Source organism: Camellia sinensis, chromosome 13 (genome assembly GCF_055761805.1).
Source record: "Camellia sinensis isolate YWXY chromosome 13, ASM5576180v1, whole genome shotgun sequence".
Classification (NCBI taxonomy): Eukaryota; Viridiplantae; Streptophyta; class Magnoliopsida; order Ericales; family Theaceae; genus Camellia; species Camellia sinensis.
Window position 1 is genome coordinate 84,825,925 of NC_138973.1, and position 144,179 is coordinate 84,970,103.

A 144,179-nucleotide genomic window follows, 5' to 3' on the forward strand; every position below is an offset into this window, starting at 1 on the left:
TGACCCCGCGTCATAACATCGCAGGTCCATTTGAAGTTCTTGAGAAAAATTTCATCTCCAAGAACATTGAACGGTAGGTGAGAGAAGGCAGCCAACAAAAGTTGAGCTTGATATCGCTCAAAGGCAGTTGGAAGAGCGGGAGGTTGTTAGGAAGGAAGAAACTGATTCTCGAAAAAAGTAAGTTTCAATTCCTCCATCCAATGAGGATTTTGAGGAAGAGGAGGTGTAGAGGGATCTATGGGGATTGTTCACGCATTCGAGCTAGTCAATGGAGCAGATTGCACTAGTTCACTAATATCACCAAATATTGGGTATATTAGTGCGGAGGGTAATGTTGGCTGTATAATTTGTGAAACCCAGTCACAATTTAACACGTGGCACGAAGGGGACAATTTGGGAAGTTAATACAAGTTGTCAATCGAAGTCAAACACGTGGCAGTTCATATTGGTAATAATGGACCTGCGTAGCACTGGAACAATCACGAGATACAAGATGTTGTGGCTTAACGGTTACTCACAATGTTTAAATTCAAAATCAAGAGGGAAGCCTAACTGCAAGCGTGGCGAAGTGAGACTGACTGCGAGGGAGCATGTTCAACAATCATGGAAGGACATTTTGACGTTTGGAAGCCCACTTCGATGGCTATCATTGAAGAGTATAAATAGTAGAGAAGGCTCCAGAACGAGGGACCCAAACTCAGATCCAAAAACTAGTTTATTTACTTCATATTTCTTTCTAGTTTTACAGTTCTTTACATTTTTGCACTTCAATTCCTATTCTGCACTTCATTTCCTAGGAGTAGTTTCAAATAGCGTATTGTTGTAAACCTCTACAAGGCTGGGTCAGATCATTGTATGTTTTCATTTACTTAATGAAATTCAGATTCTAAAATTGTTCTTCACTTCTTATTATTTACTAAATTCTCCTAAACAAGCCACCAATAAAAGTCCTCTTCATTAAGACAGAGAGAACTAAAACACAATCGTTTGAATATTGGTTGGCAATTAATATTCTGTAAGGACTAATTAATCCTTGCTGACACACTCCAAATTACATTATTAATCTTCGAAAGCCAAAAAAGCCAACACATGTATTTTATGCCCCATTCACATCGGTGCAATGTGTTTATAGAACAGGAAATGACCTAAGGTGGGGGTGTGGAAAGTTTATTTATTGGCTAAAAAAGTCATTTACTCTTTCAATTTTTTTTTGGTTTTAGTGTTTTTTTTTCAATTATATTAAAAAATTTTACTTTTATCCGTTCGTCTTATATAAATGAACCTAAACAGCCAAAAAAAAAAAAATTTAAAAGCCAAAATATGCATAAAAACTCTACTATTTTTTACTTATTTTTTTGTCTTTTCTGAAAATTTTTATTGAACTGAATTTAGAAACTTAATTTTTTTAAAAAAAAATCACTAAATGAGAAAATAAAATTAAAAAAAATAACTTGTCGGGAGCTCTTTTTTATTGACTTTCTTGTACCTGTTATTTTAGTTGTTGTTTACCGTACATCCAATATTGGCTTGTTTTTGATAATTCGGTTAAAAGCTGTTTTTTTTAATTTTCAATTTTTTAAAATTATAAAATCCCTTTATTTTTTTACATATTTTTTAAAAAAATTAAAAAGATTAAAAAATTAATTTTTAATCTACTTAGCAAGCCATTGTACAGTGTCTACACGTAAGAAATCATAGGACATGTCCCAACAAAAATCTTATGATACTTTCACTGAACTTAAAATTTTTTACTAATTGACAAGACTGCCAAGCAGTCCCGTTACAGAGCCCGATTTATTTATGCTTGAATTTGGCTCGAAATCCAAAATGACGTTGTTTTGGATTTCAATTTTTTTTTTTTTTTTTCTTTCTTGCTGGAAGAACAAGAGAAGAAGGAAAAGAGGAAGCAGAAGAAGAAGAAGAAGAAAAGATAAGAGGAAGAAGAAGAACTTGAAATTTTTATTTTTTTTTTTATTTTTTTATTTTTCTTTTCTTCTTCATCCCACTGCCTTCTTCCTTCCATTCTCTTCTGCCTTCTTCCTTCCCTTCCCTTCCCTTCCCTTCTTCCTTCCGTTTTGAACTTTCAATTGAGAGAGTTATTGAATCAAAATAAAAAACTAAAACTAAAAAAAAAAAAAAAATCAACAAACCCATCAAAACCACAGAGAGAGAGAGAGAGAGAGAGAGATCAAACCAAAATCCAAAATCAAACCCAAATCCAGATCATTAACAACACCACCTTCATCAACATCATCACACAAAAATGAGTGGAGCTGAGAGAGAGAGATCAAACCAAAATCCAAAATCAAAAATAAAACCAAAATCAAACCCAAATCCAGATCATCAACACATCCAGATCCACTAGAAAAAAAAAATACAGAAAACAGAGAAAGTGGCGATCGGCGACGATCACCACCATCAGTTCCACGGCTTCCCTGCACTGATCGAAGGTTTCTCTCTCTCTCTCTCTCTCTCTCTCTCTCCTCTCCTTGCTCTCTCTCGCCTCGCCTCTGTAACAGAAGAAGGAAGAAAAAGAAAAAAAAAAATTTGAAACCCAAAACAACGTCGTTTTGGATTTCAAGCCAAATTCGAGCCATTAATTTCGGGGCCTCAAACAATTTTCGACTGCCAAGTTGTTGGTTGTCTCACCCTCATATGATAAGACTACAAGTTTGTTTGATTGTTTGTTTATTTTTTAATTTAACTTTGAAATTTTTAGAACAATTATCTAAAATTTTATTTTTTTAAACATAAGGATAATGATAATTTAAAAATTATATTATTTCTATTTATTTGCCTATCTATTTATTTATTTATCGATATTTTTACTACAAGTTGTAATCAATAATTTTCTCAGTGAATATTTTGACCACGTTAACTCGTCAGTAACGATAATCATCTATTGACAATAGTTAATGATTGATAATAGTATGTGAGAATATTGTAACCATAATGACTATATTCATTAAACATATCCTTGACACTAAAACAAAATAACCACTGAATTTAATACCATATATACCTATAAAAATGAATTTATCATTAATTTTTTCTTTTTTTTATTACTATGGATTTTTGTAGTAACTCTTGTGCAACTAATGTGGTCACCGCGGCCAAAACCATGTAAATAGTTGTTCATTAGACCACCTCACATCTAGAAGAGAGATTTTGATTCTCTCAATAAATTTTTTTATATCATTTTATATGATTAAAGTGTATCATTGAAATTTAAAATTAACAGTTATAATTAATTTTTTTTTTAATTATTTTTTATTTAAAATAAAGATATGTTGTGAATTTTTAAGTATCATTGATTATGAAAGGAAAATCTCCATTCTGAACTAATCATGTAGTAGAGAGAGATATTTTGAGTGAATGATAGGGTAGATTGGAAAGAAGAATTCTCTACCTACCTAGATGACTAAAAATGTATCATTTATAGCTTGATACACCTCTATATTTTTAATCACCTCCGTATTTTTTTAATTTTTTTGAATCATGTTATAGATGATGTATGAAAGCATGAAGGCAAGGGTGGAGAATGTAATTGAGAGAGCGAAGGTTGGGGATGAGTACATCACTAACCAACAACAGTGTGAGGCTTTCAACAAATGGACTTCTCAAGGATTTACTCGCCCAGACCATCATACTGTTATTCAGGTGAATCTACCATTCTTATCCAATTTTACTGTCTCTTTCATTTTGAATTTTTTTTAATGTTTTGTTTGGATCTTAAAAGTAATTTATAAAAAGGAATAGAAAAGTATAAGGGGGGAAAATGTTGTTTGGCAGGGATGGAATTAAGATTTCATAATCAGAGGGGCTAAAAGAAAAATAATTTTTTTTCACCATGTACACAAAACACATATATGTATGTATATATGATATATAAATTATATATACATAAAAAAATTAAAATACCATAGAAGCAATTTCTAATATGATGAATAAGTTTTTTTTTTATGTAAAATAGAAAGAAAATTCAAGATAGAAGAAGAATGACATATATATTTTTTATACTGGGGAACTACTTTATATATAAAATGATATATATATATATATATATATATATTTAAAATTCTATGACAAACAATAATATTTACAAAAATAGAAAAGTCATGACCCCCATAATTTTCTCCTAATTCCGGCCTGATTGAGGGTGAAAGTGGTGCTTGATTTGAGATAGTAATTCCTCGGCCAAGTCTACTTAATTTAAGAGTAAGCAAATTCGGGGGAAAAAAAATTATATTTTTATAATTTAATCTAGGATTATTTGAAAACACACACTTTTAAAACTGTGTTTACTATAGATAAATTATGATATTTGTGGTGTTAATTACTACAAATGTCATAACTAAATTATTTTCATTTATAATTAAAAAAAACATAATGAGTCATAACCAAATACATATAAAGCATAATCAAAATAATCATCACAATAAATCATAATCGACATCACAATAAATTGTAACCAATAGTTATAACTAAACACTAGGGATAACAAGAGCTCATAATTAAGTTAATTAACACCACAATAGATTATAACCAAAAATTACAAAAATCATAACTAAACATATATTATAGAATTTTCTTTTAATATATTATATGAGATAAAATAACACACTCTTAAGATACAAATTTAATCATAAACTTTAATTGGATGTGGTCTAAGTTTGACACTAGCTTCACATCAATGTGTTTACAATCACAACACCTCTGTAATGAATAGCAAGCTTTGTTGGAGATTGGGAGAGACAAAGACATCACAGGCGAATCAATGCCAAATCTTATGGGGTAATTACCAATTAGACTTATTTACTTTTATGTTCTAATTGAAATTTTTCACTATAAAAATAAGAGATTGATAAATTTATCACTATAAATTTATTTATAAAAATAAAGATATTGATAAATTTATCACTATAAATTTATTCATAAAAACAAGAGATTGACAAATTTATCAGTTGATAAATTTATTAATAAGACTTAATAGATAATAAGTCTAAAAAATAGGACCTATTAATAATTTTTCCAAATCTTATCTATGTATCGGCTGGTGCCCTCAATGCCCTTGTAAGTTTTTCCTTCTCCTTCTCAGCAATTTTGGGTATGGCATACTCATCTGATGGCTTTCATGACTTTATTTTTGTTTTGCCTAACAAAATGAAATATATATATATATATATATATATATCAATTCATAATGATGATGTCACGTGATATTTTATTGAAAAATGCAATCCTCCTAAATAAATTTATATTGAATTAATTATGAAAATGACATAGTAGTGATAATTTTGTATATAAAATATCATTTTGATGGGTGTTAAGTTTTAAAGTAATAGGCTCACAACTCAACTCATCATTTTGTACATATTTTGCATGGGTTTAACTTATTTCAAGTTGGCTATTTCAACTTGAAAGAGTATTAGGGCTTGTTGGGTTCATTTTAGAATCGATTTTGGTAATTCGAATTATTCATTTTTTAAAATTCGTTAAGTAGACTATTCATATAAAAAATCAAAATGATCGAATATCAATAGTTATATATTTAAATTAAATTTGTATTATAAATAATAAATTGATAATCTTTTCCTTCTTCTTTTTCCTTGTATTTTGATTGAAGAAACTCAATTACATCGAAACAGAATCAAGCAGATTAGCGAGCTCTAATCGAGTGTGCCTGACCCAATCAAGAGGGAGGGAACCCCTAAGCCCAGCTCTAGCAACCCAATGAGCCACACCATTTGCCTCTCTTGGGCACCACTTGAAGGACCAACGTCAAAATGAATGATTATTTTTAAAATTATATTTATCGTTTATTTTTTAAAATAAATATGATTTAAATTTATAGTCATCGATATTCAATTATCTTAATTTTTTACATTAATATTCTTCTCGACAAGTCTTAAAAAACGAATGATTGGGATCATCAATATCGGTTTCAAAATACATCTACCAAGTCTAAATACTCTCTCAAATTAAGATGACAATTTGAGAGAAACCAAATCACGTATATATTTTATGTTTGTATATCATTACACTATTTTATCCGCATTTTAAAAAAAAAATTCTTTTTCTAGAATTAAGATTTCGTCCCAAAAACATACTAATCCCTCTCTTATGCTTTCATAGCTTTTAAATTTTTTAAATTAAAAATTAAATGATGTGATTATAAATAATAAGATTAGGAGACATTTTTTAAGGCAAAAAATTCCAGCTCCTTTTCCATAAAGTTTCACATTGCATATGTACTATAACAATCATTTGTCCAGTCACCTCTGAATAGAAGTGAATGGCCCTGCTGAGAGAGATTCAATTACGAATGATCGATGAGCATATTTACCTAAGGAAAATCATCAAAAAATGCGCGAGACCCCAGTAAAACTCACCCCCACCGACCCCCAGTGCCACGTGGCACTGCGGGATTGGAAGAAAAAAAAAAAACAAACAGAAAATTGACCAATGAAGGCCCGTCACGTCACTGGGGGTCGACTCTCAGTGGAAGTCGACCCCCAGTAGAGGTCTGTAGCAGCGTTGGAAAATCATTTAGAAATCAAATTTTTATACGAGAACTTATTATTTAGATTAAAAGTATGAACTATAATAATGAATAAAACTTAAAATGATGGGTCAGAGCATATACCAAAAAAAAAACTGTACAGTTAATTATCTCTTAAATCTTCTTTTGTAAGATTAAAATAAAGCAAAATCTTTAAGATTCTAAAACAGCACTTTTAAATTTACATCTAAGTGAATTGTTATATACCATTTATTGATTTGTTAAAGAATGAACAAATTAAGACCCAATTTTGTGGTGTCTTAAGACTGACATCATTTAACATAAAACATATATATAGGTTGCTTCAAAAATAAATAAATAAATAAATAAAAGCTAAATTATGAAAACACCTTTGGAAATTTTCTTAAAATACGGATTGATCTATGTGGTTTGAAAAATTACAAATATTCATTTATTAGAGTTTTTTATTTAACAAAATTAACTGAAAAAATAAAATTCTTAAATGCTCTCTTATACAATGATAAAATTACCTGAATTAAAATAAATTTATAACATCATTAAAAATTATTAATTGACTTGATGTTTTATTAATAAAATGGACAATTTATAATGAAATTAGAAATTTCAAAGGACAGATATAATTTCCAGAATTACAAAGACAAATTGTATTTTAAGCAAACTTCAAAATATGTATGTATGATTTATCCACAATAATAAATAAATAAGTTGTTGATAATTTTTTTTAATTTTAAGTTTATTTATTTATTTTAAAGGTTCGAGTATCAACAATCATGACAAATGCTCCTATAATCCTGACCCTAGATTGTGACATGTATTCCAATGATCCCCAAACACCTCACTGCATGTTATGTTTCTTCTCAAACCCTAAACTTAGGCCCAATTTAGGGTATGCTCAATTTCCTCAGATCTTTCATGCGCTCAACAAGGACGATATTTATGCTTGTGAGTTTAAAAGCTTGTTCCAAATCAATCCTGTGGGACTGGACAGCCTGCTAGGCCCAAATTATGTTGGGATTGGATGTTTTTTCTCTCGCCGAGTCTTTTTTGGAGGCCCATTATCTTTTCTGGCACCCGAAATCCTCGAATTGAGGCCGGACCATGTTGTAAGGAAGCCCATCCAGGCCCAACAAGTATTGGCATTGGCGCACTACGTTGCAGATTGCAAGTATGAGGACCAGATTAATTGGGGTTCCAAGGTGTGGGGGCATATTTTTGTAAATGACAACACGTGGCCAAGGTGGCACCAAAGCTCCAGCCGAGATGCCACGTGTCCTGGTCATGGTGCCGAGGTGATCTCGGCTAGGCCGAGGTTATTTGCAGAGATACCGGAATTCAAGATGAACGGATAAGGATCAAGAATCCTAGAATAAGGGAGCACTTCAGTCTGGATAAAGATAAATCTCTTAGGGAGTTTATCTTTATCTAACTGGGGGTCCAAGATAGGCATTGAGCTAGAGTCCATTGAAGCTAGGCTTCTACAAGGACCAGGTTAGTGCAAGCTATAAAAGAAAGGCACCCTCATGGATCTAAGGTACACTTTCTGTATCTTGGCTAGTGGGTTAAGCACTGTTTGCTATCTTTGAGAGATAATTGAGTACTGACTTGATCGTCGGAGTGCCCCCGGCTGGACGAACAGCCGTCAGAGTCTTATATTTCTATGATAAGTTGTTCAGGCGCAAGCTCTTTTGCCGGTGTTCTCCGGCTAAGTACCTGTTTAGCAGTGTGGTTAGAAATCAACACACACAATTTGGCGCTGTCTGTGGGAAAAAAAGGAGAATAGATGGCCAACGACGGACAAAAAGAGAAGATTAGGGACGACATCCCTACTGGAAGTGGTAAACACTTTGACCCTAACGTAAAGGAGGATAACTGCAATAAAAAACCTCGGGATAAGAATCTCGAAGATAAAGACATCGGTCAAGAGGAAGACATACTAAAGAAGGCAGACCGAGGCGAGTATTATAATGAGAACGACCTCCAGGTATGGAAAAAAAGATGCCTGCGGAGGGATGGCGAGCTAAAGGGAATGGCGAACAAATTGGCAGACCTACAATCAGTCGTCAGTTTCATGATGCAGAATAACGTTATGCAGCCACCATTTCCGTTACAAGGCACGTCGATTCCGGCAGCCAAGAACGATGCCTAGAAAGGGGGGCAGAAGACAATTCCTACAGTCCCTCAGCGTAACAGGACAAAGGAACATTCTCACCGACCTTCACGGGAGGTCGGGCGGGGAGAGTCGATGAAAGAAGAGTCTCAGAAGACACATCGTACCAAAGAAGCCTACACCAAAGGACATCAGTATGTTCAAGAGAAGGAGATTTATTTCGACACGACTAATGGAGGGAGGTCCAAGAGGACTCATAACGACACCAGGAGTAACACACCAAAAAGGCTGAAATCTGTTGATAACCAAGCTCCTGGATGGACCAAGGAGGATTTGAGCGATTACCTCTAGAGGAAGTGACAAGATGTCGAGGTAACCTCTCTGGTCAAGCTAAGAACACCATTTTCGGTAGAATTAGACAAATTTGAGGCCCCGAAGAGGTTCTACATGCCGAGATTTCAGATATACAATGGTAAGTCTGATTCTAACTTTCACGTCGGCTTGTACCTGAACTCAATGACACTGTACACCAGGAACGAGCCGTTGCTCTGCAAGGTGTTCCTCTCATTCTTTGGGGAAATCGCATCAGACTGGTTTCACAAGTTGCCGAAAGAAACTGTGAAAAGCTGGGAAGGCCTGGCTGAGATGTTCGTAGCCAGGTTTGTGACAAACAAACTACAGCCGTTGAGGGTGGATTTCCTGATGGCTCTGAGAATTAGCGAGGATGAAAGGCTCAGGGCTTACGCCAAGAGGTATTATGAGGTGTTCAACCGAATACCAGGGTGCAACCAAGAGGTGGCGATCGTGTCTTTTAAGAATAGCCTGAATGATGACTGTCTGCTCTGAAAATCACTGGCAAAGACACTGCCAAAAAGTATGGACGAACTCATGGCCAAGATCGAGAAGTATGCGAGAGCCGAGGAAGACATAGCAGGGACAAAGGCATCAAAACAAGAGAAGAGAAACAGCTCGCCGAAGCGAGGCCGAGGTAATACTAGATATAGCAAGCAAGAGACAGGACTAAGGGCTGCACAGGCAGTCATTACCATATTCCAAATTCCGATTTACAAAGTCCTAGAAAGAATCAGGAATCAACCCTACTATAGAGCACCAGAGAAGATTTCAGGTGAATTTATGGAAAGAAGTCTGGGGAAGCGCTGTGCCTACCACAATGAGGACGGGCATCTGACTCAGGGGTGCAGAGCCCTAAAAGCACATTTGGAAGATCTGGTAAGACAACGTCATTTAAGGGACCTAGTAGATAAGGCCAGAACAATGGAAGAATAAGTGAGGCTGCCTTAGGCACCAGCACCACCACCTCCACCAGCACCACAACCACAAGCAGGCGGACCTCGAGTGATCAATGTGATTCACTCAAAGGTCAATGAGAATGAGATACGTGGGGAAACTCAATAGGTGAAACACTTACAATACGTGTATCATGTCCGGCAGAAAAGACCTAGGGCAGACGAGCACCAGGGACCAATGGTGTCCTTTATTGAAGACGACATAGACATAGTGCAGCATCCACACAACGATGTCGTGGTAATATCCCTCAAGGTTGGAGAGTGCCAGGTAAAGCGCATTCTAATTGACCAGGGCAGCTCTTGTGACATCATATATGCCAGATGTTACAAGGAGCTTGGTCTTCACCAAGATGATCTGGAGCAGTCCAATGGTCCAATAGTTGGGTTCAACGGAACGCCGACGTGGCCCCTGGAAGTAATAAGTTTGGAGGTGCAGGCTGGCACCAAGAAGGTAAACGCAGAATTCACAATAATTGACACCCACTCCCCTTACAATGTTATCCTGGGAAGGCCATGGCTGCATGCAATGGGGGTTGTTCCCTCAACACTGCACCAGCTGTTGCGGTTCCCAACAGAGCATGGAATTGAGGAAGACAGAGAAGATCAAGTGCCGGCAAAGAATTGCTCCATGGAAGCAATGAAATCCACCTGCAACATACGAGAAGCAGAGGTAGTAGAGATTGAGGACGAGGACATGGAGGTCCTGGAGGACGTCGGTAAGGAACCAACCTAGAAGAGTGAGGAAGCCCTGAAGAAGATCCTAGTCCAGCAAGGAGACGAAGAGCTTTTCTTCCAACTCGGCTCAGGATTGACCGAGGATGAGGAAAGTGAGTTAGAAGCCTTCTTATGAGCAAACATTAAGGTGTTAGCCTAGACGCCATACGAGATGTCTGGCATTGACCCCGAGATCACTTGCCATAGACTGAATGTTGACAGGTTGGCTAAACTTGTCATTCAATGAGCTAGAAGACCGACTTTGATGCATGTTGAGGCAGTAGAAGATAAGGTGGATAAATTGCTGGAGGCCAGAGCCATTTGAGAAGTAAACTATCCAACATGGTTGTCAAACAAAGTTGTTGTGCAGAAGAAAAATGGGAAGTAGAGGGTCTGCATGAATTTCACCATCCTGAATAAGGCTTGTCCCAAAGACAGCTTTCTACTCCCCAAGATTGACCAATTGGTGGATGCCACTTCAGGGCATGGAAGGATGAGCTTCTTGGACACTTACAAAGGGTACCATCAGATCCATGTACCCCCTCAATGAGGAGAAAACTGCATTAATCACCCCAAAAGGGCTGTATTGCTACAGAGTGATGCCTTTCAAGTTGAAAAATGCAGGAGCAACTTACCAGAGATTGGTAACTAAGATGTTCAGACATCTAATAGGCAAAATAGTGGAGGTATACATTGATGACATGGTCATGAAGACCAAAGAGCCTGAGGATCATCTGGCCGACCTGAAAGCAATCTTTGATATCCTGGGGACATTTCGGCTCCGACTCAATGCGTCGAAGTGCGTATTTGGAGTTGGGTCAGGAAAGTTCCTGGGATACTTATTTACCAGAAGGGGCATTGAGGCGAGCCCAAATCAGATCAAGGCCATCTTGGGCTTGAAGAGCCCGATGTCGGCAAAACAAGTGCAGATGTTGACTGAAAGGACCACAGCCCTGAATAGGTTCATAAGTAGAAGTTCTGACAAATGCAAACCTTTTTTTAGTTTAGTGAAGAAGGCCACAGATTTCTTGTGGACAGAAGAGTGCAAAGTCTCCTTGGCCAACTTGAAGAAATACCCGACCACAATTCCAGTGCTCCCAAATCCAGTATCTGGAGAGGAACTATTCTTGTACTTGGCGGTTTCGGAGTATGCAGTAAATGCAATAATAATCAGAGAAGAGAAATGAGAAAAAAAAGGTAGTATACTACGTAAGTAAAACCCTAGCGGATGCAGAGACCAGATACTTACCCTTGGAGAAACTGACACTGGCCTTGGTAATAGCCTCCAAGAAACTGAATCATTACCTTCAAGCCCACAAGATTATGGTATTAACTGAGCATCCTTTAAAGTCCCTGTTGTAGCAAGGAGACCTGACCGACAAGATAGCCAGATGGGTAGTGGTGTTGGGCCAATACGACCTGGAATTCAGACCCAGAAAAGTAATCAAAGGCCAGGTTCTGGCCGACTTCGTGGCCGAGTTCACATCTGGCGCCATCCCACATCGGGCTCCGTTGAGCCGCGGTTTAGGATGTCCAGGTGAACAAGAATAATCCTAGCTGGGGATAGCAGAACAGAAGGAAGAAGAAAAACTCAAGCTCTACGATATTTACATTGGCGACTCCTTCCGTTTGTTTGTTGATGGGAGTTCAAATCGTCAGGGAGCAGAGATAGGAGTAGTGCTGGTATCGCCAGAAGGGCGGACGCTGGAACAATCAATTCGTTTGGGGTTCAAGGCCTCAAACAACGAAGCAGAATATGAAGCATTGATTGCAAGATTGAAGTTGGCAGCTGCAATGGAAGCCGATGAGGTGGTGGTCTTCTGTGACTCCCAGCTTATCGTCAACCAGGCAATAGGCGAATACGCAGCCCGAGATAAAAGAATGATGGCCTATGTAAAGGAGGTTGTCAGACAGGTAACCATATTCCAAGATTGCTGACTACAACAAGTTAGCCAATATGACAACAGCCATGCTGATGCCTTGGCTAACCTAGCTAATGCAATAAAATCAGGAAAGACAAGGACAATAATGGTTGACTATTTGTCAGGCCCAAGTATAGAACCACTGAACACGGAGTATGAAGCAATCTATGTGGAGATAGGACCAAGTTGGATGGATGCGATATTAGTGTTCCTTAGAGATAGGAAATTGCCAGATGATCACAAAGAAGCACACAAGATCAGACTGAAGTGGGCAAGGTTCAGTCTGACGGCAGAAGGACATCTCTACAGAAGATCTTTTACTGGTCCCCTTTTGAGGTGTGTGCATCCTTCACAAGTTGAAGACTTCCTGTATGAAATACACAAAGGAGTATATAGAAGCCACGCTAAGGGCAGGTCACTTGCTCATATGGCCATTACTCAAGGGTACTGGTGACCCTATATGTAGAAAGAAGCTGAAGTTTATGTTAGAAAGTGTGAGAAGTGTCAAAGGTTTTCACCTTTGATACATCAACTAGCAGCAGATTTAAACCTAGTGTCCAGTCTTTGGCTATTTGCCCAGTGGGACATAGATCTTGTTGGATAAATGCCTCAAGCGACTGGACAGAGAAAATTCCTGCTGGTAGCAATAGATTACTTCACCAAGTGAGTAGAAGCAGAGTCCCTTGCAAAGATTCGAGATGTTGCAACAATGGCGATAATTGCAGACAATGGCACGTAGTTTGACAGTAAGCTAATCAAGAGCTTTTGTGCAAAGTACAAAATCAAGAACTACTATTCCATTCCAAGCTTCCCCCAAAGCAATGGTCAGGCAGAAGTATCCAACAAGACTATCTTGAATGGGATCAAGAAGAGGCTGGAAGCAGCCAAAGGAAAATGGGTAGATGAGTTACCTAATGTACTTTGGGCATGTCGGACTATGCCGAGAAGATCAACTAGGGAATCCTTATTTGCCATGACTTATGGCACAGAGGCAGTAATCCCATTAGAAGTCGACATCCCAGAGATCAAAACCCAGGGAGTAGAGAATGGGACTAATGAGGCATTATTGGCCCGAGACTTAGACTTGTTGGAAGAAAGAAGGGAGAGAGCAGCAATTCGACTGGGGGCATACCAGCAGCAACTTGCTAGGGCTTACAATAAGAAGGTCAACCCAAGAGAGTTTCAAGTTGGGGACCTCGTCTTGAGAAAGATAGTCGGCAACAAGAAGGATCCCAGAGAAGGAAAGCTGGGCCCAAATTGGGAGGGGCCTTATAGAATCATCTCAGTCGCCGGCAATGAGGCATATTGGCTTGAGGACAGTGAAGGCAAAGAGTTGCCAAGACCTTGGAATACTTGCAGCTTGAAGTTTTTCTATCATTAGATTTTTGTTTTTTAAAGTTTTTTGTTATTAGTCGAAGTAATAATAAAATTTTAGCTCAATTTTTTAATTTCAAACTTGTGTAATGCGACTGGCCAGTCCTGTGGTGATATTTCTAAGTGAAACATGACGAATAAATTAGACTTATTATATGGCAGAGTTGAATTATACTTGCATATAATAGAGTTGAACTAAGTTGGCAATGTTTCTAAGTGAAACATGACGAATAACTTAGACTCATTGTATGGGAGAGTTGAATTATACTTACATATAATAGAGTTGAACTAAGCTGGCGACATTTCTAAGTGAAACATGACGAATAACTTAGACTTATTATATGGCAGAGTTGAATTATACTTGCATATAATAAAGTTGAACTAAGTTAGCAATATTTCTGAGTAAAACATCACGAATAACTTAGACTCATTATATGGCAGAGTTAAATTATACTTGCATATAATAAAGTTGAACTAAGTTGGATTAACCTAGATTTGCTATGCAAAATCGAACTCAGATTGGAACCAAGTGCGTTTCAGTAAGATTAACAGAGAAACCAAGGTTAAGAACCTCGGCTAGTCTTTGTTTGAATCTCACTTTGGCAACAAGTTCATAGGCACATGCTTAATGTGAACATAAGTGAAACTGAAGTTCACATTAAGGGACAGAGAACTGGAGAATGATGAGTAAAAGTTTAAAGTGCTTGGGACTTGGGGTTGAAATGTTATAGATAAATTCACAAATTAGAATTAGTTTAACACTTGTTGAAATTTTCAGAAAAATTTACAAGTTGAAGTTAAGCCGAAGTCTGGATAAAAGACAATAAGTGAAATTGAAATGACAAGTTTAAAACAACACTTGTGAAAATATTTTTATAATGTTTTCAAGTGTTAAGCCAAGGCCGAGATAAATAATAAAGAGGTTATGTCCGATGTATTGTACTCTGAAGAGGTCATAGATAAAAGTGTACTTAGAAGATATATCCGAGGTATATTATCCCAAGAAGATTACACAGTTAAGGTGTACTTTTGAAGATATGCAAAAATATTCTAAGTATGGAATGGTACATAGAAGAAAAGAAGGCACACATTCAAACACTTGGAAGAAAATGGAAAGACTTGCATTCAGATAAGAAAGATGTTCAGATACAAAAAGGCACTTCGGCCTGGCATAGGAGATTACTTGTTCATTTACAAAGACTAAAGAGGAACATTGGCCAAATAAAAGCTAACATCGTTCAAAAAGCAAAAACTACAAAGCACAGAAATAGAAGTTGTTAGTGAAGACTACTCGGCGTCGGTAGCAGGATGTGCCTCAGAAGACAATTGGGAAATCTTCCTGGCAGCCTTCTCAGCCTCGAGCTCGGCTTCAATTTCTTATATAGTTTGATCGAGGTTCTTCTTGGTGATAGGCACCTCGGGCATAGTCTTCTTGGGGGAGGCACTTTTTGAGACCTCGTCCTCCTCATCCTGAGTCAAGTCCAGGACTTGCTCATTCAGAGTTGGGGACTTGGCCCCAGTAGAAACTTCAGCATCAGCTGCCACCTTGGCCTCTTTATCTTCTTCTTCCTCTTCATATTCTTTTCCTGCTTTTTTCCTCCAGCCTTAGCTTCAGATTGGCTTGAAGCGGGAGGGAATGACACTACAAGTCGGCCTTCATCATGAAGAGGAGAATCCTTAGGGACAGCCAACTCCTTCAGAGCAGCCATCTAACCAAGGGTGTAACCCTTGTTACATGCCTGTCTAACTTGTTTTTTGTACTCCTCGAGGACATCGGCTGCCCCCTCGGCATAGGCCTTCTCGTCCGCCGCTTTGATTTCGGCATCTTTTATGACCAAGGCACTTCAGAGTTTTGCTTAGGCTTCGGCAGTTTTTGCTTCGGCCTCTTTTTTTTCGGCTTTGAGAACCTCAACAACAGCCTCTGCAGCACCTGTCTTTTCCTCAGTTTCATCTTGGGCTTGTTTAGCTGCCTTGGCCTGATCTAGCGAGACTTTCATCTTGGCCTCAGCATTGTTTAAGGATTTAAGCAAGCCAACAGCCTCCTTTGTCTTGCGGACTAGCTCTTTCTTCAAGTCCTCAACCTACATCGCAAAGGAGTGGGCATGCTGGATCGCCTAGAAAAAGTGGAATGAACAAAGTTAGCAAACTCTTTTAGTATGAAAACAGAGAATAAAAAGTATCAAGTGTTAGGAGTTTACCAATACAGAATGTTGCACCATTAGAGCAAAATTTTCATATTCGCTAACCTCGGCTATATAGTTGAGGTCATTGGGAAGGAGCAATGCCGTGGAGAGGGCAACGTCGACCTCAATGTCAGCAGTGCTATCACCGGTTCTGACTGGCTTATCCTCGATCATAATAGATGGGGCCCAAGGATCATCAGCTTTGAGTGAACCCGAGGTGGCTACAGAGTCCGACCTTGGCTTCTTTGACTTAGCATTTTCAAAGGGGTCATCCTCAATAGGTCTCTTTTCGGCGACGGAGCTAGTTTTCTCAATCTTGGCAAGCTTTGAGATTGGAAATGTATCTTCAGATTCAACTTGGGTGAAAGAGGCTTTTGCCTTGGCCCTCTTTACCCTTTTTTGCTTTGGTTTGGGTTGGGATTGTGAAGTTGAAGATTGGGCTGTGACAACACCAGGGATGTCGACTAGAAGGTCTTCAACAACAGCCTTGTTGCGTCCCATCTCATCGGCAGTAGTGGCGACTGTGACTTTTGTGCCAAAGTGGATTGCTGGAAGTGCAGCGGGTGGGTTGGCTGGATCGTAAGCCGACGTCTCAGCACTTTGGCATTTTTGGCTACGAGTTCTGCCAGCAGGAACAAGAATGGGAACTCGGTGACGACGTTGACGCTGCACTGGAGGAATCAGTTGGGGAGCAGATGTTGATGGCTGCTTTGCTGGGTCAGAGGTTGAGGCTTGGTCAGGCCGTGGTGATGAAGTGGTAGGAGGAGTTATTGCTGAAGGTAGAGATTTTCTTTTCTTGGGGACGTCGGGTAGAGTGGATTTGTAGGTCGGGATGTAGTTGAGCAGCAAAGAGACCTTGCACTGATTCACTGTTAAGCCTAGAAGCTTCTTGAAATCTTTGCTGGGGTAGAAGGATTTGCGGAAGTCTTTTGGTGGCTGAGGAAGAGCTGCAAGTAAAAAACAGACGTCAGAACACATAAAAGGAACAAAGTAGTAAGGACTTGAAAACAGGTAAAGTGACACTTGGTTCTTACCACTACCCTCTTTAAGACTGATCGGCTCAAAGGGTAGAGGTTGTCATGACCCAAACCCGCCCCTATGGGTTTAGCACCGTAATCGGCCAGTAATCAGTGATTATCAAAGGCCTGCTTAACAGTAAAGACAGTAATACAGAGTACAGGGGCTGGCAGAAACCAAAACAGTAATAAAATAAGTCCAATAAGCTATGACAGTCTGTATGTAAAAAGACTTTTTATAAACAAGCCACAAGATAACCAAAACATATATACATACGTCACAGATACAAACATTCAGGTTAGGGACCGAATCCCTAATTAGCACAGTACAGTACAAGTCTCATGCAGTCTATACAAAACAGAAACAGAAAGGGAGAATCTAAAACACCCCAAGGCAGCCATAGCTTGACCACACTTGGAACCTCACAGTGAGGCACAATGGTTGGCTTGACAAAAAGGGAGTTAACCCAACGCTCCTAGCTCCGGTCCGGTGCCTGGACACCTACATATAAATATAAATAGTGAGCTAAAGCCCAATGAATAACATATGCGTAAAGGGGTTAAGAATGAATGTCCTTTCAGTCATTAAACAGTCATATCAGTCATTTAGAAACCATAGCAGTTATATGTGGTACATCCAATAGCAAAACAGTACAGTAGGTCTTAACAGACCGAACAGTCAGTTGATGGCCATCATATCAGTAAACAGTAGTGCTTCCAAACATGGGAATCGACAGAGATCTCTGTAACAGTAGCAGTAACAATACAGTAACAGTAAATTGCTATGGATGCCACGAATACAGTTCATAAATAGGACAAACATTCATTCCGTAAGAAATATCATTGCGAAAAGCAGTACAGTTGATCATTCAGAAAGTATTCAAAATTGAACATATCTTTACAACATTGTTACTCATAGAGTACTGGGCTACAGAGAGGCTAGAGAGCATCCTCGGATGCCAACCCTACACAGTTACAAAATGAACACACATTAAGTTACGCACTTGGGAATCAACAACTTAGTCCCTAACTTGACTCGGTGTGGTTCTACGTCAATATCCTCATTAAGACGCCTTAACTAGGCCTAGGAATGCCTACGATGGAATGAAGATACAAAGATGCACTTTAAAATACTTTTCAAAATTTGCTGAAACAGGGGTCCACGCTCGAGCGTGGCTTTCTACGCTCGAGCAGACATGTAGACAAAGGTGCTCCGCTCGAGCGTGACTTCCTTCGCTCGAGCGGACTACAAACTTCATGAAAAGTACTGGATGCATGCAATTCACGCTCGACGGATGCTCGACCTCCGCTCGAGCGTGAGACACAAGTCCTCGCTCGAGCGTGCATTCCCTCGCTCGAGCGAACTGTAAACACATGCAAAGTACTGGATACACGTATTTCAAGCTCGAGCGTTACTTTCCCTACTCGAGCGGGATGCATGTACTCAGATTGTACGCTCAAGCGTGAAGTCTTACGCTCGAGCGTGGGTCCAAAATTTGGAATTTCCAGATTGAACCTCCAAGCTCAAATTCAACATTTAAAGCATCAAATTTGATTCTTTTGGGCCAATTTTCTGGAAAACACTTTAAAACTCATAATATGACATGTTTCAAAGATCAATTTGCAAAATCAAGGCCCAAAGGTAGTTCAATTAAACACAAATCCAAACAAAACTTCATGAACATAATGTATATGTAACATGCAAGTGTTCAATTGAAATCAAAGCTTCAAATACTTGACCAAATGAGTCAATTCACTCAAAAACATGATGAATTCATGGACCATAGCTAGAATATAGACATGCATGTGAGGATTTCCATGAAATCAACCTCAAAACTCAACAATGTGTACATGCATGCATGATTTAGCTACTCAAATCAACTCTTTAATTTAATTCTTGACCTTAAGCTCCTATTCCTCCATGAATCATGCAAGAAATGATTTGAATTCATAAACAAGAAGGTAAATATCCTACCTTAGGTCTTCAATTTTAGGTATAGAAGCTCAATTATGCAATCAACCTTCACATCTCCTAAGTCACCAGGCCAAATCTCACTTGAAGCTAAGTTTTCTCCTCACTCACTCTTTCTCTCGGTTTTGTCTCTAGAGATGAACAAGTATGATGCATCAAAAGGCTCCAAAACAATGTTGTAGGTAGTGGCCCACTAATGGCAAAAGGGTAATAAACATAACTAATGTAATTTAATGTTATTTAATCTAATTTAATCATTCCAAATCAAATTTAAATTAAATATATCATAAAATCACATAAATCCTAATTAGCATAAAATATCGATCAATTTTAGATTCAGTCGCCGATAAGTCCTTCAATTTACAGTTCGAAACTTAAAACACGAACAGATCATTTAGCAGTCAAACAGATAGAAATGCATTTAAACTAATACACTCAATCAATCAGTTCGGAATTTCAGTGTAATCAGTTAATTATCATGTTCAGTCACAGTTTAGCAGTAATCAGAGGTGAGGGTTGTCACAGAGGTGGAGGTCATCATCTGGTAGGAACTCCCAGTTGCCCGAGACAATGAAATAATCATCTCCAGCACCTTTGTTAGAGTTTGGGAGGTCGGCGATGAGTTTGTACTCAGTGGATCTCGGCTTAAGGTAATAGATATAGCCTTTTTCGGATTTTAGGCCACACATAGTGTAACAGTACTGGATATCGGCTAGAGTTATCCTAGCGTTCTCTCTACTAGCTAGGGCAATTATACCGTTAATGACTCTGTAATAGCTAATGGCCAGCTACATTGGGTAAAGTTTGTAATAATGAAGGACTTGGCAGAAGAAGATGTTGAGAGGGAACCTAAGTCTACACTCTATGAAGGCCACCACAGGAAAAAGGCATAGAGTCCCCATCAGGCATGATGGAGTCCTCCTCCCTTGCCAGCCTAAGGTGAACATCGGCTGGGATGTAGAACTCTGTCCAAAAGTACTCTAGTTTGCCCGGGTTATCTACCCTCCACCTGAACATACCCATAACGTCGGCTAAAGGGGAAGGATGCAGGATTTCAGAAGAAAATGGTTTGTTTGGGTTTAAAGACCTCAGCTAAACCCCAAACAGGTAATGGGGCAAGGGTTTTTCAAGATCTAGGGGAATTTGTTTCAATTTTCCTAAAGGATAGTAATTTCTATCAAAACCCAAGCCTAAATCTATGTGGAAATAGAGAATTGAAGGCAAGAATTTGGCAAATGCAACAAGGAAACATAAAAAAGAGCATGATTCAGACTCAAGAAAACGAATAGAAATTCAAGAACATTGTACAAAATGTGTGTAGATGTGTAAAGCCAACTACAGTGACAGAATAACAAATGTGTGAGTAGTATGTATAAACACACACCCAGAAAGAGATTGGATAGAAGCAAAATCACAAACATACATGATGAAATTCGAAATACAAGCAAAGATTCAAGAACATGAACAGATTCATAATGGCAGCATACAAGCGTAAACAAAGTTTGAAGTAAGTCAAAAACTGAAAGGAGGGGAAACAGTGACTTACCAAAAAGAATAATGCCGGTGTGAGGTACGCCAAAATCAGATGATGGTGGTGCGTGGAGCAGAACGGTGAATGCCTTGCCAGAGGGGAAGAACAGAGCACGTTACAGAAGCTTCAGAGAACGAAAATGGTGGTTTTTTGTTTAGAGAGAGAAAAAGCTTGAACTCAAAGGGAAAATGAGGATGCAAAAGTGAAGAGACTGAAAGAGAGAGTGTTTTTGTTAAAACACGAAAAGGCGGCAAAATTACATTGAATATGCCTTAGACGACGTGCTTTTTAGGCGGCGTGCGTAGACGCGATGCGACCTGATGGCGCGTGTCAGGTACAGGTCAATAAGGAAAAAACGCGTGGATAAAACGGTTGAGAAACCGTGCGTGACAACTCATGCGCAAATAGAACTCTTGGAGTTCTTGATTTAATGAAGCAAAGACCTCAGCTAGGAGGGTGATCTCGGTTAAAGAAATTAAAAACCTTGGTTCTTGGTTCTTGGACGTTGGTAAAGCAGAATGTAGTCTTGGACAGATGGAGCCGACGTGCGATGACCTTGGTAATGAAGAGGTAGAGTAAAGTTTTTAGCCAACGTGCTATTTGGACAAACGATATAGGTTCCATCACCTCAGGATGCTGAGGTAATAAAACCTAGGGGACAGTTGTGGGGGCATATTTTTGTAAATAACAACACGTGGCCAAGGTGGCACCGAAGTTCCAGCCGAGGTGCCACGTGTCCTGGTCATGGTGCCGAGGTGATCTCAGCTAGGCCGAGGTTACTTGCGGAGATACCGAAATCCGAGTTGAACAGATAAGGATCAAGAGTCCTAGAATAAGGGAGCACTTCAGTCTAGATAAAGATAAAGCTCTTAGGGAGTTTATCTCTATCTAACTGGGAGTCCAAGATAAGTATTGAGCCAGAGTCCATTGAAGCTAGGCTTCTACGAGGACCAGGTTAGTGCAAGCTATAAAAGAAAGGCACCCTCATGGGTCTAAGGTACGCCTTTTGTATCCTGGCTAGTGAGTTAAACACTGTTTGCTATCTTTGAGAGATAATTGAGTACTGACTTGATCGTCGGACTGCTCCCGGGTGGACGAACAATCGCCGGAGTCTTATCTTTCTGTGACAGATTGTTCGGGCACAAGCTACTCTGCCGATATTCTCCAGCAGAGTACCTGTTTGGCAGTGTGGTCAGATATCAACACACACACAAGGTAAGCTAAAAGCTTGTTAATTAAATTTGAATTACATATATATTTTTTTTTTGTGGATAAATCACACTAACATTTACTGAAGTTTCAAAAAATATATATAATAAGTCTCATAAATTTGATTTATTAAAATTGAGTTTCCCTAGGTTGTGTTTGAATTATGAATTTACGTACAGGTTTATAAAGGAAATGAAAAGATGAAATAAATGTGTATGAGATATAAGCTTTTTTTTTTTGTTTCTGTCGCCTTTTCCTTTTCCTTTTCCTTTTAAATTCCTACCCAAATTCATGATTGAAATACAACCCTAAGGTTTTTAATTCACATAACAATTAACGCCTTTTTTATCGGTAATTGGTTAGTCATATGTATGAAAAAATGATACTGTTATGTCTTTTACATTGAAATATATATATATATATATATATATATTAGCATGTTTATTATTTTATCTTCACAATATGTGCACTAATTTTTGTTCCTTTAACCTTACTAAAAAAGAGGTCGATATATACGCCAAAACTGATTTCTCTAAAACTCAGAGAAGATAACTGTAATTTACATAACACTTTTTTAGAATTTACATAGCATTATTGCATGTTAAGCCCACAATGGGTAAAAATAATAAGGATAATAGACTAAGTACCCTCTATCCCCAAATATCTATGATCCTCTCTCCTAATCCACTCACAATTATTAGATCATGTAAGAATTTTGCAATGTGAAAATTTCAATAAATATTCAACGACTGTGAGTGAATTGAGATTAAGGGATAAGGATGTTTGGAGCCAAAACATATTAGCACATTTTTGTTTGGGTACATTGCATTGATCTCCACTAAGGTTGAGAGAAAATACAAGTTCAATAATTTTGACATAATTACATTTATTTCCTTTTAGTAAGGTTAAAATGACTGAAACTAATATCCCTTTTGACATAATTACATGCTCTTGTCTTTGATCTAGGGGCAGTTTTGTTTGTTTGTTCGCTGGATCTGCCTCCTTTTGGTCTGTTATGTTTTTAGTCTTTTTTCTTTCTGTTTTTTTTTTTCCTCTCTTAAGTTGGTGCCTTGCCGACTTCTTGCACAACCTTGAAGCTACACAGATTGTACTCTTTTGGTGCTATGCTATGTCGGTTGCACATGATTTGCTTGTTCTCATGTGCCAATCTAGTTGGGATGTGGGATCAGCGCTATGATACATCTCACCGTTTAGCTCCCTTTTTGTATTCTCTTTCATATCTTTAATAAAAATTTCTTTGTTGTTCAAAAAAAAAAAAAAACTGAAACTAATGTAAATTGTGTGAACACACAAAGATAAACAACGTAAAATATACATTTCAGTGTAAAAGATTTGTCGTAGTCTTTTTTCATCTATATGATTAACAAATTTTTGATGAAAACACGATTAAATATTATGTGAATTAAAATTTTAAGGGAGTTCATTGTAATTATATCAAACTCATGAGATTTTATTGTATTTTCTTCAAATCTCAACAGATGTAGTATAAGGTTTTTTGTTTTTATACTTTTCTGTTATTCTATTTTATGTATGGAAACTAACCCCAAATTGTAATTAAACTAATGTTACAGGTTTCGGATAACTAGTTTTTCTTGTACATTTTTCTATTTATTGGGAGCTATGGACAAGATTGTCTTGACTACATCTTAGCCAAAGGAACATTTCAAAGGTGGTGGAGTGATCAAAGGATGTGGATGGTGAGGGGAGTCACATGTCACATGTTTGGATTAACAGAATTCGTATCGAAGTACTTAGGCATTGCCACACAGGGATTCTATGTCACCAGCAAAGTAGTAGACAATGAATAGGGCAAAAGGTATGATCAAGGGACATTTGAGTTTGGAGTTGAGTCGCCCATGTTTGTGTCACTAGCAGTAGCAGAAATAATCAATTTAATCGCGTTTGTTGGAGGGTTGATCGGAGTTTTAAGGGGCATGAACTCACAGGGATTGTTTGGTCAATTGTTGATTTCAGGTTTTGTGGTGTTGAATTGTTGCCCAGTTTATGAGGCTATGGTGTTGAGAACTGATAAAGGAAGGATACCCACTAAGACTACCATCATTTCCACATTTCTTGCATGGGCTCTATACACAGCAGCTTCTCTTATACTAAAGATGTGAAATTAAAGGGGGAGTTGTTATATTGTTTTACTTTAATTTTATAGAAAATGAAGAGATAGAGAACTTGAATTGCATGTAATCCTGATTAACTAGGGATATAATTTGGGGAATACTAGTTTATTGTAAACTACGTGATTTTGTCGGCATTATTGCCTATTTGAGATTGTGTTTGGCCTTGTGAATCATAATATTAAAAAAAAATTAAAAATGTTAGATACAAACAATCTGAGTGAACTAACATTTTAGTTCCCAAAAAATAAAAATAAAAAAAGAAGAAGAAAGTGAACTAACATTTGGTGATTATTGCCTATTTTGCGGTGTTAGTGATCCTAACATTTTGTCGCAATTCATGAGTACCTTTGACATGGGCATTCTCTGATCTACTGCTAATAATGAATGTGTATGAAATGTGTATAAAGAAGTATTTTATGACATTAGGAACTAAGAAAAATAATAAGAGTATTGTTATTAATGTCCAAAAATTAGATCTGTTTTCTAAACTCAGTGATGTGTTCAGAAGATAATTAGTTGATAATTAGAGAATATTTAATTATCAACCAATCATTTTTTTGACACATTACTGAGTCTAAAAAATAGACTTATATATTATTTTTCAAGTAACAATAATGTGCAATTCTCTCTCTCTCGATCTTGATCTCAAAATTGAGGATGAAAGTTTAGAGTTATCATTCTCTTTAAATAATTTGACAATATTACACAAATTAAAAAGAAGTTTGAACAGAAAACCAAGAGCAAAAAATGTAATTTTCAAACAAATTTGAATTCACTTCAAATTTAATAGTATAAATGGAAACTGATAGATGATCACAACTCACAAAATTTGGCATGGGGAGATTACAAGCATAATAGGTTTTGGGGCTTTTTTGACTTTTAGCACTTTAGTCCCTCTTTGTCCCATTTCCTTGTATCAATCAATCACATATGTTCCAACTTGATTTGGGCATTATAAAGCATGTATGTCTCTTGGGTTCAACTATTATGGATTTGGATATACTGAATCTTGATGTGGCTAAAAAATGTATGTACTATGATTACTATCACTAGATGATCCTTTCCATCACTAGCATGTGATGTTCTCCTAAACTGTTGTTAGCCATAACTAGTTGTTCTTGTTGCTCTAGATCATGAACCATCTGTGGGTTATTGTTGAAGTTTTGGTTATCTTGGCTGGCTAGATTGGGTCCAACAGGTGGTTGTGAATGGTCCTGTTTGGTTGTGGTGATAGTGGTGGTGATGATGATACATCTACATAGTGGACAGGTGCGGTTCGAGTGGAGCCAATAACCTATACAATCAATGTGAAACACGTGTTTGCATGTTGGAATTTGGTGCACCTCCTCCTTGATCTCAAATTCTCCCAAACAAACACAACACCTGTAGAGTGAGAATTTTACGAATTGGATTAGTAACACATTTGATTAGACTCTCATTGAGAACTAATGTAGCTAGTATAACTTTCCAATGATTAGGGTAACTAGGTAAACCCCATGTAATAAAAGTAGTACTACTATCATAAAAATTAACAAATCTTCCTAAATCCTCTAATTCAATTTTAATTGTTCCTCTTACATTATTTTGGTGAGTTCCATTTCAATTATCAAAATTTTATTATCGAGTGAGTAAGAAAATTTTATAAGATTTGTTAAATTGCATATTATTTTTTAAAAAGAGAAGAAAAAAGATATAGAGAGAGAGATAGAATAATATCTGCATATAAGTAGTCACAAAAAATGAATGAATTATTGAATTATGTTGAGATCAAAAAAAATAGAAGACAATTGATTACATTGAAAGACTTACGTTGAATCCCTTGAAGTTAAATCTTCATCGACCAAGATTATTGGAAGATTGTCTTTAAGGTTTCCTTTCAAACCCATCTCACTCTACAGACATAAACACAGCAAAGAAACTTTAAAAATTAGAAGCATTCAAACAAGCTCATATACAATTGATTAACTTTGGTGTTTCATCAGAATACAAGATCAAGTATCATACTTCTCTTTCATTCTTGTGTATGTTTAGAGAAAAAGAAAGAAGACTTACTGAAGAAGAAAAGAGAGCATGACCTAAGGTGGTCCTTGGAAGTGTTGGTTGGGAGGAACCAGGGGAAGCCCTCCTCTTGAGGTAGAACAAGTAAAACAAGAGTAAGAGAATTATGGAGAAGAGTATTGGGATTGAGAATATAAAGGTCTGGTATAGTTTAAGTTGAATTGTTTGAGGATACAAGTGAGGAGAGTTTGGAGGAGCTTGAGGATAACCCATTTCTAGATTATTAATCTTTAATCTTTTGAAAAACTTCAAATGGTTCAAGGTCATAGAAGATTGAAAAGCTAGACATCTAGCTACAAATTAAGGCTTTGTTGAACTTATATATAGAACCCAAAAAACATGTTATCTTACTATGAATTTTTTATTTTAAAATTATTCTGAAAAGGAAGTGTATGTTATAAATTTAAAATTGATGAGATGTGGATATTTTTCTATGTATGTTTCTAAATAATTATTCTGAGTATGTAGTTGAGAGGGTAATTTATAAGTAAATTGGGCCGAGCTGGGTAATGGGTCGTCTTGTGGGCCACAGTGAAAAGGCTGAGTAAAAGGGCCTTGTAGTTAGTTTGGTGCAAAAGAGCCTTGTAGTTAACGCGGTCACCACGGTTAGAGCGGCAACAATTAGCTCGGTCATACTAATCTGAGCCAAGGTATTTTGAGCCTTCCTTAGGACCTTGCTCTTGATTAGCTCGGTCCAAGCTTGCTATGGTTAGCACGATCTCAACAGGCGAAACCGAGGTACAAGTAATGAAGGGAAGAACCGAGCTAGTTAGAGTTAGGTCATTTCTGCCAGTCTAGCATGGTTGTTTTAGCTCGATCGGTTTGTCACAATACCGAGGTGAACCATCTCATTTGGTTTAAGCAGTGAGGGGGGTGTTGAAGGATAAGTATTATCTTTCAGGAGCGTGATTCCTAAGAGGACTCTACATGGAGGAGTAAGAGTCCTACTAGGATTGTGCCACGCGGAACCTATAAAAGCTCATGACATAACCTATGGAAGAGGTAACACAACTTTGATTCTCGAATACACAGAACTTTTTGTCTATTTGTCTATTTTGCTGACTTAGGCATCGGAGAGGTATCCGGCACACACCCGACGGCTAGCTCACGTTTGTGTTTTTAAGGAGTAAAGCGACGACGTACGGAGGAGCGCAGACTTGATCAACCGGATATACGAGAACTTTATTTCGTGCTCATACAATTGGCGCCGTCTGTGGAAAAATCCAAAAAGAACAAAAACCTCTTGATCAAGCTTTCCTCTCAAATTGAAAGCAATGGCGCACAATGAAGACTTGCCACAATCTGCCATTGATGGGCAAACCCCAGAAGGGGGTGGGAGGCACGAAGGTTTGCCTTCTATCCCTCCCATGGCGGATTTAGAACCCCAGCGACAGAACCCCCAGAGGGATGCAAGGGGGAGGTGGGCTAACTGCCCCCGTCGCTCATCAAGTTCTGAAAGACAGAGGCGGAGGATTGACCCTTAAGTCCTGGAAGATCGCATGAAGGAGCAGGACGAGTTAATAAGGAAGATGGCGGCAGACATGGAGTCGATGAAGCGCCAGATAAAAGGAAAAGGGGTGACGACAGGAGAGGGTCGCAAAGGCAACACACCCCATCGCCACTCGGAAGATCGTGATAGGCATACCACACCATTGCAAGCAGAGAGTAGGAGCCTAAGAACAGGCGACACTCAAACAAAGACGTCTAGGACTCGTTACTCCAAGTTTGAGAGAATGAGAACTGAGAGGTCATAAACTGAGGAAAGCACCTATCGGCCCTCGCGCACGCACCAAACGACATCCAGGAAGACGAAGTTTCCTAGATCGTACGATTTGCGAACTGTGCTTAAAGAGAAGGCACGATAAAAGGAGAATACCAGGGCACGTGACCCGCGCAGAGTTTCATCCCTTCAGCAGTTGGCTCCTCGGATGCATAGAAGCGTCGAGGTAGGAATGCTAATGTCACGCCTTGCTTATGAACCAGCAGACAAGGTATTAGCCAGATTACAAATCTCGAAGTTCGTTCCGGCAATAGAGAACGCACCACTACCTTTAGGCTTCCACCAGCCTAAGTTCACCACCTATGAGGGGAAAACGGACCCCTACACGCACCTAAGCCACTTTCGCCAAGTTATGGCGGTGTACCGGCGAAACGAAGCTTTGATGTGCATCCTGTTCCCATCCAGCCTTGGCGACCTAGGTTTAACCTGGTTTGAAAGGCTACCAGAAGGCAGCATCGCCTCCTGGGCGCAATTGGCAGAGACGTTCGTGACTAGGTTCAGAACGAACACGAAAACGCCAGTGGAGATCGATCAGCTGCCCTCCATTGACATGGGCGATAAGGAGACGTTGAGATCCTACAACAGTCGTTACTAGGAGACTTTCAACCAGATAGGAGACTGCCCCACAAATCTCGCCATCGCGTAATACAAAAAGGGTCTCCCAGTCGGAAACAAGCTAAGGGACTCCATTACTATGACGCCACCCCTCACGATGGAAGCCTTAATAGAGAGGGTGCACCAGCATATTTGGGTGGAGGAGGATGGCACCCGTGTTAAAGCAAAATCTGGCACAACAGCAATGCCAGATAAAAAGTCTACAGCAAAGGTCAACACGGTAGAACGATCAAGCAAAAATGGGTGAGACAGGCGAGCCAATAGAGAGGACTCAGACAAAGGCAGTTAAGAGTCCACACTGCCATTACCACGGTATTCAAAAAACAGATCTACTGAATTCTCAGTGAAATACGCGATGAAGCTTTCGTCAGATGGCCAGCTAAGTTGGGAGAAGCACAGAAAGACTATGACGAGAGGTCTCGGTGCACCTTCCATGATGAAAAGGGGCACTGCACAGAAAATTGCACGCCGTTGAGGCTGCATTTAGAGGAGTTAGTGGCGGCTGGGCACCTGGACCAGTACATAGAGGGAGGAACACAGCTAGCCCCCCAGAACCACAACAACCCAAACGGGATGCCAGTGGACGCCCCACCTCAAGGCGTAATTAACGTAATACATGGGGTATTCGAACCTGAGCAGGTATGTGAGCTCAGAGAAATGATCAAAAAGGCTGAGCACTTGAGAGAGGTATTAAGTGCGCAACCTGTCCTTAAAAAGGGGAAAATAGAGGCCAAGAATGTCATATCTTTTTCAGACAGAGACTTGGCAAGGATATATTGCCCTCACAATGATGCACTGGTTGTCACTCTCCGCGTCAAGGATTTTGATGTCAAATGGATTTTGATTGACCAAGGGAGCTCATGTGAGATAATGTATTACGAAACCTTCAAACAGCGAAAATTGGAGGATAAAGACTTGGCACCTGCAACATCTCCCTTAATCAGATTCAATTCAATGCCAGAATGGCCAGTGGGCAAGATAATCCTCCCAGTCAGAGCAGGAAGCATGACAAAACAGGTGAAATTCTGGATATTAAAAGTCCCTTCCACTTACAATATTATCTTGGGGAGGACATGGTTGCACGCCATGCGCTCAGTAGCTTCAACCTACCATCAAGTATTGCGGTTCCCCAACGAAGCCAGAGTAATTGAAGAGGTCTATAGAGACCAAATTATGTCCAAACAGTGCTTCGTCACAGTAAATGGCAGTCGCACTGCCAAAGGGTATGTACAGATGGTGGAAGAACCTGAGAGCAATGAATTGTTTGCGGATGTTAGCAAAGCCGCTGAACAGAAGGCAGTGGAAGACTTGGTACAGGTAAGGATAGATGAAGAGAACACAGAAAAGTTCTTTTTGCTCGGCTCGTCGTTGCCCAGCACTGAGAGAATAGAGGTCATAGAGTTCTTAACCTCTAACATCGAAGTGTTTGCCTGGACCCCATACGACATGCCTAGCATTGACCCAAACTTCATCTATCACCAATTAAACATCCACCCAACTGCCAGACCAATTATCCAGCGTACTCGTAGATCGGCACTCCACCACGCCGAGATAGTGGCGGAAGAAGTGGGAAACCTTCTAGAGGCAGGAGCTATCAGAGAAGTGCACTATCCCAAGTGGATATCCAATACAGTAGTGGTGCCAAAGAAGAATGGAAAATGGCGTGTTTGCGTGGACTACAAAACAGTCAACAAAGCATGTCCAAAGGATAGCTTTCCCCTACCACGGATAGACCAGCTGGTAGACCTGACGGCAGGCCACAATCGACTTAGCTTTCTTGATGCGTATAGAGGTTACCATCAGATCGCTATGTATGAGCCAGACCAAGAGGTCATATCCTTTACAACGCATAGAGGATTGTACTGTTAGAAGGTCATGCCCTTTGGCCTAAAGAACGCAAGGGCAACATTCCAACGAATGGTCACCAAGATGTTTGAACCATTGTTAGGCAGAACAATGGAGGCTTACATAGATGACATGGTGGTCAAGAGCAAGGATGAGAAGGACCATCTCAGGGACCTAGGTGAAATGTTCCAGATTCTAAAGAAGCACAAGTTGTGCCTTAATACATCCAAGTGTGCGTTCGGCGTAGGATCAGGTAAATTCCTAGGCTTCCTGGTGACCAACCGAGGTATAGAGGCAAACCCCTCTCAGATCAAAGCAATCCAAGGTCTAGAGAGGCCCAACTCATTAAAAGAAGTGCAGCATCTCACTGGTATGGCAGCTGCACTCAACCGGTTCATAAGTCGGTCGTCAGACAGATGTCGACCATTCTTCCAAGCACTAAAGGCCAAATTTGAATGGGATAAAGAATGTGACAGCGCCCTAAAAAGCCTGAAAGAGTACATGTCTTCTCCACCGTTGCTAGTAACCCCAATACCTGGAGAAGAGCTCTTCTTGTACCTGGCAGTTTCACAGTATGCAGTCAGCACGGTGTTGGTCAAAGCAGAAGGAATCCAACACCTGCCCATCTTTTATGTCAGTAAGACCTTGCTGGGTGCAGAAACTAGGTACTTACCATTAGAAAAACTGGCCTTAGCCTTGATAATGGCATCAAGGAAGTTGTCGCATTACTTCCACGCCCACACCATAATCGTCCTCACAGCCTTTCCATTAAAAGCTTTGTTTGAGATAGCGAACTTTTCTAGGCGAATCTTGAAGCGGGCAATGGAATTGGGACAATTTGATATCAAGTTTCAACCTAGAACCGCGATAAAAGCTCAAGCCTTGGCAGACTTTGTAACAGAGTTCACACCAGGAAGTCATCATATCTGCCCAGTTGACTTGACTGGCACAACCAAGAAGGGGATGGAAAGCGCCGCAGAAACTGCGCAACCCTCAAAAGAAGATGCCCAGCCACATCCCAAGGCAGACTGAGTTGAAGAAAGGGAGGGAGAGGCAAACCATGCTGCACCAGGCCCCAAAGATTCATCAACAAACAACAACTTGGTACAGTCAGACAATAAGAGGCAAGCAAAAGGTGTGGACCTTGAAGAAGACACCAGCAACACTCACGACCCAAAGACATCATCCGATCCCTCCACTTGTTGGAAGCTATTCGTTGGAGAGATGTGGATGCTCTTTGTGGATGGAGCATCTAACAGACACGGTGCAGGACTTGGCATAGTCCTCATCTCACGAAACGGCTTAGTAGTGGAACAAGCAGTCAACCTTGGCTTCCCAGCATCAAACAATGAAGCAGAATACGAAGCACTTTTAGCAGGCCTAAAATCAGCACTCTTCATGAAGGCCACCGAGCTAATGGTGTACAGTGACTCACAGCTAGTGGTAAACCAAATTTCAGGCGACTACGAAGCAAAAGATGACAGGATGGCAAAGTATCAAGAGTTAGTTAGAAAGGAGATCATGAAGTTTGTAGTAGTGCAGATAAAGCAGATCGACCAAGAAGAAATAGTAGAGCAGACGAACTAGCAGGCTTCGCTTCAATGGTAGATACATTCATCTCATATCTATTACTGATCGACTTCCTACCAAGACCAAGCATTGAAGAATCCGAAGAACCCGAAGTATGTTGTGCCGAACTAGGCCCTTCTTGGATGGATCCCATTATAGTGTTCTTGAAAGATGACACCTTACCTGAAGAAAAGAAGAGGCCAACAAAATAAGAGCAAAGTCACAGCGATTTTGGCTCTCCCCATCTTTGGCCTTGTATAAGAAATCCTTCATAGGACCCTATCTGAAGTATGTCCATCCCAGCAAAGTTGAGGCATTCCTGTTCGAGATTCATAAAGGCGTATGCGGCAGCCACCAAGAAGGAAGATCTTAGCCTACAGAGCAATTTCACAAGGATATTGGTGGCCTTACATGCAAGCAGATTCGGAGAAGTATGTGAAGAAGTGCAAGAAATGTCAGAAGTTCGCACACCAAATACATCAGCCCGCCAAAGAACTTCTACCATTAACTAGCACATGGCCCTTTGCAATGTGGGGCTTGGACATAGTAGGACCGCTTCCAACGGCACCCGACAACAGAAAATTCTTTCTGGCAGCGACAGACTACTTCACAAAGTGGGTGGAAACAGAAGCACTTGCCTCAATAAAGGAGAAAGACGTGAAGAAGTTCGTCTGGTAGAACATCATCACTTGGTTCGGCATTCCCAAGGCTCTAATATCTGACAACGGCACTCAGTTCGATGGCAAAATTTTTAGAGGCTTTTGTGAGGAGTACAAGATAGAATTCTACAACTCTACACCGGCATACCCCCAAGCAAACGGCCAGGCAGAAGCATCAAACAAAGTCGTCTTGGATGGATTGAAGAAAAGGTTAGAGAAGGCAAAAGGCAAGTGGGCTGAGGAACTTCCTCATGTTTTATGGGCTTATCGTACTACACCTCGGCGGTCAACTGGAGAAACACCATTCTCTTTAGCCTATGGCATGGAGGCAGTAATCCCACTAGAAGTCGGCCTCCCCATAATTAGAAGTGAAAATTTTGACCTAGACTTAAATGGAGAAGCCATAGTCTTGGAACTTGACCTCGCGGAAGAAATAAGAGAAAGAGCACTGGTTCACATCGCCTCATACCAACAAGAGTTATCCAGAAAATACAATAAGACAGTACATCCGAGGCAATTCAAGATTAGAGATTGGGTGCTGCGCAAAATGATGGGAAACACCTTGGTACCCGGAGATGGCAAGTTAGGACCTAATTGGGAAGGACCATACAAAGTGGTTGGATTAGCAGGAAAATGGGCATACCACTTAGAGGATGGAGACGGCAAGGCCATTCCCAGGCCATGGAATACTGCCAATCTCAAACTATTTTATTTTTAGCTTTTCTTTAAAGTACTTGTAATTTTTCCTTTATCAATAAAACAAGTAGTTTCTTTTCAGTATAATAATTTTTTACTGTAAGAGTTGTTTTAGTGAGCTAGGGGCATTGAAAGCAGAGTTGGCTGAAATAACCAACTTTGAGCTCTCTTCGGCCAAAATAAGGATCTGAGCTGAAGAGGTTGGCTGGAAAAACCAACACTTCTTCTAAGCCGAGGATAAGGATCCAAGCTGCAGGATGTTTGGCAGGAATAACCAAACACTTCACTCAAGGTTGGCAGGAATAACCAACTTTGAGCTCTCTTCAGGCAAGATAAGGATCTGAGCTGAAGAGGTTGGCTAGAAAAACCAACTTTAAGTACTCTTCAGCCAAGATAAGGATCTAGGCTGAAGAGTGGTTGGCTGAAATAACCAACTCTGAGTACTCTTCAGCCGAGATAAGGATTGAGGCTGAAGAGTAGTTGGCTGGAATAACCAACTTTAAGTACTTCTCAGCCAAGATAAGGATCTAGGCTGACGAGTGGTTGGCTGGAATAACCAACTCTAAGTACTCTTCAGCCGAGATAAGCATCTAGGCTAAAGAGTGGTTGGCTGGAATAACCAACTTTGAGCACTCTTCAGCCGAGATAAGAATTCAAACTGAAGAGTGGTTGGCTGGAATGACCGAGCAGATTACAAGGGTAAGACCAAAATAGGTACCTCAACCAGAGAATGTCATACTTCATACAAATTATAGTGAAAAATAAAGTGCGGGTATGGAACAGACCGAACTGAAAGATGTGAGATTTTCATTCAGAATCCAAGTCAAGTACAAAAGGTGGGGCCTCAGCCTGGTTACAAACTCTTTTGATAAAACAAAGAAAAGAAAAATCAGGAGAAAAGGTCGTCTAGGTCAGCGTCCAAAACAACCCGGTCTTCATCCAGAGGTAGCTCGGTTGTGGCAAGCACCCCTTGGTTGAGCTCAGTCGAAGGCACCATATCAAACACAGCAGGCAAAGGTGGGATGGAGACCACTGGAGTTGGGGAGATAGACTGGCAACTGAGCTGGGTGTTGTCTTCAGGAGCAGGATCTTCGTCCTCCCCGTCTTGCAGAAATTTTTGCTGAATGGCAGCAGCGTACTCCACCATATAGCTCGGTATGAAATGCGGAGGAGGGTTGAGGAAGACCTCAGTCTATGGGCCATGACCGAGCTACGCCACAGTCGCCTTCCATCCACATTTGAAGAATAGATCTTTTGCAGCTTCGCATTGTTTAATATAGGTGGCCTCTCCCTCCTTGTAACCCCGGTCTTCTGTGTCTTCTACTTTTTTTCCTAACTCGGTTATCTCGACGTTCTTCTTTCCTTCGAGCTTGGCTAGCTCACGCAGATATTTGTCTTTCAGCACGGCCGCAGCCTTCTACTTATCTGCTTCGGCTGAGTTGACAAGACCGGTCAGGCGGGCCACCTCGGTCTGTAGCTTGGCCACTTTCTTCGTAGCCTCATCTAGCTCGGCCGATTTAGCATTGGCCTCTGCCATGGCCTGCTTTGTGATTTTTCGAAGCTCCAGCACACGCTTGTGAGCGATGTGGTTTTTCTGCACGGCCTGTAAAAGGGTGGTAAGAAACTTTTAGTAAAACCGAGCAAAAAGATCAACAAATTGGAAAGACAGGAAAAAGGGCAACTTACCAGCACCATTGACTTTGTGGCTGAGCGAATGGCCTTCAGCTCGGTGAGATGGTCGTGGTGCTCCATATCAGCTGGAAGGCAAACGCTCTTGGCAAGGTTAAACACCAACAAATGGTCTTTTTCTGTGACCACTGAGTCAGAATCTTTGATAGCACAGTTCTGAAATGTGATCTTTGGTGCCCACTTAGAGGAGCTAGCTCGGTCTGAGCGCTCGAGCTAGGGGCTCGATGGCGTGGTTTGGGGGAGCACGGTTTCATCTTCGTCAATAAGGCATGGCTCGGTTGTGGAAGTCCGAACACGCTTGCTTGCCCAAGATGATGAAGGTTGATTGGTTGGAAGGGCTACCACAGCTTCTTATGATTGGACGGCTTGTGGTACCTCGACCTGATTTGTTTCGGTGAGGAGGGCCCCTACTGCTCTCTTCTTGGCCATCTTTTGCTCTGCTGTTAATGGGACTAAATTGACTTACAGAAGGGAAGGATCAGGTTCTGATGATGGCTCTAAGAGGAAGTCCGTTACCCTGGTTTTCCTCCGGCTACTGCTGTATCTATAGGTCGGCTCAAAGTTGAGTAGCTCGGCCCAACTTCGATCGGGATGTCTTAGTGCGGCACGGAGTGCACCAAGGTTGGGGTAACTGTACTGCGACTTTAGAAAGTTTAAATCTACATAAAGGAAAAAGACAACAGTTAGTACGGTTGAAAGTAAGAACAACGAAGTAAAGAAAGCACAAAACTAAGCCGAGGTAATTATGCCGGCAACTCCTTTGTTCCAGTTAATCCGGTCTTCTGGTATTTAGGCTTCGTGATCCTCGAAGTTACCAGAGACCCAAAAGAAATCGTCATCATTTACATCTTTGATTGGGGTGTTCTTTATTATCTTTTCTCGGCATCTTCTTATTTTTAAATAATAGACCCAGCCATCTTCATTCTGGCCAAGTGAATACTGGTGAAATAGCTTGGCTAAACCGAGATTAATGCCAAGCCGGCGATTTAGCTCGGCGATGCCATTTAATATTCTATATGAGTTTGTGGAAAGCTGGGTAGGACAGAGATTTGTTTGTCTAAGGAATTCACAAAGAAGAGGCTGTACAGGGAATCGGAGTCCGGTTTCTACAATAGAAAGAAGGGTGAAGGGGACGAAGCCCGATTTTCCCCAGGGTGTGGTGTCTAGTTCGGCTAAGCTAAGATGGACATCATCAGGGATATGGTAGTCCCTTCGGAGCTCGGCCATAGCCCCTGGTGAGTTTACTAAAAACCTATATTTACCCATGTGATCTTAAGTTAGGTATAAATTAGCTGGAGTATTAGCTCGGTGGTGAGATAATGCTGAGTAGCTCGGTTGAGCGTTCAAAGGAGTGCCTGGCCAACCTAAGTCTGCAAAGTGAAAAAGAAAGGTGTTAAGCACAGATCGTTGGACCGTGCTAAAAGAAACAAAGGTAAAATGCATGTTGCCTTAAGCTCGACTATAGGAGATACTATCCGTTCTTAGCTCGGTTGGGGCAAAGGACGTTAGCTCGGTTCAGTGGAGTGAGAAGTTCGTAGCCCGATTGAAGCTTATGGTGCAGCATTCTTAGTTCAATTTTTATTAAGTAAGCGAGCTGGTTTGGCCCCAAGTTTTAGCTCGATCGGCGTTTGAGGCTTTCTAGCATGGTATTGCGCAAACCTAATACGGCTCGCTAGCTCGGCTAAATGAATCAGAAGGTACTTAGACCTATTGGAACAACGAGAATGGCATGAAGTTTTAGTTCAGTTGTTCAGTCTGGCTAGGCTTGCATCTAATACAAACAAGATCCTAGTTCGGTCGTGGTATGATTTTGGATCTAAAACGTCCCATTACAGTTTGTTTGCAAATCCAGTAGGTGTGATTACTGTTCAAAAGGTTCTTACTCATTATAGAGAAAACCATTTGAAAGTGTTGTGAAAAAACACGTATACGCAAATGATTCATGTTGCTAGTCTATACGAATAAAAAGAAGAAAGCTAGAGCCACATACCAGTTCAAGGTGGAAGGACTAAAGATTGAAATCAAATCCGCAGAAAACGCGAGCTTTGCAGAAATAGTGTTGAGGAAAAAGCAGGGGATTTAGCTCAGAAGATAGAGAGAGAAGATGATAAATAGTGGTATGGCTGGTTCGAAGAGTAGGGTTTTTTGTGAAGAATGTGAAATTGGGCGGGACTGTTCAAATTTCGCGAAGTACGAAGACGGCGTGGCAGCTGTACTTGACCAATAGAAGCTGGCCACTTGTCCAAGAGAATAGAAAGCGAATCAGTTACAGCGACTGAAGAGACGTTTTGACCGGATAGATTAGTAGCCCAGTGTGAATTTAGTTCGGTTTAAAGGCTAAAGTTTTTAGCTCGGCTTGTAACAGGTAATCCCAATCACGCTGTGCAGATGGAATTAAGGGGCAATTGAGTGGATAATTTATAAGTAAATTGGGCCGAGCTGGGTAATGGGCCGTCTTGTAGGCCACAGTGAGAAGGGCTAAGTAAAAGGGCCTTGTAGTTAGCGCGGTCACCACGGTCAGAGCGGCAACAATTAGCTCGGTCATACCAATCTGAGCCAAGGTATTTTGAGCCTTCCTTAGGACCTTGCTCTTGATTAGCTCTGTCCAAGCTTGCTATGGTTAGCACGGTCTCAACAGGCGAAACCGAGGTACAAGTAATGAAAGGAAGAACCGAGCTACTTAGAGTTCAGTTATTTCTACCAGTCTAGCATGGTTGTTTTAGCTCGATCGGTTTGTCATAATACCGAGGTAGAACCATCTCACTTGGTTTAAGCAGTGAGAGTGGTGTTGAAGAATAAACATTATCTTTCAGGAGTGTGATTCCTAGGAGGACTCTATATGGAGGAGTAAGAGTCCTATTAGAATTGTGCCATGCGGAACCTATAAAAGCTCATGACATAACCTATGGAAGAGGTAACACAACTTTAATTCTCGAATACACAGAGTTTTCTGTCTATTTGTCTATTTTGCTGACTTAGGCATCGGAGAGGTATCCGGCACACACCCGCCGGCTAGCTCACGTTTGTGTTTTCAGAGAGTAAAGCGATGGCATACGGAGGAGTGCAAACTTGATCAACAGGATATACGATAACTTTATTTCGTGCTCGGACAATAGTATTATTAAAAAAACAAATCATGATCTAAATTGTAACAGAGAGATGTAAGTATTTTTTTTTTATATATATATATCGATAATGCTACGTAACTCAAATTTTGTGGCTCAAAAGTGGCTCAAATGGCCAAAACGACGTCGTTTTGAGTACAGAACAGTCGTTTTGGCCATTTGAGCCACTTTTGAGCCATAAAATTTGAGTTACGAGACATTTTCCTATATATATATATATATATCAAACAGAGAGATGCATGCTGAGGAAGAGAAATGGTTAAGAATTTTGAGAAAAAGTACATTAATTGTGTGACTTTGTTAATAAAATGTGGAAGGGTGCAAAGAACAAAGAACCTTCCACGTTACTTGATCCCAATTTTTAGGTTTTTTTTTTTTTTAAGTTGAAAAAATATAATAAATTTCACAAATTGAATATAATTATATTAAATTTTGCATAAAACTTTAGTCTCATTTTTATTGATAATTTATTAATCATGTGGATAGAAAAATAATCTTAATATCTCTTTTATACTAAAATTAATTATACTTACTTTATTTATTTTTATATTTTTACAACACCTGTATTAATTTTAATTAAAAAACGAGTTGATATAATTATATAAAAAATGTAGGACTTGTTTGTTTTTTTCTGACATCATGAGGGGTCAACCTAATCTACCCTCTTTCTGTTGGTTGAGAATTTCCAAGTTATCCAAACAGTCCCTTATTCGGTCTCTTGTTTTTTCTTTTTTTGTCATGATGGGACAAGCCCATGAGTTGCCACTAAGATTTGGAAAATCATACAGTCATATGAGGCAAATTCACGTGATGTCTTAAATTTTATTGGTCAAAAGTTTTTAAAATTTTTTTTTAAATAGTAATATAATAAGGCCAAGTTTGGCTAACAAAAAAAAGTGCACTTATTTCATCTTTTTATCTTTTTTAGGTCACATCAATCAGCATCTTCTCTCTACTTTTTCTACACATAATACAAAAAAAGTCAAAAAGTACACTTATTTAGTCTTTCCAAACTTGACCTAAATATTGTGAAACAATACTCTACAAGTGAGTCCCATTTATCTTTATCTTCTAAACATGAGATGGGTTTAACTCAACTTGACACATTTCTGCCTTATAGCTATAGGTAGCTTTGTTCATTCATCCATACATTTTTTACTAAAAGAAACCAGTACTTGAATTGAAACCTACTAAGTCTCCGTTTGGGAAGTGGGTTGGCTTTTTAGTTTTTTAATTTTTTTAACTATTTTAGCCTGGGCTTAAAAGTTTGGTTTGGGAATGACTTTTTGGCTTTTTGACTTTTTTGAGTTTTTTTGTGAGAGAAGAATGTAATGATTATGGGTTAGATGTGATGTTTTGTTTGTTATGGCTAAAACAGCCTATTTTGTTTTTTGTGGCTAAAATAGCCAAAAAAATCTACAAACCCACTTGCCAAACACAGGCTTAATTTTATTTTATTACTGATAAAGAATGTAAGCCCAATGATGGGTTTATATGTTTAATTTTATGCCTTTATGTACTTTTGCTGCACAATATTATTAGTGGTAATCGAGGCCTAACCTTTTTTCCCCATATAATATTAAAAATGGACGGTGAATAAATTAGCGGTTGATAAAAATTTGATTTGATCACATAGTTACCGATATCTAATTAACGTGATTTTTTACAAACTTATAGTACTCGATGAGTTCTATACATTGAGCGATTCAAATTATCAAAACGAGACTCATGGTGAACTTCCACAAATCTAACAATACTATTTTAATCGGACTGGACAGAAGCTAACGCCTTTATTTTATTACTGATAAAGAATGTAAGCCCAATGATGGGTTTATATGTTTAATTTGATGCCTTTATTTACTTTTGCTGCACAATATTATTTGTGGTAATCGAGGCCTGACCTTTTTCCCCATATAATATTAATAATACAAGTGCACAACTTATTCTTGATGGTATTCATAGTATGGATTCCTTTGTTACCTTTAAACTTTTTCATCATCTTTAAAAACATTATAAACTTGTACTATATCATTAATTTAATTGAAAGCACTATTCAACTTGTTTACCCACTAAACTTTGCGAAACTTTTTTTTTCTTTTTTTAACTTAGTACTTGATTTAATATAGACTCCAATTGTCATAAGCTAAAAACATTTAAAAAGGCAATTTTTTACTTAAAAAAAAAAATAGTAACTTTCTAAATATATCAGCTTTTTATGATGTACAAATTTTATTTACATGTAACTAAAAAACTCAATGAACTTGAAAAATGTGTTTAAGTGGGTGTTTGGGAAGTAAGTTTTTATGTAAGTTTTTTAGTTGTAAGATATTATTAGATAAAAAAATTTTGGTGTTCGAAAAGATAGTGAAGTTTTTTTGTAGTTAGATGTGATATTGTGAGAGAAAAAGTGGAATAATTATAGGGTTGGATGTGATATTTTGTTTGGATTTATTTTTTTTGATTTTGCAAAAAGTTTGTCTTTTAGTGTAAAAAATCATAAAAAAACCCAACCCACAAACTTCCCAAACACCTTTACATAATGAATTCATCTAAAACTAACTTTTAACAAATAGGACACAATTGAAACTCAAATAACTTGGTTGGTTTACAATTACAAATCTACTTAGATTTTGTTATTGTTACGCACTCTTGGATAGGGGTGTTCATGGGCAGAATTAATTTGGTTTTAAGGTAAATTCAGAACAAAATCAATCTTATTTAAAAACAGTTCGGTTTTATGGTTCTAAGCTAGAAAATTTTATCAATATATAGACTATCCAGTCAAAAAATATTGATTCTACCTATAAAACTAATTTCAAAATTTTACAAGTATATTTCAAAATTTCTGAAATATTCTCCAAACTAAATTTATAAAATGGGTAATGACATAACAAATTCATCATATTATGTAGCACTTGCTATAGACATACAATTTTCAATAATATAACAAATGTAAAAATCATGTAAGTAGTGGGAAAAAAAAAACAAACAAACGAACACATCTTCATATATAGAGAAAATATTTTGTAAATAAGATGAATAAAATGTCATCGATGTTGAAATAACATTAAAGTTCTATGAAGCCAAAAAAAATAACAAATTCCTTGTGGAACACACCGATATATATGAAAATTAATATAAAGGAGAGAACAATTTGATTCGGTTTAATTTGGTTTTTTGAGTTTTAATCTATTAACTGAACTATAATCAAAGATTCTTAATTTATTAGAACCAAAACTATTTCTTAGAAAAACTAGACCAAGTTATACAATTTGAATCACTTTAAATGATTTAGATATTCAACTAATTCTTTTGAACACCCTACCTTCGCCTTCAATACGAAAAAAAAAACTTTTGCTTTGCCCCTCGTATTGATTGACAAAATAAAATAAGAAAAATGCTAAAATAATCCTTAAAATTGCTGTTGGCGTTAGAAAAGTGTATTAAAATGTGTAAAAATATTTTGAAATATATAAAAACTGTATTAAAATTATAAATATTTTGACATTTATTTTTCAAATTTTTTATTGACACCCTTAAAGATATTTATTAACAAGATCACATAAAAAAATATTAGTGAGTACATAGGTCTTAGGTGCACATTATTTTGAGACCCACGTTCACTTTTGTGCATTGTGGCGTTATTCTCCTTGTCTATTTCATAACCATAAATGTTTCAACTTGCCTCATCTTCTTTCTTATGATGCAGTTACATGTGGGGATTTCTTAAATTTTTATCACTTATCTAATCTAAACATACCCCTCAATTCAATACACTTCTAACCATTGTTTGTGGATCTTGAAGAGACCCCTGTCCCTGCCCCTCTCTCTTTCTCTCTCTCTCTCTGTGTCTGTGAAAGTGGGTATGAGGCAAGACCTGAAATTACACCCACTAAATCAGATTCTCAAGATACAAGGAGGAAATGTTTCTGTTCAATCTCACACATTTTGTTTTAGTTAAACAAAGTGGCTCTTCTATTCCTAATATAATCCTCCGAGATGGGCAGTTTTAAACACAGAAATCAAGACACGTATTGGTATTGGTATCAATATCAGTTGTAATTTTACTGTGTGGAGAGCATTCATCAAGAATTAAGTGTCGCGAATCACAATAATGAAATTATTAGCTTCAAAAAATAATTTCATTATAGCAGTGGCAATTGATATTAAAAGGATAAAAACTCAAGGTATCCATATCAAACGATTAAGAACTCAACAGTATCACCAATATTTAAAACATGGGCAGCTGTAGAATTTTTATCAAATGACAAAAAGATTCTGAACCTGTCACAATTTGGTGATATTTAAGATCTTATCCGGACATTGTTTAGTGTAAAAGTGCCATAAATATCATTGGCAGAGGCAAACATTGGAGGCTTTTTTTTTATTAGTTTATAATTAGAATATTAATTAGTTTATGATTAGTGCTCAATGAGGAAAATATTATATTATCCACGAATCTTTGTCATAAATGTAGATTTCTTTTCGTAGTGGATGGAGATCACAGCAACAATGACACTTCAAAGTGAGCTTACCCTGTTTTGGGAAATTGATGTATCATTTATATTTTTTTGAAGCAAAATTTTCAGTCATGAAATGGAATGGTTGATGACTCCATAGTTGTATTATCCCATATTAAGGGGGTCAATGTAAATGTATAAGTAAACAAAATTAACCACTTTTGGACAAGGGTAGATTACACTTTTAACCTTTATAGTTTGATCAAAATTTTACTTTGATTTGAATAATTTGATCCTTACATTTTATGTGTAGTTTTAATCTAGTCATTTCAGTCAAGTTCGAGGTTAAAATAATAATTTTGAAATATTTGTCAATTTAATAAGGTATGTATTTGTGAAACAATTGACAAAATTTTGAGTAGAAAACCCAAATTGACAAAAAAATTGAAGAAAAAAACCAAATTGAAATTGGACTTTAAGTTTAGAGATTAAATTGTTCAAATTGAAAAAATTAGAACTAAAATGAAATTTAGAACAAACTATAAAGATGAAAAGGGTAACTAACCCTTTGAAAAATATGACAATGTCTTTAGTGCTGTGCAAAATTAGAAAATATCAATAGGTGATAATTTCTTATATCAATTATTTTTAAATAGTTGGCTCAATTATTTTATACAACTTTTTTTTAAAGTTAAATAACTAAAATCTTAGTTCATAATTTATTAGACTCTTTCTATTAGTTAATATAATTTACACAAATAAAAACTCTACTTGTATGGTTTTTGTAATCATAAAAATATCAAATCACATTTACCTATCTTTTTTTAATTTTTTTATCAATAGTTAAGAGAGTAATTATATTATCAGAAGTATTTACATCATCAAACAATAACTAGAAAGTTAACAAAATCTAACAACCAATTCACTAAGCCCACCAAGTTAAGTCCAACGACCACTAATAATCACATTTACCTATCAAAAGAATAGAATTAATACTATTCCATACTATATGAAATAGTTAGAAGTCAACACCATAAATAACATGCTCTTAGAATAAAATGTCAATAAAAGAATTTTGTTAATAAGTGCTCTTAGTACACTTGATAAGAAGTTTGAAATGTTTGTACATAATGAATAAGAATGCGTGTAACATGCAATACATAATCAATTTAAACATTCGTAGGACACTCACTAACCAAATCCTTTTTAAAAAGTTGCAGATATTCTATATTCACTGTAGAATTATCTATAAATGAGAGAGTAACAGATATTCTATATTCATTGTAGAAATGCTCAAAATATTTCCTTTAATATACTCTATATTCATTGTAGAAATGCTCAAAATATTTCCAATTAAAGGAAGAACAATAGGTTTTACTCTAGAAACTACTGGACATAAGTCCAACAGAATCAAGATTAAGCCGAACTTTCCTACCATTAAGATGCTGACCCTCTACTGCAACTTCAAGCAACAACTGCTATACAGCATAGCTTTTAACTGCCAGAAAACTTGATTATGTTACACAAAACAAATCAATTTCCAACAACAGGAAAGAAAACATGAGCTCAAAACTATGCGGTTTCCCTTCTGTCTTCCCCTTTGAGCTACACAACTGAATCAAAGTACACCCCAAATTAGTACTTCCTCTTCCTGATTTTAAAGGTGGATGATCGAATTACATCATCATCTGTTTGCAGTGTTCCCTCAAGAACTGCCATGGACTCGGGTTTGGTGAAATAAGTGAAGAGGAGGTAGATACCGTCCAAGTAAGTATTACTCTCTCCTGCTTTGTTTTTCTTCTTGATGCTGTATGCAAGCGGAATAACCCCTCTGTTGAACACCTCCACGTACATTCCACCCCCGGCAACAAGCAACTGCAAAATCAGCATTGTTAACAAAGCCCTCACATCAAAATTCCAAATTTGCAACATGACACTCCCTGAGGTTTCAGAAGCTCATTATGATGATTCATGAAAGAAAGCAACACTAAAACACAAATTTATGGACGTATCCATAAGACTAACATTCTTTGTGTACAAAACCTTCTCATTGAACTTACGCAGCATTAGATTAGTTCCTATGGCATTCCATAATTTTTTTGGTATTATGTCAAGGATAATTTGTAGTTTTCCCAACCCAAAAAAGAAAAGAAACAAACAAACAAACAAAAATCACAACTCACATTTAACATTACCATTTCCAAAGATGTCTCATATGAAGCATTTGTGCCTTTGTATGTAAAGGAAAACAAGGGGAATAAAATAAATTTCACATGAATGTAATTGGCAGCCAAAAGATGGAAGATGTTAAGAAACAGAATAAATGAACTTTCATGGAAGAAGCAGCAGATAATATATAACTTCCGCCATCTTACATTGTTAACATCAGTCCTGGACCTTGGAATAGAATCTTTGCATCTCAAATTCAACCATATGCTATACTGCAGTTTACTTGTTCTTACAACAAACAAGGTTACAGAAAAATACACAACCTTGACTAATCAATTCCACCCTAGCATTATCCACCAAGCAGATCCATTACTTTATTACTTTCAGTATAACTCATCTCTAGCAACTTATTGAAGCTTGAATGGACTGTACATTCCGGCCCCTTAAAAGTAAGAAACAGATACAGATGGCCTTGTGCACCCAGTAAAGCTTCCCAAATACAGAAGTGACAATACAGCCCCTTGCAAAGGGTAATCCAAGCATCAACGGCAAGTTTCGGTTAGTGACACTTGTCATTCTGGAATGTTACAAATCTTTTTCTATTTCAGCATGATATTAATATTATCATTAGACTTATCAAAAAGAAAATTATATTATCATTAAACAGCCTTTTATTGAAGGATCACAACTGTACCACCTTTATCAATGTTGATGAATTGTTAAAGAAAGAACTACTGAAAGGTATGTATTTTTTGCTATCAAGAGAAGTAAATCACACGTTCATAACAACATAAAGTTGAATGTGAAAATGAGGATACTGTTTCATGCTCTTTATGCTGAAGTTATAATTCATTAAGGCGGAGGGAGAAGATTTCGTTTAATTCTGCGTGGAGTTTGTGGACTACATACAAAAAATTTGCTACTAACAATTAATGTTTCCTAACAAATCTAAAACTCGAACACTCTACATTTTAATCTTACATGTGAGCAATATTTGAAGAGACAAAAAAAAACACCAAAGTTGGTGTTTATTTAGGAATTTTAGATTTTTATTTTATTTTATTCATTTATTTTTAGTTTTTGTTCTTTTCTTCAAGGAGATGCAGTGACGATTTAAACAAAATTTAATTTGGACCATTTGAGTGCCCATTTTAAAGATTAAAACATTCTAATGTTACCACCAGAAAAATTTATAATATAACGAGTTAAGCCATGTGTGTTTCTTCTCTAAAGGGATATCATTGTAGTCAAAAGAGTAAGGTTGTGGGTAACATATCCTAAGTCCAAACTTCGAACACATGTTTGGTTGCAATCTCCACAACAATGCATCATATGGTACTCATTAGTGAGCAGCTTGTAGTCAATGGTTTGATTTCACTTATGAAGGAATTTTCAATTTTCCCTTTAAGACATGCTATCTCAAATAAACACAAAATTTTTGGAAATATAAAATCTAAGAAGCACGGACACGGATACGTGACACGACACGGATACGACACGGACACGACACGGACACGCAGACACGTTAATTTTCAAAAAATACAGGACACGACACGTGGGGGGCACGCATGAAATATTTAATTTTATATATTTATTATATGGTATATATATGAATATATCATTCAAAGATAATAAAAAACGTAATATGATACTAATTCCTATAAATTTATATGGTTTTTGTTTTATTATTGTATCTTAAGTTGTTTTGTTTAAACTTATAATTAGTTTCACATGTGTCCAATCGATAGACACGTGTGTTTATGCGATTGACACGTGTGTCCTCTAAGTGTCCAAAGAGTGTTCAAGTTTTTAAAAAAAATTAAAAAATAGGACACGTTTTGAAGAGTGTCGGATACGTGTCGTAAGAGTGTTGGTGTCCAACACGGACATGGACACGACACGGATACGTCACCTTCTTAGAAGTGTCCGTGCTTCTTAGTATAAAATGCAATTGGTAATTTCCAAAAAATTGAAAAATATTGCAAGTAATATTACTAGGCGTGGTATTGACATGAGAATGCAAACATAATACATTGGCATAAAAGTTAAATAATATTTAGAGCAAAGATCCTCACAACAATCAACCATTGCATCTCCAAGATTACCATTACCAAATAGATTTGCAGAATTTGGAGAAAAGGAATTTCTTTAAATTGACATTTTGGTAGAACATTATGACCACACTCAAGTGGCTAGCCACTTAATCAGGTTTCTTACCTAGCTTTATATCACTAATGTTGTGTTTGGATCATTGACTTAGATAGGGACGTAGAAAGGGAAAGGAAAAGGTGAAGGAAATGGAGAAAAAATTTAACTTTCATATCATTCACATTTCCCCCACTTTTTCTTTTTCCTTTCCAAATCCCTACTCAAATCCATGATCCAAACACAACCTCAATACCCTAAATAAGATTTTGTGTCTTCCAACAATTAGTCAACTAAGTGCATTCCTCCTATGTTCCCTTCTTTCATTCAACTTGCTCCAAAAAATAAAGTTGTAGGATTATAGTTAAGCAAGTGATTTTGTACAACATTAGCAGGTTAATTTGATTTATACAAGTTCTTTAAAACATTTGAGTTGCCCATCTAATTTTCCCCAAAATGTCCTCTTAGATAAAATATTTCAATCCAAAAGCATTCAAGCCAATTATCTCGAGTAATTCTATTTCCACACTCTTTTATCTACGTGCAGATTATATCTCAGTTCACACACTTAATGAATTTGAAGAAAAAAAAATTTACTCAGTACACAACTCATTATACCAAAAATACCATCTTCTTCACCCGTCTAACACTAACCTAATTTCTAACCCTAACTAGCCACTATCACCACCTCTACCCTAGCCACCGTCGTAGCCCATCGCCGTCACCTCCTCCTCCTTCTTCTCTGACGAATCTCGTCCTCACTCCACCTGCCTTACTCCCAAACCCTTCCCCACCCCTTCCTCCCTCCATTACCTCCCTGCCATCGCTACTGCAACCTTCCATCCCATCTCCTTCTTCTTCTTATTTTCTTCTCTGAAAATCCTAGACCTAGGGTTTGTGCTGTTCTTCCTACCTAGTCGACGCCATTCTTCTTCCAGTTGCAGAAGAAGAGAGAGAGATGCGAGTTGTAGAAGAAAAGAGTGAGGGCGACACGACGAAGACGAAGACGAAGAATAAGAGAGAGTGTGTCGGGGTAAACCAATGACGGTGTCGGTTATGGAAGGGGCGATCGCGATGGCGGAGATGACAATGGTAGGGGCTGTTAGAAATAAGAAAGAATATTTGTTATATTTTATTCTTATTTTAGTTTTATTGGTATAATGGGATGGCCCATAATTTATGCCTTATGGCACTCCTGTAATCACTTATTATTATCAATATAAAAGGGGATGAGATCTAACATATCCCCTAACTCTTTCTCTTCTCTAAACTTACATGGTATCAAAGCCATGCCCTAGCCATCTCTCCTTCTCTACCACCCATCCCTACCCGTTGCTTTCTTTCTCTCTCCTCCTATACGAAATACTCTTCTAAGCCACCGCCAAGCTCCCTCCAGCCACCGCCAGCCTCCCTCCTCCTTCCTCTCTCCCCGACAACCCCACTCAAGCCTTGTCCAACCTTCTCTCCTCCCGACAGCCCTTACCCAACCTTCCCTCTCCCTCAACAGGCCCCTCCAGCCACTGCCAAGGGTCTCCAGGTGGCCGACCAGCCTCCTTGCTGGTCTGGTCTAGGTCGGCAACCCTTCTAGGGTAGCCTTGGCTCATGCCTTCTCATCAGGGCTATTCTGGTGATGTACAACACTCCTTTCTTCTCTTAGGGGCTCTTCTGGTGATGTAAACCAAAAAAAAACAAAACAAAACAAAAAAGAGTATGTTACTGGGTTCTTAATTTTTTTATGCTTTCATAGTGACTGTTGTGCTTGTTTTTCCACTATCATCTTTCGGGTTTGTGATTGACATGTTTGAGAAGTAATTAGTAGAGTTTCCATGGCAGATTTGACAAGTGAGTCTACTACCTCTCAGCCATCTAAGGGCAAGAGTTCTGTTATCCCTTCTACTATGACTGATAACCTTAACCATGGCCTTAAAATCACCACCTCTTCATTCAATGGTCAGAATTTCCTAGCGTGGTCGCAAAGTCTGACTATTTTCTTGACGAGCAACAAGAATATGGGATATGCTCATGGGAGGGTCCAGGCACCCAATATTACAGACCTTCGTTATGACCAGTGAGAGATCACCAATTCTCTGATTATGGGCTGGTTAATTCATTCTATGGTTCCGGAGATTGACGAGGGCTACTTGTCTATGGGCATTGCCCAAGATATTTGGGAGGCCATAGCTACTACTTATTCCAGGAAAGAGAACTTCTCACAGGCTTTCGAGTTATGTCGCTCCATTGAGCGGTCGATGAAAGGTAAGATAACTATCCTCCAGTATTTTACCTTCCTTAGTGTTAAAATATATCATCACCTACCACCTCCACTCAACTCACCTACCACACACACTCACCTACTCCCCAATCCTCTCCTATATAATGAGTACCTCACCATCTGTAATTTACACCATCTGTAATTTATACAATCAATCATACAAATCAATCAATCAATAATACATATATGTTTACATGGTATCAGAGCCATAAGATTTAGGCCTATACTCCTTTCTTTCCGGCGGGCAGCCGGCCGGCAACCTTGCCTTCGCTGCCCGCAGGAGTTTGTCAACACATATCACAAACACATACCTTTACTATTACTCACCACTCTATCATACGCCATTATTCCCTCTAACCTACGCCAATATGGATCTTCTCCTCCTAGAGAAGAGCCTCTTGGGCCTCTTCGTCGCGTATTCCTTGCCATCACCATCTCTAAATTGCGCGGCAAGAAGTTCAAACTCCCTCCGGGTCCCATACCCGTGCCCGTATTCGGCAACTGGCTCCAAGTCGGTGATGACTTGAACCACCGCAACTTGACCCAATTAGCCAAGCGGTTCGGCCAGATATTCCTGCTCCGAATGGGCCAACGCAACCTGGTCGTGGTCTCTTCCCCGGATCTCGCCAAAGAAGTCCTCCACACCCAGGGGGTCGAGTTCGGGTCCCGAACCCGGAACGTGGTATTCGATATTTTTACGGGTAAGGGTCAGGATATGGTGTTCACTGTATACGGTGAGCACTGGAGGAAGATGAGGAGGATCATGACGGTTCCTTTTTTTACCAACAAGGTGGTGCAGCAGTACAGGTTCGGGTGGGAGGACGAGGCGGGTCGGGTCGTGGAGGATGTGAAGAAGAACCCGGAAGCGAAGACCAATGGGATCGTGCTGAGGAGGCGGTTGCAGCTGATGATGTACAATAACATGTACAGGATTATGTTTGATTCGAGGTTCGAGAGCGAGGAGGACCCGTTGTTCGTGAAATTGAAGGCGTTGAATGGAGAGAGGAGTAGGTTGGCTCAGAGCTTTGAGTATAACTACGGCGATTTTATTCCGATTTTGAGGCCGTTCTTGAGAGGGTACTTGAAGATCTGCAAAGAAGTTAAAGAGAGGAGGTTGCAGCTTTTCAAGGACTATTTTGTCGATGAAAGGAAGAAGTTAGCAAGCACGAAGAGCATGGACAACAATACTCTAAAATGTGCGATTGATCATATTTTTGGAGAGCTCGAATGCTCAACAACAATGGCAGATCTTGCAAGTAAACCAGACACGGAGGGAAGTGGGCAAGACCAAATAGAATACTACAATGATAATATTATGATAAAGAATAGAATAGAATATTATCAATGGAGATCCACCAACCCACTGATTGAATATATATATATATATCTATCTATCTATATATATTTGTTTAATAGCTGGCACCACACCCAACCATTTCTCTTCTTTTCTTTCTTTTTTTTTCTTTTTCTTTCTTTCTTTGCTTCTCCCACCGCCCCACTCCAACCCCTCTTTTCCTTTCTTTTATTTTATTTAACCAATTGCTGTCACCCACTCACTTCATTTTTTTTTTTTTTTATTTAAAAAAAAAAAAAAACAATTGCTGTCGCCCATCCTCACTTTCTTTAATATATATTTTTTTATTATAATATATTTTTTTTTCTATCCCTACTTTTATTTTATTTTATTTTATTCTATTTTTTTATCTTTTGTATAATACTGAAACATTGATTAAAAAAAAAAAAAAAAAAAAAAAAAAACAGAAGAAGAAGAACTGCACACCACACTCATTTTATTCATGTTGGGGCTCACCCCGATCACCATTTTACACAAAAAAAAAAAAAAAAAAAAAAAAAAAAAAAAAAAACAAACAAACAAACAAACAAACCACCCACATCCACAGGTGGGATTTTTCTTCTTTACTCTGCCGCCGGTCTCTTCTTCTTGCCTCCGTCCTGGGCGGCCCTTGCCGGTGTTGCCTCCGTGTTTCCCACTCCACTGGGCATGATCACTCCCCCATACTCCTCCACTGCAGCATATGGAGGACCTCCAAATCGGAACATCACGGTGGCCTTCCGCTTCAGCTCCTTGTTTTCTGCCCTTAGCACGCTTATCTCTGCTCGCGCATCCTTATACATGCGTTGGAGCAGAGCCAGCTGGGAGTTTAAATGCTGCACCTCATTTGTCCTACTCTGCAGCCGGTTCGACAAGTTTGTGACCGCCGTCATGCTTTCCACACATGCCTTCAGAGTATACTGATTAGCCTCCACATCCGTTTGCACTGCCATTTTTTGCTCCACCGACCGCATCGGAAAGTTCAACGGCGCAAAACCGGCAGTGTTTGGTTGAGGTTCACTGGCCACCGTACCCGTTATCTCTCTTGTTGACTCGTTGAGGTCAGGAAAGAGAGTCAGCAGACCACGGGACGACGAAGCCATTTTCTCTCGCAACAGAGTGTTACAGACTCTCTCTCTCAGCACAAGGAACTCTCTTTCTCAGCAACACGAAGGATTTTTCAGAGGTTTCTCTCAGTTTTTCTCTGCCTCCGCCTCTGCCTTCGTCTTGGTTATATAGCCAAGGCAGCCACGCGCATCGCGCGCCTTTTGACGCCCGACAAACTGGCACGCCTTTTCATGGCACATTTTTTGATAAAGTGGACACGCCTTTTGATGGCACGCCTTTTGACAAAATTAGGCACACCTTTTGAGGGTGCAACTTTTACAAGGGTCCGACAAGACTCTGTAAACTGTCCCGACATAGATTCCGGTTAGTTTCTACAAGGGTCCGACAAGACTCTGTAAACTGTCCCGACATTGATTCCGGTTAGCTCCTTTTAAGGGTCCGACAAGACTCTGTAAACTGTCCCGACATTGATTCCGGTTAGCTCCTTTATGGGTCCGACAAGACTCTGTAAACTGTCCCGACATTGATTCTGGTTAGCTCCTTTATGGGTCCGACAAGACTCTGTAAACTGTCCCGACATTGATTCCGGTTAGTTTCTACAAGGGTCCAGCAAGACTCCGTAAACTGTCACAACAACTGTCACAACATTGTCTACTACAACGGTCCGACATGACCCCATAAACTGTCTTCTACAACGGTCCGACATGACCCCATAAACTGTCTTCTACATCGGTCTGACACAACCATCCAGTGTCCTCTACAACGTTATGGCACCACCTTTCAGTGTCTTCACCAACGGTCTGACACGACCATACAGTGTCTCCTATCTTTTTTTTTATTTTTATGTATTTTCTTGTTTTGCTCCTCTCTCCAAACTCAAGTTGGTTAGTTTCTATCCTCCTTGAGTTTGCGAGGGGCTGTTAAAATATATCATCACCTACCACCTCCACTCAACTCACCTACCACACACACTCACCTACTCCCCAATCCTCTCCTATATAATGAGTACCTCACCATCTGTAATTTACACCATCTGTAATTTATACAATCAATCATACAAATCAATCAATCAATAATACATATATGTTTACACTTAGCAATGGGTGGAAGTAACTTGATCACCTTCAAGATTACAAACCTATTTGTCCCACTAATTCTGCTGGTTACTGATAATTTGTGGAGAGAGAGCAGGCCTTCAAGTTCTTGGAAGGTCTGAATGTAGAGTATGATCCTGTTCGGAGCAGAGTACCTGGCATGGACATGCTTCCATCTCTCTAGGAAGCCTTTGCTTTTGTGCAGAATTAGGAAAGTTGTCGTTCTGCTATGCTTCCTCCTGCCACTACTGATCGCTCTGCCTTAGTTTCTGCACCCCCTCAAGATGGTGTGCCTTGTGGTTCTCGTCCTTCCTCTGAGAATGATCAACTTTTCTGTGACTACTACCGTAGACCTCGCCACACCAGAGAGACTTGTTGGAAGTTACATGGGACTCCTTCTGGTGGCCAAGGAGGCTGTCCTGGTACTCGAGGGGGTCGGTCTAGTCACTCTAGAGGTCGAGGGGCCAATGCACAGGCGCATCTTTCAGACACGATTGAGCCACCACCTTCATCTCCCGTTGTCTCACCAGCTGCTGATGTTTCGGGGTTATCTTCCTCCAATTTTGAGATTACTCTTCGCCACTTGCTAGACCGTCGAGCCTCCACTTCTGCCACAAGTGCACCCTCCTCTTTCTTTGCTAATTCAGGTAAACTTGGCTTCCTCCACATGTGCATTGCTCTGTCATACTACTGTGCCATGGATTATTGATTCTTGTACTTCCGACCATATATCTAGTTCCTCTCATTTGTTCTCACAGTATAACCCTTCCTCAGGTCAGGATAAAGTGTGTATTGCTAATGACAATATTTTGTCAGTGTTAGGGAAAAGTTTAATTCATGCCACCTCTTCCCTTCCTTTATCCTCTATCCTATATGTTCTCAATTTTAGTGTGAATCTTTTATCTTTGAGTCGTATTACTCATGATTTGAATTGTAGCGTGACATTTTTTCTAGATCATTGTCTTTTTCAGGACCTAATCACGAGGAAGAGGATTAGCAGTGATAGAGAGGAACATGGTCCCTACATTTTGGATCAGACAGATAAGTTTGGCTCATTCATCTCTTCAGTTACCATCCTCCACAAAAGACATTTGGCTGTGGCATCGTCGCTTAGAACATCCCTCTTTTTTACTACTTAAGCATTTATTTCATTTTGTTTTTTAGAAAAATAATGTCTGATTTTCAATGTGAGTCTTGTCAACTTAGAAAACAACACAGAACTTCTTTTACTCCTATTAATAAAAGTTCAATTCCTTTTTCTTTGATTCATTCTAATGTATGGGGTCCCTCCCAGTTTGTGTCTTTAAAGGGTCACAAATGGTTTGTCACTTTCATTGATGACTGTTCTAGGGCCACTTGGATATGTCTGATGAAAGACAAGAGTGAAGTGTTTTCTGTCTTTCAAAACTTCCACAGAATGGTTTGCACTCAGTTTGGGACAGTTGTCAAAATTCTACGTTTTGATAATGGAGGGGAATGTATTGACTCTAGACTTGCTAGTTATTTTGCTACTCATGGCATTATTCACCAAACTTCTTGCACTAATACTCAACAAAATGGTATTGCAGAACGAAAAAATCGCCACCTTCTTGATGTGGCCTGTTGTCTATCCTTTGAAATGTGCGTCCCTCGATCCTATTGGGGGGAAGCAATTCTCGCTGCAACTTATTTGATCAATCGTCTTCCCATCCAAGTCCTTCAAAAACGAACCCCTCTTCAGGTTTTGTTCGGGTCCACGTCTTCTGGGTTCTCCATTCCACCTAAGACCTTTGGATGTGTTTGTTTTGACCATAATCATTCACCTACTTGTGATAAATTGGATCTTAGGTCTATTAAGTGTGTTTCTTGGGTTACTCTGCTACCCAAAAGGATTATAAATGTTATCATCCGCCCTCTCACAAATAGTTTGTCTCCATTGACGTCACTTTCTTTGAGTCTCAGTCTTACTTTCCAAGCTCCTCCTTGTCACAGTCATCCCTTCTGGAGGCGCCTTGGTGTAAAGAGATTCCTGTGCCACTACCACCAGTGGTGGAACAGGTAAAAGATGTTGAGCCAGCAATTGTTGTGGAAAAGGAAGGCAAAGTTTATGTCAAGAACAAAGATAGACAGAAAATCACTTGGATGCAAAAGACTACTTTTCCTCCTCTACTGCCACCTTCTTCTCCGGATGAGTGTCCAGAGTCATCCCCCTCTCTTGAGAGTCCAGGTAATTCTACTCCTAATGCTCCTATGCCCGAATTCTCCGATCTTGATGTTCCCATTGCTAATAAAAAGGGAGTTAGGTCATGTACTCAGCATCCTCTTACTAACCATGTCTCTTATTCTAATCTATCTCCTTCACATAAAGCCTTTTGTCTAAAATTTCTTCTGTGAGTCTGCCTAACAATTTTCAGGATGCTCTCTCCATTACTGAATGGAAACATGCCATGATGGAGGCGATGAGAGCTCTCAGCAAGAATGGCACGTGGGAGTTAGTGAAGTTACGTAGAAGGAAAAATTCAGTTGGGTGTAAGTGGGTGTACACTGTGAAACACAAAACAGACGGCTCCATCGAACGGTACAAGCCAAGACTGGTTGCTAAGGGTTTTACTCAAACTTATAGGGTTGATTACTAAGAGACATTTGCACCGGTTGCTAAGATGAACTCTATGAGAATACTACTCTCTTTTGCAGCCAATTTGGATTGGCCACTTCATCAGTTTGATGTGAAAAATGCCTTCCATCATAGAGACCTAACAGAAGCGGTCTATATGGATATTTTCCCTGGTTTTGAGGATGCTAGGTCCAAAGGTAAAGTGTGCAGGCTTCGGAAGTCACTTTATGGGCTAAAGCTATCTCCTAGGGCTTGGTTTGAAAGGTTTGCTCAAGTTATGCTGAGATATGGGTTCAAGCAAAGTTAAGCTGATCACACCTTATTTGTAAAACACTCCTCACTTGGTAAGACCACAGCTCTTATTGTCTATGTTGATGTTGTTCTAACCGGAGATGATGTTGAGGAGATTCCTCGGTTGAAGGAATACTTAGCCAAGGAGTTTGAAATCAAAGACTTAGGCAATTTGAAATATTTTTGGGGCATTGAAGTAGCTCAGTCTAAGGATGACATCTTCATATGCCAGCGGAAGCATGTACTCGACTTACTGAAGGAAACTGGAATGCTTGGAGGTAGACCATGTGATACACCTCTAGAACTGGGCCAAAAACTAAATGAGGATTAACGGGAAAATCTAGTAGCCAGGGGGAGATACCAGAAGCTCGTGGGTAAGCTCATATACTTTTCCCACTCACGTTCAGACATTGCCATTGCAGTGAGCATGGTTGGTTAGTTTATGCATGCTCTGAGAAATTCTCACTTAGAGGCAGTTATGAGAATTCTGAAATACTTGAAAGCTTCTCTTGAAAAGGGTCTCTATATCTCAAAACATGGACATCTAGTGTGGAGGCATTCACTAATGCAGATTGAGCTGGATCAGTCACTGACAGACGATCAACTTCTAGATATTGCACATTTGTTGGAGGCAATCTCGTTACGTGGCGAAGTAAGAAACAGAATGTGATTGCTAGATCTAGTGTTGGAGCAGAATTTAGGGCTATGGCTCAAAGTGTATGTGAGTTGCTATGAATTAGACTGTTGTTGGGAGACTTGGGAATCCATCAGACCGATTCATGAGAGTGAACTATGACAACAAGGCCACAATCAACATAGCTCATAATCCAGTTCAACATGACAGAACTAAGCATGTGGAGATTGATAGGCACTTCATCAAGGAAAAACTCAATAGTGGTACCATATGTATTCCCTTTATGAAGACTGGCGACCAACTAGCAGATGTTCTCACCAAGGCATAGGGAGCAAACCATTTCATGGCATTCTCAACAAGCTAGGCATGAGAGATATTTTCGCACCAACTTGAAGGGGAGTGCTAGAATAGGAAAGAATATTTGTTATATTTTATTGGTGTAATGGGCTGACCCATAATTTATGCCTTATGGCACTTCTGTAGTCCCTCATTATTATCAATATAAAAGGGGATGAGGTCTAACCTATCCCTTAACTCTTTCTCTTTTCTAAACTTATAGGGCTGTAGGGATGGGCCATCACAGGGTGACGGAGAATGGTTGAGGTGGTCAAGGAAGGAGGCCGGCGTTGGTGCTGCGATTGGTTAGGATTAGAAATTTTTGGGTGGTTTGGAAATCAGGCTCTTGAATGTGGAAGATAAAGGGTATTTTGGCATTTTTATTTTAGGATAAAAATTTAATTAATTTTTCTTTTATTAAGTGTGGAGTGAGGAATTTTGGTGATTGGAAATAGAAGTTTCCAATTATCTCTGTTACAAATGAATTAATCCTTTCAGAGGTCATTTACCTCTTTAGGCACAGGCCTCCTTAACCTCCCTACTCCTTAAATCCTCCTTGACAGACTTCTAAACAAGCCTACCTTTTCCCTCTCAACTATTCCCTTGCATTTAATTCTATTCTCAATAAGTTCTCTGTTATGCACTCTTTATTGTCCACTAAAATATATTTGTAAAAAAATTCAGATGATACGCAGAATTAGGTAAATGTTTGCAATTATTTATCAAACATCCACACAAACATGCCCATAAGGCAGCATCATCAGTTGATACAGGTTATAGGTTGAACACAAGTGTTTGCGCAATTGTTGCAAGAAACCTGCAATCCACATTTTTTTGGTTAAGGTGAATTGTAATTTCTTTATCATTTTTAGTATTTTTCATTAATATAGCCCCTTTTTTACATCATTTTCCCTTTCTTTTGATGTCGTCTTCAAAGCATAAAAGTCAAAATTTTGAAACACCCAAATTGCGCTTTTGACACGAAAAATATTTACAATGCAGTTATCCAGAGCTTGGATTAATGAGTCGAATTCAAGTTTAGACTAATCAATTTAAAATATATATTATTAATTTCATTATCTCCTAAATTATTGTCATTTTTTCTATTTCATCCCTAAACTAGTAATTACATCAATTTAATTCCTAAGTTTCTGATTTCAGTTTATATAGTCCACTGAGAAACCAAATCAGCAAGGGTGGAAACCTAACATAATGGGCAAAAAATGCCATTACATCCTACAACTAAACACCCATCTTCTTCTTTTCCCCTCATTTCAAAGTAGGGAATTAAAAAAAACAAAAAAATGAGTTTTTGTTTTTATGATTTAAGTAGTCCAGATTTTAAAATGACTTTTTTTCCTTATCAAAATAGACTTTAATGACTTGTCTTTAGAGTTTCGATTCCCTTTGATCTTTGCTATTGCTGTTGATTGTGAGGTGCTGGTGGGTGCTGTAGGGATTGGGGAGGGGCAATCGATGGTGTGGAATGTACAATTGCGTCGCAATGTCCAGAATTGGGAGCAAGATCAGTTGGTGGAACTTCTGGGTTTTTTATATGGTTGGAAGTTTGTGAGGGAAGGTCAGGACTCCTTGGTTTGGGATTGTCTTAGATCCAAAGGTATTTTTACTGTGTCTTCTTTCTATGGGAGGCTTGTTCAGGATGCATTTGCACAGGATGTTGCTAGGGTTTATCCGTGGAGAAGTGTTTGGGTGCCGGGCTCGCCATCAAAAGTTGCCTTTTTGTTTGGACAGCAAGCTTGGGTGGTGTCTTGACCATTGATAATTTGATTCGTCATGGGCATATTTTGATGAATTGGTGTTGTCTGTGTGGTAGGGCAGCTGAATCTGTTGACCATTTGCTTATTCATTGCCTAGTCCAGTCCAGTCTCGTCTCGTCTTTGGATGCTTATGGTTGCAGTTTTTGATTTAGTTTGAGTACAACCAAGTTCGGTGTTCGCAGTTATGCAAAGTTGGACAGGGGGGCGAGTAGGGCGGCGGCGTCGAAAGGCTTGGCTTCTTGCTTCGCACTGTTTAATATGGTTGATTTGGCTAGAGCGTAATAGGCGGGTGTTTCAGGAGGTGGTTCACTCCATTCCTTGGTTAGAGAGACGGCTTCTTATAATTTTGTATAGTTGGGTAACAGGTTTAGTAGATCTGAATGTGTTGGCTTTTGTAGTGGTTGATTTGGCTAGTGCGTAATAGGCAGGTGTTTCAGGAGGTGGTTCACTCCATCCTTGGTTAGAGATACGGCTTCTTATAATTTTGTATAGTTGGGTAACAGGTTTAGTAGATCCGAACGTGTTGGCTTTCGTAGAATTTGTGAAGGATTTGATTTGTTAATTTGGTGGGGCTTTCGGGGCCGCTTTTGTATTCTTTGCATCATCTTGACGCTTTCTCAATAAAGTTTGGTTATTTATCCAAAAAAAAAAAAAAAAAAAAAGACTTTAATGGTTAATGATTTGGACAAGGAGCACATTAGCTGAAATTACAAATTTTAGAGACTAAAATTGTGAAATTAATAGTCTAAGCACCACATTACCTGAAATTATAAATTTTTTAGACTAAATTGATGAAATTAAATTGAAATATATATATATATATATATATATATATTGATAATTTAGGGAATAAAATAAAATAAACCCATAAAAATAAAAAATAAACTTTAAAATCCTGCACAAGCTCTAATCAATTTCAAAATGTTCACCTAAAAACGACATAAAGCATACCCAGAAATATAATATATATAATACGAATTGCGAAGAAAAAAATTGGGGGAAATTGAAGATGCACCTCTTCGTACTTCTGGGTAAGAGCGAGTCGCTCGTCTTCGGACATGTCAGGCCTCAAAACGGCCATGGTTTCATACTGACGGAGGCCCGGTGGGCACTGTGGCTCCTCCTTTTCTTCAACCGCCGTGACGACCGACCCGGGAGGGCTCGTCGGATCGTCTTCTCCTCCGAACCCTCCTTCGAAGAATGAGCCCGAGAAGTCCAACGTTTGAGCCTTGATTGATAGACCTCCCTTGGTCCTATGGTGGTGCAAGGCTTGGCTTTTTCTGGGTAGAGCTCTGAAACTAGGACCAAAGGAGATTGTGGATGGCGATGATGATGATGAAACACAGTGGATGTGGGTGAGAGAATTGCGACAGAGTGAAGGAGATGTGTAGGAAGAAGTGAGGGTTGAGGCAACTGAAGAGGACGCCATTTTTGAGCTCTCACTCTCACTCTCTCTCTCTGCAAAGAGAGCTCTGGTTTTGGAAATGACGGAAAAAAATGGAATTTGGATAAGGGAATGCGCTCCTCGCACTGGTACGGTATACATATAAATTAATTTTACATATATTTTTAGGAAAAAATTATATAATATAAATTAATAATTTTTCATATATTTTTAGGAAAAAATTATATAATATAAATTAATTTTTCATATATTTTTAGGAAAAAATTATATAAATGAAATATAAGAAATTAATTACAAATTAATTGGTTGATTTTAATAATTACAAAAAATATTTTCTACTAATTTTTCCTTTTGTGGTTAAAATTAAAAATATTTGGGAGGACGGTTTGGCTAGATTGAAAATAGGATAAAAAATGAAAGAGAAATTGAATGGAATTAAACAAAATTTGTTTTAGAATATGTATTTTGTTAAGGGGAAATAATAAATTAGTGTTAATTTTGAAAAATAATGATAGATTTATGGTAAATTTTATACATTTTAATGATTAAAATTATAAATTTATAATTATTTTAAGATAGTACCACTTATTTGTAAATTTTCTTTTTGTTAATACAAAATTTTCTTTTTGTAAATTCTCTATTCACAATAATTTTTTAACTAAAAAACAAGTTGTTATGTTCTTTATACAAGAAAATTTAATATTTTTATGTTTTAACAATTTTTATGCTAAACAAAAAGGTAAAACTTTCATATGTATGTGTATGTTTTTCCTTTTCTTCCATTGACTTTGAACCTTTTTTGTCGTAATCAAACTTAATGCAGATTGTAATCTTCTCGCTTTGCATCAAATTACTGCACTCAATTGATTTACAAAATGGGATTTTTACAATGAAGTAAAATCATAATACAAAAATAAATAAATAAATAAAGGGATGGGTCCAAAGAAAAAAAGGGTGACAGTATTAACAATACTCTTATTTTTTTTGATAGGATAAATTACACTCACCTTCTTTAAGTTCTAATATTTTTTTTTTTATCCTTAGATTTATTTTTCTACTTTGACCTAAAATATTTTTAATTCTTTTTTTCAATTTACGCTAATAGTTAACTTATATCCAATTTTGGACCCAAAAAAAAAAAAACTACATCGTCAACCAAGTGGCACCATTTTAGCAAAGAGGTAGCATAATAACACTTTATTATATAAACTAGCATTATATAAATTTGGTAAATCACATTTGGCCTCCTTAAGTTATAATATTTTCTCTTGTTGACTCTTAAAAAAAATTTTCTCAATTTGACCCTTACTGTTTACAAATTTTTCCAATTTATTCCAACAATCAATGTCCCTCCAAAATTAGACAAATTGTAGCCACGATGATCCTAATTCAAACCTCACAATCCATCATCATTTTCTTTCTTCCAAATGCACTAGTATCAATTGAATTTGAGACAATGATGTTCAAGGGTGTCAATTTAAAAGGGGTTCCGGTGGTAGATATTTGATGGTGATTTTGAGATGTTGGTGGTATTAGTGATGAGATAGAGTATGGAGATGGATGATGGTATTATTCAATTATAAGTGATAGCAAATCAGTAGCAAGTATATGAGGATTTTAGTTGATAGAAATGTATTGGTGGAAAGGTCAGTGAAAGAGTGTGATGAAAGAGGCGATAAATGTGATGTCCCGAGTCTTGGACCCGACTTGAACGTGCCTTTCAGACCTATCTTTTTTCCTGTTCGGTACCTTGATAGTTTGTGTCACGTTGATGTTTGAGAGTTTGGACTTGTTTAATCCACTTAACATTAGACCGATTTAAATATTTTGAGTTTCGGGCGTAGGGACAAAACTGAGGGGACTGAGATCACCTTGAGAAGTTCAGGTTGAGTTGAGTGGAACCGCACGTGCGGATTGAGGGTCGCACGTGCTGGGTTGAGCTGGGTTGAAGTTTTGGTTCTGCTTTAATTGCACATGCGATGGGAAATTCCGTACGTACGGGAAGGGCTCCGCATGTGCGATGCGGCCAGGCGTGTGAAACTATCTCGAATTTCGTGCTTTTCAGCCATTTATTGATCATTGGCTCCTCTTTCTCTCATTTCAAAATATATATCTCTCTCTCTCTACAATCTTTTCTCTCTTTTCTCTCATCCCTCTATACCCAAACCCTCAAAACTGTTCATTTTCTTTTGATCCCATGAATCCATTGGAATTTTGGTACTAGTTCCTTATACTAAAATGACAAGCATACCGAGGGCTTTGTTTTGACCGGTGGGAATTCCGACAACGTTGAATTTTGGCTTTCCTCCTCTTCTCCCTTTGAGGTAGGAATTTCTTTAATCTTTTTCAATACGTTGTCTATAGATAGACATGTGGTAGGTTTATTGCATAAAAACCATGTTCGTTATGGATTTTTTCGAAAATCATGAAAGGGGATCTAAGACTTGATATTTGAGATTGTGATTTGCGAAATTGATTGTTGTTTAGGTTAATTGGGGAGTAGTTTAACATGTTCATGTTGAGAAAGAGGTAAAGCCCTAATTTTTGTAATAATGCCTAATAGGTAAAAAGGGTTGAAATTGTGAAATAATCATGTTATGAATTAAGGAATTTGATTAATGATTTGGTAATTAATTTGAGATTAAATCAGGTCTTATGATTTTAGCATTAACTTTGTGTTGGGTTGATTATAGTTGAGTATGACAAATTGATAATTGTTAATTGCTAAAAAGGGGGTTAACCATGAGATTAGAATCATTAAGTTACACTTTTATAGTCGAAATTGAGTCGATTATGACTTTGTTATCCATAAATTGGGTTTTTGGTTAAATAAAGGAAATGAGTTTTCTTGAAAATATAGTTGGTGTATTGTGAATTGAGAACTATGGAAATTGATTTTGGAAAGAAGAGGTAATTATAACTCTTTTGCAAATTAAGAAAGAACTTTAGGTAGAAGTTGAAAACCTTTGAATATTATTGTTATTGTTGGACTTAATGCCTCATAAGAATTGAATAATTGTATTGCGTGTATTTAATACCTATTGTTTAGAAGTTTTGTCCTTGGTCATCGGTGGAGGATGACATTGTGATGTTGAAATGATTACGTATATATAGTACACTCGAGTTATTTATGCTTATTGTACAAAGTGATGGTTGGAAATTGTGCACGCGCTGAGAATATGAGGTACCAGTACCTTCCAGTTAGCGCTCAGAGAACTTGGCCGCGCTAAGAATAAGAGGTACCAATACCTTCTAATTAGCGCCTGGAGAACTTGGCAGAGGTACCATTACCTTCCAGCCGGTGTCTGGAAAATTGGCATTTTGTTGTGAAAAGATGTACCGTTGGCTTACCGTGCTTGAAGCAGGTAAAGTAGAGTTGTTCATTATTATTGTTTTCAATGTGACTATGATATGTCATGTGTTATGATGATTGTGGTTCTGGGAGACCAAGTTGTCTTAAAAGTTGAGTAGGTAGTGGTTGGGTGCATGTTGTTTTCATCTCTTGAGTTAAATGGTTATGTGTACATGTAGGTGCATCGAATTGATTGTTGATAGTATTTTCCTTAACCTTGGGTTTAAGTCATGGAAATGTGATAAATGTATTTATGCATTGAGGTTGTAAGAAACAAGGAAAAGAAAATCGGATCTTTGTGATTTGTTTCAAAAGCAAGGCGATTATTATGTAATACTTTGTTAAAAAACTGGAAAATACGGTTATTATGTGATATTTTGTTAAAGATGAGAAAATGAGAAATAAATGTGAACTGGTTGTGTTGTTGAATAAATTGGATGATTTTAAAAAATGGAAATACGCTTATTATGTAATATGTATACTCTGGTTATAAACTGTCATAATATGTATATGTTATAATGTGAAGCATTTATGATCATAGTTATCTGTATGTTGTTTGTAATGCCCCAACCCTTCACATATCATCGATATTGTCCGCTTTGGGCCACGCCCGCACAGATTTGTTCTTTCCAGTGAGTCACCCATCCCAGAACTACTCTAACCTAAGCACGCTTAACTGGGGAGTTCTGCTAGAGATTTCACCACTCGGGAAAAGGCCTCGATGCTATATAAGGGTCCAGGTTTTTATTTTTATAACCCAGGAACTCCCCTCCATTCCCGATGTGCTGGGCTATAAAAATAAAAACCTGGACCCTTATATAGCATCGAGACCTTTTTTCAAGTGGTGAAATCCCTAACAGAACTCCCTAGTTAAGCGTGCTTAGGCTGGAGTAGTTCTGGGATGGGTGACCCACTAGGAAGAACAAATCCATGCGGGCGTGGGCCAAAGCAAACAATATCGATGACATGTGAAGGGTTAGGGCGTTACATTGTTATTGTTTAGGATCATGTTGGAATCCCTACTGGACTTTACGTTCATCCCACGTTGCTAATTCTTTTCAAGTGATGTTAAGAAGTGCTCGAGATCGAGGATCACCCTTTGTTATTGGCCACAGGGCCTTCTCATTTGTGGACGAAATGTCGTTATTGTAAAAGGGTTAAACCCTTTCTTTTACTTTTAAAGATGTAAGCCTACGGGCAATTTATTTAGTTATACTCCTATTACATTCATTTTGTATTCGGATGAGAGAATCTTTATTTATTCGTTCTCATCGATGTAAAGAATTTATGCATGTTACCTCTAAAATTGAATTAATTTAATGATTTTGGTAATGGATTTCGAGTAATGAAAAGTGGGGCGTTACAACTTGGTATCAGAGCGAGCCGGGTTTGGATACCTTGGACTCGTGGGAAGTGGTTTTTACCACAAAGGGTTTACTATGCTTGGTGAGGACGTTGCATATAGTTAAGATAAGTGTTAGGACTTATATGTTATGTGAGCATGGAATTAAATTTCTTAGATAGTACTTGCAGTCGGTGAACCTGCTTTGATGTCCTATTGGAGACACGCCTGATCAACGTGGTTTCTAATAGGAATTCCTTGAGAGTTCCGGGATGAGTGGCTATCTTTGTGGACTTGATTCGATTATGTGTTTAGATGTTTAATTATTTATATGTAACGGGAATTATATGTTTTGGGGGCTAAATTTGTCTTGTAACTTAGCAGTGGTTAGTGTGTGCCTCGGGAAGGTTGTTACGATGTGCACTAAGTTTGATTTTTTTTTTTTTTGGCCCGGGGAGGGGGGTTTATAGGATGTCTACATGAGGGAATAAAAAACGGATAGGTAGTAGGAGTGCCGGTAGGGGCACAGCAGGTCCTTTAGCACCTATCGTTGTAGCATCAGTTGTTGGCGATGAAGTTACACGCAAGATTATGAGAGCGGTGGAAGATGCTCAAGCTCGCAATAAGGGGGACAACGAGCGTACCCTCAAGCTTACTAAGGAGTTTCTTTGCTCTAATCCACTAGAGTTTTTTAGGAAGGCAAAACCGCTGGAGGCAGAGGGTTGGTTGGAACAGATTCTCAAGACTCTTGATATGCTCAGAGTCGAGGATGAGGGGTTAAGGATTTCTTTGGCAGGTTTCCAATTGAAAGGAGATGCGAATTATTGGTGGAAGTATGCTAAGAATATTGTAGATGCCATGTGGGTTCCTTTTACCGAGGCCTTTTTGGCCAAGTACTTCTTTCCTTCTGTTCAGGAAAGGTTGAGGGAACAACTTGTTGAGTTGTGCTACAATGCTATTCCTTTGGCTCAATTTGAGATGAGGTTCACTAGTTTGTCGAGGTTTGCTCCAGAGTTAATGGCAACAAAAGAGCATCGTTGTTATGAGTTTGAGAGGCAATTACGTGATGATATTTGGAAAAATGTGGTTGGATTCATGTAGAAGAATTATTATGCTCTAGTTGAAGTGGCAGCCCATGTTGAGGCCATGGTTAGAAGTGTTGGTCTGGTCAGGTTAGGGAGGAGGCCACTTCGGCAACTTCTACGGTTCATAAGCATTCTAGGCTCAATAAGAGGTGGAAGCGAGCGCATGCTCATTCCCAGACTCAGCCTTTGTCTTCGTCGGAGGTTTCAGACTCATCCGTTGGGAGACCCAGTGAGGTTCAAGCTCCAAGCCAGGCTCAGAGTTGGGAGACTGCTGTTTGTTTTGATTGTAGTCAGCTGGGCCATGTTAGACGTTTCTGCCCTTTACGTGTAAGTTCTTCGGGTGTTTTAGAACCTAGTCGGACTCTGTCTCATCAATCCAGTCGGGGACGGTATCGGTACCAGACCCAAACAGGCCAGGCTTCGGGAGTTTCGCGAGGGTTGCCTTTTCAACCAGCACAATAGTATCACCCTTGAAAGGGACTTTTGTTTTAGAGACTGATGATATTATATATGAACCCCCTTGTTATTGATCGGTATACTGTGGGATGTTGAGGCACCTTGGTTATGTGTTGTATATGTATATATACTGTTGTTTGATTACCCTCTTGTGTTGTGATGTGTAGTGAATCTTGAACTCTCTTTATGTGTATGTAATGAAAAGTTGTTAATAGGATTGATGATCCTAGTATTGTTGTATATCAAATGTTGAATTATGAGATGGTCATGTGATGGCCTTTGATCCTTGTTCAGTTTGGAATTTGTTTGTGGAGAATGAGAAATCCATGGAATTTTTGTGATTTGTGTGGTGGTATGATAAGGGCCAAATTATAAGGCTTTGAATGTGTTAAGTCTAAGGAAATGTGAGACCTTAGAGTTTTGTGAAATTGGTGAAAGTTATGTCGGAATGTCTAAGGGAGTGTGAGATTCGTATCTCAGCGTAGTGAGAATGGTATTTATGTGTGTGTGAAATGAGTTTGTGGTGTTATTAGATTTTGGGTGGAGTTTTGAGTGGGAAGAGAATTTCATGGGTAGATGCTCGAAGTATTTCCTAGAATGATGAATGGTTTATGTTCTCAGGTAACGAGTGTAGCATTAGTAAGAATTGTCTTGTGTGACCGGGATTATGTGATCGCCGTTGACCTATTCGGTCTTGTGTTGAGATATAATGACGTGTTTGTCATTTAGGCGTATGAGTAGTAATTTCTTTGGGAGCAACAGTGGTGTAGTTTGTTTTGAGGAATCCAAGGAGATTCTAGAAATGTGTGGAATAGTTTTTGGAACCCTGTCTCTGAATAAACGGGGTGGGAGAAGAATGTAGATGTTTGAGTGCCAGGGGCAAAAATTCTTGGGTAATTATTCAGTTGATCAGTATCAAGGTGGGTGACAAATAGTCACTTTAGAATGGTTTGGATGTGAGTTGTGAAGTTGGACTTTTGGAAGTTTAGCGCGGATTTAGCTATAAGGTGGTGTAATACCATGGGTTGTGTTTGGGGGCATTGAGCCTCGCTTATGTGTGTGTGGTTATTGATGAGCGGTTATTGGTGTGAGTTTATGAGGCCCCATGAGTTGGGGTAAGGTGTTAACTTCTTGATAGGGAACACTCGTAAGCCTTCGTGTATCGATGGTCTATTTTGTTAGTGTTTGCATTGGTGTAATACTTTCAGAATTTGAAAAGTCGTGCGTGTTGTATTATCTCTTTTAGCACTGTGTTTATTTATATTTGTTATTGTTATAGAAATGTAGTTGTCCCATTGTGAAATCACCGTAGGTGTGATGGATGTGATTGGGCGATAGTTGGGATTCACCAGATGTTGGTTGAGAATGTGATTGGGTGGTTATTGAGATTCACCGGTTGTTTGTTGAGAAAATAAATTGAAAAGTGATTGTTGGTTTGTGTAACTTTTCATGGCATTTTTATTTCAACTAAAACCTTGGGGTTGAGATTTTAAGGTTTGTTTTGGGAAAATATTTACAAAACAATTGGTTTTACTCGGAGTTTATGACATAAATCTTTTGTTGGGAAACGGTGTGAGTTTAGGCAATTTTTGAGAAAATGTATAAGTGGAAAAAGAGTTTTCTTTTAAGATAATATGAAAAACTCTCATTTTAACTAGCTTATGTGACCGTTTCATTACCTTGTTTGGATGATAATTTATGTTGGTAATGATAATGATTATGACAAATTGAAATTGCAAAATTGTGGTATTTTGTGTTGATGGCATAGTTATTATTTATGTTAATTGTTATTATGGAAATGTTGTGTTGATGTTGGTTGTGGCATCACCATGTGAGTGATGGGCATTGTTGGGTGACGGTAGAGACTCATCGGTTGTGATATTGGAACATAATTGAAAAAAAAAAAAAAAATCCTGGTGTTATGGTCTCAGATGGCTTTGTTAAGCAGAAATGTTGTGAAATTAATTTAAAGGGTGATAAGGAATTTCAGTGAGTAGTTTATGCGCAACTAAGTTGTCAATGATTATGCATTCTGATTTGCACCTTTGTTTTCGGAGAACATTTATAAAAATTTTGAGTTTTGCTTAAAAGACAGAAAATGTATTTTTGGCTTGTGATCGATGTGAGTTTTGAGCAACTTTGGGAAAAATGTTTTACATACAAGGGAATGATTTTTTTACCAAGAATCGAGAAAATGATGAATTTTTTTTTTTACAAAGTTAAGTTGCTAGTTATTATACCTTTATGGTTGGGATTGCATAACAACTTTATTTGAATTGCTAATCTTGGGTCTATATGTTTAGTTCTATGGGCCGATTGGCATTGTAAGGCTTGTTACGCCGAAGTTTTGCCTTGGGCCGGGTTTTGTTGTAAATCATTTCCTTTTGAGTGAGTTAATCAATGGTTCTGTTGTGAAAATTTTATTTTTTCCTCCATGTTAGGGGTGTTGAGCACTCGGGGGTGGTTGGATGTGCTGTGGTGGTTGTCCTTTGGTGGATGCTTTTGTTATACGTATGGTTGTCATTATTGTTCTTGTCTCTTAGGCCCAACGAGTGGTATGAGTCAATAGGGCGTCTGTGACCTCTCCTTTGTGTCCTTGGTAATTCGGGCATCCTTGGAACTCCGAGGTGTTGGACCCAGAGTCGGGAAGGTATTCCAAGTTTGGATGTAGCCTGGAGTTGGTGTAGGTTGGGGAGGTCTTCCTTGGTGCTGTATTTCCTTCATGAGGTGTTGGCTTTTATTTCAGCGTTTGTTTAATTTCGAGGATGAAATTTCCTAAGATGGAGAGGTTGCGATGTCCCGGGTCTTGGACCTGACTTGAACGTGCCTTTTGGACCTACCTTTTTTCCTGCTCAGTACCTTGATGGTTTGTGTCGCGTTAATGTTTGAGAGTTCGGACTTGTTTAATCCACTTAACGTTAGACCAATTTAAATATTTTGAGTTTCGAGCGTAGGGATGAAACTGAAGGGACCGGGATCACCTTGAAAAGTTCGGGCCGAGTTGGGTGGAATAGCACGTGTGGGGGCTTAGGCCGCACATGCGGATTGAGGGCCATACGTACGGCAGGAAGGGCCGCACATGCAGGGTTAAGCTGGCTTAAAGTTTTGGTTCTGCTTTATTTGCACATGCGGTGGGAAATTCTACACGTGCAGGAAGGGCTCATCTAAACATGCAGCCAGGCGCGTGAAACTGTCTCGAATTTCGTGTTATTCAGCCATTTATTGATCGTTGGCTCTTCTTTCTCTCATTTCAAAATATATATCTCTCTTTACAATCTTTTCTCTCCTTTTCTCTCATCCCTCTATACCTAAACCCTCAAAACTTTTCATTTCCTTTTGATCCCATGAATCCATTGGAATTTTGGTACTAGTTCCTTATACTAAAATGACAAGCATACCGAGGGCTTCGTTTTGACCTGTGGAAATTCCGACGACGTTGATTTTTAGCTTTCCTCCTCTTCTCCCTTTGAGGTAGGGATTTCTTTGATCTTTTTCAATACCTCGTCTATAGATAGACATGTGGTAGGTTTATTGCATAAAAACCATGTTCGTTATGGATTTTTTCGAAAATCATGAAAGGGGATCTAAGACTTGATATTTGAGATTGTGATTTGCGAAATTGATTGTTGTTTAGGTTAATTGGGGAGCAGTTTAACATGTTCATGTTGAGAAAGAGGTAAAGCCCTAATTTTTGTAATAATGCCTAATAGGTAAAAAGGGTTGAAATTGTGAAATAATCATGTTATGAATTAAGGAATTTGATTAATGATTTGGTAATTAATTTGAGATTAAATCGGGTCTTATGATTTTAGCATTAACTTTGTGTTGGGTTGATTATAGTTGAGTATAACAAATTGATAATTGTTAATTGCTAAAAAGGGGGTTAACCATGAGATTAGAATCATTGAGTTACACTTTTGTTGAGTCGAAATTGAGTCGATTATGACTTTGTTATCCATGAATTGGGTTTTTGGTTAAATAAAGGAAATGAGTTTTCTTGAGAATATAGTTGGTGTATTGTGAATTGAGAACTGTGGAAATTGATTTTGGAAAGAAGAGGTAATTATAACTCTTTTGCAAATTGAGAAAGAACTTTAGGTAGAAGTTGAAAACCTTTGAATATTATTGTTATTGTTGGACTTAATGCCTCATAAGAATTGGATAATTGTATTACGTGTATTTAATACATATTGTTTAGAGGTTTTGTCCTTGGTCATCGGTGGAGGATGGCATTGTGATGTTGAAATGATTACGTATATGTAGTACACTCGAGTTATTTAAGCTTGTTGTACAAAGTGATGGTTGGAAATTGTGCCCGGACTGAGAATATGAGGTACCAGTACCTTCTAACTAGCGCTCGGAGAACTTGGCAGAGATACCATTACCTTTCAGCTGGTGTCTGGAAAATTGGCATTTTGTTGTGAAAAGATGTACCATTGGCTTACCGTGCTTGAAGTGGGTAAAGTAGAGTTGTTTATTATTATTGTTTCAGTGTGACTATGATATGTCATGTGTTATGATGATTGTGGTTCTGGGAGACCGAGTTGTCCTAAAAGTTGAGTAGGTAGTGGCTGGGTGCGTGTTGTTTTCATCTCTTGAGTTAAATGGTTATGTGTATATGTGGGTGCATCAAATTGATTGTTGATAGTATTTTCCTTAACCTTGGGTTTAAGGCATAGAAATGTGATGAATGTATTTATCCATTGAGGTTGTAAGAAACAAGGAAAAGAAAATCGGATCTTTGTGATTTGTTTCAAAGGCAAGGCGTTTATTATGTAATACTTTGTTAAAAAACTGGAAAATACGGTTATTATGTGATATTTTGTTAAAGATGGGAAACTGAAAAGTAAATGTGAACTGGTTGTGTTGTTGAATAAATCGGATGATTTTAAGAAAAGTATCTATGTATGTATACTTTGGTTATAAACCGTAACAATATGTATATGATATGATGCGAAACATTTATGATCATAGCTATCTGTATGTTGTTATTATTTAGGATCTTGTTGGAATCCGTACTAGATTTTACGTTTATCCCACGTTGCTCATTTTTTTCAGGTGATGTTAAGAAGTGCTCCAGATCGAGGATCACCCTTAGTTGTTGGCCCCGGGGCCTATTCATTTGTGGGCGGAATGCCGTTATTGTAAAAGGGTTAAACCCTTTCTTTTACTTTTAAAGATGTAAGCCTATGGGCAATTTATTTAGTTATACTCCTGTTGTATTCATTTTGTATTCGGACAAGAGAATCTTTATTTATTCTTTCTCATTGATGTAAAGAATTTTCGTATGTTATCTCTGAAATTGAATTAATTTAATGATTTTGATAATGGATTCCGAGTAATGAAAAGTGAGGCGTTACAATGAATTTCGATTATTGTATCACAAGGATGTCAATATGGCATTTTCTTCTAACTTTTAACTAATGTTGGTTGTTAAAGTAATTGAAAATTTTAAAAACATTATGGGCAAAGTTGGGGGAAAAAAAAAACTTTAACGGTGAAAGGCAAAAAACTATTAAAATTTAAAGAGTCAAAGTGTAATTTACTTAAATTTGTAAAATAGTATATTATGCTACGTGGCTTCTGATATAATGCCATGTGGCTGATGATGGTGCATTTTTTGTTCAAAATTGAAAGAAATTAACCGTTGGAGTAAATTAAAAAAAATAAGAAACATTAAAAAGAATTAAAGTGAAAAAATACTAAAAAGGCGAAGTGTAATTTACTATATCTATTACTATGGGAAATTCTATTTCCACATACTACTTCATCTCTTTCCACACACTTAATGACTTTTTTTATTACATTTTGTCTTAAAATTAAATTACCAAAATATTCATTTCCCAAAACCCTAACTCTAACTCTCTCAAACCATCTTTGTGAGTCTGTGATCCATCTCATAATTTATTATTATTATTATTATTATTATTATTATTATTATTATATTTTTCTCATCCAATCTCTCTTTCTCCTTTTCTGACTTTGTGCCTCATCATTTCTGACTGACAAACATATACTGGTAGCAGCCTTTTCATTTTCTGTTTACTCCATGACGTATTTCAGTCTAAGAATTATCTAAACTGTTGCAAATTTTTTGCCTTTCATTGCTTGGCCAGTTTTTCATTTTTAATTAATTAATTTATTTATTTATTTTATCTTTCATCTCCATTCACTATTTTGTTCCTGCTAGTCATATCCTTTAATACAATTGAATCTTCCTTTCAAAGCCCAGATGATGCCATAACTGAATATTTGACATTTGGTAATCCCAATTCTTGCTGTGAGAAGCTTGAGAACTTGCTTACTCATGGTCTCGTTGATGGGCAGTTGGAACTAAAAGAAGAAAAATCAAAGCAACAATTTTGATTCTTGAATGGTTATGCAGATTTCAATTTGTTTCAACTGTAAGAGGTATTGCCAATTTGCATAGATGTAACAAAAAAAATGTTTATGTCATCCGCAGATGATGAAACTCAATACCAGTTACCTTGAAGAAATAAAAGCGGTGGTGGGTTGTTAGGGTTAGGGTTTGGAGGATGAAGATGGTAAGGGTATTTTTGGTATGGGAGGATATGTATTGAGTAAAAGTTGATAATTTAAATTTATTTAGTGTGTGTATTGAGAAAAGATGTAGAAAGAGAGAAAGCAGTGTGTAGAAATAGAATTTCCCTATTACTATTTTAAAAGTTTAAAAAGAACATATATTTTCTACTTTTTCATATCTCGAAAATACCCTCTCAAACTTATTAAACATCACAAACACTTTCCAAATTTCAAACACGTTCAAACATCAAACATCTTCAAATACCACAATATGGTTATCTACTCTACTTTAAAAAGAGTGAGCATCCTCATTTGTTTTCTACTTTTTTGTTCTTCCTAAAATAACCTTCGCGAAATATGTTGGCCAAATTGCCTTGAAAAGGCACAATGGTTAGCAATAGTCCTTACATATGGAAGATTTTGTCAACCATCACTTTACAATTTTTAACCATTAGACTAATAGACACAACAAAAAAAATATATATAACATATTTACAAATAATTTTTTTTTTGAAAATTTACAACCGCTACACATAGAAAAATATTTGAGATTTAAAAAATAATAATTTAAGCCACAATGATGTGAGATAATAGTTGCCAAATTTAGATTTTTACACACTCAATCATTTAAAGTCTAACTCTCTTGTAACATTATTGTGAATGAATTTGTAAATTTAAATTTCTAGGTCCCTAACATTTCCCATATAATAATACATAATTTTAGAGTTGAGTTTCTCTCAAGTTTAAACTTGAGAGGATTTAATGGACCCATGAAGCCCACCACAGGTTTCGATTTGATGATTCGAATCTTTCATTTTGTAAGATTCTCAGTGTATCATTCATGAAAAAAATTAAGTTGATCCGATAATTATAATATTTTCATTTATTGTATTTGTCTCTTAAAAAATAGACAACAAACATATTTTAAGACTATTCATTTTTCTTAAGACACACAATAAAGTGAAAATAATGTACATCATTCATGAAAAAAAAGCAGGTTGATCCGATAATCATAATAGTCTCATTTCTGGCATTTGTCTTAAAAAAAAGACACGACAAACATATTTTGCGACTATTCATATTTTTTTTAAGACACAATAAAATGAAAAAGTTACGATCATCAGATTGACTTAATTTTTTTCTCTGAACGATGTATGCTATAAAATAAATGTTTTGGATTATCGAAACGGATCTTTTAGCAGGGCCCATGAACCCAAATTCTCTCAAATTCAAATTTAAATTTGAGGTAAATCTTTTTTTTTTTAAGTAATAAACTTAACCTTAATTTTAAAAGTTAGGAATTAGTATTTTCTATTGAAACCGAATAGTCATACTCCTATAAATTAGTACAAAATTAAATTGAATAGACATATATATTCATTAAGAGACGCTTCATCTTCTATATAAGACAAATTCTTTATTTCCCAAGTTCTAAGTCTCTCTCTCACTGAAATGTGCAAAATCATCCATCAATAATTTTCATAAAGCAGTAGTGATAATGACAATGTTAGCCTTTTTTCTACTCTTTATTTTGAACTGTGTTTTTCTCTTTTTACTGCTCTCTCTCTCTCTCTCTCTCTCTCAACTGGGTTTTCACTCATTTAATTTCATCTGATCAATTGTAATGGATTGAGGATGATGATTAATTTTGAGAGAGCCTATTTGATTAATACTTATTGATTTGAAATTCGGATTTGTTTCTTTTGGGTTGTTTTTGTTTATCATTGGAGACTTTTTCTGTTTATGGCTAAATTTTTTAAAAACATAGGTAGAGTTTGGTAGAGTTTTAGAATTATGATTTGAGAATAGAGTTGTATTTTGAGTTTGTGAGTTTTGGAATTATGATCTGAAAAGAGAAAATTTGTTTGGTTATGAGTTTTGAAAAGAGTTTTGAATTGAGTTTTGGAGTTTTTGATGTGACATATGAAATAAGAAAATTTGTTTGGTTATGAGTTTTAAAAAGAGTTTTCAAAACTTAATTCAAAAACTTATAACTTATAACCACACACACAACTCAAAACTCTGTTCAAAATTCTATTCAAAATTCATAACCAAACTTTTTTTAAAATTCAATTCAAAAAAACAATTTGTCATTTTGGTCTAAAAAAAATAATTTTTATATTTAAAAAATATCAAAAACAAATATAATTTTTTTTCCCCAAATAACAGGTGGCGATTGACAATTGCAAAAAAAAAAATTACACTGTTCTGGTCAATCGGCTGAACGTCCGAGGGGACGTCAGGCCGGATGACCGGGTACACCCAAAATTCAAAAATTAAAACTCTTACCAAGCATGTTTTCAAAGTGTGTTTTGAAATTGATTTGGAATCATAATTTAAAAACTTTTACCAAACATGTTATTCGAATGTAAAGGAGGAATTAAATTTCAAAAGCCTTACCAAAAGCAGCCTAGTTTTCCAAAAGTTGTTTGCTAAAGGATCTATGTTTTTTCATGTTGCTATGGTGATCTACAAATGGAGAAGAAATTATTGTTTGCAAATGTTTAAAAGTTTGGATGGTCCCTCCTGAGGATGCAATTTGAAAGGGAAAGAGATATATAGTAACGTGTATATATATATATATATATATATAGACGGAGAGAGTAGAGAGAGAGAGAGATACATGTAGTTTGTCAACCTATACAATTTTTACTTTCGCTTACCAAATAAGAGAGAATCTAACAATTTTTTGACAAATCATATTTATCAATGTTACTGAAATTTACAAACTCAAAAAATTTTATCAAGAATTTGTCAAGAAAATATATGTGCTGTGAAGATTTTATTTTAGACGTAAGATTCACAATTCAAGAATTGAATTTAGATCATTCATCAAGATTCTCGGTAAATTATAAGTTTAAGCTTCTTGTTTCTTGCAATTTTTGTTTTGATATTCATCAACCAAATCACATTTGTATATCATCAGTTTACTTTATATTAGTGGGTCTACGACTTTCTAATACCGAACCTCGTACTCATACTTTTTTCACATTATGAAATATTATTTTTTTTTTTTGTATATTGGTTTATAAATTCACATAATTTGTAATGTATTTTTACTTAATTTGGGAACAATTAAGAGCAATTTTATATTTCTCCACTTTTATGAATGCATAATTGTTGAAAAACAATAGTTAAATTTTAGAAATAGGACATTATAACTTGTTACACCAGATTTCACACTTAGAGGTGCAAAAATTCTCAAATAAAACAGTGATTGCATGCCTCTATCAATAAGAGCATCTCCAATGGCAAATGCTATTATAGCATTGCCATTATTATTATTTGGCAATGAATAGTAACAAATTACCAAATTATAGCAATGATACTCCAATGATCATTTGCCATTTTGGCAATTAGTTTTTGTTCATCTTCAGCAACAGCAATGGGACGCACAGAGGAAGAAATGCAGAAATTGGTCCATTGGAATGGTTATTTGTCATTTTGGCAATGAGTTTTTGTTCATCTTCAGCAACAGCAATGCGACGCATAGAGGAAGAAATGTAGAAATTGGTCCACCGTTGCTAAAATGGTTTGAGAAGATGAACAAAAACTGGAGGGAGAGAGGGAAACAATTGCTTTTCTTCTTCATTGACACAAATAGCAGCTGTTATTTCAAACCATTAGAGCACACTTCTTTGCTGCAGTTGTCAAATTATGGCAATAGCAACTCTAATGTCTTGCCATTAGAGATGCTCTAAGTGAATCTTTCTTTATTTAACTTTTTTTTTACAATATTTTCATTTGTGTTTAATATTATATTATTTTATAGTAATATTACATATGATTTACAACAATGTATTATCTCACTTTCATTCTGTTTAATTCTAATTATTTTCATATTGTGCCTTAAAATTTATGCTCCCTCCGTCCCAAAATATTAGTCCCTTATTCCATTTTTCATTGTCTCAAAATATTAGTCCCTCTTCAAAAATCAAGTACAAAAATAATATAAATTTCCTATTTTACCCTTCTTTTAAATTAATAAACAACATAAAAAGTACAATTATGCATTGATATTCCCAAAAAATGTACTATCAAAAGGATAATTTTGGAAAATCAACTTTTTTCAAATGCAATAATTGTACTACCAAAAAAAGTTAGATTCCCCAAAAGGGACCATTATTTTGGGATGAGGGAGTAGTACTTAATGACCACCAGTCATTCTTGAATTTAGAAAATGAATTAGTTAAATAGTAAGGGACAAAACTCTTTAGGTACGTGGTATCCTTGTTCTATCTTAGTTTCAAACATATACCTGTCATAAGTAGTTGGCATATTAAAAACTTTCATCACATTACCAAGACTTTCCAAAACAACCATGAAAGATTTTTATTGACTCATTTTTGTGAAGATAATATTATGTGATGATACCAAAATAATTTTTGATTTTTGTTTTTTTTGGTTTACAGTGATATTTACAAGTGAATTTTAGATATTTGTGTGAAATTAATAGAAACATCATTTGTGTGATACTCTGAATTAAGAGTTTGTTATGTTGTTTTCAACTAAAAAGTTAAATATAACTAATATTGTTTCAAAATGATATGTAATTATTTAATTTTAAATGCATCGTCATCATATGAGAAACCATAAATAATATATATATATATATGTACGAGCACGAAATAATTCTTCTCGTATGATCCTGTTGATCAAGTTTGCGCTCCTCAAAACATCGTCGCTTTACTCCCTGAAAACACAAACGTGAGCTAGCCGGCGGGTGTGTGCCGGATACCTTTCCGATGCCTAAGTCAGCAAAAATAGACAAATAGGCAAAAGCTCTGTGTATTCGAGATTCAAAGTTGTGTTACCTCTTCATAGGTGATGTTGTGAGCTTTTATAGATTTCGTGTGGCACAATCCTAGTAGGACTCTTATTCCTCCATGTAGAGTCCTCATAGGAATCACACTCTTGAAAGACAATGCTTATCCTTCAACACCCCCCTCACTGCATAAACCAAGTGAGATGGTTCTAGCTCGGTGGTCTGACCAAACGACCGAGCTAGTACTACTATGGTTGGATGACCATGTAACCGAGCTAACAATACCTCTTTGTCATGCCCAAACCAGTACCTTCGTGTGCAACTCTTAGCTCGGCTCTTTGTTCACCTGTACCTCGGTTTATACCTATTGAAACCGAGCTAACCATAGCAAGCTACTATCGCGCTAACCAGAGCGAGGTCCACCGTATGAAGTAATCATACCTCGGCTCCAAGTACTATAACCGAGTTAACTATTTTTACTCCGTCTGGTGACTATAATCACGTTTGGACCGAGCTACCACTTGGAACGTGATCCATTAGCCAAGCCTTTTTCACCATAAACCATAGAACGACCCCCTACCCAGCTCGGCCTAATTTACTTATAAATTACCCTCTCAATTGCCCCTTAATTCCATCTGCGCAGCATTATTGGGATTACCCGTAACCGGCCGAGCTAAAAACTTTAGCCCTTCAACCGAGCTAAATTCACACCGGGCTACAAATCTGTCTGGTCAAAACATCTCTTCTATCGCTGTAACTAAATCGCTTCCCATTCCATGGACACGTGGCAGACTCTCATTGGCCCAGGGCAGCTGTCACGCCGTCTTCGTACCCCGAGAAATTTGAATAGTCCTGCCTAAAACCAAGGTTTATACCAAAACCCTAATTTTCCAAACCACAATACCTCTGTCCATCTTCTCTCTCTCTCTTGAAACCTCTATTTCTCCTCAACCTTACAATTGTAGAGCTCATGTTTCTTGTTGTTGCTACTTCCATCTTCAGTGCCTTCATCTTGAACTAGTAAGTGGTTCAAATCTACTTCCTTTCCGTTGATTTCGCACATGTTTTGTAACGCATAACATGTTTATTCGTATGTTTTTCAAAGCATGTACCATTTTTGCTTCCCTTTTTGTGGAACAAACCCACGTAATAGAACTACTGTACTTACAAACAATCTGAAAAAATTTCCCTTTGATCCAAAATCACACTCCAACCGAACTAGGATTCTGTTTGTATTAGGTACAAGCTTTAGCCAAACTGAACAACCGAACTAAAACTTCAAGTCACACTTGTAGTTTCAATAAGTCTAAGTACCTTTTGCTTAACTTAGCCGAGCTAGCGAACCGTACAAGGTTCACACAATGCCGTACTAGAAAGCCTCAATCACTGACCGAGCTATAACTTGGGGCTAAACCAGCTCCCTGACTTAGTCAAAACCGAACTAAGAATGCTGCACCATAAGCTTCAACCGGCTACGAACTTCTCATTAACTTAACCGAGCTAAAGTCCACTGCTCAAACCGAGCTAAGAACGGATACTATTCCACGTAGCCGAGCTAAGACAACATTTATTTTACCTTTGTTTACTTTTAGCACGGTCCACTGGTCTGTGCTTAACACTTTTCCTTTTTACCTTGCAGACTTAGGTTGGCCAGGCACTCCCTTGAACGCTTCAGCCGAGATATTCCATATCATCTCAGCACTGAGCTAACACTTGAAGTTAATTTATACATAATTTAAACCCATATGGGAAAGTATAGGTTCTTAGTAAACTCACTAGGTGCTATGGCCGAGTTCCGAAGGGACTACCATATCTCTGATGATGTCTATCTTACCTTAGCCGAACTAGATACCACACCCTGGGGAAACCCTGGCTTTGTTCCCTTTACCCTTTTTTCCATCCTAAAAACCGGACTTAGATTCCCTGTACAACCCCTTCTTTGCGAATTCCTTAGACAAACAAACCTCTGCCCTACCCAGCTTTTCACAAATTCGTACCGCATAATAAATGGCATCGCCGAGCTAAACCGCCGGCTTGGCCTCAACCTCGGTTTGGCCGAGCTATTTCACCAGTACTCTCTAGGCCAAAATGAGGACGACTGGGTTTACTATTTAAGAATAAGGCGCCGCCGTGAAAAGATAATAAAGAATACCCTAGACAAAGATGTAAACGACGATCATTTTTTCTGGGTTTCTGGGAATTTTGAAGACCATGAGGCCCAGATCCCAGGCGACCGAATAAACTGGAACAAAGGAGTAGCCGGTATAATTACCTCGGCTTAGTTTTGTGCTTTCTTTACTTCGTTGTTCTTACTCTCAACCGCACTAATCGTTGTCTTTTTCTCTATGCAGATTTAAACTTTCTAAAGTCACAATACAGTTACCCCAACCTTGGCGCACTCCGCACCGCACTAAGACATCCCGATCGGAGTTGGGCCGAGCTACTCAACTTTGAGCCGACGTATAGTTACAGCAGCAGGCGAAAAACCAGGGTGACCGACTTCTTGTTGGAGCCTTCGCCAGAACCAGATCCAACCTTGCCTCAAATCAACCTGATTCCTTTAACTGCAGAATAAGAAATGGCAAAGAAGAGAGCGGTAAGGGCCCTTATCACCGAGACAAACCAACCCGAGGTACCACAAGTCGGCCAATCGCAAGAGGCCGTGGTAGCCTTGCCAACCGCACAGCCTTCCTCATCTCGGCCAAGCAAGCGCGCCCAGACTTCCATGACTAAGCCGCGCCTCGTTGATGAAGAAAACACCGTGCTTCCGCAGACCACACCGCCAAGCCCACAACCGGAGCGCTCTGACCAAGCTAGTTCCTCCAAATGGGTGCCTAAGGTTACCTACAAGAACCGCATTATCACTGACACCGACTCAGTGGTTGTGGAAAAAGACCATTTGCTGGCCTTTAATTTGGCCAAGAGCGTCTGCCTTCCAGCCAATATGGATCACCACGATCATCTTACTGAGCTGAAGGCTATTCGCTCGGCTACAAAATCAATGGTGTTGGTAAGTTCTCTTTTCCTTCTCCAAATTTTCAACATCCTTACGTTCGGTTCAACTCAAAATTGTTCCTTTGTTTGCAGGCCCTGCAGAAGAACCACGTTGCTCACAAGCGCGTGTTGGAGCTTCGAAAAACCACAAGGGAGGCCATGGTGGAGGCCAATGCTAAATCGGCCGAGCTAGACGAGGCTAAAAAGAAAATGGCCGAGCTAAATACCGAGGTCGCCCGCCTGACCGGTCTTGTCAGTTCGGCTGAAGCAGATAAGAAAAAGGCTGCGGCCGTGGTGAAAGACAAATATCTACGCGAGCTGGCCAAGCTCGAAGGAAAGAAGAATGCCGAGATAATCGAGTTGGAGAAAAAAGTAGAAGATGTAGAAGACTGGGGTTACAAGGAAGGGGAGGCCACCTACATCAAGCAATGTGAAGCTGCCAAAGATATATTCTTCAAGTGTGGGTGGAAGGCGACTGTGGTGCAGCTCGGTCATGGCCTAGAGACTGAGGTCTTCCTCAACCCTCCTCCGCATTTCATACCGAGCTATATGGCGGAGTACGCTGCTACTATTTCAGTAAAAATTTCTGCAAGAAAGGGAGGATGAAGAAGAGACCCCTGAGCCCAACAATGCCCCAGTCGTCGCCAATGATCCCGTCGTTTAAGTGGAGCCACCGGTGGAAGACTTGGTTAAAATTGAGACCGAGCTACCTGCTGAAACTGGGCTTCGAGTTGAACTGGATGCGGATCTTGACGACATCTTTGCTTGATCTTGTATTTCCTCCTCCCTTTTTTTACTTTTGGCAAGAATGTGTAACCGGGCTAAGGCTCCATCTTTTATACCTTTGATTTGCACTTTCAATGAAATCTTCTTTTGTCCAACTTTTTGTTCAATTTACTCAATGCTTGCACTTACTTTGCACTATGATTTGTGTTCAGTAAAACATTTTGTGGCTGAGATACCTATCTCGGTCTTAACCTTGTAATCTATCTAGTCATACCTGCCAACCTCTTCAGCCTAGGTTTTTACCTCGGCTGAAGATCACTAAAAGTTGTTATTCCAGCCAATCACTCTTCAGCCTAGATCCTTATCTCGACTGAAGAGTACTAAGTGTTGGTTTTTCCAGCCAACCACGCTTCAGCCTGGATCTTTATCTCGGCTAAAGAGTACTAAATGTTGGTTTTTTCAGCCAACCACGCTTCAGCCTGGATCTTTATCTCGGCTGAAGAGTACTAAGTGTTGATTTTTCCAACCAACCTCTTTAGCTCAGATCCTTATCTTGGCTGAAGAGAGCTCAAAGTTGGTTATTCCGGCTAACTTTGAGTGAAGTGTTTGGTTATTCCAGCCGAACGTCTTGCAGCCTGGATCCTTATCCTCGGCTTAGGAGAAGTGTTGGTTTTTCCAGCCAACATTTTCAGCTCAGATCCTTATCTTGGTTGAAGAGAACTCAAAGTTGGTTATTCCGGCCAACTTTAAGTGAAGTGTTTGGTTATTCTAGCCAAACGTCCTGCAGCCTGGATCCTTATCCTCGGCTTAGGAGAAGTGTTGGTTTTTCCAGCCAATCTCTTCAGCTCAGATCCTTATCTTGGCTGAAGAGAGCTCAAAGTTGGTTATTCCGGCCAACTTTGAGTGAAGTGTTTGGTTATTCCAGCCAAATGTCCTGCAGCCTGGATCTTTATCCTCGGCTTAGGAGAAGTGTTGGTTTTTTCAGCCAACCTCTTCAGCTCAGATCCTTATCTTGGCTGAAGAGAGCTCAAAGTTGGTTATTCCGGCCAACTTTGCTTTCAATGCCCCTAGCTCACTAAAGCAATTTTTACAGCAGAAAATTATTATACTGAAAAGAAACTACTTGTTTTATTGAGAAAGGAAAAATTACAAGTACTTTAAAGAAAAGCTAGAAATAAAATAGTTTGAGATTGACAGTGTTCCATGTCCTGGGAATGGCCTTGCCGTCTCCATCCTCTAAGTGGTATGCCCATTTTCCTGCTAATCTAACCACTTTATATGGTCCTTCCCAATTAGGTCCTAACTTGCCATCTCCGGGTACCAAGGTGTTTCCCATCACTTTGCGCAGCATCCAATCTCCAGTCTTGAATTGCCTCGGATGTACTGTCTTGTTGTATTTTCTAGATAACTCTTACTGGTATGAGGTAGTGTGAACCAGTGCTCTTTCTCTTCTTTCTTCTGCAAGGTCGAGCTCCAATGCTATGGCTTCTCCATTTAAGTCTGGATCAAAATTTTCACTTCTAATTGTGGGGAGGCCAACTTCCAGTGGGATTACTGCTTCCATGCCATAGGCCAAGGAAAAAGGTGTTTCTCCAGTAGACCGCCGAGGTGTGGTACGATAAGCCCATAAAACATGAGGAAGTTCCTCAGCCCACTTGTCTTTTGTCTTCTCTAACATTTTCTTCAATCTGTTCAAGATGACTTTATTTGATGCTTCTGCCTGGCCATTTGCTTAAGGGTATGCCGGTGTAGAGTTGTAGAATTCTATCTTGTACTCCTCACAAAAGCCTCTAAAAATTTTGCCATCGAACTGAGTGTCATTATCAGATATTAGTGCCTTGGGTATGCCGAACTGAGTGATGATATTCTGCCAGACGAACTTCTTCATATCTTTCTCTTTTATTGAGGCTAGTGCTTCTGCTTCCACCTACTTTGTGAAGTAGTCTGTTACTGTAAGAAAGAACTTTCTGTTGCCGGGTGCCGTGGGAAGTGGTCCTACTATGTCCAAGCCCACATTGCGAAGGGCCATGGGCTAGTTAATGGTAGAAGTTCTCTAGCGGGCTGATGTATTTGGTGTGCGAACTTCTGATATTTCTCGCATTTCTTGACATACTTCTCTGAATCTGCTTACATGTGAGGCCACCAATATCCTTGTGAAATTGCTCTGTAGGCCAAAGATCTTCCTCCTTGGTGGCTTCCGCATACGCCTTCGTGAATTTCGAACAGGAATGCTTCAACCTTGCTGGGATGGATACACTTCAGATAGGGTCCTGTGAAGGATTTCTTGTACAAGGCCATAGATGGGGAGAGCCAAAACCGCTATGACTTTGCTCTTATTTTGTTGGCCTATTTCTTCTCTTCAATTAAGGTGTCGTCTTTCAAGAACACTACAATAGGGTCCATCCAAGAAGGGCTTAGTTCGGCACAACACACTTCAGTTACTTCGGGCTCTTCAATGCTTGGCCTTGGTAGAAAGTCAATCAGTAATGGATGTGGGATGGATGTATCTGCCATCGAAGCGAAACCTGCTAGTTCGCTTGCTCTACTATTTTCTTCACGGCCGATTGTAACAAGCCCGCGGGGGACCTCGCTACAGCTCGGACTCGACTTTGTAGTCACGGTTCTAAGTCTGAACCAAAGAGTCCAAATCCGGCAAATCGTTTTAAGAAAACAGATTTTTGAAAGAAGTGCCAAACATGGACTGCTTTGCCAGATACAGAGTCGCCACCTAAATATTTTATTTTGGGAAATTTAGGAAACCCTGACTCGGTGCCAAAAGGCCACGTGTCCGTCATCACCAAAGTTGCCTCGGCTCGGGAACTTGGGTACGATTGGGGAAGGTCACTTCGTGAGCACCCCCGCTCGCCCGGTCATAGACCGGCCTCTACTAACCATGATATCAATTTTTGAAAACATTGTGAGTTCTTATTCCGGTTATTAGCCTAGGTTACTATGCGATGCTCACAACATATAAATATAGACCGGGTCGTCCAAATTGGAATGAAACATTTCATGCTTGTTTTTGAAAATGGTTTGCTACCCGCAGGTGAAACATTTGATGATTTATCCCAATTCAGATAACCCAAGCTTCACCCACAGGCATTCAGGCAGATATTTCACATAAGCACATAGCCTCATGGTAAGCATGCTATTTCATGGCAACATTCACATGCATGCAAGGATGCTAAAGCATAAAGCTTACCGGGTACTCCAAGCCAAAACAAAAACTGTATTAGAAACCATGCATGATCCTAAGTATACAGAAATGTCGAATGCAACACATGCAAAATGCAACTATAGCAGGCTCGGCTATTCTAATATGGTATATGAAATATTACAACTATCATGTATTCAACTTTGAATTTGAAAGTACAATGCAGTTAGTATGATGCGCCGAGCCCGGTGCATGCAATACAGATGAATGATGCAAACATGCTGTCATACTGTATGCTAATTTAAACATGCCCTAATCTAACCATCAAAAGCGGATAAATAAAAGGGAGAAAGACGTGGGGTTGGAAGACATACAACACACACACGCACACTTATTACAGTTGTGGCCCTCGCGCAGAGGGTCCGAATAAATATACAGTCCCAAATAAAAGAATATTACAGTCCAAATATTACAGTCCGAATATGTACAAATTCCTAATTAATTTACAAATTAATCTAGGAAAGCTGTAAAACTGGCATGCAAACCAGGGACTGCTTCGCTTCTGATGGATGATGCATGTCCGGATTGTCTTGCGCGGAAATCCACCGGAATGCCCCAATTAGCCTCTGTTTACACCTGTTCTTGAAATGCGTGCCAAGTCCCAAAAGGTTGCTGATTCTTCGTTTTGCTGCAACAGAGAGCAGGAAAGGGGCATAGCAATGTATTTGCACAGATATATGCATGTCTCGATCCTCGTGCCACCAATCATGCATACCGAGGCATGATGGCCGAGGAGTCGAAATGCACAACTCAATATAGGATGAATGCACATGAAACTACAGCTAAAACCTAACTCCATCATGGATAATCCGGAGTGTCGGTGACTGGGGAATTGAGACACATTCCGTCACTCGGAGTACGAAATGTACCTCGTTTCCCGTGCCTGGGCTAACTCCTATCCCGAACACGATGCAATATGCATGATATGCGTGAAATGCAATTAAGATACAATCCTAACATATACAATGCTATGAAAATGAGATGTCTCGAAATACGTGCACGCGGACACGCAAACCTGGCAAAATGTTATGAAAATGAGGTGCCTCGAAATACGTGCACGCGGGCACGCAAACCGAGGCGATGATATGTGTCTCGAAATACGTGCACGCGAGCACGCAAGCCGAGGCGATGATATGTGTCTCGAAATACGTGCATGCGGGCACGCAAACCGAGGCGATAGTATGTGTCTCGAAATGCGTGCACGCGGGCATGCAAACCGAGGCGATAATATGTGTCTCGAAATGCGTGCCCGCGGGCACGCAAACCGAGGCGATGATATGTGTCTCAAAATGCGTGCACGCGGGCACGCAAACCGAGGCGATGATATGATGCTATTAAAATGAGGTGCCTCGAAATGCGTGCACACGGGCACGCAAACCGAGGCAATGGTAAAATGTGATGAAATGACATGGAAATGACAAATGGGCTTATACCAACATGAGTGAGCCTCAGCCACACTCACATAGGATGCCTGCGGGTAAAAAAGGAGTGCCTTGAAATGCGTGCACACGGGCACGCAAACCGAGGCGATGCAAAAGCGATGCGAATGACATGGAAAATGCAACATGGACTTATACTAACATGAGAGGGCCTCAGCCACACTCACATAAGATGCCGATGGCAGAAAATGAAGTGCCTCGAAATGCGTGCACACGGGCACGCAAACTGAGGCGACGCAAAAATGATGCGAATGACATGGAAAATGCAACATGGACTTATACTAACATGAGAGGGCCTCAGCCACACTCACATAAGATGCCGATGGCAGAAAATGAAGTGCCTCGAAATGCGTGCACACGGGCACGCAAACCGAGGCAATGATGAAATGCAATGAAATGGCATGGAAATGACAAATGGGCTTATACCAACATGAGTGAGCCTCAGCCACACTCACATCGGATGCCGTCGGATAAAAAAGAAGTGCCTCGAAATGCGTGCACACGGGCACGCAAACCGAGGCAATGATGAAATGCAATGAAATGGCATGAAAATGACAAATGGGCTTATACCAACATGAGTGAGCCTCAGCCACACTCACATCGAATGCCGTCGGATAAAAAAGAAGTGCCTCGAAATGCGTGCACACGGGCACGCAAACCGAGGCAATGATGAAATGCAATGAAATGGCATGGAAATGACAAATGGGCTTATACCAACATGAGTGAGCCTCAGCCACACTCACATCGGATGCCGTCGGATAAAAAAGAAGTGTCTCGAAATGCGTGCACACGGGCACGCAAACCGAGGCAATGATGAAATGTGATGAAATGTGGCAAAAATGATATGCAAGCATACTAATGGAATTTCAGCACTAAAATATGGGGGAAAACAGTCCCGAAATGAAACGAAATGACATGAAATGCAAGGAAATGTCCCGAAAATGCAACATTAGGCACCCGAAATGGCCTATAGCCATGCCAAACATGCACAATATGGACATGCAATGCAAAGACAGAAGCTAGACAGTCCCAAAAGATGCACTTTCACAGTTATAAACATGGCCAAACAGCAAATATAGGTAGGAAAAAAAATAGCATGCAAGAATACGGTATTTTCAAGAGGTAATGAAGCAAGTGATATAAACAAAACCCAAACTGGAAAATTTCCTTCTACAACACTGAAGATGGACCAAAAATATGAACATTTACAGTATATGGCAGACCTCAAATCAGTATACAAACATGCTAAAAATGTGATGCAAAACAAGGCTCAAAAGGTGCTATAACATGAAGTATATAAAATAATCACCAAACAGCCAAAGACCCTTGATAAACTATGTAGAATGGACCAAAATAAGAACTTTTCCAGAACTGTAAAATGGCCAAAAACCTAAGCATGGTAGGCTAACAAAACATGCAAGAAAACGAACCGAAAGTGAGATATAACATGAAGTGGCTTATGGAGGTCCCAAAACATGAAAGACCCTAAACAAAACATGAAGAATGGACCAAAACAAGGACCTTTTCAGAACTGTAAAATGGCCAAAAACCTAAGCATGGTAGGCTGCCATTGCATGTAAGAAAGGGGAAGAAAAGAGGGGTATAACTACAAGTGACACATGGAGACACCAAAAAATGTTGAGCCCTTCTCCAATATTTAAGAGGGGCTCAAAATAAGCCTTATATCAGTTTATAACATGCTCAAAAACAGATTACTCATGGGCCAAAGATAGCATGCAAAATCATGACATACAAGATGATCAATGAAGCAAGTATATTATGGAGGGCTCAAACAGGGTTGAGCCCTTAATGAGAAGTGAAGATGAGCTCAAAATATGGCCCTTTTCAGTTAGGGCCGGAGCTTGAAACCAAAAAGAAGAGGGGCTTAGAAATAGATCAAGAAAAAGGGTCAAAAGGGTAAAAGTACTACTTACCCTTGAAGATTCAAGCTTTTGTTGCTTCTTGGATGGATTTGCAGCTTCTTTTGCCTTCTAGAAACTTTCCTTGCTGTTGGAAGTGAGGTGGTGGTGGTAGAACTTGGTGGTGTAGAAGGAATGAAGGTTAGGGACTTAGGGTTTTTTTGAAGAATTGAGAGGGAAGAAGATGGAGTTGGCTATGGAGCTTTGAAGAGTAAATTTTCTAACCCTTTAAAAGAAGGCCACCAGCTGGTTATAAGGGTTCAAAATGGGGTGTAAAGGTGGGGGAGAAGGAGGGCAAAACTCCCCCACAAAATATCCCCCGGATGTAGAAAATATCTGGGGGACATTGCCCCACAGCTGGAAAGTGCACAGTGCAAAGAACACGGCCGGCCCATTACTTTTGCTGGAGGTGGCCGGCCGGCCACACCCCCTAGCCGGCCGGCTAGGGGTCAAAAGGGTCAATGTGATTTTCTGGCCGGCCAGCTACTGGGGAGGTAGTCCTATGTGTGTACAACACAACCATGTGGTTGAAATTCCAAGAAAGTGGGCCCAAGGGGTTCAACAATGGCTCGGAAAGAGGGGGTCAAAAGGGTCAAGTTGACTTACTAGCCGGCCATGAACTTTTAGGGGCCTCTCAGATGTGTACATCACAGATATGTGGTTGAAAGTTCAAGAAAAAGGGTCCAAGGGGTTCAATATTAGCCCGGAAGAAAGGGGTCAAAAGGGTCAGGTGACCTTAATGGCCGGCCACCAACTTTTAGGGGCCTCTCAGGTGTGTAGATCACAAATATGTGGTTGAAAGTTGGCAACACTAGCTCCAAGGTATTCAACATTAGCCCGGAAGTGCGAAAAACGGGCGCCGGGAGGCTCCGGAAGAGAGATAACTGGTTGTTGCAACAATTGCTGGCCTCCCACCCTTCAGTGACCTTCCTTGTGATAAAACAGAGGTACCTGCCAAAAATGAACGAAAACCGTTGCAAAACGAAAGTTCCGGGGCCAAAACACGCAGTTCGGGGTCCCGAAAATGGGCTGTTAAGCACCGAAAATGGTATTCGACCTCGAAGTGGGTTTCTCAACCCCCAGTGTCCCTCAAAAGGGATGAAATAAGATGTATGCCAAAAATCAGAGCAAACGGAGATGGTTAGGCGGTCCCGAACCGAGGCACACGGCCAACGGTCCCGAAAACCGGGAACCGGACTCCGAAATGGGCAAAATGGCCTACGGCCACCAAATGTAGCCTACGGACATTGAGAGATGGTCTACGGGACCTCTCCATCCCCTCAGGAAAAGAAACAGAGAAAACCGAGTCTGGTTCGCAAACCGAGACAAGGCACAGAAGAGGGTTCGGAAGTCCGGAGGCAGGGCTCACGGCCGCGACTCTGAGACTTCTGAACGAGCACATTATGCAACATCACCAAGCGCTCAATCGGTGACGTCTGAGTCTTAAGGTCGGTCAAAAATGGGGTGTCTACACCGATCTGCTCTATCCGCACTACTTCGAACTTTATGATCTCCTTTCTGACTAACTCTTGATACTTTGCCATCCTGTTATCTTTTGCTTCGTAGTCGCCTGAGATTTGGTTTACCACCAACTGTGAGTCACTGTAGACCATTAGCTCGGTGGCCTTCATGAAGAGTGCTGATTTTAGGCCTGCTAAAAGTGCTTCGTACTCTGTTTTGTTGTTTGAAGCTGGGAAGCCAATGTTGACCGCTTGTTCCACTACTAAGCCATCTAGTGAGATGAGGACTATGCCAAGTCCTGCACCGTGCCTATTGGATGCTCCGTCCACGAAGAGTTTTCACATCTTTCTAACAAAAAGCTTTCAACAAGTGGAGGGGTCGGATGATGTCTTTGGGTCATGAGTGTTGTTGATGTTTTCTTCCACGTTTGCACCTTCTGTTTGCCCCTTATTATCTGATTGTACCAAGTCCTTGTTTGTTGAAGAGTCTTTGCCAGGCGTAGCGTAGTCTGCCTCTTCCTCCCTTTCTTCAACTCGGTGTGCCTTAGGATGTGGCTGGGTATCCTAGATTAGGTGTTGTGCGTTTACTGCGACACTTTCCGTTCTAGTTTCAATTGTACTAGTTAAGTCAACTGGGCAGACGTGATGACTTCCTGGTGTGAATTCTGCCATAAAGTCTGCCAAAGCTTGGGCTTTTATTGCGGTTCTGGGTTGAAACTTGATATCATACTACCCTAATTCCACCGCCCATTTCAAGATTCGCCCAGAAAAGTTTGCCCTCTCAAACAAAGCTTTTAATGGAAAAGCTGTGAGGACGATTATGGTGTGGGCGTGGAAGTAATGTGACAACTTCCTTGATGCCATCATCAAGGCTAAGGCCAGTTTTTCCAATGGTAAGTACTTGGTTTCTGCGCCTAGCAAGGTCTTGCTGACATAAAAGATGGGCAGGTGTTGGATTCCTTCCGCTCTGACCAACACCGCGTTGACTGCGTGTTGCGAAACTGCCAGGTACAAAAAGAGCTCTTCTCCAGGTATTGGGGTTACTAGTAATGGTGGGGAAGACATGTATTCTTTCAGGTCTTCCAGGGCGCGATCGCATTCTTCATCCCACTCAAACTTGGCCTTTAGTGCTTGGAAGAATGGTTGATACCTGCCTGACGATCGACTTATGAACCGGTTGAGTGCAGCTGCCATGCCAGTGAGATGCTGCACTTATTTTACTGAGTTGGGTCTCTCTAGATCCTGGATTGCTTTGATTCGAGAGGGGTCTGCCTCTATACCTCGGTTGGTCACCAGGAAGCCTAGGAATTTGCCTAATCTTACGCCGAACGCACACTTGGATGCATTAAGACGCAATTTGTGCTTCATCAGAATCTGGAACATTTCATCTAGGTCCCTGAGATGGTCCTTCTCATCCTTGCTCTTGACCACCATGTCGTCAATGTAAGCCTCCATTGTTCTGCCTAACAATGGCTCAAACATCTTGGTGACCATCCGTTGGAATGTTGCCCCTGCGTTCTTTAGGCCAAAGGGCATGACCTTGTAGTAATACAACCCTCTGGGTGTCGTAAAAGATGTAACCTCCTGGTCTGGCTCATACATAGCGATCTGATGGTAACCTCTATACGCATCAAGAAAGCTAAGTCGATTATGGCCCGCCGTCAAGTTGACTAGTTGGTCTATCCTGGGTAAAGGAAAGCTATCTTTTGGGCATGCTTTGTTGACTGTTTTGTAGTCGACGCAAACACGCCATTTTCCATTCTTCTTTGGCACCACTATTGTATTAGATATCCACTTGGAATAGTGTACTTCTCTGATAGCTCCTGCCTCTAGAAGGTTTCCCACTTCTTCCGCCACTATCTCGGCGTGGTGAAGTGTTGATCTGCGAGTGCGCTGTATGATTGGTCTGGCAGTTGGGTGGACATTCAATTGGTGACAGATGAAATTTAGGTCAATGCCCGGCATGTCATACGGCATCCAGGCAAACACTTCGATGTTAGAGGTTAGGAATTCCACCACCTCTATTCTCTCAGTGCTGGACAAAGACGAGCCGAGTAAAAAGAACTTGTTTGGGTCTTTTTCATCTATTCTTACCTGTATCAAGTCCTCCACTGCCTTCTGTTCAGCGGCCTTGCCAATGTCCGCAAACAGTTCATTGCTCACAGGTTCTTCTACCATCTGCACGTACCCTTTGGCAGCACGGCTGCCATTTACTGTGACGAAGCATTGTTTGGACATAATTTGGTCTCCAAAGACCTCTTCAATTACTCCGGCTTCGTTGGGGAACCGTACTACTTGGTGGTAAGTTGATGCTACCGATCGCATGGCATGCAACCATGTCCTTCCCAGGATTATGTTGTAAGTGGATGGGACTTTCAATACCCAGAATTCTACCTGTTTCGTCATGCTTCCTGCTCTGACTGGGAGGATTATCTTGCTCATTGGCCATTCGGGCATCGAATTGAATCCAATCAGGGGAGATGTTGCAGGTAGGGGTGTGCATAATACCGCCGAAACTGCCAAAACCGCACCGAACCGCACCGCCAAGGCAAATTCGTTATTATTTGCCAATCGAACCGCCGGTTTTTGGTAAGAAAAATGGCAAATTCTAGTGACACTTTTATCAATCCGCCGTTTTCTATTTTTCTTTCAAACCGCACCGACCCGTACCGCTATTAAGATTCTAAAAATTCTTTTTTACTTAAGTTTGCTTGTCGTTCTATACCTTAGAATATAGTAGTACATTACTGCTCGAGGGGAATTCAAGATGTTAGTAATCCAAAATAAACTTGGATTCCAATTCACTTTTCAATCTTTTTTTTTTTTTTTTTTTTCTGGATCAGCTCACTTTTTAATCTAAATACTTTTCAATAGTAAACATTTTCAATATATTGTAAACCTTGAATGATATTAATTTTATGTATTGTATTTGATCATTGTAGCTTCCACAGATGCTTGTAATGAACTGATGGCATAGTCGTTGATATTATCATGTTGTTGCTACACTTGCTGCATCAGAAGAAAGCTTCGCAGGATGCTTAACATCACAATATCTCTCGTCTTTTTTTTACTCTTTGATTTAAGTTTTGTAATTTGAATTATATTTTTTATAAACCGCCAACCCGCCCGAACCGCCAAGGCAAATCCGCCATTATTTGCCAACCGAACCGCCGGTTTTTGATAAGGAAAATGGCAAATTCTAGTGACACTTTTATCAATCCGCCACCCGCCATACGGTTTCTATTTTTCTCTCAAACCGCACCGACCCGCACCGCGCACACCCCTAGTTGCAGGTGCCAAGTCTTTATCCTCCAATTTCGGCTGTTTGAAGGTTTCGTAATACATAATCTCACATGAGCTCCCTTGATCAATCAAAATCTGTTTGACGTCGTAATTTTTAATGCGCAGAGTGACGACTAGAGCATCATTGTGAGGCCAATATATCCTTGCCAAGTCTTTGTCTGAAAAGGATATGACATTCATGGCCTCTGTTCTCCCCTTCTTGATGGTAGGCTGTGCACTTAGTACTTCCTTTAAGTGCTCAACCTTTTTGATTGTTCCTCTAAGCTCACATATCCGCTTAGGTTCAAATACTTCATGTATCACGTTTATCACGCCTTGAAGTGGAGCGTCGGCTGGCATCCCGTTTGGGTTGTTGTGGTTTTGAGGGGCTGGCTGTGTTCCTCCCTTTATGTACTGGTCCAGCTGCCCAGCTGCCACTAACTCCTCCAGATGCTGCCTCAATGGCATGCAATTTTCAGTGCAGTGCCCCTTTTCATCATAAAAGGTGCACCAGGACCTCTCGTCATAGTCTTTCTGTGCCTCTCCCAATTTTGCTGGCCACTTGACGAAAGGTTCATCGCTTATTTTACTGAGAATTCGGTAGATCGATTTTTTGAACACCGTGGTGATGGCAGTGCGGACTCTTAACTACCTTTTGTCAGAGTCCTCTCTGTTGGCCCGCCTACCTCGCCCATTCCTGCTTGATCGCTCTACCGTGTTGACTTTTGTAGGAGTCTTTTTATCTGGCGTTGCTGCTGTGCCAGATTTTGTTTTAGCGCGGGTGCCATTCTCCTCTACCTGAATATGCTGGTGCACTCTCTCTATCAAGGCCTCCACCGTGAGGGGTGGCGTCATAGTAATTGAGTCCCTTAGCTTGTTTTCGACTGGGAGACCCCTTTTGTATTGTGCGATGGCAAGATTTGTGGGGCAATCTCCTATCTAGTTGAAAGTCCCCCAGTAGCGACTGTTGTAGGATCTCAACGTCTCATTGTCACCCATGTCAATGGAGAGTAGCTGGTCGATCTCCATTGGGGTTTTGGTGTTCGTTCTGAACCTAGTCACAAACGCCTCTGCCAATTGTGCCCAGGAGGCGATGCTGCCTTCTGGTAGCCTTTCGAATCAGGTTAAACCTAGGTCGCCAAGGCTGGATGGGAATAAGATGCACATCAAAGCTTCGTTCCGTCGGTATACTGCCATGACCTGGCGAAAGTGGCTTAGGTGCATGTAGGGATCTGTCTTCCCCTTATAAGTGGTGAATTTAGGCTGGTGGAAGCCTGAAGGTAGTGGTGCGTTCTCTATCGCCGGAACGAACGGCGAGCTATGTAACCTTGCTAACGCTTTGTTCGTTGGTTCATAAGAAGGGCGCAGTATTGGCATTCCTACCTCGACGTTCCCATGCGTCCGATGAGCCAACCGCTGAAGGGCTGAAATTCTGCGCAGATCGCGCGCCCTGGTATCCTCCTCCTAACGTGCCCTTTCTTTAAGCACAGTTCGCAAGTCAGACGATCTGGGCAACTCCGTCTGCCTGGATGACGTCTGGTGCGTGCACGAGGGCCGATACGTGCTTCCCTCAGTATATGACGTCTCAGTTCTTGTTCTCTCAGACCTGGAGTAACGAGTCCTAGAAGTCCTTGATTGCGTGTCGCCTGTCCTCAGGCTCCTACTCTCTGCTTGTGATGGTGTGGTTTGCCTACCATGATCTTCCGAGTAGCGAGGGAGCGTGTTGTCTTTGCGCCCCTTTTCTGTCACCACTCTTTTTCATTTCATCTGGCGCTTCATAGATTCCATGTCTGCCGTCATCTTTCGTATCAACTCGTCTTGCTCCTTTATGCGATCCTCCAGAACTTGAGGGTCGATCCTCCGTCTCTGTCTTTCAGGACTTTGAGAGCGACGGGGGCTGTTAGCTCGCCTCCCCCTTGCATCCCTCCGGGGGTTCTGTCGCTGGGGTTCTAAATCCACCATGGGATGGATTGAAGGCAAACCTTCGCGCCTCACACCCCCCTCTGGGATTTGCCTGTCAATGGCTGATTGCGGCAATTCTTCATTGTGCGCCATTGCTCCTAACTTGAGAGGAAAGCTTGGTCAAGAGGTTTTGTTCTTCGTGGACTTCTCACAGGCGGCGCCAATTGTACGAGCATGAAATAATTCTTCTCGTATGATCTTGTTGATTAAGCTTGCGCTCCTCAAAACGTCGTCGCTTTACTCCCTAAAAACACAAACGTGAGCTAGCCGGCGAGTGTGTACCGTATACCTTTCCGATACCTAAGTCAGCAAAAATAGACAAATAGGCAAAAGCTCTGTGTATTCGAGAATCAAAGTTGTGTTACCTCTCCATAGGTGATGTTGTGAGCTTTTATAGGTTTCGTGTGGCACAATCCTAGTAGGACTCTTATTCCTCCATGTAAAGTCCTCATAGGAATCACACTCTTGAAAGACAATGCTTATCCTTCAACACCCCCCTCACTGCATAAACCAAGTGAGATGGTTCTAGCTCGGTGGTCTGACCAAACGACCGAGCTAGTACTACTATGGTTGGATGACCATGTAACCGAGCTAACAATACCTCTTTGTCATGTCCAAACCAGTACCTTCGCGTGCAACTCTTAGCTCGGCTCTTTGTTCACCTGTACCTCGATTTATGCCTATTGAAACTGAGCTAACCACAGCAAGCTACTATCGCGCTAGCCAGAGCGAGGTCCACCGCGTGAAGTAATCATACCTCGGCTCCAAGTACTATAATCGAGCTAACTATTTTTACTCCGTCTGGTAACTATAATCACGTTTGGACCGAGCTAACACTTGGACCGTGATCCACTTGCCAAGCCTTTTTAACCATAAACCATAGAACGGCCAACTACCCAGCTCGGCCCAATTTACTTATAAATTACCCTCTCAATATATAATCTAAATGAATAAGAAAATGTACAAAATTACATATATATATATATATATATATAATCCAAATGAATAAGAAAATGTACAGAATTACATTATCTAAGAGGCATTGAAATTAGTAAGTATACATTTAATGTCTATTTATAAAAAAAAAATTATTTAAAAAATATAATTACAATAGATAAAATACCATGTGCAACGCATAGAGGTGCAACTCGGGCGGGTTCAGTTGAGTTGAGAGGTTGTCCAAGCCCAGCTCAAGTTGTGCTGAGACCTGCCTAGGCCCGAATTGTAAACCGAAATTTCCTGCCCAAGCCCGACCCGAGTTAAACTCGAATTGCTCGAGTTGCCCGAATTGTAAATGAATTTCAGTTTTTTTGGCAACTGCATTATTAAATTATTAAAATTTGACTCTATTTATATATTTTTTATATAAAAATTTATTAATACCATCAAAACAAATAATTTATATAATGTAAGAGAAATGTCACTATAGTAATCCTCATAATTTATGAGTAAAAAAAAAGAGTAAGATTTTATGTTATTTGTATATATAATATATATTCAATATGATTTAATAATCAAAATTACTTTGATATCATGTAATGATAAATAATTTATATGCATATTTAATATTTTTAAATTCAAGTTTCAGATCTGATATCTTTATCCAAGTCCATCTAAATATCGTTTGGGAACAGGCTAATTTAGTAACTTTTTGGCTATTTGGCTAAAAAGGTAGGTAAAAAAAACTTGTATGTTTGGGATGACTTTTTGGCTAATTACGAAAAGATGTGCAAAAAGTAGAGAGAAAAGAGAATCTTTGACTTTTTGGTATGAGTTGTTGGCTTTTTGGCTAATTTAGTAACTTTTTGGCTAATTGGCTAAAATAGCCTCTTGCCAAACGAGGCCTTAATTTAGATTTTTAAATTTTTATCCAAATGGATACTAGGCCTAGTTTGGGAAGACTAAATAAGTGCACTTTTTGACTTTTTATGAAATATGGGTTGGGTTTGGGTTGGGTTTGAAGTGATGTGTTAGAGAGGTGATGTGACTTAAATAAGATGATGTGACTTAAATAGAATAGTAACTTTTTGACTTTTTATCTTTTTTCAATCACGCCAAACTTGACTTAAATTTAAAAAAATCTTATTCAAATCTTAAAAAATATTCAAATTGAATTCAGATGGCTTGAGTTGAGCCCGCATCACTAGTTTGATAAAAATAAAAAAAAAAAAAAAAAAAGTAAAAGAGAAGAGATCCGGATCCATCGAAACAGCAATTTTGGCAGCCCACAGTACCCGGATCAAACTGCCCCGAGTTCCCTCCAAATCCTTTATTGCACAAAGAAGAGAAGCTTTCAAAGCGACACAGAGAGATGGATCCGAAACTCACAGAGGTTTCGCAGCTATTCGAGAGATTCAAAGCCGCTTTTATTCGGAACGATTTCGATACTTGTTCCAAACTCCTCTCTCATCTCAAGGTCACAATTCCCAAAACCCTAATTTTTATCTCGTATCAGATTCAATTTCATGTTTTTAATATTTGTTTTTGAGAACCTCTTACACTTTCGTAAGGCCTAAATTTGTTAATTACTGATATTTGTTATCTAGTTTTTTTTTTTATTTTTGATAGGTAAGTTTTGAACTATTATATGTTGTGTTTATTGACAATAGCGAGCAACATTTGGGACTTTGATACAAAACCAGAAAATTAGACATCTTTGTTTATGTATTGGTCGAATTTAGATGGTATTCGGTATGAAATTGGACATCTTTGTTTATGTATTGGTCGAATTCGGATGGTATTCGGTATACTCTTTTATTTTTTATTTTTATTTTTTATCAATAATGATGCCGTTCTAGTGACATTGTATGGAAATGGGTCTGCCTTGGGCATAATTGTTCAAATCTTTTGTATATGATTTGGACAGTGAGAAAATTTTCAAAACAGTTACAAGTATTTCAATACCATCGCTAAAGAAATTATGGAATGTATCAGAGATAAGACATAGTTGTCTGTATACCATGCCTAATACTCAACTGAATCGATGGAATTAGAGGGAATGGAACCTCCCAATCTCCATATATTTGATCAAAGATGATTTCGTATTGGCTGCAGTATGGTGTGAGTCGTCATCTTTTATTTTGCAGGTCTTGCTGACAGAGTTTAGAAGCCTTCCACCATTGTTTGAAGAAACTCCCAATGCAGTTCATGAGTTGACATTAGCCAGTAACTTACTTGACTTTATCTATCAAAAATATTGCGTTCCTTTAGTTAGTTGTATTGCTATTTCTTGATAAACCAACTCTTTTGTTGATTCACATGATTCTATCCTCTTGGGTTGTGTGTTTTTGTGCAAGACTAGGATATGAACAGAGAAGCAAACCCGTTTACTGCTATCCCTTTTTGCTGGTTCTTGAATTTTATCTCTTCCATTGGTCTTAACTTGGTTTGTGAGCTACAGGTTGTTTTAGCTCTTTCTATGTTGCCTATATATTCTACATTGTGAAGTGACTGAAGCAATGCAATAGCTAAGCTGGCGAAGCTAAATTTTTCATGTCTTTCCTCTTTGTGCTAAGAAAAAAGCTTCATCATCGTTACAAACACTGTTTTTTGTTGGGTGGCAGTTATATTGCATTCGGATGGGTTTGGATGACAAAACTTTGAGGGAATGCAAAGTATTCGAACAATGTTTTGAAAATACATGTTTTCAGAGGGCTTTGGAAGTTTGGAAAATCTAGTCTGTGAAGGCTTTATTTTGACCTTTACGATTATTTGATTTTTCGAGGAGAGAAAAAATGAATGTCTTGGAGACTTTCTAGGCGGGAGTGTTTTCAGTTTGCTGTTTTTGCCATGATTTGTGATGTGGAGGTGATATCGTGTTCATGGTCGTTAGAATGCTATGATTCATGATACGATTTGATTCATACAATTCGATACGAGTTGCTAACAAGCTGTGAAGTTTGATCTTCTCAGTTTTTGGGGTTGAGTGGGTGATGCTATTCTCAATAGGTGGGCTTCTAACTTCTTGGAGTTCATTTTTCCTAAGAAATCGGATAAAAAGGTGTGGTAGACTGCAGTGTTCGGTGTTCTGTGGACATTTGAAGGGACAGCAATAGGAGGTCTTTTGAGGGTTGAAAAAAGAAAGCTAGTAATGTTGCATGACAATCCATGGAGTGTGCCCCTACACTTAATTGAGACGGTTTAGTTGAACCCATTTAAATTTGTTTATTTATTTAAACAAATAAATTTTACTTGCTCATATTAATTATAGGTTCATTGAGTCCTTTGAATTTTTACTAAACCCTCTTACTTGGACTTGAACACTCTTTACTCGGACTTGAACACTCTTTACTTGCATCTGGTTCCAATAAAAACATTATGCAATTATATTTTTACAATACAATACTGTAGTATATTATTTGTTTACAGTTATACCTTTCAAACTACTCTCTTTATAGAGATTAGTCTGTTGGCCAGAGTTCTTATACCTTATTAGAAGGTTAAGGCCTTGTTTGATTAACATGATTAGTAGTGAAAGGATTAATAATTTCATGAATTAGGGGTTGTTTGGGATGTTCTAAATAAGTGCACTTTTTGACTTTTTATGAAATATGGGTGGGGTTTGAAGTGATGTGGTAGAGAGGTGATGTGATTTAAATAAGATGATATGACTTAAATAAGATAGCAACTTTTTGACTTTTTGAAGGTATGCCAAACTTAGCCTTAGTATAAGATTAGTTATCCAATTAAATTAGTGAGATAACCATTTGTTATGTATTTATTTTATTTTATTTTTTTTCTTTCATACTTGAAATTAGTGGATGAAACTAGAGAATAAGTTAATACAAAGTTGGAAATTTGGAGAACAACTTTTGAATCTAAAGGATTCCGGATAAGTAGAACTAAGACAGAGTACATGGAGTGTAAATTTAGTAACAGTAACAATGAAAGCAGAGGAGAAGTGAAGATTGAGAACCAAGAATTGCCTAAGAGTGAACATTTTCGTTATTTAGGGTCGATTATCACAACAGCGGGGAAGATTGATGCAGATGTGGCCCATAGGATTAAGGCGGGATGGTGTAAGTGGAGAAGTGCGTCTGTGGTACTGTGCGATAAACGAATACCCACTAGACTTAAAGGTAAGTTCTATAGAACGGCTATTAGACCAGTAATGTTGTATAGGGCGGAGTGTTGGGTAACCAAGAAATAATATGTAGATAAGATGAGTGTGGCTGAGATGAGAATGCTAAGGTGGATGTGTAGCAAGACTAGACAAGACAGAATTAGGAATGAGTGTATTCGGGAATGGGTAGGAGTAGCACCAATAGAAGATAACTTAAGACAGAATCGATTGAGATGGTTTGGTCATATTCAACGGAGACCAACAAAGGCAATAGTGATGAGATGCGATGCTGTAACGGTAGATGGAAGTGTTAGGGGACGGGATCGGCCTAGATTGACGTTGGTTAGCGTTGTAAATAGAGATATGGATCTACTTAATTTGACTAACGAATGGGCTTTTGATAGGGCCGCATGGAGAAGAAATATTCATGTAACCGACCCCATTTGATGGGACTTAAGGCTTGGCTTGGTTTGGTTTGGTTTGGTTTGGTTATACTTGAAATTAGGATCCCTAGCTCCTCATAATATTAAAAATTTGTCAATTTTATTGGATTGAATGTATGCCGTACATGTAATCTGGTTAATAAAATTTGCAATTAAATATGGGATTGCGAGTCTATGGGCTAACAATCCCAATCCCATGCTATAATCCTACAAATCAAACATGCCTTAAGAGTTTGACTTTTCACACGTGCATGTGAAATTTATTCCCCTCGTACTTGTTTGAGATGTCACTCCCATTTTGGGAGTTTATTTATAATCGTGTTTTATGTTGTAATTATTGTATTTGTTTGGGATGTCTCCCATTTTGGGAGTTTATTGTGTTTTATGCTGTAATTATGAACTCATTCTATTTCCCAGTATGATGATACATTGGCGCTGTTTGGGAAGCACCAAATAAGGCTATTATAGCCTATTTTGACAAATTAGCCTAAAAGCAACACTGTTGCAACCTTTTTCAAAAAAAAAAAAAAAAAAAAAAAAAAAAATTCTGCACAGCCGGCAGTGTAGGCTGTGCCTACACTGTCAGCTACAACCTTTGTCCCATCAATAATTAAATTACCATTTTACCCCTTGATATCAATTTAAAAAAATATATTTTTAGGGATAAATTTGTCATTTTAAATTTAAACGTCATTTCAACACACTTTTCAATACAATAACTCAACTAAAAAATCATCTCATCTTCCCAAACACAAAAACTAAAATAGCCACTAAAATAGCCAAAAAGCCAAATAGCCTACTAAAATAGCCACTTCCCAAACGAGGCCATTGTAATAAAAGAAAAAAATCTTTGTTGTTTTCTCATCTAACAATAGTACAAGATCGTCATCCATATCATATCTTTATCACACATACACAAGGTTTGGCTATTTTTTTTTTATTTTTGTGTCATGTGTTTGCTAAATATGATTGTTGGTGGTGGTGACCAAAGGGGGTAGGAGAAAGTGAAAAGAATGAAAACTTATTTTCAAAACAAGTAGAATAAACCCTTCTTTTTTTTTTTAAATAAAAAATTTAGTGTAGTTTGTCTATAATTTTTAGAAACAAAATTAGGCACCAAATGAGTTTTTGTATATAGTTTTTGAATTATTTATAAACATAAAAATTGTAAACATAAACGTTATCGTGCCTTGAAAATTAGGTGTTTCAGTGACGGGTTTTGACAAGAGGCTGGAATTTAATGTTGGATTAAAAAAACTAGCAAAGTTTTGACAATTGATTTGAACCCATTGATTATTTATTTTTTTTATTCTCTGGCCCCTCCCCCTCCCGCTTTTTTAGGAGTGAGGTGCTTTTGCCCCACCTATTGGCACATAAATTTCAACCAAATTTATGTTCAGATTTCAAATACAGTCAAGTAGGTAATGACACGCATAGAGCCTATGATGGGATTGTTGTAGGTAATTACTTCTTAAAATGATCAATTTAATCTGTTGAAGTGCATAAATAAAAAGACGTCATATCTCAGTGACGTTACTCAAGATATTCAAATGACATGTGGAGCCTACGAAGGATGGCACTTGTAGAGCCTATGGCAAGTACACCACACAGGATGAAATCCAAAAGCTCAATACGGTTAATCAGATATGATTACACCTAAATTCAAATGGCATTATCATTCAATTTGAAATTCAAATTGAAGATGAGGCACTCTTATCACATATATATGGCCCTCTATAAATATGACGACCATCACACAAGAGAAAGGATAAAAAATCAAAAGTTAGAGAGAGAGAGAGAGAGAGAGAGAGAGAGAGAGAAATCAGGAGTTAAAGAAGTCTTCACACGAAAGAAGAAGAGAAACCTAGAGAACTCAAGAGCCTATGCTACAAACGCATAATGGCGATCAATAGGTAAAATGTTTCAAGCCCAAGAATTGTACTTTGTATTCAAGGGTTTAAAACCCATAACAATTTCAATAAAATATTTCTTTTCCTTAAATTATTTTCTGTTAATTTTTTGTTCTTCATTAATCGGAGGTTTCATTAAATTAAAAATGTGTAATTAACGATTTGAAATACATATCAAAAATAGGAACTTGCTATTCAAATAATCGACACTGTTTAGTCCAAGAACTAACCAGTGGACGTTTGTGACATGAACTTCGAAATGTGTTGAAACACTTTATGTTTCGAAATTTGTGTCTACACCAAAAAAGTTAGATTCTTATGTTCGTCCTGTTAGGAAATCGTCTCTTCCTAACAAGGATCGGTAACAAACAAGAAAGATAAAACGAATCGAAGAAATCACACACAAAAGAATACAAAGATTTACGTAGTTCACCCCAGAATAGGGTTACGTCCACGGTTATTGTAGTTTTCACTAAGATCAGAAAACTATATAACTGTGACTCTCTACAGTACAAGTGGTGCCCCCTTCATCTATTTATAAGTATAAAAATTAGGACAATGCAGAAGTAACAAGAAATTACCAAAGTACCCAAAATATTTGGACCTGTCATCCCTTGGGGGAGGCCCCTAATGGAGCCAATCAAGAAAGAGATTTCATTAGAGAGAAAATCCCAAAATGAGTACAAGAGCTCTCATGCTCTGAAATATTCAATATCAAAATATCATAAAACTGAATACTTGAGATGTCTAACCACCTATTTATAGGATAAAAGGCCCAACTAACTCTAACTAACTCTAATGGTGCTAAACATAACAACTATACTAGTTCTAACTACATCAGACTTCCCCTCTAAAGAAAAACAACTTGTCCTCAAGTTGGGACTACAACAAATTGACTCAAGACAACAACATAATAATAAAAAATGACTCAAAACAATGACTTATGGAAGTATGATGGACATGCAATGGCGAACAAGACTAAGTAGTTGTAAGTCTATATTCAAGAGCATCCTTGCAAATATACTTCCATCAAAACGAGTTCTTGTTTATGGACATCAACCAAAGCCATGTTGAGGTGTGAATAGGCCACCCATGTAGCATGCCATTTTGGAAACAAGATGTCATCAAAATAATGCTTCTCGCAGGGGCCCAAAATAAACGCATCCTTCCTCCATGAAGCGGGGTTGGGTACCAAGTCAACACAAATTGGAACAAATGGCTTTGAAGATAGCATAAGAAGCATTTCTTGGAAGCAAAGATCATTCAACACCCATGAAATTTCAATGTTACGACTCTTCACCATAATTTTCTTGGAATCTAGAAAAGGAATAAGAGGGATTGCAACCACTTCCTTCATGGGAAGCAATGTAAGAGCAAAACTTGCTTCATCTACAAAACTACACCTTTGCTCTCTACAAGAAAGTTATCGTCATCATCATATAGTGGTCAAAGATTGGAGCTCCGCCAGATGCACAAACATCAACTTTCTTTTCATATTCATGAACATTAACTTCATCGTAATCAAACGCCCCACGCATTGGTTCATCAAAGATGGAAACATTTTCATCATATCCTTGTTCCACATCAAAGATAGGAACATCTTGATTACAACCTTGTGTTTGCTCATAATGTTCTCCACTAAAGATGGAAGCTCCAACATCAAAGATAGGAACATCCGGATCATAATCTTGCCCATGATCACTACTTTCTTCCACATCTTCTTCATCATAATTTGGTTGAACCACCTTGTCACTAAAGAGCATCTTATGATGACGTCTATCATCAAAAGTCTCTTTCAATCCCACACTAGTTGAGTAACCAATTTGGACATAGTCATAGGATGGTTGTCGGATTGCCAAGCCTCTTTGGTGATATCCGAAATTTGAAATGCCCTTCTTTTGGTGCTTCTCAACCAACAAAGATGGCATGTGACTAAAAGGCAAGAAGTGCTCCTTGAGCTTCTTTCTCATCTTTCTCCACCCTCTAACCTTTTCTTGGCCATTTCTTTGCCTACCAACTTGTAATTGTTTCCACCAATCAGCGGTACGACTCTTGAGGCTTTGAGAGACCAATTTCACTTTCCTTGCTTCTGGCACATCATAACACTCCAAATGACTTTCAATTGTCTTTAACCATTCCTTGAAAACATCCGGATTGTAGCTTCCATAGAATTCGAGAAACTCTAAATCCTTTACGGTGTCATTCCATTTAGAATCAAACTCATGTGACTGTGCTCTACGCCTATGCGAAGCATCGAAGGAATCATCAAATTGACGATCCTTGGAACCATTACTACCTTCGATAGGGGGTAGGAGACGTTGCACCGTCTCGGTCTAGGTTTCAAAATGCGGCGTTACGTAACGATTATGGCGGTAGGCACCAAGTGTTACCCCCTGCTTTTGTGGTGTGATTGAGATTCACAGGTGTGTTGGCTGTAGCGGCTTCCATGGCGGCCATAACGGTGCTGTAACAGCCTGTTGCGCATCATTACGTAACGGTTCCGAACTGCCTTTTTCGAAAAAAAAAAAACCTAAAAATGGGGGAAGAGGGATAGAGAGAGAAGATGGAGGAGTAAGAGATAGAGAGAGAGAAGAGGAAAGATGAAGAATTTATTGATTTGTTGAAGTTGTAAGACCTATGCTATTCTACTTAGTTACTATCACTCAACCATTTTATTTGCGTGTCTATCTATATATTGTTTGAAAATAATAATAACAATAAGTGTGGTCATATCTATTTGGCTTGATTAAAAAAATATATATATATATATAGTCAGTGATTGATTTTTTTGTAAAATATCTAAAAAACATAACACCTATAATTATATATTAATACATATTTTATACATGTTAATTTTTGTTGATTAGTTTATTTTATTTTTATTTAGAAGTTATCGAAAAAGAAAACAAATATTCAAGTGATCCAAACCCAAAGAAATTTTTTTTTCTTTATAATTTTTTTTTTTAATTTTTATATGATTACATTAGCATTTATAATTTATTTTTTAAAACTATTCAAGTTAAAATTTGCATATACTTCCACAAATATAATAATTAAAAAAATAATTTTATACATCTAAGTCTAATAAAAGAAAATATTGCTACAAGTGTAATATGGATTTATGACATATAAAGTCATTAACTATTAAAATAAAATGTAAAACACTCTATTTATAGTGATTTAAAAATATGAAATATATTGGATATATTTAAAAATTAACAAAAATTGATCAAAATTTATTTTTAAACCCAATAAAAATATATTGGAAAAAAAAATGCATATCAGTAAGTTTTTTTCAAATTGTGTGAAAAATAAAAAAAATCACGGTTCTGGTTACCGCAACCGTTACCCTACGGTCTTTACACTTCGCAACCGCTACTGCAACCGCAATCGCACCACCGCTACTGTTAAGGCGACCGCAATCGCTTTTCAGAACCTTGGTCTCGGTTAAAGCAACAATTTGCCTTCTCATCTCAGTCATTTCTTCTCTTTGATATGGAACCTCATTAACCCTTCCAACCGGAGGATTGACCTCAGCATCATCACCCAAATTCGTAGCATAAATCCTATCTCAACCACGTCTACAATCTCAAACTCGTTGAGCCATTGATAGACCTAATATTTAGAAGTCACCGCAATATGACACAAAACAGTGGATGACTTCTCAATAGTCTTCACCAAATTAACCAATACAGCAATTACACAAGTATTACAACCTTTTGGTTTGAAGGCAACAATTCTACTAAAGGCACAGATATTCCAGTCAAGAAACATACCCACATTGGAATTCAACTTGAACAGTCCAGAAGGGAATCAATTGGCCAAAAATCAAGCGTTTATTTAAGAATCAAATTACGATTTCAAGAATCAAGAATTTAGTAACCAAGATTCAAGAATCAACTGATGTGGACATACCAGAATTCGAATCAAGAAGAAAATCCAAATCTCAAAACTCGAGCAAGAATCAAACCCTTTGCTTCGAATCTCAACCACCAAGTCAGATTGTAACTATCCGGTAGGTTGCGATCTCAAAATGCTTGAACCCAGGTCAGTTTGTGACTTTGAATCAGGAGTTGCGTGAGATTGCGACTTTGAATCTTGCAAAGAACTCCAAATCACAAATCAACTTTGATGCAATCTGAAGGACGAGAGTCACAACTGTGTGTCAAAGCTTCTGGATCAAAGTTGGGCTTCAAACTCAAACACCCTGGTCGCAAGGCCAATACAAACTTCAAAGTCCAGATGTCCTGCGAATTCAATTCAAGAAACCAGATTGCGTTGCAAGAAGTTCCAGAGATTCCAAACTGATGGGCTCTGTGATTTTGAAATTGTGATTGCAATTGAAACAGCAACTTTGAATCACGGTATTTTCGCAAATGGGTTCTTTGAATCAGAATGATCTTCGCAGATTCTGGGTTTTACAAACAAGAATGTCGAAGACGATCCAGGTGAACTCCAATCAAGAGATCGAAGGTCATGCTTTCATTTTGCGATCAAGATTTGAACCCCAGGTTGAGTCATGACTTTGGAATTTAGGTCAGATTGCTACTTCGACTCAGGGCACTACATGGGCAAAACAACTTGTTCATTTCTACGGATGATGAAGCCTCATACAGTCAAGGAGAACCAGGTCAGATTCTAAGGCTCTGATACCAAAATGATAGAGCCAATCAAGAAAGAGATTTCATTAGAGAGAGAGAATCCCAAAATGGGTACAAGAGCTCTCAAGCTCTGAAATATTCAATATCAAAATATCATAAAACTGAATACTAGAGATGCCTAACCATCTATTTATAGGATAAAAGACCCAACTAACTCTAACGCACTCTTATGGTGCTAAACATAACAACTATGCTAGTTCTAACTACATCACCCTCCAAACCCGCCATTGGACCCAGGGCTCCTTGTACAATACTTATCAGGGTCCACAAGACCCAACACATCCCTGTGTGCAATTCATGCAACATAAGTTGGCCAAGTATTGTGACATGTAAGAGCGCTGTCAGCTCTATCTTCAGTTGAGGTACAATGATAATAACAGTATGCACTGAGGTATGAAAAGTGATGACCACTATGTAAAAGTTGATCAAAAGTGAAGATCGCATAAGACAAGTTTTCACAGCCCTTTAGGTGAATGCTCTTGTGAAACATACTTGCAAATTGGATTAGGAAAATTAAAAGATGGAATTCACTGATGACTGAGTTTGTTTAAACAACTGTAGCTTTAAAAAGATTAACTATTTCAAGTCCTAGCATTTTGACTCGAAAACCTGATTTGGTTAACGTGGCATGCTGGTCACGACTTATGTATAAGTTTTACAATTACATTCTAAGGAAACTTGAATATTATGTGTACCAAATTTTGTCAAATTACTTCCATTTTCAAGCCCTAAGCTGTTTCACTGATGATGTTTCTGACTGACAATTTGCAGGGGATATATATGAGCATGCCGTTGTTTTGAGTGTGAAGATTGAGGACCAGGATGCCTTTGAAAGGGATTTTTTCCAGTTGAAACCTTACTATACAGATGCACAGTAACTTCTCATGTCTTTTCTGTTTTTTTGTTTTTTGGATGACCTTTATATTTTAAATATCCTTGACAAAAATGGGTGGCAAAAGATGAAATGAGGACCACATGTTTTCAGGTTGTATAAAAAAGGTCATATACTTTTTTGCCATGTTTGAGTTGATTTGGAGTCATTTTTTGAGGAGAACTTCGAGCTATGCTTCTTTTCCCCCCTCCACAGGTTAGATGACCTCAGAAAACTAAACCAGCCAATGAATTGCTTAAATGTTCTAATTTGTGTGGGCTATTATGTTAACATCTTGGTTTCTTCAGATTGAAACCAGATTTTTCTTATCAGACTTTTATTTTTTTTTTGGGTGCAAGTAGTAGCAGTTGGATTTGATGGACAAAAACACCTTCAGTTTATGTTGTCTTGCTGCATACCTATGTGATGAATTATTGTGTTGGATGAGAAACATATATTTAAATGCATTGCCTTCAAGCTATAATTTCTATGTGCTTCATATCTGTATTAATTTGAATTAGCTAATCCTATTTGCGGTCATGGAGGAGCTAGTGTACACGTGACACTCAGTGCACAGTAACTTGTCCAAACAATTAGACTGAATTTAAGGTATATGAAGGACTTTTGTATATATTTTTTTGGAACATGTCTGTTTGTGTTCCTTCCTATCTGATCCATGTGTGGAAGTGTGCCGCTTTTAGAAAGTCCTCAAGCAGTTAACAATAAAGCAAAACATCCTACATGTTAATTTCATGATTGTGAACAACTTTTTCTATTTCTAGTGGCATTTAGTGGGGGTAATGTGGTTGACAATGTGTCAATAAATTGGGTAGTCAGTGTTCATAATGCAATTGAGACAGGCATGGCCATTGTTGATTTCTGTCTGGTTCTAAGAGTGAGCTTACTGCTGACTTATTTATCTTGTTTACCTTTTGAATTTGAAATGTAGTGGTCATGACTTTTTTTTTCTTTGATGGAGCAGTGGCCGCCTTCCACCATCTCCTCAGGAGTATCCTATCTTAGGTCTCAACCTTTTGAGACTCCTTGTGCAGAATAGAATTGCTGAATTCCACACTGAATTGGAATTGCTTTCAGCCAGTGCTATGGAGAATAATTGTATTAAGCATGCTGTAGAACTGGAGCAATCGTTTATGGAGGGGGCTTACAACCGTGTCTTGAGTGCGAGACAGACTGTACCCCATGAAACTTACGTTTATTTCATGGATCTGTTGGCAAAGACAGTCAGGTAAACTGTGTGACTTTACTTATGTCAGAGATTAAAAGGAGAGGCAAGAGTTGAAATAATATCTGACTTTTTAGGTGTTCTATTTGATTATAGTTGTTCATTCCGTTCATATAATATCATGTATTCTTTTAAGTAGAGGAAAATGGGGGCATTTATGAGAGTTTGCTGGTGGACAGTTGCAGCCAATAGTTGAATTTCGTTTGGGCGGAAATAGTGATGGAAATTAAATGCACGTTGGTTGGTATTACTGCTTTTACATATGCACTTTGTCTACTTGGTAGCATTGACTATCCCGCTGCATTTGAATTATGGTGAGGTGTATGTTGATTTGTTTTGGTTAACATGTTTTTCTATCCCTTTTGCTACGTTTGTTCATAATATCAAGTTAGTGACCTGAGAACAGGGATTTACACACAAATTCTCTATATACATATGCACTGCGGACTGATCAACCACTCTTGTCTTTTCTTACTTTTTTCATTCCAACTATGGTAGCATGTGCACTTTGGAAAGTGTTGGTTGGTATTACTGCTTTTACATATGCACAGTGTTTGCGTCGTAGCAACATTTACTTTCCTGCTAAATTTGAATTATATTAAGTGAGACCTATGTTAATTTGTTTTGGTTATCATGTTTTTATATCTCTTTTGCTACATCTGTTCATAATATCAAGTTAGCGACCTGAGAAGTGGGATTTACGCATACATTCTCTATGTCTGGAGAGATCGCTCACTCTTGTTGTTTCTTAGTTTGTTCATTCCAACTCTAGTAGCATGAGCACTTTGGAAAGTGTGGGTTGGTATGTTACTGCTTTAGATACACACATTGTCTACTTGGTAGAAAGTGGGGTTAGTTTTGTGCCCTTAGTAGTTCATTGTCTTTCGCAGAGATGAAATAGCTGGATGCAGCGAAAAGGCCTACGATTCACTTTCAATTAATGATGCCCGGAAAATATTGTTGTTCTCTTCAGACAAAGAACTTTTTGAATATGTCAAAGAGGTAAAATTCCTAAGCTCATTTTCATTCTTATTATTGTTAACCAATGGAATACATTAATGTCTGGATCTACTTTGGTGGTCTTAGTTGAAGGGAAGTACTCACCATCTAATTAGAAGTCCACTCTTATTTTTCTTGTTTTCTTTTTGTTCTTTATTACCCATCATTTTTACTTGCCCCCTCTTGGCCAAGAGCTGTATTGAGCAAAATTTTGTTGGGTAATATGATATGGAATATTACAGTGTGTACACAATAAAAATTGGATTCCATATCCTGTTTTAATTTTTGTTGTTTCTCTATCTGCTTCTCAATAGTCTGTTAGGTCTCAGTTTGGTGCTTGGAAATGGTGAGGGAAAGCTGGAAGAAAGTAGAAATAAATGAGAAAGAAAGTTTTTTTAATTTTTCTTCATTATTTTGTCGTACATAAATAAGTATTAAATTAAAAAAAATTGTAAGAAATGGTAAGAAATCAAGAGGGAAAAATGATATTTAAAAGTTGACATTTCTCCATTTTCTTTACCATGTTTTCTTTTCTGCACTATTTTCCAAGGTAATGAAACAAAGACAAATGATTTCCTTTCTGTTTTCCCTTCTTTTTTTTTTTTTTTTAATCACCAAATCAATGAATCAAATGGAGCCTAGATGCAAGGGCTTTGTGGAGTTGCAATATATGCATTATTTATGGTTTTTCATTCTATGCTTCAGTGATAGCATATTAACCTTGTATTAATGATAATACCAAAATCCACCAACATGGAAGCCTTGTTCTTGATTTGGTGTCCAATGCAAGGGTTCTTTGATAATTTGCAGGAACATCCTGAGTGGGAGATAAAGAACGGGTTTGTGATTTTCCAAAAGGCAAAAGAATCTGCACCTTGCAAGGAGATACCATCTCTGCAACTCATCAATCAGACACTCAGTTATGCAAGGGAGTTGGAGCGGATAGTGTGAAAGATATGCTGCCCGATGTTGTCAATGCTACAACCATTCTATGGTCCAACCTCCTGATGCTAAACTAGTGTTTTGCTGAATTTTTTCCTGATGTTAGGATCACTTTTTGTAGTTAAATTTGTTGACTGTCTGCAGTGCGCATTCAGAGCATTTTGTTTTGGCTTCCCCTCAATTGAATACTTGATTTCTTTTTCTTTCTTATTATTTACGGAACACAGTTTATTTTAATTGCAATCTGTGTACGGAGAACGAGAAAATTAAACTGAATGGCTGATTGGATTAAGAATCCTCTCTCTCTCTTTCTCTCTGTATGTAGTACATTGTCAAAGTAGTGTTAGTGATGCAATGTTTGTGAGTTCAGTTTCAATTTTTTGCGTGATTAAGCTTTAGTAATAACCAACTTTACTTGATTAAGTTTATATTATGTGTTTTGCAACTCGGGATTTCTTTTTTGTGTATCAATTATTACGTGGTCCTAAGTTTTCGTATTTAAAACTTAGAAATGAACCGATCTGTGAATTGATTTTTTCCATGAATGCTTGATGAGTGTAACCAGCAATGAGTGGGCTTGATTGTAGAGCTTGATTGTAGAGCCAACACGTTCAGTGTATGTATTACAGTATAAATTGAAATTAGCTTCACATAAACATAGATCAATCTAATGCTAGCCCAAGAATGGTTGTGTAAATCTTAGATGTTTTGAGTTATTTAACAATGACTATTTGCAAATTATGATTTTAAAATTAAAATATATTTACATTAAGACAAGCCGCCTTCTTGCTTTGTTATTAATTTTTATTTATTTATGTTGTTAATATTTTATTTTAAATATTCTAACCCTATTAAAAAATTAAAGGACTTTCAAATAGAACTCTACACCCCCCACTAAAAATCAACGGCTTTCATTAAAATAAAAAAACCTTAGGGTCTCATGTGTTAGTTTGAATTTGAGAGAACTTGGGGGTGCCTGTGGCCTCATCAAGTGTTTCGTCATTTTGTAAGATTCTTAGTGTGTATCATCTATGAAAAAAAATGAGATCAATCTAATAATCGTAACTATTTTATTTTATTGTGTTCGTTTACCAAAAGTGAATGATTTATTTTAAAAATTATATTTGTTATCTATTTTTTTTTTTTTTAAGACATGAGACAAAATGAATAAGTTACGATTATCGAATCGACATAAACATTTTTATAGATGATAAAAATCAAGAGTTTTACGAAATGAACAGTTCGAAACAATAAAACAGAACCTCAAGTTCAAAGCCTAACTATTTATTTAATAATAAAGAGTCGGTTATGTAATTGAATGAGAGATTAATAGATGAATGAGTTCTTACAAAGAAAAATGATGTATTTAACACTATCGACAATGGGATTATTATGCAACGATTCTAAAAATAAAATATCAATCAATGCAATTGTAAAAGTTTATGCTCTTTTTTTTTTTCAAGACAATAATATAATAGATTTGTAGTTTATTTAAAGTTTGAAAATTTTAAATATTTAGTTTATTTATTTTTGTAATAGAATTTGTTTAACGTACAAGTAAGGTCACTCATTTATAAAAAAAAATTTGGAGTTGTGACTAAATTTGCTAAATGATTATGCTAACGGATTGTTAATCATTGGCCGGTGAAGTCCAATAATTGTTCTATTTTGATAAGATAATATTATACTCTCTCCGTCTCAAAATAATAGTCATTTTTGGAGAATTTAACTTTTTTTAATAGTAAAATTATTACACTTTAAAGAAATTAATTTTCCAAAATTATCCCTTGATAGTACATTTTTTTAGGAAATATCAATTGTCATAATTATACTTTTTATATTGTTAATGATTTTAAAAGAAAGGCAAAATAAGAAATTCATATCATTTTTGTCCTTAATTTTTGAAAAGGAATTAATATTTTGGACAAATGAAAAATGAAATACGGGACTAATATTTTTGAACGGAGAGAGTAGTTATTATAGTTGATGTGGTTAATATATACGAATTTATAGATGAATGGAATAAAGTGATATTCGCTAATAATGAAAAGTTCTTGTATAATTACCCTATTAAAAATTAAAAACTAAGGAAGAGTAAAATATAATTGTGTTGAATATAAGTTTCGTTTGGCATTGACTACGGTAGCCAACTTTTTTGTGTTGAGGCTTTTTTAGCCTCGTTTGGTTTTATTTTTGGAATTTTTTGACTTTTGTGAGAGAAAAAGTGTAATGATTATGGTTTGGATGTGATATTTTATTTTATTGACTTATATAACATATTTTGTATTTTATACTTTTTTAGCCCTAAAATATTTACCAAACGAAGACTCAAAAGATTTAATGTATTTTTTAAAAAAACCAAGAGAAAAGAAATAGGTGTAATCAACCCAAATACTATTTACAATATCGCTACATCTACTGAATTTGTTTAACCTCAATTCATTTGAATGAGTCTCTTTTTGAAAAGAATCTCCCGATTCTTCCCAGACAATAAGACTCATTCGGATGAATTCGAGCTAAACAAGATTCTTTCTGAAAACAGACTCAATTGGGCGAATTCAAACTGAACAAATTTACTGGATAAATCATTAATCTATTATTTATGAGAAAGTAAAAAAGAGTTGGAAGGGAGGAAATAGCATTTTTAGGTGTGTTTAATAAGTAAGAAATTGATAACTTGAAAGCATGTTGAAAGCACTTTTTTCTTAACTTTTTGATAATCAACCTATTGTAATTGATTTAAGTTATTTTTTACCAAATAAATTAGAAGCAAAAGTTATAACAAATCGCCTGACAGAAATTTCAAAAACCAAATAAGCTATAAGGTGATCAGTTAATTAAGCTGAGCCAAACAGCCCCTTGAAGTTGTACATCTCGACAACGCGGCTTGTACGGAGAGATTGATGACTTTGTTTGAAAAGGACATGTGGAATAACCATTTCAACCTTATTAGAACACTTTCAACCCCAAATAGATAAAAGAGAGGAGGGATGGCATGGTGATAACCCTTTGAACTTACCTTGAACCCCATAATATATTAGTGGCTCCGGAAAAAAAATATGGGGAAATAACCTGTCCAGTGAACAGCAAAAAAAAAAAAAAAATATATATATATATATAAAATCATAAAAAAACAAAATTTTAATTATTATAATGTATAAATTTTTTCACTGATTTGTAATTTTTTTTTTTGCTATTTCACTGGACAGTTATTTCTCAAAAAAAAAAAAAAATTGTATTTAGGCAATGTTTCGGGATTAGCTTTTTTTTATTTTTTGATTAAAATAATTAATAATTTTTTAAAAATAATTAATAAAATAAAATGTCACATTATACATATCAATTAATTATTTTTTCTTTTACAATTATCTATTCAATTATAAAAATAATTTACAAAACATTCTAAATATAAATTTTTTTCATCTCGCAAACTAATTAAAAAATTAACTAAAATAATAAGTTCCAAACGGACCCTTAGGGTGGTCCCCTCTCTTGGTTATCTATAAATAAAGCTACTGACCCTGGTTAGAGACGGGTTGGTTGGGTTGGGGAACTTCCCTGATGAGCAATTCTTAGAAAATGGCCGAACCAGATGAAGAAGGAAGAGTAGCAGCATATTTCCCTGACGATTTCAAGCAATATGTGGACACTCAATTCAACCGCTGCCCAGTGATGCATGATTGTTTTGAAGATATCTTCCTTGGATGGGTTTTCTGGAGCCGAGAAGACGACCAATCCGATCATCGTCCGAGTGAGTGGGACTTTTATTATGTCTCTTCTCTTCTCTCTTCTTCTTCTTCCTCCTCCTTTGAATATGGGTTTTATTTATTTAATTTGTAATAATGGAGTTTTATTTATAACTCAATTTTAAATCGACACAGTTACCTACTACCTGCCTTTCAAATCTCACTTCTCTCCTCCAATTTTGTTTTTTGCTATTATTAATCAGATATTTTGGATTTAAAAAAGAAGATCAAAGATGTCCTTAGCAACTTTTTTCCCTATCGGTTTCAATCTCCAACACTATTTCAATTTTGGGCACCCACAATGACAATGGAGGGCCGGTCTTATCTTACAACTCAAAACCAACCTTTCGCTCTTTCTACAGCTAATATGACAATTGATCATGGTGATGTTAAAGGAGTTTGTAGGTATAGGATGATCTCTAAGGACTATAAATTTTACATGGATAGAGAGAGTTCTGATGAACAACTTGGGGTTCCTGCCCGTGTGTTCAACCATGGATTTCCCGAATCCACTCCCAATGTAAAATATTACTCTATCAAAGAGTATCCATTGCGCGACCATGCTTTACGTTGCCAACTTAAACTATCTTGGGCTATCCCACTGTTTGATCATTCTTTCCACTTATGTGTTGGTGTACTTGAGATGGTTTCAACAAGGCCCTCAAATGAACCTCTATTGTACGACTACTATGATTTGCGGGATTTTCTTAAGGTTAGTCCCCCAACTCACAAATTGGCATTTTTTTATGTCTTTCTAATATTGATTGATTCACTTCCCTCTCTCCTTTCTTACATGTATGCAGAATTGTGCTCCTTTGATAATTAAATTTTTTTTAAAAAAAAAAAAATATCAAAAAAAAAGAGATGAGAAGTGTGTTTTTAATAAACTAAATTACAAAAATATAGTTTTTTTTAAAATAGTACATCAGGCCTCTTTAAGTTTTTAATTTGTTATAAATTATATAACAAATGATTGGTTTTATTAATAAATATCTGGCCCATTGGACCAACTAACCCATTAGACCAACAATTTTTTCCTTTAATCTTTTAGTTTGTGCATATTTGATCCTATTATAATGGAACATGGCTACGTGCTCCTCATGTGTCTATTCTGCATAAAATTCACAGTTTTTTAGACCAATAAACACAAATTACAAAAATTAAAGTGCTAATCTTTTGAAATCGAAATTAATCGGACTAAAAAAATTAATACAGGATGAAGCTAGATAGACCATTAGCACAACTATTATTTGTTCATTTTTTTCATCTTGTCAGTGCCAAATGGCATGTGAGGAGTATGTAATTGCGGTATTTCCTCACAGTTATCAATATCAATGTGACACAAAATGTGAGATTAAATGGTAAATTGTTATGATTAAAATTATAAGATCCAAAAAGATACAATGAATAAACTATTGAATTGAGGATAAGATAGTGTGTTGTTTGTCTTCTCAGCATGAGCTTCTATGGTAGACAGAAAGCAAAGCAAAGCAAAACGTCAAGTTGTACTTTTTTATTGCATTCCGTGCTCATTTAGCTGTGACTGAATTGTTTTTCCATTACGCTGTGTTTGGTTGGAGGATTTGAGGAGGGATTTGGAAAGGGAAAGGGAAAAGTTAGGTGAAATGTGAATAAAATGTACCTACATTTCACTTAGTTTCACACACCTTTTCCCTTTCCCTTTCCAAATCCCTCCCCAAATCCCCCAACCAAACACAATATTATAGAGTCTCTTATATGCTTCCTTTTCTTGGCAAACAAATATTCTACATTTCAAAGTGTACAAGATTTCTTAGTTGCATCTTTCCATTCCCCTGCAGGAGGTAGGTCTGGAATCTTCAATTTCAGTTGCAGAACGTTGCAGGGAAAGAGTAAGTGGTACACTGTAATGTCATGTCAAATTTGATATTTTATTTTATTTTTTAAACTAATATGATGAGGAATATCTTCTGACAATACTTTTCAACCAGAATGTGAGACAAAGTAAAGCCTTAGATGAAATCAACGAGGTGTTGGAAGTTGTGCGCGAAGATCATGGTTTACATTTGGCTCAAGCATGGGCCCCGTGCGAGGTTGACTGGCCATGCAGGGCTCTGGCTAAGGGTGACATTTTCCATGTGATTTACAATTCCAGCACATTTGAGTACCGGAAATTCAAGTCGGCCAACACTGTATCTCACTTAAGAAAGGGGCAAGGAGTTGTTGGGAGAGCATTCTCGTCCCCTAATGTATTATTTTGCAAGGATGTAACCCAACTTAGCATAATTGACTACCCATTGGCACACTATGCACGATATGATACATTAGGTTGTTGTTTTGCAATATGCTTGCAAAGTAGTTGCACCGGAAATGACATTTACGTGTTAGAGTGCTTTATGCCGCCAAGCAACAAAGACTATTATGGTAATCAACAGACTGCATTGAGGAAAATATTGGAAACGATGAGGAAAAATTTTCGTACTTTTAAGCTTGCTTCTGGAGAAGAACTGGGGGGACATTTATATATTGAAGAAATTCCTTTTCAGAATGGTGAGAGACTTGATTCTGTTCAAATGTCCCAGACTACTAAATCTTTGCCTATGCTGGAGCCCTTACAAAGTGGAAGAGAGATGACACAACTGGATTTATCGAATCAACAATCAATGGATGCATTAAACAATGAAAGCAATGTTGTAAGTGCGGAACGAAGCAACATTGATGTTACTTGTTCACAGGAAAAAGGCAAAACAAAGAGGCCAAAAACAGTTCACAATAAAACTGGAGTTAAAATTGAAATTCCTTTAGATGATATCCTACAAAATTCAAGAAGAAGCATCCAGGTTGCTGCAGATAACCTCAAAGGTATCTGCACTCTTAACAAATTAAAATAAACTATTGCTTGTGATTTTACTTAATATTTTCCATTCGACACTCTTCTCGTAAAGAAATATTTGACATTTTGCACTAACAAACATGAAGTTGTGTCTCTTAACTAGATTCTTCCTTTTGCAGTTAGTCGATCGACACTAAAGCGTGTTTGTAGGGGTTATGGTTTCTCGAGGTGGCCACCACGCAAGAATACAGTGATCCGAGATGCAAATATTGTTACCATGAAAGCAAAATATATCAATGATATTATAATAAAGTTTCCGCTGTCTTTGTCATCGGGACTAGTTGAGTTGCAGCAGCAAATCGCCAATAGACTGCACTTAGAGGATGGAACTTACTATGTCAAGTATAAAGATGAGGTGGACGACTTAATTGTAATAGCTTGTGATCAGGACTTTCAAGATTATATAAGCAGTTCTACATCTCTGGGCAGCACTACCAACATGGTATTCATTGTTCCGAAGTAGTCAATTATCAGTGACCAACTTGAATCATCTCAGTTTTTTTTGTTGCCGCTATATTTTCTTTTGTTCTATCTTTTGATTCTAGAGATAGTTGTTGGACTATCATGCCTTGTTTCCTCTGTTTCAGGAAGGTTGGGAGTGTTTTGGGTTTTTTTCGTTTTCTCTTGGCAGTTGGATTCTGGCCAACTGTTTCATTCTCCCCTTTTGTATTGTTGTATTAGCATTAATAAAATGTTACTTTTTTTGCTGATCGGAAAAAAATATATTTCACTTCATCAGAATGAACCTCAAATGATGCAGTTATTTCCTGTTTAAATGGAAAATGCACAATAGCAGAAGCGTTCATTGAGTTGGCATGTCAAGCAATTGACTCCATCATCGACATTTTCACCTTTTATAGCTAGGACAGAAACTGAAGGCAGGATACAAAAGCCCCATAAAAATTCAAACTCAATTAAATGCGAAGGCAAAACATGCTGTGGTTCTGTGAAGCACAAAAACAATTTAAATCAATTATGGTTGAGACCAAAGCTTATAAAAAAATTTAGGGTAAATTATGTTGGATATGCAGACAACCATAGAAAGCCCAAGCCTGGGGGTGGGGCACGCAACAGAATTTTTTCCAGGCCTGTTTGGCTATTTTCAGCCCATAGATTTTTACCCTTTATAATGTAACAGTGTTTATACATATTAAGATTAGAGAGAAGAGAGATATTGTTGCCGTTTTTTAGTGTGAGGGATAAGAAGAGTGTCTGTAATTCTGTACTCAACATAGTGAATTGGTGTGGCTCCTGAGAATATAGGCATGTTGCCGAATTTCGTATATCTATGCGTTCTGTCTATTTATTTTTTCTGTGATTCATAATTTCCAAGATTCATAAGGTTTAGAAATTGAACACGTAGTTTAAATCTTAACAAATTATACTAACCTCTCCTAAGTTTTAGAGAAAATATAGTAAGTCCTATAAGTTTGGTATAATTATACCGGACTCCTTTATGGTTTTAATTCATCACTCTTACCTCTTTTTTCATAAGAAATTCATTAGTTGTATAAATGAAAAAAAGTTGTTTTCATCTCTCTTACATTAAAATATATATTTCACCTTGTATATCTTTTGTCTTTATACCATCTGCATTAATTTTGGTCCTTTTAATTTTACTAAAAAGGAGGTCAGTGTAATTATTTTAAAAAACCTCTATCCAAAAATTAAATTAGAGTTAGAGCTTGTAAAAAGATTTTTTCAACTAAAAAAAACAAAGAAGCATCATTCAAATTAAAAATAACATTTAATATTACAAACTATTAATTAAAAAAATCCAACACCTCGTACTCAAAAATAAATGTTCAGAACTTGAATAGAGTACCACTATTAACCCAAAAAAAATGTTATGCATTATCAAAAAATCTTAATTTTATTCCGAAAAGTGAGTGAGTGCACTCTGTAAATTTAAAATTAGTGGGATATAGATCACACTCACAATAAATATTATCTATTGATTCAGTTTTTTAGGTAATTTTTTTATGAGTTTATAGTATTGTTGTATATTAATTATAGGATCTTGTATTACAATATACACATACGTGGAAAATTTATGAAACACACCCCTCCAAGGTTGTATATCATATGCACCCCATCACAAATTAGCATAATTTTATCAAAAAATTTTGTAACATTAATCACAAAATATGTAATCTCGTCACAAATTGACGTAACAAAAAATATTGTAACCAAATCACAAACTTTTGTTACATGAACCACTAAATTTTGAACATCTTGTTACCTTAATTTATGACGAGATTACATATTGTATAATTGATATTACAAATTTTTATGATAATATTATGACAATTTATAATAGGGTACATATGGTTGCAATTTCCCTATATGCCGAATGATCTTCATTGTGCAAACATGGCCCTGTGGATGTCACTGGAAGTATTATTATCTTTGTCATTGTACTTATTTTTTTCTCAATAGATGACAATCATAAAATGAACCATAAAGCAAATGGCAAAAATAAATTTGGCTTAAATGTGAAATGTCACTATGTTAGATTATCTTCAATAATATTAGGTACTTTATCTATCTAAAAGTTATCATAATGCATATACTTTATTTTACCTACCTACCTTTTTTTATGTTTGCACTCTAACTGTGCTTTTTATTTTAATAATTCATCTAAATATTACTCACTTTAAGAAATGCTACATAGCAACAAAGATGCAGAGAAAAAATCACAAGGGTCAAAAATATTTTGCTTAGCCTTTGAAGGTTAGTTTCATTTAGCTAGTGAACGTGAGTTGAAATAAAATGCCTAATAATAGATCTAGTGCATAGGAGTTTAAACAAATAAATTCTACTATGCATTTTAACTATAAGATATTATGTGCCTAGTGAGTTGGAGAAGCTCTTAAGAGCGACTCCAAGATTGTTATAAAAAATGCCTTGTAAAATACCCCAAAAAAGTACTCCTTTTATTGAGTAAATCATCAACAAATATCACAATTAAGTTCTGATCTGCCTTTCAATCAAGGCTCAGCAACTATTGTTCACGCAAACCCAAATAATACTGCAATTGAAGATGCAAATATTGTGACCATGAGGGCAAAATATATTAATGATATTACAATAAAGTTTCGGCTGTCTTTGTCATCAGGACTGGTTGAGTTGCAACAACAAATAGCTAAGATGCTGAACTTAGAAGCTGGAAGTTATTATGTCAAGTATAAAGATGAGGAAGATCACATGATTTTAATAGCTTGCGATGACGACTTGCAGGATTGTATTAGCAGTTACAGATTGCTGGGAACTTCCATTGTGGTATTGCTTGAACCCAAGCCAATTACCATTGACCAGCTTGAATCATACTAAAAACTGCTTGCGTTTATACATTCTTCATTTTTATTTTATTTTTTCCGGATAACACTTTTTATTTTTATTTGTTTAGATGTCAACTCTTTCACTTTATCATAATGAACCCCAAATGATGCTGTTATTTCATGGAAAATGCACAATAGCAGCAGTGTTCATTGAGTTGGCATGTCAAGCAACTAACTTCCCTCAGCTGCACTTTCACTTTCTTACACATGCAATCCCCACCTTTTATAACTAGAACTGAAACAAAGGCTAGATAGGAAAGCCCTTGTATAAATTCAAACTCCATTTAATGCGGAGGCAAAACATACTCTGAATCAGAAAAGCAATTCAAATCAATAATGGTAAGATCAAAGCTTGTAGAAAAACAAAAAATTAATTTGAGTTAAAAGCTTGTCAAATATAGTGTCAAGCATGGTTCTAAATCATGGCATCGGGTAACATAACGGTATCAATTGCGGAGTACCGGTATCGGTAGTATCGGTCGGTATATATCGGGAATCGATTGTCGCGGACATGAAATTTTAAAAATCTTTTTACAGGTTTTTCAGCATTTTCTTTCCCGTACTGCTATTTCGGTGAGTATCCGAAACAAAAGCTCGATTTTCCATTACATAATGGCCATTTTTTATAATTATTGTGTCAAGCATCAAGATGAAGATCTTGAGTGACTTTTGATGACCTGCAGCGTAAACTCATTGAGCAATCAAGTTTGCCAATTCCAGGAATTTAAGTAACAGCTGCTAGTCTACTCCAACCAACACTCTCTTTCAGGGGGAATTGAACTTGTTAATATTCTCTTTTGCACTTTCTAGTCTGCATTAGATACTTTAAAGTGCTGTTTACTTCATATATTTGGGTACAAATTTGAAAATGGAAAGGAAAATGTAAGAGAAATGGAGAAAAAAATAGTTTATATTTCATTCACATTTTCTTTTTCCCTTCCAATTTCTTATTCAAATCTATATTCCAAACACAAGCTAAAAAATATATCTCCAGTGAACAAAGTCTTTTAACAGGTAGATAATCTCTTGCTGGAAATTCCATTCTTCTTCGCTCTTATCTTGTTAGTGTTGAATGTTACCATGTTACCTTCAGTTGGTCTTTTTTTTAGCCAATAATCTTTTGCGCAGTGGCTAATCTTGTCATAGTTCAAGCACTCTATGTTGCGTCGTCAAAATTCCATAGGTCTTCGATCATTTTCATTGTTATCGGACCAAACTCCCCCTCTTTGATAGCTTCTATCATACTGCTATTTTTCATCTTCTTCTTTCTTTGTTCTTTCATATTTTTGCCACTTCGGTTCATCTCTTCTCTTGCTACTGAATAATGCTTCCTCTCCAGTTTCTTTCTTTAGTGTGACTCCGGCCATTTGCTTAGCCAAAGTTTCTTGATTCGCCAATAGACTTTCCAACTCAACCAGTGATGGTTGAGTGGACCATCCTTTAATGGCAGCCATAAGCCCACTATACTCAGGTCTTAAACGTCGAGTAATAATGCGGCTCATTATAGATTCGTTAATTTTATACTCATGATCAAGTTGTGAAATTCCATTGCAAAGAGTCTTTACCTTGAGAAAATATTAACTAATAGTCATCGACCCTTGGATAACTGTTGCAAGCTCGTTCTCTAGATATTAAATACCGCCACAAATGTATCCCAAACCGCTTTTGGAGTAGTAGCTTCCCAAACATACTCCAATAACTCTTTCTGGGCAGTTGTCCTTAACGTGAATATCGCCTTTCTGGCCTTGGTTAGCCACTTTCGCAAGGATTCTGCATTTTCTTCTTCCGGTGGAGTAATATGTTTGCCATCAACGATTTCCCATAGATCTTGACCTTGAAGATATGCCTTTATGCATATTCACCAATTCATAATTATAATAATTTAATTTCTTCATACATCCAATGAAGTTTCTAAAATCCGCCATAACAATTGTGCTTGTCGACTTCAACAATCTCATGTATCAATCTCAATCGTTTTTTGTGTCGGTCCCTGAATGACCAAGCTCTGATATCATATTGTTGAGTTTGACACACTAGTGGACCCAAAAATATAACATTTATTGATAACAATCAAGTACACTTGTACAACCACACACTAATACACATCACTTATTCACTCACATAATACATTCAAGCACTTACACTTAGACCTTGTGCCTTCCTCATACAAGACTTTAGACACCTCTCACTAAACCACTCTTGTAGTGCTTGACACTCACTCAATTGTCTAGAAACAAACCTCATCCACAAAATGAGTGGTGATAAATTTGCTTCTAGAATATTCTAGGATACACTCTAACTTCTATTATACTCTAGAATTATCTAAACAACTCTAGTACATATTGACTAATAGTCATTGACCCTCATATAACTGTTGCAAGCTCGTTCTTACCTAGCTTTATATCACCAATGCCCCGTTTGATTGTCTGCATTAGATATAAGAGTTTGATGATGATATGTAATACTTAAGGATAAGGATGGGATATAATATGTTATAGGATATGAGATGGATTATATATACTATGGTTAAGATAGGATATAGGATAGGATAAGAGGAGAATAATTATTTTTGACCTTTGGATGAATGATGAGCTATATCCGGCAGTGGGGGATATACAATACCATGAGGAGTGGTATTGCATATCCCCCCTTTTGCATCATATACTATCCGGACTCCCCATATCTGGAGCAACCAAACACGAAATATAAGAAGACAAAAAAATATGTGGGACCTACCTCATATTATATCCAATCCCACATCCATATCCGGCCTTTATATCCAATAAACAAACAGGGCCTGTGTTTGGATCATTGACTTAGTAGGGATGTAGAAAGGGAAAGGAAAAGGAGAAAAAATTTAACTTTTATATCATTCACATTTCCCCCACCATTTCTTTTTCCTTTCCAAATCCCTACTCAAATTTATGATCCAAACACAGCCTAAATACCTAAACAAGATTTTGTGTCTTCCTACAATTAGTCAATTAAGTACATTCCTCCTATATTCCCTTGTTTCCTTCAACTTGCTCCAAAAATTAAAGTTGTAGGATTGCAGTTAAGCAAGTGATTTTGTACAACATTAGTAGGTTAATTTGATTTATACAAGTTCTTTAAAAACATCTGAGTTGCCTATCTAATTTTCCCCAAAATTTCCTCCTAGATAAAATATTTCAATCCAAACGTATTTAAGTCAATTATCTCGAGTTATTCTATTTCCACACTCTTTTATCTCTGTGCATATCATATCTCGATTCACACACTTAATGAATTTGAAAAAAAAAATGTTTTATGCAGTACACAACTCATTATACCAAAAAAATCCTTTTCTTCATCCTTCTAACGCTAACCTAATTTCTAACCCTAACTAGCCACCGTTGCCAACTTCACCCTAGCAACTGTCGTAGCCCGTCGCCGTCGCTTCCTTCTCCTTCTTCTCTAACAAATCTCTTCCTCACTCCACCTGTCAAGCTCCCAAAACCTTTCCCACCCCCTTCCTCCCTCCACCACCTCCCCACCATCACTGCCGCAACCTTCCATCCCATCTCATTTTTCTTCTTCATATTTCTTCTTCGAAAATCCTAGATCTAGGGTTTACGCCGTTCTTCCTTGAGTTGTAGAAGAGGATATAGGGAGATGTGAGTTGCAGAAGAAAAGAGTGAGAGAGACACGACGACGAAGAAGAAGAAGAGATTGTGTGTCAGGGTGAGGCCAATGATGGTGTCGATGATGGAAGGCGTGATCGTGATGACGGAGATTGCAAAGGTAGGGGATGTAGGTATGGGCCATCACTGGGTGACGGAGTTGACGGAGAATGGTTGAGGTGGTCGAGGGAGGAGGCCAGTGGTGGCGCGGCGATTGGTTAGGGTTAGAAATTTTTGGGAGGTTTGGAAATTAGGCTCTTAGATGTGGAAAATAAAGGGTATTTTGGCATTTTTATTTTAGGATAAAAATGTAATTAAATTTTTTTTCATTAAGTGTGTAGAGTGAGAGAAATTGGTGATTGGAAATAGAATTTTCCAATTATCTCTACTACAAATGAATTAATCCTTTCAGAGGTCATTTTGCCTCTCTAATGGTTAATGATTTGGGTAAGGATCACATTAGCTGAAATTACAAATTTTAGAGACTAAAATTGTGAAATTAATAGTCTAAGCCCCACATTACCTGAAATTATAATTTTTTTAGACTAAATTGATGAAATTAAATTGAAATATATATATATATATATATATTGATAATTTAGGGAATAAAATAAAATAAACCCATAAAAATAAAAAAATAAAATCTTTAAAATCCTGCACAAGCTCTAATCAATTTCAAAATGTTCACCTAAAAATGACAAAATGCACACCCAGAAATATAATATATATATATATATATATCTATAAAATAAAACAGGATGGTTTTTGAATTTATTCTACACACATTTGTCCTACTAGGACATTTGGACGTCTTAGATCTATTCAAACTACAAAACAACGGTTGAGATATATTTTTCAAAAAATATTCTACATATACATTTTCTATTTTCCCGCTTCTCTCTCTTACTTTTTCATTTTCTCACCCATCTTTCCATGATCCCATGATCTCACATTCCTCTCTCTTTTCTTTTTATTTTTCTCTCTATTTGTTTTTTTTTTTAATTTTCTCCTTTTTGTTCACTTATTTTTATTCATATTATATGGAAAAGTTTGCGATTCCATAATTAATAACCAGATTTTATTGTGTAGTGGAGATTAAATTAATGAATTTTATAGTCCACAAATTAAACGAATTTGAACAATTAATTATTGTTTTTGATAGACTTCATAAATTTAGACCTCATAAAATCTTCAACATCTATATAATAAAGCAGGATGTTTTTGAATTTGTCCTACACACATTTGTCCTATTAGGACATTTGGACGGCTTAGATCTGTTCAAACTATAAAACAACGACTGGGATATATTTTTCAAAAAATATCCTACATGTATATTTTCTATTTTCTATTTTCCCGTTTAGATCTATACAATTTCCATATAATTATATATGCAAAAGCAATATTGTATGTATGCCCGTGGAAATTGTATATATGTCAGGCACATCTATATATCTATCTAGCTATATATTATATAAGCAAAAGTAAGTTTTCGTGAGAAGTTTTGTGAGAACTCCAAAATTTTATAATAAATTTGTGATTTTATCAAATTAAAAAATAAATTTAAATAGTGTTGGGATTACAATTATAATCCTAACATTATTTACACCGTGCCGTCAGGCACGGGCATATGCTAGTACATGTATAATATGGCAAAAGGATTTTTGAATTTGTGTATATTTTTGTCCTACATGGCATCATCAATGGTTCAGATTACATTTCCTAACTATCTGTACGAGCACGAAATAATCTTCTCGTATAATCCTGTTGATCAAGTTTGCACTCCTCCAAACGTCGTCACTTTACTCCCTGAAAACACAAACGTGAGCTAGCCGGCGGGTGTGTGCCGGATACCTCACCGATGCCTAAGTCAGCAAATAGACAATAGACAAAAAGCTTTGTGTTTTTGAGAGTAGAAATTGTGATACCTGTATATAGGTCCTGTCATAAGCTTTTATAGATTCCGCCTGGCACAATCCTAGTAGGACTTCAACTCTCTTTAGTAGAGTCCTCCTAGGAATCACAAAGATAATGCTTATCTTTTTACACCCTCCTCACTATTTAACCAAGTGAGATGGTTCAACCACGGTCTAGTAGCAGCACAACCGAGCTAGCACTGCCTTGCCTTACACCAGTTTTAACCACACTCACTTAGCTCGGTGTTACCTTGGGCATCATCTAGCTCGGTTCTCCTTCTACCTATATCTCGGTCCAGAGCACCCAGACTAGGCTACTAGCAGACATCTCTGACCGAACTGATGGGATCAAGAACAAAGCTATGCAGGCCATTACCTCGGCCCATATCTCGGTCTATTTCAACATCTGGACTTAGCTCGGCTCAAGTTCACACAAATTATCCTCTCAATTGCCCCTTAATTCCATCTGCAATGCATGATTTGGGATTATTCTTCTCTAGCCAGGTTAAATGTTCAAGCCTCCAACCGAGCTCAAATATTACCGGGCTACTAATTTACCCGGTCCAGGAACGTCCTGTCAGTTGCTCTGCACGTCGTTCCACTTCACAAGCACGTCTGAATCGTTATTTATTCCTCTGGACACGTGGCTTGCTCCCACTAGTCAAGTACACCTGCTACAGCCGTCTTTGTACTATAAAAATTGGAACAGTCCCGCCATTCTCGTGCCTATACAAAAACCCATTTTTTTGAATCAAGCACCCTTACTGTTCATCTTCTCTCCCTCACCTCCTGTGTCTCCACATTCACTCCTTCAATCTCAACCAAAGACCATAGCACTTGTTTCGCTCGTGTTCTTGCTGGCATTCCTGCTATTTGGTCTTCGACTTCTTGTTTAAATCTATAAGTTGCTCAAGCCCCTTCTTCCTGTTTATTCTACGAACATATATATTATATATATATATATATATTTTAAAATGCATTACTCTAGCTCCACGTACGTGTGTAATGACCACCAAGATTTTGAGAAAATAGCAAAAAACTCAAAAACCACATGCTCAAACCCCAAAACATTTTAACTAGACTTTCAATCAGTCTAGAACATGAGCTTTTGATCCAAAATAATACTACGACCGAGTTAGGAACCTGTTTGCGGTAGGCTTGCGCATGACCAAACTGGGAACCTTTTTGCTCAACAACCGAGCTAAAACCATAAACCCTCCTACCTCACAGCCGAACTAAGAACGGGTTGTAACATATTCACCCAATCTAGGGTTATGTTATTTTGCTTTTTTGCTTAGCCCGATCCAGTCATCTGGGCATAACACATTTTATCTACACTTTGCAGACTTGACTAGGTTGGCTAGGCACACCTTTGTACCTTGCCCCCTTGGCGTCATTGCTTAACCGAGCCATCAAAGTCACTTCAACACCGAGCTAGGCCGTCGTGCTAATTTTTATACAACCTTTAAGTTTAATGGGCAAATACCGATTTCTGGTAAACTCGCTTGGGGCCATTGCCGAATTCTGAAAAGACTACTATATCCCCGACGATGTCTACCTCTCCTTAGCCGAACTAGATACCACGCCCTGGGGAAAACTAGGTTTCGTGCCCTTCACCGTAATATTAATTGTAGAGGCTGGGCTCCGGTTCCCTATACAGCCCCTCATATACGAGTTCCTCAGGTAGACAAGATTATGCCTAACCCAACTCTCCACCAACACCTATAGAATAATAAACGGCATTGCCGAGTTAAACCGTCGGCTCGGCCTCAACCTCGGATTGGCCAAGCTATTTTACCAATATTTGCTCGGCTAAAATGGCGATGGTGGGGTATACCATCTTAGGGTAAGAAAAGGCCGAGAGAAAATCATAAAAAATGCACCGGACAAAGACTTAAACGATGACGATTTTTTCTGGGTTTCGGGTAACTTTGAAGATCAAGAAGCCCAGATACCGGGCTATAATATAAACTGGAATAAAGGGACTACTGGTAAGAAAACCTCGATTTAATTTTTCTTTACTATTTCGGGCTATAATTTTTAACCATGCTAACACAAGCGCTTTGTCTTTCTTTTCTACAGACTTAAACCAGCTTAAATCACATTACATATACGCCAACTAAGACGCCCTTCGTGCTGCGCTCCAATACCGTCACCGTGATTGGGCCAAGCTACTGAACTTCGAACCGACCTACCGGTATAGCGGAAGGAGGAAGACTAGGGTGACTGATTTTCTTCTTGAACCATCACCAGAACTAGACTCAAACCTACCCAAAATCACCCTCATTTCCCTAACTAAAGAATAAGAAATGGCTAAGCCTCGTGTTGTCCATGCCCTAATCACCGAACAAACCACAAATCCAACTGCCGAGCTGCAAACCGACACACCACAGGCCGGTCAGTCACCTGTAGCTATGGTGGCCCTCCCCACAACCCAAGCTTCTTCATCTCGGCCAAGCAAACGGCCACGTGCACAATGCTTGAGAGATGAGGATGACATCTAGCCATCCGAGACCGAGCTTCAAGAAGCAACTCAGTCCCAAGGTCACAACTAACCTAGCCCTTCAAATCCTCCCACACCTCTAGTGTGGGCACCATCTATCTCCTTCAGGGGTCGTGCAATAACGGCCTCTAACTCTGTTAGTGCCTAGAAGGATCATCTTCTGGCTTTTAATTTGGCAAAGAACGTCTGCCTGCCTGCTGACATGGAGTGGCATAAGGGCTTGACCGAGTTGAAGGCCATTTGCTCGGCGTCTAAGTCAATGATACTAGTAAGCTCCAAAATCCCTATAACTCAACAAATGACACCATGATGGTCCCAATGCTTTGGTTTTCCTATAATTGCACTGAACGTTACGCAGGCCTTGTAAAAGAGCCAAGCGGCTCATAAACGAGTGCTTGAGCTGCGAAAGACGGTGCGGTCAGCCGTTGCTAAAGCAGATGCTAAGGCAGCTGAACTAAAAGAAGCTAAGGCCAAGCTGGCTGAGCTAGAAACCGAAAACGCAAGGCTAGCCGAACTAGTCATCACGGCAGAGGCTGATAAACAGAAAGCTTTAACCGAGAAAAAAGACCGCTACCTGTGAGAGCTGGCGAAGTCAGAGAGAAAGAAGAATGCCGAGCTGGAGGAGGTAAAGAAAAAAATGCAGGACACAGAGGACCGAGGCTTCAAGGAAAGAGAGGAGACCTATGTCTAACAATGCGAAGCCGCCAAAGATATTTTCTTTAAGTGTGGTTGGAAGGCCGCTGCTGAAAAGCTCGGTTATGGACATGACTCGGAGATCTTCCTGAATCCCCCTCCCCACTTCATACCAGGATACATGACGGACTATGCTAACATCCAACAAAAGTTCTTTCATGAGGGGGAGGAGGATAAGGTTCCTGCTCCACATAACGCCTCTCTTTCCAACACTCAGCTCGGCCGCCAGTCTGTATCTCCTACTTCGGTGGACTCCAGCCAAGCCTTGCGCCGGGCAGTTGACGAAGCGCTTGTGCCCGAGCCCAACCAGGGGGCTGATGCTGTAACCGACCTACCAATGGGCAAAGTCCGGGTCAATTTGGATTCCGACCTTGAAGATTTGTTTGCTTGATTTCTCTTCTTTTTTTTTTCTTTTTCTGTTTTAAGAAAATGTAACTGGGCTGTACGCCCCTCCCCTGGTATTTACTTACTAATGAAATGAAAGAAACTTTCCTTTTTGTAACTTTTTGTTCGGTTCACAGCCCACCTTTTGTAATCATCTTCCAATTAAAAAAAAATTGTCTCTTTGCTCAGTTACTGTGTTTCAATGTCTTGAATCATGTGAGGCTGAACTAACTGGCTTGGCCTTACTTGATCCTGCCAACCTTCTTTGGCCGAGATAGTCATCTTGGTCCAAAAGTCCGAAAAAAATTTGTTGGTTAAACCGGCCAACCTTCTTTATCTTAGATCCTTATCTCGGCTGAAGAAGAGAACTAAATGTTGGTCAAACCTACCAACCTTTTTCATCCTAGATCCTTATCTCGACTGAAGAAAAAAAAGTGTTGGTCATACATGCTAACTTTTTTCAGCTTAGATCCTTATCTCAGCTAAAGAAGAAAACTAAATGTTGGTCAAACCTGCCAACCTTCTTCAACTTAGATCCTTATCTGGGCTGAAGAAGAAAACTAAATATTGGTCAAACCTGCCAACCTTCTTCAGCTTAGATCCTTATCTCGGCTGAAGAAGAAAAAATGTTAGTCATACCTGCCAACCTTCATCAACCTAGATCCTTATCTCGGCTGAAAAAGAGAACTAAATATTGGTCAAACCTACCAACCTTCTTCATTGCCCCCAGTTGGCAATAATTATGAACAACTTTTACCATAGAAAGAATTGTGCTGAGAAAAACTACTTGCTTTATTTGAAAGAAGAAAAATTACAAGTGTTTTAAGGAAAAGCTAAAAATAAAATAGTTTGAGGTTGGCCATGTTCCATGGCCTGTGAATAGCTTTGCTGTCCATATCTTCCAAGTGATATGCCTATTTTCCTTCTAAACCAATCACTTTGTATGGTCCTTCCCAGTTAGGTCCTAACTTGCCATCTCCAGATACCAAAGTGTTGCCCATTAGTTTGCGCAGTACCCAATCTCCAATCTTGAATTGCCTTGGGTGTACTGTTTTGTTATATTTCCTAGATAACTCTTGTTGGTATGAGGCAATGTGAACTAATGCCCTTTCTCTTCTTTCTTCGGCAAGGTCGAGTTCCAAGGTTATAGCCTCACCATTCAAGTTTGGGTCAAAATTTTCGCTTCTAATAGTGGGGAGGCCTACTTCCAACGGGATTACCGCCTCCATGCCATAGGCCAAGGAAAAAGGCGTTTCTTTAGTTGATCGCCGATGTGTGGTACGGTAAGCCCATAAAACATGAGGAAGTTCCTCAGCCCACTTGCCTTTTTCTCTTAACAACCTCTTCTTTAGACCGTCTAAGATAACTTTGTTCGAGGCTTCAGCCTGGCCATTAGCTTGGGGGTATGCTGATGTAGAGTTGTAGAATTCTATTTTGTATTCTTCGCAAAAGCCCCTGAAGATTTTGCCATCAAACTGAGTGTCGTTGTCAGATATTAGAGCCTTGGGTATGCCGAACCGAGTTATGATGTTCTGCCAGATGAATTTCTTAACGTCTTTCTCTTTTATGGATGCGAGTGCTTCTGTCTCCATTTAGTTTGTGAAATAGTCTGTTCTACGAGAAAGAACTTTGTGTTGCCAGACGCAATTGGAAGTGGTCCCACTATGTCCAGACCCCACATTGCAAAGGGCTACGGGCTGGTCAATAGTAGAAGCTCTCTGGCTGGTTGATGTATTTGGTGTGTGAACTCCTGACATTTCTTACACTTCTTGACATACTTCTCTGAATTTGCTCACATGTATAGCCACCAATATCCTTGTGAAATTGCTCTATAGGCCAATGATCTTCCCCCTTGGTGGCTCCCGCAAGCGCCTTCATGTATTTCAAACAAAAATGCCTCGACTTTACTGGGATGAACACATTTCAAGTAAAGTCCTGTGAAGGATTTTTTGTACAATACTAGTGATGGAGAGAGCCAAAATCGCTGTGATTTTGCTCTAATTTTGTTAGCTTCTTTCTTTGCTTCAGGCATGGTGTCATCTTTTAAAAATACTATGATAGGGTCCATCCAGGAAGGGCCTAGCTCGGCACAACATGCTTCGACTGCCTCGGGTTCTTCAATTTTTGGTCTAGGTAGGAAGTCAATCAGCAATAGGTGTGGGATAGATGTATCTGCCATTGACGCAAAACTGGCTAGCTCATCCGCTCTATCATTTTTCACTCGGCCGATTTGCTCTATCCGGACTACTGTGAACTTCATGATCTCCTTACTGACCAACTCTTGTTACTAGCCATCCTATCATCCTTTGCCTCGTAGTCGCCTGAAATCTGGTTGACTACTAGCTGGGAGTCGCTGTACACCATCAATTCGGTGGCCTTCATGTGAAGTGCTGATTTTAATCCTGCTAGCAATGCCTCATATTCTGCCTCGTTGTTGGATGCTGAGAAGCCAAGGTTGACTACCTGTTCAATTGTTAGACCATCCGGCGAGATGAGGACTATGCCAAGTCCTGCACCATGCCTGTTGGATGCTCCATCCACGAAGAGTTTCTATATCTCTCCGATGAATAGCTTCCAGTAAGTGGAGGGATCAGATAATGTCTTGGGATCAGGGGTGTTACTAATGTCTTCTTCCAAGACGATGTCTGATGTTGGGTTTTGATCTTCATTGTCTGATTGTCTCAAGTCTTTACTTTCTGGTGAGTCCTCGCTGGCAGTGTTGTGGTTTGTTCCTTCTTCCCTTTTCCCAAGCCTGAATGCCTTGTTATGCAGTTGGGCGTCCTGCTTTGGGGGCTGCGCAATTCCTGCGGCACTTTCCCCCTTACTTTCGGTTGCCTCGGTCAAGTCGATCGGGCAAACATGATGACTTCCTAGCGTGAACTCGGCCACAAAGTCTGCCAAAGCTTGGGCTTTTATAACGGTTCTTGGTTGAAACTTAATATCGAACTGCCCCAACTCCATTGCCTATTTCAAGATTCGTCCAGAAAAATTCGCCCTCTCGAATAAGACTTTTAAGGGGAAAGCCGTTAGGACAATCACGGTGTGGGCATGGAAATAGTGTGATAACTTTCTTGAAGTCATTATCAAAGCTAAGGCCAGTTTTTCCAATGGTAGATACCTTGTTTCAGCACCCAGCAAGGTCTTACTAACATAAAAGATAGGCAGGTGTTGTATTCCCTCCGCTCTGACCAACACTGCGCTGACTGCGTGCTGTGAAATTGCTAAGTACAAAAAGAGCTCTTCTCTTGGTACTAGGGTTACTAACAACGGAGCAGAGGTCATGTAGTCTTTCAAGCTTTCTAGGGCACGGTCATACTCATTATCCCACTCAAATTTGGCCTTCAGTGCCTGGAAGAATGGTCAATACCTGTCTGACGACCGACTTATGAACCAGTTGAGCCGGCTGCTAGGCCAGTGAGATGTTGTACTTCTTTGATTGTGTTGGGCCTTTCAAGATGTTGGATGGCTTGATCTGAGAGGGATCAACTTCTATACCCCGGTTGGTTACTAGAAAGCCCAGGAATTTGCTTGACCCTACGCTGAATGCGCACTTAGATGCGTTTAGACGCAACTTGTGGGACTTCAAAATTTGAAACATTTCATCTAGGTCCCTGAGGTGGTCTTTCTCATCTCTGCTTTTGACCATCATGTTATCTATGTAAGCCTCCATTGTTCTGCCTAACAATAGTTCGAACATTTTGGTGATCATCTGTTGAAATGTAGTCTCTGCGTTCTTTAGGCCAAAGGGCATGACCTTGTAACAGTATAGTCCTCTGAGTGTTGTAAATGACGTGACATCCTGGTCTGATTCATACATAGCGATTTAATGGTAACCACGATACGCATCAAGGAAACTAAGTCGATTATGCCCTGCTGTAAGGTCCATCAGTTGGTCTATCTGTGGTAGGGGAAAATTGTCTTTTAGGCATGCTTTGTTAACTATTTTGTAGTCCACGCAAACGCACCATTTGCAGTTCTTTTTTGGCACTACTACAGTGTTGGAGATGTACATGGCATAGTGTACTTCTCTGATTGCTCTTGCCTCCAGTAGGTTTCCCACTTCCTCCGCCACTATCTTTGCGTGGTGGAGTGCCGATCGGCGAGTTCGCTGTATAATTGGTTTGGAAGTTGGATAGACATTAAGTTGACGGTAGATGAAATTAGGGTCAATGTCAGGCATGTCGTACGGTGTCCAGGCAAACACTTCGATGTTAGAGGTCAAAAATTTCATGACCTCTATTCTCTCAGTGCTGGAGAGAGCCGAGCTGAACAAAAAGAACTTCTCTGGGTTCTTTTCATCTATCTTACCTCTACCAAGTCTTCCACCGCCTTCTATTCAGCCGCTTTGCCGACATCTGCAAACAGTTCGTTGCTCTTTGGCTCCTCCACCATCTATACAAATCCTTTTGCAGCCCGACTACCGTTTACCATGACGAAGCACTGTTTCGACATGATTTGGTCTCCTAAGACTTTTTCAATCACTTCGGTTTCGTTGGGGAACCGTAATGCCTGATGGTAGGTTGATGCCACCGAACGCATGGCGTGCAACCATACTCTTCTCAAGATTATGTTGTAGGCGGAAATGACCTTCAAAGCCCAAAATTCCACCTATTTCGTCATTGTTCCTACCTTGACTGGTAGAATAAGCTTGCTAACTAGCCATTCTGGCATTGAGTTGAAACCGACAAGGGGAGATGTTGCAGGTGCCAAGTCTTTGTCCTCAAATTTTAGTTGCTTGAAGGTCTCGTAGTATATTATCTCACACGAGCTTCCTTGGTCAATCAGAATCCGCATGATGTCGAAATTCTTGACGCACAAAGTGACCACAAATGCGTCATTGTGAGGGCAATGTAGCCTTGTCAGATCCCTGTCAGAGAAGGAGATAACGTTCGTTGTCTTCGTTTTTCCCCTTTTGACGGTGGGTTGTGCACTTAGTACCTCCCTCAAGTGCTCTGCCTTTTTGATCATCCCTCTGAACTCACATACCCACTCAAGTTCAACGATCCCATGTATAACGTTGATTATGCCTTGGGGTGGACCGTCGACCGACATCTCGCTCGGCCTGCTGTGGTCCTGGGGGGCCAGTTGTGTTCCCCCTTCTATGTATTGGTCTAGGTGACCAGCGACCACTAACTCCTCCAGATGTTGTCTCAATGGTGTACAATTTTTAGTTCGGTGCCCCTTTTCATCATAGAAGGTGCAACGACGCCTCTCATCGTAACCTCTTTGTGCTTCTCCCAACTTGGCTAGCCGCCGAACGAAGGGTTCATCGCGTATCTCGCTAAGAATCCGGTAAATAGGTTTGTTGAATACTATGGTAATGGCAGTGTGGACTCTTAACTTCCTTGTTTGGGGGTCCTCTCTGTTGGCTCGTCTACCTCGCCCATTCTTGCTTGGTTGTTCTACCGTGTTGACTTTTGCTGCAGTATTTTTATCCGGCAACGCTGTTGTGCCAGATTTTGCTTTAGCACGGGCGCTATCTTCCTCTACCCGGATATGTTAATGCACTCTCTCCATTAGGGCTTCCATCGTGAGGGGTGGCATCATCGTCATTGAATCCCTCAACTTGTTACCGACTAGTAAACCCCGTTTGTATTGTGCGATGACGAGGTTTATAGGGCAATCCCCAATCTGGTTGAAAGTATCCCAATATCGACTGTTGTAAGACCTCAATGTTTCCTTTTCGCCTATGTCAATGGAGAGTAGCTGGTTAATCTCCACTGGTGTCTTGGTATTCGTTCTGAATCTAGTCACAAATGCCTCTGCCAACTGCGCCTATAAGGCTATGCTTCCTTTTGGCAGCCTTTCAAACCATGTTAGACCCAGGTCACCAAGGCTGGAAGGAAACAAGATACACACTAGAGCCTCGTTCCGCCGATATACCGCCATAACCTGGCGGAAGTGGCTCAAATGCATATAAGGGTCTGACTTCCCCTCATAAGTAGTGAATTTGGGCTGGTGGAAGCCTGAGGGTAATGGTGCGTTCTCTATCGCCGGAACGAACGGCAAACTTTGTAACCTTGCTAGCACTTTGGATTTCCAACCTCGACACTCCCATGCGTCCTAGGTGCCAATCGTTGTAGTGCGGAGACTCTGCAGGGGTCGCACGTCCATGTGTTTTCTCTCATTTGAGCCTTTTCCTTTAGCACTGTCCGTAGGTCCGCCAACCTTGGCAACTCCATGTGCCTAGACGTCGTTTGGTGCGAGTGCGAGGGCCTGTAACTGTTTCCTTCCGTGTAAGACCTTTCAGTCCACGTTCTCTCAGACCTGGAGTAACGAGTCCTAGAAGTCCTTGATTGTGTATCGCCTGTCTTGAGGCTCCTACTTTCAGCTTGTGATGGTATGACTTGTCTGTCACGATCTTCCGAGTGGTAAAAGAGAGTGTTGCCTTTGCGCCTCTCTTCCATTGCCACTCCTTTGCCTATTACCTGGCGCTTCATAGTCTCCATGTCTGTCGCCATCCTCCTTATTAATTCATCTTGCTCCCTCACGCAATCCTCCAGAACCTGAGGATCTAACCTCCGCCTCTGCCTTTCAGGATTTTGGGAGCGACGAGGACTGGAGCCCCGTCTCTCCTGTGTGTCCCTCCAAGAGTTCCGTCGATAAGGGTCTAACTCTGCCATAGGTGGGATAAAAGGTAAGCCTTCACATCTCCCGGCCCCCTCTGGGGTTTACCCATTAATAGCAGATTGCGGCAAATCTTCATTGTGCACCATTGATTTTAACTAAAGAGGAAAACTTGATCAAAAGGTTTTGTTCCTTGTGTGTTTCCCACAGACAGCACCAATTGTACGAGCACGAAATAATCTTCTTGTATAATCCTGTTGATCAAGTTTGCACTCCTCCAAACGTTCGCTTTACTCCTTGAAAACACAAACGTGAGCTAGTCGGTGGGTATGTGCTGGATACCTCTCTGATGCCCAAGTCAGCAAATAAACAATAGACAAAAAGCTCTGTATTTTTTAGAGTAGAAATTGTGAGACCTGCACATAGGTCCTGTCATGAGCTTTTATAGATTCCGCTTGGCACAATCCTAGTAGGACTTCAACTCTTTAGGAATCACAAAGCTAATGTTTATCTTTTTACACCCTCCTCACTGCTTAACCAAGTGAGATGGTTCAACCACGGTCTGGTAGCAGCACAACCGAGCTAGCACTGCATTGCCTTACACCAAATTTAACCGCGCTCACTTAGCTCGGTGTTACCTTGGGCATCATCTAGCTCGGTTGTCATTCCACCTATATCTCAGTCCAGAGCACCCAGACCAGGCTACTAGCAGACATCTCTGACCAAATTGACGGGATCAAGGACAAAGCTATGTAGGCTATTACCTCGGCCCATAGCTCGGTCCATTTCAACATCTGGACTTAGCTCAGCCCAAGTTCACACAAATTACCCTCTCACTATCCAAAGGTCAAAATGATTTCTTTGTTTTGCATTTCCCTCCAAAATGGGTCATTCAATACCTCTCTTCCCCATGATCTATTCCATCTTCCCTTGATATGTTCCATCTCTCTCTTTCTCCCTGTGACATAATTTCCCAGATTGATTTACGAGATGATATATGTATGAAACTCTAATTTAGCATATCCTTTGTAGTTAATTCTTGCAAATTTGCTTGCACTTTTGAGATTCACTTTGGATCAAATTATTTTTTTTATTGAGTGAAACATGCTAATGTGATATCTGTTTGTTTTTTGTTTTATGTTTTTTTAAAACTCATGACAACTGATTTTGTGGCTTTTAAGTGTTTGACTTTTTAGCCTATTGCCAAACGCATCCTTAATTCTCAATCCACATCATTAGTTTTGTTTGATTTCTTACTCTTTTTTTTTTTTTTTTTCAAAGCAATTGGTTCTCTGCATTTAATATTTAATTGTTTGTATTTTTTTTAAATCATCTATTTAATGTGATATTATTCATTGATTTTTAGGTGGATAACATAAATTCTGCAATGGCAAAGCGAGCTTGAACTGACGGTATTGCGTGTATTGCTTTAGTTGCCTTTATTGCTTTAGTTCATCAAATTTATATGTGTATTCAAATTTATTGCTTCATTGTGATGGTTGTTTGGTGATTTTTTTTTATAATATTTTTTGTGCATAAATTTCAATTTCAGTTTGGACTCTCCAAGTGATAAATGGTGAACTTCATAATTTTGGGTTTCATCTTTTTATGTTGATAAATTATTGAATTTCATTATGCTCTTTTTTTAAAAACATAATTATTATTAATGATCATGGCATGTTTAGAAAAAATTATTAATGATCATGGCATGTTTAGAAAAATATACTAATAGATTTTGCATACTAAATTCGTAGATATGAGCGTCTTAGTGTTTTCTTAATTCGTAGATAATTGTTTCCTTACTTTTAACGTTTGAATTTTTTTATGTGTTTTTATTTTTATTTTTATTTCTTCTCATCTTGATTGTAACCAATTAAATTTTAGATTTTTTTATCCTATTTGCTACCAATGGTTTTATTATCCAAATAAATTCAACCGAATGTACAATTGATTTGGAAAAAAACATTTGATTTCCATATATAGTTGCTAATTTTTTTTAAGGTTGTATGAAAATTCTCAAGAATGTACAATTGATTTAGTATCGCTTTTTTGTTTCTGGGTGTAATGAAATACTTTTAGGTTGAAGCATACACATATTTTGTAAAGCTTTAACCGACTCTTTTATAAAGCATACATATATTATCGACACAAGTGTATGGCAATATAATGTTTGTTTTGCTTATGTAGTTATAATTTGATTGGCAACAATAGTACTAGTAGGTGTGCATTGTTGGGTGTTTAATTTAATTAATTTTTTTTTTTAAAGATCGTAAGGTATTAGCTGGTGTGTATTCATTTATTTATTTTTTTTAGATTGTAGAACAGTGTTGTCAAAGGTGCGCCTAGGCGCGCGCCTAGGTGCCAGGCGAGGCGAGGCGCAGTCGGCGCGACTTGAGGAGGCCTAGGCGAGGCGAGGTATAACAGTCGCGTGCCTTAGGTACGCCTGGAAGAGGCGCAAGTCGCGCGCCTAGTCGGGCTTCTTCGATTTGTGCTTAATTCATATCTGACGGCTGAAAATTGTGAAGCTCTTGCCTCCAACACATACGATTACAACTCATATGCAATACAATACATCTGAAAAGAGAAGAGGACTCAAATCGAACCTAATCGAAGCCCTAATCTGTGTTCTCCTTCAACGAAGCTCCTTCGACTTCTTCCGACTGGACTCGTCTCTCTCTCTCGAACCAGGTACTCCTCTTCTTCTTCTTCTTCGCGAACCTTTGTCGAACCTCCTTCAACTCCTTCTTCTTCGAACCTCGATCGTTTTTTTTTCCTTTTTTTTTTTTTTTTTTTTCTTTTTCTGCTTCGCTCGTTGGGCTCCTCTTCTTCTTCCGACTGGGCTCTTCTCTGTCGAATCGAAGCTCTGTTTGTTTTTTTTTTTTTTTTCCTTCCCCTCTTATTCTGCTAGTTAGTTCTGTTCTTTTTTTTGTTTTTATTTTTTTCCTGACTCTGTCTCTGTTAAAAAAAAAAATGACATACATGAATTAAATTAATTAATTAATTAATTCATACATAAATAGATTATACTGAAATAAATAAATTAGATACATTACATAAATAAATAAATTAATTAATTCATACATACATACATTACATTCATTATGATTATACATACATTACATTACATTCATTATGATTATTACATACATAAATAAATAAATAAATAAATTCATACATACATAAATAAAAAAAATAGATACATTACATTCATTATGATTATACTGAAATTGATTCATCATTATGCTGAAATTGTTATTTAATTTAAACATTATACTGAAATTGTTATAATCATAATAATTAATTTATGAATTAATTATGAATTAATTATTTTTATTTTTTGAATTAATTATATAATCATATAATCATAATAATTTTTATTTATGAATTAATGTATGTATGAATTAATTAATTAATTTATTTATGTATGTAATAATCATAATAATTAATTAATTTATGTATCTATTTTGTATTTATTTATGTATGTATGAATTAATTAATTATACTGAAATTGTTATTTAATTTAAACATTATATTGAAATTGTATGTATGAAATTGTTAATTTTTTTTATTTATGTAATAATCATTATACTGAAATTGTTTTTTTTCTGTTATTTATTTTTTGTGTTGTGTAGTAAGTACTAGTATGTAAAAAATTGTTTTAGTACTATGAATGATTAGTCTATATTAATTTTTTTATTTTTTACGAAGACTGTGCGCCTTACTTCAATAAAGCCCGCGCCTCGCCTTGCGCCTTGCGCCTAGGCCCCAAGAGACCTTCAGCGCCTTAGTGCGCCTTGAGCCTTTAAAAACCCTGTTGTAGAGTACTGGTTGGTGTGCATTGATTTATTTGATTTGTTTGGAATTACAAAGTATAGACTGGTACGCATTGTTTGATATTTAATTTTCAATCTAATTTGTTGAGATCACATAGCAGTTGTTGGTGTGCTTTATTTGGTGTTTAGTTTTTTTTTTTTTAGATTACAGAGCAGTAACAAGTGTACAATAGTTTTAATTTCTATGTTTTGTTTAGTGTTTACAATTTTTTCTTAATTTACTTGGCAAGTATGCTTTTAATATTTTAATTTGTAATATGTTATTATTTTTATTTCAATTCTATAGAACATGTAATATAAGTAAAATTATTAGAAGTTAATAGTATTTATTTATATTATTTCAATGTCTTTATCAAATTTTAATAAGATACTATAAATTATAATTTTATTTTCATCCTAACCTAATTTACACTGTGCTGTACATATAACACGAATTGCGAAGAAAAAATTGGGGGAAATTGAAGATGCACCTCTTCGTGCTTCTGGGTAAGAGCGAGTCGCTCGTCTTCGGACATGTCGAGCCTCAAAAAGGCCATGGTTTCATACTGACGGAGGCCTGGTAGGCACTGTGGTTCCTCCTTTTCTTCAACCGCCGTGACGCCCGACCCGGGAGGGCTTGTCGGATCGTCTTCTCCTCCGAGCCCTCATTCGAAGAATGAACTCGAGAAATCCAGCATTTAAGACTTGATTGATGGACCTCCCTTGGTCCTATGGTGGTGCAAGGCTTGGCTTTTTCTGGGTAGAGCTCTAAAACTAGGGCCAAAGGAGATTGTGGATGGTGATGATGATGATGAAACACAGTGGATGTGGGTGAGAGAATTGAGACAGAGTGAAGGAGATGTGGAGGAAGAAGTGAGGGTTGAGCCTACTGAAGAGGACGCCATTGTTGAGCTCTCACTCTCACTCTCTCTGCAAAGAGACCTCTGGTTTTGGAAATGACGGGAAAAAATGGAATTTGGATAAGGGAATGCGCTCCTCGCACAGGTACGGTATTCATATAAATTAAATTTTCATATATTTTTAGGAAAAAAATTATATAAATGAAATATAAGAAATTAATTATAAATTAGTTGGTTGATTTTAATAATTACAAAAAATATTTTCTGCTAATTTTTCCTTTTGTGGTTAAAATTAAAAATATTAGGAAGGACGGTTTGGTTAGATTGAAAATAGGATAAAAAATGAAAGAGAAATTGAATGGAATTAAACAAAATTTATTTTAGAATATGTATTTTGTTAAGGGGAAATAATAAATTAGTGTTAATTTTGAAAAATAATGATAGATTTATGGTAAATTTTATACATTTTAATGATTAAAATCATAATTTTTTTTTATAAATTTATAATTATTTTAAGATAGTATCACTTATTTGTAAATTTTCTTTTTGTTAATACGAAATTTTCTTTTTGTAAATTCTGTATTGACAATAATTCTTTAACTAAAAAACAAGTTGTTATGTTCTTTATACAAGAAATTTAATATTTTTATGTTCTTTATACAAGAAATTTAATATTTTTATGTTTTAACAATTTTTATGCTAAACAAAAATGTAAAACTTTCATATGTATATGTATGTTTTTCCTTTTCTTTCATTGACTTTGAACTTCTTTTTTTTTTTTTTCTTAATTAAACTTAATGCAGATTGTAATCTTCTCGCTTTGCATCAGATTACTGCACTGCACTCAATTGATTTACGAAATGGGATTTTTACAATGAAGTAAAACCATAATTGTACGGGTGGAAAATATTTGTCTCCCTCCGTATTCCTTGCTACCAAGCTTGACTTACTCTGACAGAACTCCGTTTACTGCGAACAAACAAGGGTGAGCTACCCGGCGGATGGGTTGCCGGAAAATCCCTCCGACAGTCAAGTTGGCTTTCTTAGAGGAGAAGAGAAAATACAGAGCACTATAGAGAGAAAGTGGCTAAAGGTTGCTTACTGCTTTGAGTTTGCTCCTGTCTCCTTTTCTAGGTTGGCCATGCAGTCTTAGATTGTGTGCGCACTATCTCTGTTGTCCTTTGCTAAACGTGTGGCTGTACTGCATTCTCTATTCCTTACACGTGTATATGTGAATACTGCCAAACGGTATTGACGTACACCCAAAGTGGTTTCCTCTCCATTGGTCCACGTGGAATACCTAACCGTGCTATTACTTGGGTAGCACCAAAGATATTGCCTCTGATCATTCCAGTGTCGAGCTAAGCCATGCCAACCTTCGAAATGGAGCTGCGCTTGGTCAGTACCTTGGCGGCATTCTCTCAAGCTGGTCAGCCATGGATGCGCAGACAATTATCTCGGCTACACAGCTTGCCCATAGCACACTACACATTCTCTGTGCCTACACGACGCCATACCTAATCCGATCAATCTTGTGGTGTTAACATGGCCTCTGCACCGTGACGCTAAAAGATAGCCCTGTCCTAGACCAGGGCCCCTACTAAGTTAGCCCGACCAAGATAGCCCGTTCCAACACCAAACTCTATGCTGGTATAGATTGGTCTAACACTACATTTTGTGTTTGTCTGGCCCAGCTCAACACCATACTCCGTGTTGGTATAGCTTGGCCCATTGTTTGGTACAAATCTCCTTCTCAATTGCCCCTTAATCCCATCTGAGTTGAACGTGATTGAGATTAGCCTTTCTAGCCAAGCTGTTAATTCTGGCCGGTTTCAGGGACTTGTGCCCGATGTCCTGTCACCCATCAATTAACTGTACTGACAACCCATCAAGTTAGTGACACATGGCGTTCCCTTAGAGGTTCTGTGCAACTCCACAGCTGCCCCTACTATCTCCGAAATTTGAAAGGTTGGCGCCCTTTGGGTTTTCACCCATAAATAGGCGATATATACACCCCTTCGTCCACTCCACTATTCATCTTATTCTCCAAGAAAAACCCTAGCCTACTCAGAGCTTGTATCGTCATCGCCGTCATTGTCGTCGTCGTTTTGTGTGTTCTAGGCCACTCTTCTTGAACCAATCGATTCGTCAACCACTGCCGAAGCCCTTTTCCCGATTGGATCGAAGCTCTAAGCCATTCCCAGTGAGTTTTTTCAATCTTTTCATTTCATCTCTTCTGTGTTCTTCTAGTTTTTCCTTTTTATTCTTATTTCTAAGCTATTAAGCCTCTATCAACACCTTCTTTAGTGTGAAACTAGTAAACATTTGTAGAAATTAGGCAAAACCGAAACCAAAAACATACAAGTGGCCTCTGTGCCCCTTATTCCTCTTTGTTTCCGTATGTGACTTCAGAATTTAGGATGAACAGTATGAATTCTGGGAAAAACCGAGCACGAGTTCAGTTTTTAATCAAAAAAATGATCAAACTGGGCAAAAACCTTGTTTGTGCTCCTTAAAATTGGTTAGAATCGCGCTAGATGAGACGTAGGGGTGCTGGACTAAGGCCGAGATAAAACACCTAGGCTTTAGGCCCCACAATCGGCCTAACACCCAACCCTAGGCTCTATGGCCGAGCAAAGAATAGCTTTAATTTTGATAGTCGAGAAAAAACTCCTGTCGTGCTAGCCATGCACTTACTTTTTTAACAATGCAGAACGAACTAGGATCGACCAGACACACCTCAACATTGCAAACTGGTGACGCTCCCAGATCGAGCAACCATCTGGCCGAGCAATAAATTAGTTTTAGTGGTCAAAATAAAACCGGGATAAATGGGCAAGTACTTATTTATGGTCAGTTTGCATGGGGCCATAGCTAAGTTCCGCAAGGAGTTCAGCATCCCTGATGACGTCCCAATTGAGCTAGCCATGAAAGAAGAGACACCTTGGGGCAAATTGGATTTTTCCCCTTCACCGTGGTATCAATAGTGGAAGGAGGGCTCTGTTTTCCCGTGCAACCCCTTGTTTGCAAATTTTTGAGGCAAACCAAGTTATATCCCACGCAAGTATCAAAATAATACATACAAGATAATTAATGGTGTGGCCGCGCTAAACCATATCCTCAGTTTAAATCTTGGCCTAGCCGAGATATTTCATCTATACACACTTAGTAAAAATAAGGGCGCCTTTGACTGGTACCTCAAGGTCAGGAAGAGCCGAGCAAAACTAGTAGAAAGCACACTGCACAAAGAATTGAACGATGATGACTTTCTATGGGTGTCTGCCATTTACGAGGATTCCGAGAAGCCCATACCGTGCTGGTACATAAATTTGATGGGTCGTTGAACACACCAAAAATAAATCACTAAATTATATTAAATTCTATCAGAATAATGGCAAGCCTAGGTATCGATCCGTAGGGACAAATTTGAAATTAGATTAATTCAATCGCAAAATTCCTAAATTAATTTTGATTAAAAAGATAAGATTGATTTTATAACTGAACAGCAATTAAAGAAACTGAGGAATTAGA

At 38.3% G+C, this 144,179-nt stretch overlaps 4 protein-coding genes and 3 pseudogenes across 6 annotated transcripts in view; 5 read left to right on the plus strand and 2 right to left on the minus strand.

The window, feature by feature from the left end:
* Positions 1–3,510: 3,510 nt before the first annotated feature.
* On the plus strand, positions 3,511–24,179 carry LOC145805528 (cellulose synthase-like protein G3; annotated as a pseudogene).
* Positions 24,180–24,972: 793 nt separating this feature from the next.
* On the minus strand, positions 24,973–26,303 carry LOC114256588 (putative E3 ubiquitin-protein ligase RHA4A; annotated as a pseudogene).
* A 17,526-nt stretch (positions 26,304–43,829) lies between these two features.
* Positions 43,830–59,775, minus strand: LOC114312029 (small ribosomal subunit protein bS6c). Its single transcript, XM_082902715.1, has 2 exons — positions 59,257–59,775; positions 43,830–44,403 (listed from the first exon to the last, which is right to left on the minus strand). The coding sequence occupies exons 1-2, from the start codon at positions 59,668–59,670 to the stop codon at positions 44,164–44,166; spliced, it is 654 nt and encodes a 217-aa protein (XP_082758841.1). The 5' UTR covers positions 59,671–59,775; the 3' UTR covers positions 43,830–44,163.
* Positions 49,445–50,853, plus strand: LOC145806259 (trans-cinnamate 4-monooxygenase pseudogene; annotated as a pseudogene). The gene has a single exon (XR_014349187.1). The product of XR_014349187.1 is annotated as a trans-cinnamate 4-monooxygenase pseudogene (transcript).
* Positions 59,776–96,311: 36,536 nt separating the features above from the next.
* Positions 96,312–110,616, plus strand: LOC114281466 (26S proteasome non-ATPase regulatory subunit 8 homolog A). The gene is made up of 6 exons (XM_082902714.1): positions 96,312–96,601; positions 97,272–97,350; positions 107,033–107,135; positions 108,115–108,378; positions 109,266–109,377; positions 110,185–110,616. Exons 1-6 carry the CDS (start codon positions 96,497–96,499, stop codon positions 110,323–110,325), a joined length of 804 nt encoding a protein of 267 aa, XP_082758840.1. The 5' UTR covers positions 96,312–96,496; the 3' UTR covers positions 110,326–110,616.
* A 3,194-nt stretch (positions 110,617–113,810) lies between these two features.
* On the plus strand, positions 113,811–117,655 carry LOC145806258 (protein NLP6-like). The gene is made up of 5 exons (XM_082902710.1): positions 113,811–114,067; positions 114,266–114,774; positions 115,883–115,933; positions 116,033–116,903; positions 117,054–117,655. The coding sequence occupies exons 1-5, from the start codon at positions 113,896–113,898 to the stop codon at positions 117,395–117,397; spliced, it is 1,947 nt and encodes a 648-aa protein (XP_082758836.1). The 5' UTR covers positions 113,811–113,895; the 3' UTR covers positions 117,398–117,655.
* Positions 117,656–139,689: 22,034 nt separating this feature from the next.
* LOC114311629 (uncharacterized) overlaps positions 139,690–144,179 on the plus strand; it is a 13,693-nt gene continuing 9,203 nt past the window's right edge. For both annotated transcript variants that reach the window (XM_028257756.2, XM_028257757.2), the window contains exon 1: positions 139,690–140,793. In XM_028257756.2, the coding sequence (XP_028113557.1) occupies positions 140,745–140,793 (49 nt within the window). In that variant the 5' untranslated portion in view covers positions 139,690–140,744. The remainder of the gene's footprint in view (positions 140,794–144,179) is intronic.

Excerpts from the sequence above, each read along its gene's own strand:
- LOC114312029 (XM_082902715.1), bottom strand. The coding sequence starts at position 59,670 with ATGGCGTCCTCTTCAGTTGCCTCAACCCTCACTTCTTCCTACACATCT. Across the intron at positions 44,404-59,256 it reads TTACCCAGAAGTACGAAGAG|TTGCTTGTTGCCGGGGGTGG; the intron begins GTGCATCTTCAA and ends CTGATTTTGCAG.
- LOC114281466 (XM_082902714.1), top strand. The coding sequence starts at position 96,497 with ATGGATCCGAAACTCACAGAGGTTTCGCAGCTATTCGAGAGATTCAAA. Across the intron at positions 97,351-107,032 it reads TCATGAGTTGACATTAGCCA|GGGATATATATGAGCATGCC; the intron begins GTAACTTACTTG and ends GACAATTTGCAG. Across the intron at positions 107,136-108,114 it reads CCTTACTATACAGATGCACA|TGGCCGCCTTCCACCATCTC; the intron begins GTAACTTCTCAT and ends TTGATGGAGCAG.
- LOC145806258 (XM_082902710.1), top strand. The coding sequence starts at position 113,896 with ATGGCCGAACCAGATGAAGAAGGAAGAGTAGCAGCATATTTCCCTGAC. Across the intron at positions 114,068-114,265 it reads CCAATCCGATCATCGTCCGA|ATATTTTGGATTTAAAAAAG; the intron begins GTGAGTGGGACT and ends ATTATTAATCAG. Across the intron at positions 114,775-115,882 it reads ATTTGCGGGATTTTCTTAAG|GAGGTAGGTCTGGAATCTTC; the intron begins GTTAGTCCCCCA and ends ATTCCCCTGCAG.